The sequence below is a fragment of the Aethina tumida genome, chromosome 7 (assembly GCF_024364675.1).
Source record: "Aethina tumida isolate Nest 87 chromosome 7, icAetTumi1.1, whole genome shotgun sequence".
NCBI classification, from domain to species: domain Eukaryota; kingdom Metazoa; phylum Arthropoda; class Insecta; order Coleoptera; family Nitidulidae; genus Aethina; species Aethina tumida.
The window spans coordinates 16,594,426-16,713,774 of record NC_065441.1 but is presented as its reverse complement, the minus strand read 5'-3'; the positions used below and the strand labels follow the sequence as shown (position 1 = coordinate 16,713,774).

At 31.3% G+C, this 119,349-nt stretch overlaps 11 protein-coding genes and 1 long non-coding RNA gene across 29 annotated transcripts; 2 read left to right on the top strand and 10 right to left on the bottom strand.

Annotated features, from left to right (window-relative positions):
• Positions 1-7,494: 7,494 nt before the first annotated feature.
• LOC109603106 (homeodomain-interacting protein kinase 2) lies at positions 7,495-37,758 on the bottom strand. 11 transcript variants are annotated; one of them, XM_049970190.1, is made up of 15 exons: positions 30,257-30,353; positions 27,655-28,062; positions 22,267-22,603; positions 18,907-19,331; positions 18,564-18,847; positions 18,198-18,504; positions 17,816-18,112; positions 17,496-17,753; positions 16,210-16,777; positions 15,977-16,152; positions 15,671-15,919; positions 15,464-15,619; positions 15,187-15,299; positions 14,681-14,866; positions 7,495-13,219 (listed from the first exon to the last, which is right to left on the bottom strand). In XM_049970190.1, the coding sequence occupies exons 1-15, from the start codon at positions 30,344-30,346 to the stop codon at positions 13,018-13,020; spliced, it is 4,056 nt and encodes a 1,351-aa protein (XP_049826147.1). In that variant the 5' UTR covers positions 30,347-30,353; the 3' UTR covers positions 7,495-13,017. The 11 variants fall into 11 exon arrangements, with proteins under 11 accessions (XP_049826147.1, XP_049826148.1, XP_049826143.1 ...); XM_049970191.1 differs by lacking the exon at positions 30,257-30,353 and adding an exon at positions 37,160-37,758 and having other exon boundaries at positions 15,977-16,777; XM_049970186.1 differs by having other exon boundaries at positions 15,977-16,777.
• Positions 37,759-42,694: 4,936 nt separating this feature from the next.
• On the bottom strand, positions 42,695-46,403 carry LOC109603105 (serine/threonine-protein kinase PAK mbt). Its single transcript, XM_020019557.2, has 5 exons — positions 45,418-46,403; positions 44,551-44,839; positions 44,297-44,490; positions 44,016-44,243; positions 42,695-43,960 (listed from the first exon to the last, which is right to left on the bottom strand). The coding sequence occupies exons 1-5, from the start codon at positions 46,168-46,170 to the stop codon at positions 43,799-43,801; spliced, it is 1,626 nt and encodes a 541-aa protein (XP_019875116.2). The 5' UTR covers positions 46,171-46,403; the 3' UTR covers positions 42,695-43,798.
• Positions 46,404-46,697: 294 nt separating this feature from the next.
• LOC109603110 (inositol-trisphosphate 3-kinase B) lies at positions 46,698-101,199 on the top strand. 4 transcript variants are annotated; one of them, XM_049970196.1, is made up of 9 exons: positions 46,698-46,754; positions 49,907-49,951; positions 54,827-55,516; positions 55,978-56,464; positions 98,378-98,554; positions 99,865-100,068; positions 100,119-100,370; positions 100,428-100,499; positions 100,554-101,199. In XM_049970196.1, the coding sequence occupies exons 2-9, from the start codon at positions 49,944-49,946 to the stop codon at positions 100,833-100,835; spliced, it is 2,172 nt and encodes a 723-aa protein (XP_049826153.1). In that variant the 5' UTR covers positions 46,698-46,754; positions 49,907-49,943; the 3' UTR covers positions 100,836-101,199. The 4 variants fall into 4 exon arrangements, with proteins under 4 accessions (XP_049826153.1, XP_049826152.1, XP_049826155.1 ...); XM_049970195.1 differs by lacking the exon at positions 46,698-46,754 and adding an exon at positions 47,454-47,586; XM_049970198.1 differs by lacking the exons at positions 46,698-46,754; positions 49,907-49,951 and adding an exon at positions 49,774-49,881.
• LOC109603108 (UDP-glucosyltransferase 2-like) lies at positions 65,768-67,911 on the bottom strand. Its single transcript, XM_020019563.2, has 4 exons — positions 67,427-67,911; positions 66,779-67,364; positions 66,264-66,703; positions 65,768-66,208 (listed from the first exon to the last, which is right to left on the bottom strand). The coding sequence occupies exons 1-4, from the start codon at positions 67,663-67,665 to the stop codon at positions 65,923-65,925; spliced, it is 1,551 nt and encodes a 516-aa protein (XP_019875122.2). The 5' UTR covers positions 67,666-67,911; the 3' UTR covers positions 65,768-65,922.
• Positions 68,600-69,263, bottom strand: LOC126266322 (UDP-glucosyltransferase 2-like). Its single transcript, XM_049970206.1, has 2 exons — positions 69,126-69,263; positions 68,600-69,074 (listed from the first exon to the last, which is right to left on the bottom strand). The coding sequence occupies exons 1-2, from the start codon at positions 69,234-69,236 to the stop codon at positions 68,631-68,633; spliced, it is 555 nt and encodes a 184-aa protein (XP_049826163.1). The 5' UTR covers positions 69,237-69,263; the 3' UTR covers positions 68,600-68,630.
• Positions 69,319-69,823, bottom strand: LOC109603899 (UDP-glycosyltransferase UGT4-like). The gene is made up of 2 exons (XM_020020399.2): positions 69,732-69,823; positions 69,319-69,670 (listed from the first exon to the last, which is right to left on the bottom strand). Exons 1-2 carry the CDS (start codon positions 69,797-69,799, stop codon positions 69,319-69,321), a joined length of 420 nt encoding a protein of 139 aa, XP_019875958.2. The 5' UTR covers positions 69,800-69,823.
• On the bottom strand, positions 69,840-74,520 carry LOC109603107 (UDP-glucosyltransferase 2). 4 transcript variants are annotated; one of them, XM_049970205.1, is made up of 5 exons: positions 74,047-74,520; positions 73,410-73,995; positions 73,050-73,305; positions 70,724-70,907; positions 70,369-70,671 (listed from the first exon to the last, which is right to left on the bottom strand). In XM_049970205.1, exons 1-5 carry the CDS (start codon positions 74,286-74,288, stop codon positions 70,386-70,388), a joined length of 1,554 nt encoding a protein of 517 aa, XP_049826162.1. In that variant the 5' UTR covers positions 74,289-74,520; the 3' UTR covers positions 70,369-70,385. The 4 variants fall into 4 exon arrangements, with proteins under 4 accessions (XP_019875119.2, XP_049826162.1, XP_049826161.1 ...); XM_049970204.1 differs by having other exon boundaries at positions 70,724-70,817; positions 72,960-73,305; positions 74,047-74,515; XM_020019560.2 differs by lacking the exons at positions 73,050-73,305; positions 73,410-73,995; positions 74,047-74,520 and adding exons at positions 71,275-71,860; positions 71,919-72,261 and having other exon boundaries at positions 69,840-70,671; positions 70,724-71,163.
• On the bottom strand, positions 75,158-76,286 carry LOC126266323 (uncharacterized). Its single transcript, XR_007548737.1, has 2 exons — positions 76,113-76,286; positions 75,158-75,786 (listed from the first exon to the last, which is right to left on the bottom strand). It is a non-coding gene; the product is annotated as an uncharacterized LOC126266323 (long non-coding RNA).
• Positions 83,032-83,974, bottom strand: LOC109603897 (histidine-rich glycoprotein). The gene is made up of 2 exons (XM_020020397.2): positions 83,440-83,974; positions 83,032-83,391 (listed from the first exon to the last, which is right to left on the bottom strand). The coding sequence occupies exons 1-2, from the start codon at positions 83,849-83,851 to the stop codon at positions 83,054-83,056; spliced, it is 750 nt and encodes a 249-aa protein (XP_019875956.1). The 5' UTR covers positions 83,852-83,974; the 3' UTR covers positions 83,032-83,053.
• LOC109603896 (histidine-rich glycoprotein-like) lies at positions 85,046-86,221 on the bottom strand. Its single transcript, XM_020020396.2, has 2 exons — positions 85,468-86,221; positions 85,046-85,415 (listed from the first exon to the last, which is right to left on the bottom strand). The coding sequence occupies exons 1-2, from the start codon at positions 85,877-85,879 to the stop codon at positions 85,078-85,080; spliced, it is 750 nt and encodes a 249-aa protein (XP_019875955.2). The 5' UTR covers positions 85,880-86,221; the 3' UTR covers positions 85,046-85,077.
• A 745-nt stretch (positions 101,200-101,944) lies between the features above and the next one.
• LOC109606755 (open rectifier potassium channel protein 1) lies at positions 101,945-108,179 on the bottom strand. Of its 2 annotated transcripts, XM_020023296.2 has the most exons (6): positions 107,749-108,179; positions 107,034-107,192; positions 105,087-105,251; positions 104,905-105,026; positions 104,611-104,851; positions 101,945-103,829 (listed from the first exon to the last, which is right to left on the bottom strand). In XM_020023296.2, the coding sequence occupies exons 2-6, from the start codon at positions 107,173-107,175 to the stop codon at positions 102,334-102,336; spliced, it is 2,166 nt and encodes a 721-aa protein (XP_019878855.2). In that variant the 5' UTR covers positions 107,176-107,192; positions 107,749-108,179; the 3' UTR covers positions 101,945-102,333. The 2 variants fall into 2 exon arrangements, with proteins under 2 accessions (XP_019878855.2, XP_049826156.1); XM_049970199.1 differs by lacking the exons at positions 107,034-107,192; positions 107,749-108,179 and adding an exon at positions 105,706-105,783.
• A 4,573-nt stretch (positions 108,180-112,752) lies between these two features.
• Positions 112,753-117,198, top strand: LOC109606756 (putative ATP-dependent RNA helicase DHX57). Its single transcript, XM_020023297.2, has 11 exons — positions 112,753-112,899; positions 112,958-113,072; positions 113,124-113,302; positions 113,361-114,094; positions 114,149-114,692; positions 114,789-115,418; positions 115,470-116,157; positions 116,206-116,415; positions 116,469-116,642; positions 116,696-116,929; positions 116,990-117,198. Exons 1-11 carry the CDS (start codon positions 112,838-112,840, stop codon positions 117,128-117,130), a joined length of 3,711 nt encoding a protein of 1,236 aa, XP_019878856.2. The 5' UTR covers positions 112,753-112,837; the 3' UTR covers positions 117,131-117,198.
• Positions 117,199-119,349: the final 2,151 nt, after the last annotated feature.

The window sequence follows — 119,349 nt, the reverse complement described above, 5'->3', positions numbered from 1 at the left end:
ACAACTGTATGGTACTACTTATTATTTGATAAGTTTTTAGTACCCTATAATGTTTATCCAATTACTTCTTTGCAGGAATGTGTCATTATCAACGTCATAAAAAAATTTAATTTGAGTATTTATCTTTTGTTATATACATATGTTGTGATATTTATGTTATGATGTCTGTGGTCTATTATGAAACTTACGCAGAAACAAACGGAAATAGAAATTATTATATTTCCTTTATTCAGTTTAACAATGTATTGTACAATAATGAATACAATTTTCTGTCTTGGTTTTTATAATTTTTAATGCCATTTTGTTGTGTGATAAGTCCAATAATTTATCATATTATTATAACTATTCGGAATCGTTATTCACAGCACACAATTAAAAACTTGTTATTATTTAAAATTTGCAAATAAAGGGAAATTTGAAAATTTACAAGTAAAACAAATCCGTTACAAAATCAAACATATCTAACGAATCGAACAATCAGATGTTGTGTAAACGCACAGTGCATAAATAATTCGACATCAGGAATTGAAATCGTAATTGAACAAGTCGAAATAATTCGCGCGATAAAATTGCGTAAGTTATTTATGGACCGATCGAATTATCCTGTGAAATTACAATTTACTCGCAGGAACATTTTTACCGTCACCTTGCGCCGCCCACGGAATTTAATTAGACAATTTCGCGTTTCGATCGATCATGTTTCCGTGCATTTAAAATCAATTTTCGCAGACGTATTTTTTAATTACATCAGTGCCGGAAAACATTCAGCAATGCGACGTCTTGAAAGTGTGGAAAATAACCGCAATTTAATTCGCCGAATAGACTCATCGCAAAGTTTTCAAATTAAATCACCATTTTAATCAACTGTTATATTCTCTTGACGAACCGAGAACTGTGTTTATAAATGTTGTATTGTCTCATCAAAATATAATATCCAACGCACAAAGAGCCCCGAGCCTTTTGATTTTAGATATTGTGCCTATTAAAAAGTTAATTATACTATCTTTTCACTTTTCACTCCCCGATTCTGACGTCATAATCTCGGTTTTGGTGGAAGAGGACAATTAAAATATTCGCCACATATCAATTAACTTTTCATAAATTGTATACATTTTTAAACAATCGAATCAACCAACAAAACGGTTTAGTGGTGTGCAGCGAAAAAATCAGTTTTCATTAACCACAATCGCCCATTCTGGCTTTTGTGTGCCGAATTATTTTGTTGTGCAATTTTAATTTTTGTGTGAGTGACAATGATATTTTTTTCAGGCGGATGACATAATTGTGTGTCGAATTTAGCGTGTCAAAAATGTACTTTGCAAACAAAATATCACTCTTAATTACAATTTTCATCGTCGTTTTTTAGACATTAAAATACAAATTTTGTTTTAATAGCACAATAAAGAGGTTATTTGTTATATTTAACGTAAGATGCGGCGAATCAAATGACGTGAAAATGAAGGGAAAACATGCTTAACGTTTTTAAAAGGGTATAAAAACTCGCTCCATTTAGTACCTGGTTCTCAATTTTAATAACAAAAGCTGATAACATTAACGACGGTTTTATTAAAATCTAATAATACCACATTTAATTTTTGAACGGTTTTCGTGAATAAATTGTGACATGTGCTTGAATGATGAAATGTTACTAAATCAGTATAAATGGAATATGATTAATGTGAGTGATTTATATTACAATCACCTTCATAGCATTTGCCGATTTGATATATTGGACAGTATATTTTATTGTTAATGCACAATTTAATTGTCTGTGATGGCGGTGGCCATTAAAGAAGTAATAAATTTCCTATCGAAAAATATTTTAATAAAAATTTATGGGACGCCAGTGCATTTTATAAGCCTCTGAGAAAAAAATAACAATAATGGAATTATAACGCGATAAAGCTTCTGTTTTACATAATAAGCTCAATATTTCCAATGAATAATGTCTACCTCTGATATATTCTTGCGGCATTCGCCTCTATAATATTTTACAGCTTTGCTTTATTAGGATATTTGGAAAATTTCAATTATATTCATAATTTATCGCCTTTCCTTGCGATATTTAATATTTAACACTTGAAATTTTGAGAATTTCCGTTCTGACGCTGATTAATATTTTAATATACATAAATAAGACTACAAAATTAATTACTGCCACTAATTCACAACTAAAATACAGAAATTTACTTTCTTTTCTTATTTTTACCCATTTTCATCATTTAATTAATAGTAGTTTATTTTTCAGCAATAAGAAACTTGGGTAAGCAAAGATCGAATAAAATAAAATGAAAATGTTACGATTCAAACAAGAAAAAAGAAAGAACATATATCGTTCAATAAGTCCCGAGAATAACCCAGAAATGGTCCTAGTAGTACCAAACTAGCCACTTTTCCCTAGAGTACGAACCTTTATATGAAACGTGTAAAAATTTCACGTCGATCGGACCACAAACAGCAGAGTTATCGAGGTTAGAGTAAAGTCACTTTGTAATTTGTTTGAAAAATGTAGAAAAGTGAGTTTCGCGTGTTGATAAAACATTGTTTTTTAATGGGTAAAAACACCGTAGAAGCCCAGCAATGGCTTGAAAAACATTACCCGGACTCCTCTCCATCCAAACCAACGATTTGTCGGTGGTATGCTGAGTTTAAACGTGGTCGTACGGACACAAACAATGCGGAAGGTTCGGGTAGGCCATTGGAAGCCCTTACACCGGAAAATGTGAGTGAAATGTTAAAAGTCATAATGAAAAATCGCAAAGTGAAGGTCCGTGAGATTGCAGAAATGTCACAGATATCTTCTGAAAGCGTATTTACATTCCTTCATGAAAAATTGAGCATGAAAAAGGTTTTTTCCAAGTGGGTGGCGCAAAGGCAAAATTGAACGAGTTTTGAGGCTTTGATTTGCATCCCCACCCCCGTATTCGCCAGATTTACCCCCCAGCGACTACTGGCTCGTTGCTGATTTCAAAAAAATGCTCCAGGGAAAAAAATTTAGCTCGAATGAGGAGGTCATTGCCGAAACTGAATCCTATTTTGAAGCATAGGATAAATCCTTTTATAAACATGGTATAGAAACGTTGAAACGATTGTATCACCCTAAAAGGAGATTATATTGATGAATAAAAATGATTTTTGAAAAAAAAAATGTTGTTTTCGTTGTTAGTCTCCGGACTTATTGAACGATGTGTTATAATTCATTTATTCCAACTTTTTTAGAAAAATATTGCACAATAATAATTGTTTCTTGTAGTACCTCACCCCACACAAACTGTAGTTCATTAAGAGTCCGTGTATGACGCTGTAAATTTCTTAAGGGTGTCCCCATCATATCCCACTCATGTTCGATTGGAGAAAGGTCTGAAGATCCCGGTGGCTAAGGCAGTAAATTCAGACGGGAGGCTTCTAGAAAATTTAATGTATTCCTGGCAATATGTGGACTTAGATTATCTTTCTGAAAAACAAGTTCGAGATTTCTTATGTAGGGATGAAAATAAGGCTCCAAAACGTCATCCACATATCGCTTGGACGTCATATGTTACAATTAGTTAGCTATTGATTTATTATATAATGTATATATTTACATAAAACATTTTTTGGTTAAAATGTAGATCCATTGGGCAAATATAATATATTCCACAGCATTACATATACTAAATCTGGTGGGACAGTGCTTAAAAATGTTTTATTCAATGAAGGATTTTGGATGGTTGTATAATGAACTGCACATGGAATTTTACATATTAACTACCTACTAAAAGGCCAAACTATCAGTGAAACTTTTCATAATTTTTTAAGTAATAATGGATTGAATTCTGAAGAATACGTCACAATTGCGGTTGATCTTTTCTTCAGTTACAAGAGGGCAGAAAGGAATTGTTAATTGGAATGATGACCATTGTCTTGAAAAAATGTTATTTTAACCAACGCTTTATTTTAAAATTAAACGTTAATTACTTGTCTGATACTAACTAGAGAATTGTAAATCAGTTAAGTATAACAAGAAGTTTTCAATTTGTTTATAGCTTCGGACACCTAAAGAAGAAAATTAAATAACTGATGAATGGTTCTTGCTTACTTGAAATAGGAAAATTAAATATTTTAGTATAAAAATAAATAAATGAAAATTGAGGGAAATATTGTGTCTTGTAATTACCAGTTGCGTTGAAGGTAGTCATAAGGTAGTCATTGATATTTTGTTGTACTTTCTGAATATCTTGGATTTTTTAAAATGGAGTATGATATTCAAACATTAATTAAATGTATTTCCCCAGATCATACAATTTAATTAATTAAAAATATATAGACTTCAGTAAACTTAATATAAAAGCTTCTTATTTTCAATACTTTTACATTCTATCTAATGTTGACCCATTAAGCTTTGAAATGAGACATCAATTGAAAAAGTGAAATATAGAAAGATATTAGATTTTTTTTTGTTGATAATTATTATTAATGGCGAGTGACATCATCAGTCGTCGTCAATCGTAAAAAATTATATGAAATTTGAACCTGCATCAATTATAACAGAACTACTTTTTCTTCCACTCTAAATAAATCAGATATTGTTGACCATGTAATGTAATCGTTTTTCTAAAGAAATATAATTCGGCTCCAACTTGTCCTCAATTCTAAAAGTCGCTTTAAGTAAAACGATGAAATGTAACACACAAATTTACTGATTAGGTAAATGAAATATAATATTAAAATATTTAAATATTAAAACCTTCATATTTGAGAGACACCTTGTGTTTAGAAATGTAGAATTTTATTGTGAAAGCACCCACGTGAACAGAGTAGTTTGACAATAAGTTTTTCAATTTGCGGAATACATCGCGATGTGCGATTTATTCGCGGTTTAAGGAGTGAGGGATTATCAAAAATTCACAGCGCCTACGCTGACAGTAATAAGAAGTGAAGGGGAAGAATATACCGTATCAAAAATGATGAGCGTGTCTACTCGCATATTGAGACGGAACATCAATACCCCTTTGTAAACAAAAAGGAAAGATATACATGCAATTATGTGGGCGGGCCGAACTGACTGGAGGGGATCATTTGGTTTTGCTGCGTTTAGCATGCGGTTCGTCTCCGCAGACGTTGTTTTTAGTACATTTTATTTAATTTTTGGGATACATTTTTATTTTGAAAAAAGTAGTTTATTTTTGTTTTTGATATACCCTCAAAAAATATTTCATTTTACAGATTGAAAATTATACAAAGTTACGGAATTTAAATGGAGCATCCGAAGAACTCGAACTACATCCCTACGCATACGGAGAGTTACTAAATGCATTCGCAAAGATTAATTTACATTGTGCGCCGGCGCGCACCAGCACGGCGCATTGTCTCTGAGAGTAGGGATTCTTACTACCGGGCAAAACTTTTCTCTCTTTGTCGTGCATCCATCTCTTACAATATCCAGACACGAAGAGCATTTTTCATACGGTATACCGTGCCATAACTCAATTTCGCGATATTCACACATCAAGAACTAACGCATATTCGAAAAGCCTCTTTAGGTTTTCTTATTTTAATTTTATATTGCGTATTTTATTCATATCCACGCCCCGATATAGAAACTACGTTCCTGAATATCTTATCGCCGAGCGGCAGGTCATTAAAACAAAAGCGGGACCATGAATTATGAATCGAGTCAATTTTGACTGACAAGCTGTGCTGACGAATCTTAATGAACGTGGTTTTTTAGTCAAATATGCTCAGATTTTTCTATATTATAAAAAGTCACAGTTAATCCGTTTAAATAGTGTTAATTTCTGTGGGTTCAGCGCAAAAAAGCTCAGCAAAACAACCTATTCCGAAGGCACGAATATAAAACTGTTGATGAACCCGCCGAAAGCACGGGAGGAGCAATCGTAAAGTTGCAAGGAAGGGTGGGCATGTGCGGAATCGGTACGAAATTGGTCATCGCGACCCAATATTAAGCGAATATGCTAATGCGACCGTGTGAGATCCGACTTGATTGCAACATTTACATAGCTAAATGAACGGCCGTATTGCCAGAGCACCGTTGATTACGATTTTTCGTCGTTTCCCGACTTTTGTTATACGCCTGAATTAAATCCGTGTTCGTTATTTGGAATTTATCCGTTTTCATTCACCCGTTCTAATTCATTATTTTAAATAAGAAGTTTATGAAGGATAGTAAAAAACAGGTTCTCTTCCGTCTTTATTAAATTACAGCGTTTTGTTGCCATCGGACTCGTTAAAAATCTGGTTCAAGCTTGATTTTATAAAAAGAGAAATAAGAAAATTAATTAAATTTCAAAACAAAACCAATTATTGTAGACTAAATCAGTGATAACGAGTATCGTCCTAAAATTCCTAATTTATTCCTATTTTAAATAATTTGGTTAAAATGCACTTGAATGCTGCTGCTAATAAATTAAAAGCTATCAAGTGTTACGGTCGTTTTATTAAGTTAGTTGATCCCATCAAAAGCCCTTAAAAATATGGTTTGAATATACTCAGTGTCAAAAGTCTGGCACCATCCTGTAAATGATGACTTTAACACCACCCTTCAATCACTTCAAAACGGACATAAACTGAAAAGTTTTACGGAAAGTAGGAAAACAAATAGTTGAGGTACGACAATAAGTGAAAATATTGGGGTTGTAATTTCTGTGACAAACTGCTCCATTTATAAAATAAAAAAACTTTCGTGCACCAAAATAAATATTGAATTATGGAGACAATATTTTAAATTTATTGGAAGTTTCAAGATCCGAAAGTATCCGCATTTTAAATTGTTTGTAGATTTAAGATTGCCGGTTTTGTTCGACCCTCTTTCGAGTACGGTTTCCTCTCTATCGACTTTGTCCGCTTTTAATATTTATTGTACGACACCGGAATTTTTATTTTTTATAGGATTTGCACGTTGTTTTTTGACACTTCATTAAATAATCTTTGCAGGGGTTTTTTGTATTTCAGAAGTTTGTTTCCGTCCGGTGTTGACAATAGTTTGTTAAATATAACGGAGGAATAATTTGAGACACATTAAAGTACTAAGCTGATTAACATTGATAGATAGTATGTTCTAAGATTTGCACGAATTATTTTACCCTCGGAAGCGTATGAGGTACATCCTAATTATCCATTAATTCGTACTGAACTTCCAATTGTTCCACAGATTAAAATAGGAGTGAATAATGATTTGGTGGGAATAAACAAAAATGCTAAGTACTGTTTTACTCTCATAATTATTTATAGGTCATATTCAAACATAAATAATTCACGTGTCAAGAAGGGTGTGTTCTTGAGTAATTCACAAGGGGGACATAAAATTAAAATTGGTTATTTTGACGATGAAATTAGTTCACTGTTTTATTTATGCATTGTCGTCTCATGAAATCACCATGCAATTAAAAACAAATTGGTCGATAGTGATCAAATATTCTGATTTGGTCGTCTTCAAATAAGCTTTCCTGAAATTGGGAATAATTGATGATAAGGTTATATAAAATAAAACTTCACTTTAAGCCTTGAGTAGACTTTATTAATGCGGAAACTTCCAGCGACTAAAGCGTTAGAGGTTTCGCACCCACAAAGATGGTTTTGACAAAAAGGCAACATTAATTCATTATAGAGAAAACATACTAAAATATGTAATAAATTTTCTATGCAAGCTTTTACAGTTATAAATCTATGTTACATGCAAATATCTATATTACATTAAGTTTACATAGGTTTTTCAGGCCAAAATCACATAATATCTAAGTTAACAATGTTGAAACAAATTATTTGTACGAAATATTAAAAACTTTTTAATACATCCCGCGCCCGACACTGATTAGATTAACCTATTAATTAATAACCAAAACAGGAATTTGATTTGTTGTAAAAGTAATCGGATTTTTTTGTGATTTTTTTTTTCAAATTTTCCAAGGGAAATTATATGGAAGTCGGGCACAGTGTATTTTATTATTTGGTCCAACTAACAGTTTTTTTGTGGCAGGTTAGTCAATGCAGTCAGTAATACAGTCGAAAATTTAGAACGTGTCGTTCTGAATTACCCAATTTATTCGTATTTTAAATAAACTGTTTTCACAGGCATCCAGATACATGGACGTTTTACAAATAATCACAAAATTTCCGTACCCTGCTAATGTTTTAGAGTTACCACAGATTAACACAATTTTTAATATGGTTTCCCCACAATTTACACTTCTGGAGTGTCAAAGATTCAGCCCGAAAAATTGTGCAATTATTTTAATTGTTTGGGTAATTTGTAGGGAAGGTTCATCAGATTTTTATTTAAAAAATAATTAAATGATATGCTGATATGCTAATAAATCGGCTGTTACCATTAGCAGTATACCAAAAATAACCTTATTAAGGACCAATCCGATAGTTTTTCATGAAAATTTCTCTAATTGCTCTAGGAGTGGAGTAAATGTTTTAGAAGCATATAAATTTGATTCTTTAAAAATTCGAAAACTAACGTATTTGTGAAACGTTTCTCGCTAGGGGGAAATTTCACAAAAACGACTCCATAAAATTCTGAAACTACGATTGTCCTAACATTAAAGGGAAAACATGTGCAAATATATTTTTCAAAACATTTGTTTAACTACATATCTTTATTGCAAACAGCTATATATTATGACTGACATACACTATATGCCTAAGATAAAAAACAGCAGTGTTACTTTCATTTTTAGTATAAAATGTAACCATTTTTTTTAATTGTTTTTGTACTTAAAGAAATATAATTAATCACCCATTATTATTAAATGAACTTGTCACCAGTCGACTTTACGAACTCCTCTTACATTGCATAAAGTATAAAGTATATACACACAAAAATTTGTTACTTACTAAGGCAGGATCCACTTGGAACATTGCAAAGTGCATATTTTAATTGGAACAAACACAATACGATTAATTTATTATTATCTTATAAACAATGACAGGATACTAAATCTGCTATTTACATTCAATAAATATATTTCTATCTACAATTCAATTCAACAAACACTCAAGGGATTTGTTTGTACTTTACATCATTTTGTTAATTTCGCATTGTCATGATAAGAGACGTTCGAGAAGACCACCGGCGCACCGAAAAATGCTTAAAGATAAACACCAACAAAAATCCGGCAATCCATGGTTACTTAAACGTTAATATACATTAATAACTATAGCCTATCACCATTTATTGGTTTTACACCTCTAATTAGCTATATATTGACATGATACTACACCAGTCTTGTGTATAACACTAATAATATAATAGTAAAACTACTAAAACGGATCAGGACATTACAATCGACCACTGCAATTTGGTGTAAACACGATCGATGGTAATGTCCCGGATCCGCCTAAATCTATTCTGTAGTGCAGCCTTTAGATCAATAGTAAAAACCCTTATGTATTATTATACGGAAGTGATTATTGATTTTTTATATTATAATATATAATATATAGTACTTTTGATATTGGAATAATTTTTCTTTATTTGATCTAACAATAGCAGAACAGAACAAAATCTACAACCTTTTAAGCGTTTTCTAATCGAATATAAATATATGGTAACTTATACAAAAAAAAACCAACCCATAATATAATATATACACAAATAATGCATCATATTCAAATATATTACACCTAAACCCACTACAAATTATTATCCAACTTGTCAATATTTTATGAACCGTCCCCGCTATTCTGTCCAAAAGCACAAAAACATGTATTTACGTGTTCTATTTGTTATATAACACAACCGTCCTGCAGCTGTACAATTGGGATCGAAGATAAAACTTGGGGGTAATGCGCAATAATCGGACAGAACGTGCGAAACGGCCCGGTCAAAAACTATCGATTATAGGCGTTAATTGAAGCGCGAAAATTTCGAAATAGGAAAACGAACAAACAAAAATCAGCAAAGAACATTTGTAGATGGATCAACTGTGTGTTTTTAGGGATACGTTTAAACTGTGTCAAGTGTTTTTTCTTAAGGGGGAGAGATCGGCTAATCTTACTATGAGGTAATCCATTATTGTGCTAATTATTTTGATATATTGTTGGCTTGCAACAATTTAAATGTATCACATCGTTTTAAGCGAAATTAAGCATTTATTTTAATACTGTATGATTAGATAAAAATTAAAATATAGTCGTAAAATAGGCCAGTCTTTTTTTAAAGTAATTAAAACGTAAACAAGAAATTATAATGAAAAAGCAAAAGTGTTTCGATGAGTCTATGTTAATATTAATTTTTATTTTTTTGGCAACTACTCTTTAATTCGCTGTTTATAATATTTAATTTAATAATATTCACCCTGTGCAACATACAATATTGAATAAAACCAGAGCAAAATACGAACATCTAAACTTTTACCAGGCAATAAGGACTGTGTTTTATCCTCAATAAATCTAGTCACTAAGAATATTGTTCTGATATTAAGGCGATATATATATTTAAAACTAGCCTTATTTAATTAACATTGCTTATTTATTTGATCAAACAATTAATTAGTTTGGTCAATTATCGGATATATAGAGAAGCAAAGATTTTAGTTTGTCTGCATTTCTGCTTAAATATGTTTGATCAAATATATAAAACATATGAAACAATGATATATATTTACAAAACAATTACAAATTTTGAGTGATCACAGAAAAAAGATCTTTATATCAACTTTAAAATAAATATGTACAATTATGTTGATTTCAAGTAAAATTAAGTGAGAAAGGAACTAAATTCAAAACATGTGGGGGTTTTCGAAAAACGTCTCTAAAAACATCAACATGCATAATTATTTTGGACAGCATTTTTTTTTCATAGAAGACCTTACATATAAAGCGCGAAAACACCTGATTAATTTGATACAGTGAATATTTTATTTTTTAGTAATATATTTTTACCCGAAAATGTCTAATCTAATCAATAATCCAAAAATATTCTTATATATTTTGTACATCTACCACGAATACTCTAACACCTAGAGTTTTAAAGGTATAGTACCATCTATCTAGATAAAATATCTCGGGGAATCCCGGAGCGGTCATTATCAATTTACCGCCTGTTTTTCCCGCTCTTAACGCACCTACAACAAAAAATTAACCACGAGTCTCTTTAGTTAAATAACATTATTACTGTTTCCTTAACAGAATATTTTTGTTTTGTATTCGTGCATCCAGAAAGTGATAAATTATCCATCGTAATTATTTTTTTGTTGATCAGACCGCGTCTTTTTAGGCGAATACGTTATATACAATTAAAATGATTATAACTTTCTTTTTATTAAATATCACAACTATATTTACCGTAACTCTATTGACGCATATCCCTGTGGAACATTTAGACATTTAGTGCGATTAATCTTTGTTATTAAATAGTACATGTACGTCAAACATAGAGCCACAGACAGAAAAGATTTATAATTCTTTACAGGCACATCAAATTGTTTTTAAACACACCAATCAACTCACTTTGTTAATTTTTGTCGACAAATTGATGATCGTCTGTGTTAAGAGCACAAATTGGCAAAACGAGTGTGTTGATTCCGTTTTGAAAGATTACTATTATTAAACTTTGTCTTCACAATATTGTGACTTTCTATATTAGTGCTGGTTAATTGATTATTTACAGACCTAGTTTTGAATAATATTTAATAATAATAAACCTATGTTACAATATAAATTGCAACATACTTAAACAAACTTTGTTGTTCAAAAAAACCTTAAGATCTATAAAGCGAATGAATGAACAATATGTTCATGAAAGAAACTTATTATTAAATTAAAAAAAAACAAAAAAAAATAATTGGTTAATAAAAATGTATACCCTAATAATTATAACGTAGACAACTTGGAAAACTAAACTAAAACAAGACTACGATACGGCATTATCGAAGAATCTTCCAAAATGAAAAATACTCTGTACGAATTTGGACAATTAACACAACGAAAGTCATTTTGAGTTACTACTTGACTAGTTATAGAAAACTATGACATTTATAATACAGAATTTGCTCGTTCCATTTTTTGTTTATCTTGTACGCAGCCCACGAGCAAATTTTAACCTTAACTTCTTCCCTTACAAAAAGAAAAAACATCTATTCATCTCTAAACTCCTGGTATTCCATATACCAAAGCCAAAAACAAAATATACATATAGTAAAAGATTATCTACTTGAAAATGCATTTTGTATAAACGCTAGCATTAAAATGAGAATAATTCAAAGTTAACTTGTATCGTGCCCCAAGAGCGTCACGAATTTTTAAAACTAGAAATATATACACAGATAGAAAATTAAAAGTAATTTAAAAACTCTACAATAGATACATAAGCATAAAAATAAAGAATGACTAAATTATATTGATTGCATATAGGCAATCGAATATGATATGAAGGCAGTATATAATAAAGAATTGTTTAGTGTTTATAATAAATAAAATAATTGAGATTAACATGTACTTAGGACGTTTACCACAAACACCAAAAATAAAGAAACTCATTGAAAAATACTTTACGATTAAAATGTAAACCACCTAATAAACGAACCTTGAAATTTCAATCGAACTTAAGCGGTAACACCAATTAATTACGAATCACGATAAACGATACAATAAAATAGTTCTTACATTCTATTATCACTTATACACAAATCAAACTTAATAACTTAAAAAAGTTACATAACTATTTACAGAACCAGAAATTAATGGGTTAATTTCATTTGATTGCACTCGTAGATGTCGGATGACGTGTGCAAGTTTGGCATGACGATAAAACTACAGTGCACAAAACAATCCCTCGCCAGGAGGGTTACATGGTAAGGCATAAGGAAATATTACGTCAGTTTTCGGGTATTGCACCAGTTCGTGGACACGTCAACAGTTTCTTGGGTCAGACTCAATAAGTCCGCAACCTTACCTTGCATTACAAAAACGAAAAAAACATCACACAATTTATCCGTGTTCCGGTCGATGTTTCAAGCCGCGCGTGCGCCGCGTCAGACAGCAGGCGGGGCCTGCGACGACGCGGGGCGTCGGTTATTCGGCGAACCACAGACTAGCCTGTTGATACTGGTGGCTTTTGGCCGGACTTAGAGGGGCGAACCCGTAAGACGCGGCGGCGGCCACCTGGGCGTGCGACGGGAATTGCAGGTGAGCCGGCAGCGGTGGGTGACTCGGGTGGCTGGCCAGGACCGGCCGGGCGCTAGAGTGGTGAGCCGGAGGCGGCGGCAGCGCCCTACTGTGGGAAAATAAACTAGAAATATTAGTAACGATGTCCCAGGTCATTTTTAATTAACGTTAAGCGAAGAAGCTTTACGCCACAAAAACAAAGAAACTACAAAAAGCATTTATAAGGCAGAGAAAATTGTGGAAACAAAAAATAAAAGTTTTCACGTTGTTAAATTTGGACAAACAGTTGTACATTATATTTTAATTATGGTAAAAAATAACTGAAAAATGACTAGAAAGCATTTTATAAGGCAAATAAATTTCCCAATTTGTTAAATTTTGACAGAAACACCTCATAAAATTTGGTGTCTTCTAAGTCACCAAATATTTTCTGATATTGTTACAGAGTTAATATAATTAAACATGTTCTTTACTAGCAAAAGAAGCACTAGAAATATATAGAAATATCCAAAATATGGCATGTTAAAAATAAATTATTAATATTTATTCAATGATTTATTTAAAAAGAAGTATTTTTTAATTATATTTACAAAACATATTGTACATTATATTTTTAAATATTGTAAAAATCATAAAATAATACGTTTAATATATTTTATTAAGAGTTTAACTAAAATTTCTTAAAATGTATTAAGAAACTTTTCTGTAGAGTACAAAATTATAACAAATAAAATTATTATAAATTTTCACAATGTTGAGCTTGAAAAGAAACGCCTTAAAACTGTGATGACTTTTAAATTAATAAAATATTTCTTAAAATTGTTACAATGTTAGTACATTTAAAATTAATTGTTCATTAGATATAAGAAGCAGTAATTAATAAAAATTAAATAATAAATTAAAAGTAAACGCAGTCATAAAGATTTTAAAAATAAATTATTAATTATTAATCATTACAAACTTGCTTTAGTATCCATTTCGCCAATAGCAATAGTTTTGGCATTGTCCAATGGCTTGATCATAGCTAGAAAATAATTTCAGAAACATAAAATCTTTTAAATTGCAACTACATTATACAACAAACAAAATATGCACACATTTCAAAATGTAATTTATAAGTAAATTTTTAATCCGATTAAATCGATTTAATCATTACTATATTTAAATTTATGAAATAAATTGAGACCACAATGCAAAAGTTTGCTATTGGCATAGAGTTCTAAAACAAAACTTCATTGAAAAGAAAGCAAACACAATTCGACTAGATATGTTTTATTTTTATATACACACAATTGTATAAATATGTTAAACAAATATATATACAAAATATTTAAACACACAAATAAAATAACAAATATGCGCATAAAGCAGTGCAAATAAAATTATTACATAGGTTAATTAAATTATAAGTCGTGCAATAATCCTGATTACAGTAGGTTCATGCATCCACCACGAAGTAACTTAAATACAATAGCAGACATCAATTAAAACTAGTAAACTAATACCCAACATCAAAGCAGCAAACGGATCTATATAAGCAGCGTCAGCGTCAATTGAAACCGGTACTCACCCAGGTTGGGGCACCGTTGCCGGCAAATAAGCCGGCTGCGTGGTGGTCACGTAGACCGGTCGACGATAGAGCTCGGCCGCCGATTGGTGATAGAGCGGCTGGCCGGCGGCCGCGGCTAGTGGATGCTGGGGCGAGAGCCTGGGCGCTCCACCCAGCGGCTGCGGCGACAGATGGGCGCTGCTGTGTCTACAATTACAACATACGGGGATACTTACTGTCCTGCATGCAACATCAACACTCTCATCAGCATCCGTTTTTCGATTTAAGTATCTAACGGTCTATTCCAATTAAAATTATAGTTTAAAGTCAATCATATGTTGTATCATGAGCAATTAATGAGGTTGATTGATTTCAAATGGAATAAACCTAATATTTGTAGCCAATATTGATTACTTAAAGAAAAACAGCAGCATCTCTGTTAGTTTTCTACATTTACTCTCAGTAGCCATACGTACAACCATCGTCACCATTACAGAATTATAGTGTTCAAATACTAAATCACTTACCTGTAAGTTTGATGATGGATACCTTGTGGAGGACCCCAACCTTTTCCAGGCGCCAGGAGATGTTGATCCCGCGACACAGCCAAACTGTCTCTAGTGCTGTGTGCAATCGGAGGCTGCAATTGAAACATTCGATTTATGTTAACAGTTCCAGACTTCAATCCAAACTGTTTCTTTCACTTATTATTTAATTAAATCTACATCTCAAACGAATTATCGTTAAATGTAAATCAAACGTTCAAAAAGAGAAAGAAAAGGATGAAATGAAAAGTGATCTTACAGTCAGACTCACCGCTGGCACTGTGGAGTGCCGTCGCGAATGTCCAGAAGACCCGTTGTGGGCAGCGGGAGGTGCCCACGACACCCTCTTCTCCGCATTGCTGTTGCCATACTGTTGCTGTTGCTGTTCCGGCACTCCATACTGATACTGCTGTTGCTAAAAAATAATTGTAAATATTTATAACTAAAAAGAATTTTATACACATACAGAGTGTACAGGAGGACCGGGTTCCTTGCAGGCTGATCCACAGTGCTGCTGGGGCGCGGCGGCGTAATCTGATCGGTGATAGTCGCCGCATCCCGGTTCCTGTTTCGTCGTCACGTTCATCATGCACTCCGATTGCGCCTTGGCGAGCAACCGTTTCTTTTGCGACGCGTAATTCGTGCCGGTGCTACTGTTGCTGCCGCTCGTACTCATCGTGCACGGCTCGTTCTTGATCTGCTGCTGAATGAAGTGCTAGAATAAATGAAAACCGTTTAATTTCCCGCAATGTTGCGAAAGTCTTATACTGACTTTTGAGGAACTCCTGTCTTCATCGCTGTCCGGCACGCTAACGCAACTGATGACGTTCTTCCTAGGTTGCTGGCCGTTAGGCTGTTGGTTGTGGACCTGGTGCTGAGCCGCGTTGTTTCTATTGGCCGCCTTTTCACCCGTTTCGTCCTCGCTGTCAGATATCGTGATGACGGAGACTGCGGGAGAGGGAGTGTCGTTGATGGTAATCGTATGCTGACGACCGCTGCTGTTACCATGATGGTGATGATGGTGGTGGTGGTGGCCGTGACCGTGGTGGTTTGTGGTCTGTGTGTGGTGGTCTTGTGTCACTTGTTGTTGATGTTGCCAGTGTCCTCCACCGGGACTGTGGTTCCTTCTACCACCACCTCCACCATACGACAATTGCTCCGAAGGCGGCGTGCCCTCCTTCACGCGTTTCTTCACCGGACTCAGCTGTGTCTGCTCTTTCTTGTCATGATGCGATCGATGGTGGGTCGGCACCATCAGATGGTGGTTGTGGTGCGAACCGGATTGTCCCACGTGATGGTTTTTGGAACCACGTTTGCTGGTCGGCGCGCCCCAGTTTCCGGGTGCTGGATGTTCCACAATGGCTTGATTATAAACCTCTGCGGTCACATCGACCGGGAAGACCGGTCGCTGTTCCTGCAGTATCGCGGACGAATCGACCAACAGGGGGCGGCCCCACTCGGCCTCCGACAAAAGAGGTTGTTGAATGGCGGCGTGTTGGGGAGGTATCTGCTGCCAAGATGGTACGATCGCCATTTGTTGTCGGTTCGTGGGCCACGAAGTTTGCACAGCGTTCTACAAGAAATTATGATTGGTTCATTTACGTTTTGCAATTATTATTAGCTTAATGTAAGAGTGTGTTCCTTCATTTATAACAAATATTTTTTGCTCAAATATGTAAGAGAGTCAAATAACTAAAATTAAGTTAATATATTTTGTTATATTGTTGTGTTGTCTCCTAATTTCACATTGTTGTGGGGAAGTATAATTCACATAGGGAATTTGGGTATCAATAAAACAAAAAATTAAAATAAAATCATTTATTTAAATATAAATATAAAATTAGTATATACACAAATCACTTTGTTTTTTTAAAATTACATAGACGGTGAATAAGCACCTTGGTCACAAACATTTGGTAACTCACGAAGTGTTTTAACAATTAAAATTCCAGTATTTCCTTTAAAATATAGTAGATGTTGCGAAAAATTATAATTGTTTTTCATAACATGTACTTTATTATTAAAAGTAATAACTTTATTATCACACATTAAGGCACATTAAAAAAATCACTTAACACCACAATTATCAAGGAACTGTGTTATCAAGTATTAATAACAACGTTCTCGATTGCTCGTATTCTCAGTGAGGTACGTCAACAAATTCATAATAAAATTCCATTGAACCTAACAGTATCAAAAACCGTGCTCGACAACACAACAATAAAACCTTAGGGATAATAATTAAATCTATAGAGCGGATTTCTCATTTGGTCGTACAGAAAGTCACTCACCGTCAACAGCATCTGCCTTCCCGTGGGTTCCACCACGCTGACCGGCACGTACTGCTGCTGTCCGGGCTGACTCAGAATCGGCGGTTGGATCTGCAACGGAGGCTGTTGCACCACCGTCACGTGCTTGGCCGGTGAACCGCCCATGCCTTGATAGCCCGCGGGGCACAGTATGCTGGACACCAGCTGATGCTGGAACGGATCCGCCCTGCTAGCGGTGGCGTATTGTCTACCAACCGTCCGGCCGTTGTAAATTTGATACTGAAATTTGTTTATTATTATTAATAACATGCATTTAAATTTACAAGAGTATGATTACGTACCAGGTTGTCATAGCCGGAGCGATCTCTGACAAGTCTCTGGACTTGGTTGGTCAGTTGGTTGTTGATGGTGAAGGTGACGTTTCCGTTAGAGTTTGGTACGAAGTTAGCGACCAACGAAGGTGCCTGCTGGGCCGGTTGATGGTGTGAACCTGCCGTGGGGGTGCTGTAGTCGTTTCTGCGGCACACTTCCATCATTTGAACGCTGGCCTTAACGTTGTTGCAATGGGCATAGTCCACCAAGTGGGCCAATCGCACGAACGGATGATTGAGAGCCTCACCTGGAGTCGTACGTCGTTCCTAAACACATAATGAGACAGTTAGATTTTGTCAAAAAGAAGGAATGGGATGGATGAATAATACAGCATGATGGAGTAAATATTGCTACCTGGTCCATAGTGAGCATCCTCTTGAGCAGGTCGATAAACTCCTTACGATCCACCTTTTCGGCCAATAATTGTCCGCCCTCCAAGTCGGTTGGTACATTGACTTGGCCAATGTCGTCGAGACAGTTGAAGATGTATTTCCGTGCCTCTTTCGATTTAATACCGGTCTCTGCTTCGTGTTCTTCGGGTGTTTTAAGACGCCAGAATGGATAAGTGCTGTCCATGTCACGATAGAAAAATTTAGTTGTCTTGGACGCATTATTCAACATGTGCTCCGTTGGGAGACCCTGCGTTTGACTTATATACCTATCACGAACACAAAAGTTAAGCATCTTTGTAAGAAAACTACAACAGGGAATTGTTACCTTATCTGGTCGTACTCGGATGATCCCGGATAGAGTGGCCATCCTAAGAAAAGCTCGGCCACAACGCAGCCAAGTGACCACATATCTATGGCCTCGCAAAAAGGCAGACCGAGGATGATTTCGGGGGCGCGATAGTATCTCGATTGAAGGTACGTGTTGCACACAGCTTTGCTGACGTGAGACGCGCTCCCAAAATCGATTACCTTCACGCGGTACGGCTGCCGTACCGGATCGACCAACATTATGTTCTCCGGCTTCAAATCCGCATGGATCAGACCAAGTTGCTGCGAACGAAACCAAATTGTAAATTCCAACTCATCATTTAACGTTCCACCTAAATTACCTTGAGTTTGAGCAACGCGGTCAAGACCTGCTGCAGAATCGGCCTGATGTACTTGAGCGGCAACGGACTGAACTTGTTCTGTTTCAAGAAGTCGTAGAGGTTCTGCTCCAGCATCTCGAACACGAGACACGTGTGGTTCTTGTGCTGGAAGCACTCGTACGCGCGTACGAAATTGAATTCGTCCGCATTTTCCTGGCTTAGCCTGGACAAGATGCTGACCTCGATTTGTCCCTGTCGCGCGTACGACGGGTGGTTTTTCAATATTTTAATGGCGACGATCTCGTTGGTGCCCTTTTTCCAGCATTTGACCACCTGACCGAAGGTGCCGCGTCCTAGGAACTCGAGCACCTCGTACTGGTTGGTCATCGAGTACAGCACCTCGTGCTGCACCAGCTGGTAGTCGCCATCGCTTCCCGATCCGGTGCCTGGGTAATCGCGAACACCAAGAAAGAAGAAGTGTAATTGTTAGATTTATTGCTTTATAATTTACATGTTATGTTGTGTTTAAGGTTTTCATTGAGATTTTACTGTTGTCCGTTTTCAATCACACACCACACTTCAAAATTATATTATGATTTTGTTTTAACTTAACGTGTATCTTCAAATTTATAATTAAATAACTACGATAAAAATTAATATTTAACAGATTTAGTACAAGGTTAAAATATCTTTAGTCTATGTTAGAATATTTTTTCCATTATTAAATCTAAATTAATATAATTATGGAGTAAAAGGAAAAATTGCATAAAATATGAAAAAAATAAGTAATGTCGCAAATTCTGAATATTGATGAGAAACGATAAATCAATTAATTGCTTTTCTATAGATTGATTTTCATATTCCATATTCAACAGTAGAAAATTGAAATAAGATACATTATTCCAAATAAAAACAAAAAAACTTGTCGGTTATAAAAGGAACAGACATAAAAATGTTTTACACGTTATACCACTGTCAAAACGAATCGAACAACCATTCAAAACATCAAATACTTTCCGCAATGATTCATATTTAGTGATTCAGGCGAATTCATGAACATAATTAAACCGACAATTTATCACCTGGCAGTACTAATACAAACGGAATGCAAATTGATCGCCTATTCATTAGTCAAAAGAGGAGATAATAAAAAGCTATACAAATAGTAACGGGCATGACGGAAATAAATTAGTTTGATAAGTTGGAAACATAAGAATTGGCTTAAAATTAAACAATGCGAATTGAACAACATACAGAAATGCTGATTTGACATGTTGGAAACGATGACGATAGTAATAATATTAAATTACCTGGATAATAACAATACATAATTAACTTGATAAAATATTATCAACAAACTAATAATTCTTGTAAAGGGCACATTTGATATGTTTGTTGAAAGTATTTGAATATTTTATTACACTACATATTTACATTCAATTCGACTTAATGGTGTTGATGGTAGAATTTTATCATCATAGGAAAAAAAAATAAATAAAAAAGTTCGTAATATACACAACGGAATAATCAGCTGCACCAACAGAAATATTGTATTACTATAATAAAAAGCCATAATTCGATAGAACAATAAAGATTACTTGGAAAAATATTTCTGTCAACGTAAACAATTCCAAAGATAATAACAATACGTTCTTTTTATAGTTCGCACTAACTTTCTATTTATGTCTGATATCAATAGACGAATAGAATAATGGTTTGTTGTGATGAATTTGTGTACGAGACAAACAAGATCCAGATAAACAAAAATAAAATTCGAAATTCTATCTTAAATTGGCAGGATGACCCTGGCACATGATAAGTTTGGTGACAGCCATAAACACGCATAATTTACTATGCCAGAATTTACAAATTTAAATTAACTACACCATTAAATCAATTAACATTTTCTCAGCTGCGATGGGACAAAGATTTGTAATACTTTGTCCCATCGACCATTCGCACCCCGTTTAAAACGTATAGAAACTTTCTACCACAATATAATTAGTTTTCTAGGTTCTGTGTTTGAGTGTTGCCATAAAATTCAGTGAAATCGTGCTGGCAACTGAGGACGAGACAACACAGTGATGTCTGGCTTTTCACATAAATAAAATTCCCACCTGTTTGATAATAGTTGTGTGTTAATAATTACAAGAAGATTTATTGAACTGAATTTAGACTAAACCTAAGCAATTAAGGCTATCTTCCTAGACTGGAGGGGAATTCCAAGAGCTCGTTGATTAAAACGCCTCCGTCCCGATATTTTTACAAGATAAAGCAAATGCGGCGTGTGCAAACATCGTTACAGCTCGTCAGGAAACAGAAAAACAAATTGATGTTAATATTAAAGAATGGGGAAGTTTAGGTGTTGTCTATTGAGGCGAGGAAAATCAATAGCCCACAACACGTCATTTCCACAAATATTAACATTTTAAATGTCCCGATGCGTCTCACAAATCTAAATATGATATTTTTCTAAACCCACAAAATGTGCTGGATGCAAATGTGTGTGTTTTGGCGAGGCACGCGGCCCGGGTATTATTTTAAGCCGGTCCAGTCGGAGATTTCGGTTTTCTGATTCGGACGGTGAGCGACGGGACTTGCATGGCTGCATCGACGACCGACGCCAATATTATACAGGTCGGATTTCCCACCGTTTTAGGTTGTGGGTTTTTAATACAAACGTACCCAATAAAACGGATTTTGATGTTACATAATTGTACATTAAAAATTCGGACAGATGACTTCGACATATGTGGCTTTTTAATTAACATTACATTAGAATTTAAATTTGGGTTCAACTTTTACTGTTTCTAATTTATGTAATAAGTTGTTATTATCATAATTAATTACAGTCCACGGTTTAAGAATTACAGTATATCTCAATTATAACGTGACTAAGGAAACCAGGACAAAACATGTGTAATTTGTTAAATAAAATTAAAAAATACAAAATCATTTTAAATAAAAAATTAGGTACCGAGAATTCAAGTATAGAATACGTTACTTGTACCTAATGTTATTTTTTAATTATTATGGAGAATTTGTAAGTGGCAATTATTTTATTGGGGAAAATTATACTTGGCCTCGTCTTCAGTCACCACAGCAAACAAAAGCATAATAATAAAAACAGGGTTGAATAATGTAGTGATATTCACATAAATATAAAAATATCAGAATTTTTAAAAAACTATGTTGATATTAGGATATTTATGTAAGAAATACCAACCATCTACCCTGACGAAAGTAAAAGTTAACCGTCCAATTACCGCAAGAACATAGTGGGTATCCTAAGGATACTGTGGCACAAAGCGTCCAGTCGTTAACAATAATTAATAATAATAATAATAATAATATACTAATTGGCAATTGGCGATTCATTACATTTTTTCTTACCTTGCGGCTGGGGGTTGTTCGCCCCCGGAGCCGCCTGTACTTTGCCGTGCGCCGTCGTGGTTGACGCCTGGGCGCCGCCCCCGCCCAATTCGAGGCCTCCGCTGAGATTGGTCGTCGATGGGATGGTCTGCGCGGACGCGGTGACGCCACCGGTCGCACTCTGTTGCTGCTGCTGCTGTTGCTGCTGACCGTTCGACGGACCGAAACTGATCGACGTGCTGTGTTGCTGTTGCTGGTTGGCGTTGTTCGTTGACGCGGCTGTCCGTGTGACCAGATCGCCGCCGCAACTATCACCATTACCTTCCGGCGACCACGTTGATTTACGCTTTAAAAAGAAAACAGCCGTTTATTAAGGGGTTCTATAATTCTTTTTTTTTTTTGTTAATATAACACAAGTATTAGAACATTTTAACAATAATTAAAATTTGAATTTATAAGAATTTTATAAAAAATGCATGATTCTGATAAATAATAGTTTTTATGAATATAATTTACATTTTTTTTTCAAATCAGTTATTTTACTTATATAAACAAAACATAAAAAATAATCTAAATAGTTCTTAAATGAGCAAAATATCAAGATATGTACATTAATTTTGGAGAAATTTTATACTGTCCTCAAAAACGCAATTTTATAAATTATAGATTATGTAGATTATAGAAATAAGATTCTATTATATTTAATATTTTCTTATAAATAAAGTATTATTCAATTTTAATATTTTACATATTTCAAAGAAGTCTTACATAATAAAAAAATACTAGATCTACACATATTAACCTTTTGGAAATATTGTGAACCCTTTCAATAATACAGTTTTAATTGAAAGCGTGTAAAATTTTAAAAGTATAACAAATGTATATTTTATATATTTATTTATATTTATATATTTTTTTAAAATTATGATAAAAGGCAACTAACTATTTATAACAAAAACGTTTTAATTACTTCTCTACTGAGCCTTTGCTTCGGTTAACAAAGAATTTTAGAAAACTACTGACAAATTATAGTATTTGATGTTGAAAATTTAACTGTTGAAAACCAGATTTTAAATAAATTCAATATTCCATATAGATAAAATGTTATTCAATATTAACACACTATAAACGGGTCGAGTATAAATACCCGTCTCGAGAACTGTTGATTGTTAGCTGGCCGGGTAATTTTTACCTTTTTGAATGTACTTACTTTAGAAGTGGGGTGAGATAATTTTACTCTATTGGTTTACATACGGAACTGAAAGAATTATATCCTTATATTTTTTGTTATCATTCAACAACTTAGTTTGAACTACTTTGCTACCCGCCTATAGTGTGTTAATATGTTGAAAACAATTATTTTACATATTTTAATGATGCCTTGTACAGTAAAAGAAGGCAAAAAATAAAAAATAATATAAATAATTTTTAAATGCACAAAATTTTAGTAAGATCTGCACATTAACCTTGGATGTATTGTGAAATCTTTCAAAATTACAGTTTTAATTTAAAGTGTTTAAAATTTTTAAAATACAACAGAAATATATACTTTTAGAAAATAAAGGCAAAAGGTAACTATTTATAACAAAAACGTTTTAATTTCTTCTCTACTGAGCCATTACTTCGGTTGACAAAAAAATTTAGAAAACTGCTATCAAAATATAGTATTTGATAAAACTGAACATGATTATTCATTTAATATTTGGAAAATAATGTCCAATTCTCCCAAAAATACAGTTTTTGAATAAAATAGTGAAGAATAAGAATACAATAATAAAAAAATATATATTTTCTTATTTTATTAATGTTAATTATAAAAAATGCTTGTAATAATGAGAGAAATCTTGCACAATTTACATAATTAATGCTTGTGTTAATAATACAATAGAAAATTGTTTTGGTCTTCTTTTTTTATACATAATTTCGAGAAAAACTCCGAAACTTTCACTTACGTTAGCTTAAAATTTTGAAAAACTATTCTTGATAAGTTGACAAAAATAAACAGTTTCAATCATCTTCAACTGGAATCTGGGTCGAGTTTTCTCGTCAACCCTGACTCGGATAGATCGGCTATTTTCTTCGAAATTTATCACCTGGAGTCGCGGCATTTTTTTCAACAGCCTGAAAGGCTCGTTTCACCTTGTTACACACGCGCGAAGAACCGTCTTATTTAATTTTTTTGCTCGCTGTCGTATCAAGTATAATAATGTCAAGGTGGAAGGCGAGGGACCCAGACGTGAACGGGGCACACGTTCGCAGAAGGTTTCCAGTCGGGTTCCCCCAAGGCGATTTAGATTAAGAACAACAAGAAGCGGATGCGTTTGATAATGTGCGAACGGCGCAGCGTTCGAAAACAACAAACAAGGCCGACGCCGCCGGTGTTTAGTCGCGGACATTTGGGGAGCCTCTGCGACACATCACATTCGAGTGTCTTCAATTGGTATGCTGCTGATAAATTGAATCAACACAACTTTGCCTTATCTGTATGACTAACTACAAATTCACTGTGGGTGTGAGTAACGAAGGATTTTATAACATTCTAACATAACAGAATTTTGGCACCATTTGCAATTTATTAGTGCTTAATTGATCACAAACTGGTTGTTAACAACATTAACGTTATCTTGTTTATTAAGTCTGACAAATGTAATCGTTTAAAGGTTACTAGATTGAAGCTGATTCACAGACGACGAAAATATTTTAATTTGTCTAATAATTATTATTTCTTTGGTATCACCAACAGATTATAAAGTGTTAACTCATCAAGTGATACCCGAAAATTGTCGAGGGCCCCATTACATAATTGGATTCATCCCGAATCTAATAAAGTGGTTGAGAAACGAGAACCCCGAAGCGATTGGAAATTAAATCCGGCAAGCGGATATTCCCATCCCGGATAATTCGGTTACCAGTCGCAATTAGTTGCCGATTTTCATAAAGTGACGACGTCGAATAGACGATTGCATGGTGTCTTTCATCACGCTGAGGTGAAGTGGGTAACGAAAACACTAAACGGGAAGACGAGTTTTGTTATTGTTAACGTGACAATTTTCATGCCGTATACAATTAACCGGTCGAGATCGATAGAAATTATGACAATCGGGTCACTGATTTAAAATAATAAGCTACGAATCGATAATGACTAGCACAAACAGGACAAATCGTTAAGTTTTGACTTAGTAACGGAAATTCAAGTCAAAATTGAACGACAAACACTCGTAACACTAACTGTAAAAGTAATAAGCTTAGTGTACCGCAAGATTTAATCGGTAGAGAATTTTAATTGTATTTATGAGACCAGGAATCTGCGTAACACACGCACGGGTCCGACTTTCTACGCCATTACCATATCGGACTTAAAAACCAGATAAAACATGCATCTTCTAGACGAGAAAAAGATCTAACAATAAAGTAAAACTGCCGGGGCCGTTACGAAAGTGTAGCACAGTGAAAGTGGCCTGCTATTAACTTAACAATCAGCGCAAATGAAAAACTGTTTTATAAAAACACAACGGCGGTCAGTTTTATTTATTGTACGCACAACTTTGCGTATTTATAGACGAATAAATTGCGCGCAATTCCCGACGACCTTCTTGATCAGATCAACCCGGAGGGAACTTCGACTGATTCGGTTTTACGTGCTGTAAAACCAATTGGGGCGCATTAAAGGATATGACATTATTGGGGGTTCTATAAAAGTAAATAACGTTAAATTACGGCTACGTGATTATTTTTAAATTCTTTATCATTCGATTCGATCTTGCTAAATATTGATAATCATTTGGATTACATGCCATTTTATGTAGTTTATGTTAATAACGGTTTTAATTGCTTTACTTTATCGCAAAAGTTAATATTATACGTAATTTATTAAGTGTATAGTTTTAAGTTACGTAAAAACAATTTAGTCCTTGATAATTGTTTAATTTTTTGTTAGAAAAGAAAATAGAATTTTTATGAACTTTTTATTTTTCTTTTCACATTTGTTAAAGCTGAAAATTGTTTTTTAGATTATTAGCTGAATATTTTCGATACGTACAAAATTTTACAAAAGAAATTCAAATAATTCTTAAAAGTACTTTTACCCTCCTTTTTTACTTTGAAATATTATATTTTTGACTATGAGTATACTATGATGATTCTTTTTTTAATTATTGTACCCCTTTTTCAAAATTTTCGTTTCTTACATACATTTTACAAAGAATATAAAACAAAATATTTTACTGTACTATTTAGACTTATATTAATTATTAGAAATATTTTTATCCCGTTAAATAAAATTTTTAATATCAAAAATACAATATATCTTTCCTTCATTAAATTCATTACACACCACATAAAATGTCAAAAAATTAGTATTTTGTCCTCCCTTTTTTACGTTAAAATGTGAAATGGAAAAGTATACAGAGATTTCTTTAAAAAATGCTTCCTTTTCTACACAATTTTTATATATACGTCATAAAAATATAACAACAATAATAATTATTAAAAATCAATTTATCATATAATTTTTATTTTGGGACATTAATATATATTTTCTTCATACAATTCGTCACACAATTTTAATAAAATTATCATTATAAATATTTTTACCACATTTTTCTTTATTTTGAACCGTTAAATAGTATAATAATTAAAAAATTTTTTAATCTCAGTTTTTTTTAATTTTCTAATCTTCATTTCATTAAGTTATTTATTATACTATTCAAAAAAAATAGTTAAATATACTTTTAAATTCCCTTTTTATACTGAAATATCAAATATTTTTGACTAAGTATAAAAAATAAATGTTTTTTTGAAACATTAATAATATGATAACTAATACTAACTTTTGTTTCTTCACATATAATAATATAAATACTATCAAATACTATTTTTTATTGTCAATGTACATTGATTTTTTGAAATAATTGCTTTTTTATTCATAATTTTCGGTTTTTCACAATTTTTAATAATGAATATAAAACAATTAAAAATATTTTCTGTCGCCAACTAAAATTTAAACCTGTTTTATTTTGATAAATAGTTTAAAAATTAGTTTTCCACTAATCACAATTAAAATTAATGTTATTAAATTGGCTTAATTATTAAAATAACAGCGTCACCTAAAAACCATTTACTTATAAATAAAAAATAAATAATTATTTAATTTATGTCTATGAACAGAACAATTCATAAAAATTTTTAAAAAAATTATGGAAAACAGGTAAATTATTTGATGTGGGCAACTTTGTGTAAAACACAATTTCTAATTTCTTTTTGTATTTGCATTTGAAACTAAAAAGTTGTTATATATGTAACAGTGACATTGACAATCAGTACTGATGGTACTGATATATAAGCAAAATGTCGAAGGAATTTGAAGGGGGCGAGTCCGTGGTGGAGTTGGCGACCTACCTTTTGGCCGCAGCGCTGGTACGTGTCTAGCAGCTTGATAGTGGAGGCGCGAACGAACGGCTGCTGGTGCTGACTGTTGACGCCCGGACTGGCGCCAGGGGCATGGCTGGTCAAGCCGGCCCTCGCGAACTGTCCACCGCCGGTCACTGCGAACACCGCGTCGACCAGCTGCTGATCGACACCGTTGCTGCTGTTGCTGCCGCCGCCGGGACACTCCGCACCGATGACGCCCGTCGACGTGCTATTGTGGTTCGCGATCGACTCGACCTTCCGCTTCTTCTGCTGATGCTGCTGGTGATGGAGTTGATGGTGGCTGTGTTGCTGTTGATGGAGCTGTTGCACTTGTCCGTTGTTGCTGCTATTCGTCGTGACCAACTGCTGGGATTGGATGAACATGTCATGCATTCCCTGCGAACACAATGTACTCGTTGTAACCTGTGGAACTTTGCAGATTGTGGCGTTGTGTCGGTGTTCAACAACAACGCGACCTACCACCACATTGTTTAAAAATGTTATGGCCATGAATGGAATGGAAAATTGCGCCTCCGAACTTATATAAAACATGTTCTAGTTAAAAAGGAGGAAGTACAAAAACGGAAATTTTAGTCTCATATTTTGGCCTTAAAATTTTTATTTTGAAAATGATCGTTTGACATGTGACAAATACACACCAAATTTAGAAAACCAACAATAATGATTATAACCTAAACTGGCAAAAACTAAATAATAAACTGAATTATTTTTTTAGGAAATGTTTTTGAGACACTAGCACATCAATAAACAATAGATTCTTACTTTTCTAACGGAACTTCTATGAGTTGTAATTGGAAACATGTCTAATGAATGAGTATGAACAAGTCTTCCTAAATCTAGAAGCACTAGAAAGTTTACCGGTGGTCGCGAAGTAACGATTCAATGGAAAAATAAAACAGAGTATGAGCACCAGTTACACCATATAAAAATCATCAAGAAGAATAAACATATTGGAAATATTTAAGAATTAAAAGTCTCTTAAAATGTACTAAAATATGTCTAAAAACTAGATATATTTTGTTATAAAAAGCAACATAATGAAAAACATACAATAACTAATAATGCCTCCTTATAATACCTTAACATACATTTTACAAAAGATTAAATTAATTAGAAACACCTTAAATTCTCCATAAATTTCTAATAAATAAATTAGGTAAATCACCCTGTATATGAACAAAAAAATATTTTCAAGTAACCCCAAGCTTTTTTGTAGAAATTAGTTTTGAATATAAAATTGTCGTCAAAATTGAATAAAATATAATAAAAATCAATAAATATGTTTTACATGATAAAAACAAAAAGAACTAAGTTTTCAATAAGATACTTGACATTTCGTCGATTTCCAAGAATTTGTGATTTATTTATAAAATAATATTTATATGTGCTTTTGAAACCAGGAAAAAAATATTTTGATCATTTTTGAGAGTAATTATTAAATTAAATTTTTGCATCCATGTCTTATGATGATTAAATAAATTCATACTTCAACATTAATATAACATATTTTATTTTTAACGAAATATATTTAAAGTCACAAATAAAATTAAATAATTGTGTTTCTTGCCAATCCAAAGTCTTAATAAGAATAAATATTACAAAACTAAATATTTTATGTGATTTTAAAAGTTTACACGTTTGTAAATAATTTAACCTTTAAAAATAAAGCCGAAACACAAAAGCATAAATATATATAATCAGGAGAAAGTAGTTTAAAATATGTAATTTTAAACAGAAAATATAAAGTTTATATGAAATACTCGCATTAAATTATACAAATTTTTATGAAAGTTAAATGGACAAAGAATTTATTAAGTTTTCTGATATCTGTAATAGAAAATACTATTTTATAGCAACAGTACGTTTATAGTAAGTAACTTTAGCAAATCGGAATTAATTCAATTCAGAAATAATTATTGAACAGCAAGTTTGATAAGGTATCTCCAATAACATTTAACCAACTCCAAAAACATATTTTTGAAAACCTTATCACCTAAAAAAATGTAAAACGTGCAAAACAAATATTCGAACAGATATGAAAAAATTTGAAATAAACGAAAAACAACTCGTTTAAAATCGCACAAGGTTGTGACATGGCCTCGTAAACCGTCAAAAACGTGTGCGTATTTATTTAATTTTAAAACTAATACAAATACGAAATAACCGGTGGAACCATTTCGACCATCGCACGTTCCCTCGAACCGGCAACGTGGCCCGGCCACAAAGTTGCCAGCTCGACTGTTTATTTGGGTTATGTTTTGTTAAGTCGATTAACCACAATCTGTTGCGTAGTTGCGTCTATTGGAATAATTAATAATAAAAAAAAATACATCTGCTCGCATCGTTCACAACGTGCAAACGTTTTCGCACGTTCGAAGAAGTTATGAAGTGTTTAATGATGAAGTAAATGGTTCAGTGTTAATTTACACCGCACATTTTATTACCGATTGTGTACAATCGTATAAAAATATTGGCGCAATCTGCTGACGTTTGTTGTTTATCGACACATGTTTAACTTGTATTAAGATTACTAAGCGAAAATAAAGAGCACGTTTCACTTTCCACCAACCTCTTGTGCGTTCCCGTATTTTTCTACATCATAATCGTTTTTCGTGTCGCTCTTCAAATTGAGCATTATATCGTAAAAGTCGTTAAACATCACAGCTAAAATAGTTTCATCACTAAAAACACTAATATCACAACAAGGAATTGCTTAAATCCGTACTGACTTGTTAACACACGAACCGTTCCCATGTCACCCCTACAGGTAGTACCTTCGGGAGGGGATGGAACAAAATGGGCAGGTAGTGAATGGAAATCGAGGACGGGACAATAAAAACGAAATTTCTAGGCTCCGAAGCCCCGCTGGACCGATCCCTGTTCGCAGAAACATGAATCTGTACGGAAATATTTTCTGGGGGCCGGGTTAATTGTCGGGATTATTGCAAAGGCCATTTGTGACTAGGTATTCTAGATTGTACGGCAGTAAAACGACCAAAATACGACGCAGATTACATACAGGGTGCTTCACACTAGTTGTCCCCTGATTTACCTAAAATATTTTGAACTAAATTTAACTTTTATAAGGATTTTATATTTTTCTAATACCCAATTTTTTTAAGTTAGAATGCCTGTAATTTCTTTGTTACTGGGTTCACTGACATGAATTTTGAAACATCAATACACAATCAAATTAGAAATTGAAAATTCTTTCAATTAATATAATAATTCCCTAAATTTAAGGACAATTTCAGGCATATGTATATAATTCTGCCCTTTCCCAGAAGGTAGATAACACACATATTGTGACGAAGTTTCATTCATTTTATGAGAACAATACTTTATCATAAATCACATTAATACTCGAATTAAGTAATATAAATTATATTTATAAAAAATAAGTTATTTAAAAAGAATTAATTTTGGAATTGTTTAATTATTAGTATCAAAACTTTGAAGAAAAAGAATGTGCGTTCCAAAAAATATATATACAGAGTGACTTACCTAACTTGTTCATAACAAATTTATGAAAAATGAACTAATTTTCTAATTTATTTTGAAGAAAATTTAATTTCCGGTAGTGCCGCAAGTTACATCAGTTTGGTTATTTTCAAAGAAACACCCCGTATATTTTTGAATTTTTCAGTTTATGCAATTACAATTAAACAGGCTATAACATGTCTTATACCTAAACCCAAAAGTTTTTAAGTTATTAATATTTTCCCAAAAATGTTGACAGATTAACTAAAATGTCTGTAAAGTCACCAATTTTAATGCTGGAAAATTCATTTCTGGCTTACATACAGGACCATCCTATTAGGAGCCAATATTAATATCCCCAAATTGTTAAATATTTACTGGTAATTTTGTTATTTTCAATGGAACATTATATATGTGTAGTATGGTTATAAGTATATTGAATATTAAAAAATCGTTTCGATTCTCTATACATAAAAGAATATTAATTGACAGACAATAACTAATAATGGCTCCTTATAATGGCTTTACATACATTTTACAATAGATTAAATTAATTAGAAAATTAGTTAAAGTTATAATTGCTACAAAAATTTAATTCTCCATAAATTTCTAATGAATAAATTAGGTGAATCGGCCTGTATATAAAAAAACCAAAATATTTTCAAGTAACCCCAAAATTTTTGGTAGAAATTAGTTTTGAAAAAATTTTCATTGAATATAAAATTGTCGTCAAAATTGAATGGTATAATAAAAATCAATAAATACGTTTTGTAAATATTTTAAATGAACTCTTTCTTAAATTTTAATAATCACATATTTTAGAATTTAATATATTTCATATATTGAAAATAATTTTATCAAAAAATTAAATTTTTATAATCTTTATTAAATATAATTTATATTTTCCCCCGTTGCAAGAAATTTTAATATATAAATTTATATTTGAAATAACAATTTTTGCAAAAGTAGTGTTATGAGTATAAAGTATAAAAGTACTTGTAGGAAACATTTTAATAACGTTTTCCACATTTTAATTTTCTAAATTTAATTTTCAGCTCGGCTTCCAGCCCTTTCTCTCGACTAACATTAATTAACAGCCTTGACAACCGTCTGGTCACTATTGAATAGTCTGTTTGGGGTTTATCTCCGTCGGGAAGCCCACATGCCTGTGCACGAACGTATTGATTAGATAATGATGCCGGGTCCATAATGAGACTCGTTCTCCCCCACGAGTATGTGAGGGGACACAAGGGGTCCCTGTGTCAGAAGAGTCGGAGGACACGTGAATGCGAACGGATTTTTCACAAAGTATCAGCATGTTTCGTTTGATTTTAAATAAACCACGATATGAAATGCTGTTGGGAAATGCAAATAACATATATTTGTATCACCATCACTGCCTCGTGCTTTATTTCCGAATGGACTCCGTGAAAATTAGCATATGTTATTCATCGTATAAATTTACCGTTATCGATTTGCAGTGGGATGGTGTGGTTGTTTTATTGTGCCATTTTTGTTTGTAACATCGTGAAATGACGAGCACTCATGAGATCATTATTTTTCCATGTCGAAAGCTGTATATTAGTTGTTATACAACCAAGCAAGCTTTACATATACATATCGATATCCTTTATAGATTAACTTAATTAGGTTAAAGTTGAATGCAAAACTGATTAAGCCGTTTACGTAAAATGTAAGACGGAGAGTTGTAATTCAATTTGACACTGTCGTAATTAAAACGACATCTATTTTTTTTCGTTTGACGCGACAGATTTAATATTCAAAGGAAACAAACAAATTGGATTTTCCGTTGCAAAACAGTGTGTTTAATTCAATCTGACACCGCTTCAATTATTTTATATCCTGTTATGATTATTCAGTTTTCGAACTCATTTTCTAATAATTGCGCAACGCAACTTAATGTTTCTATATACATTAGGTGGGAATTTCTTATTTTTAAAAAAGGGGTGTAACTCTTCACTGAATTTCAAGAAAAAAATCTATTTTACCCCTCCGTTCTTAAGATCACGCTTTTTCTTTTGGTACTTTTTCAGCCCATAAAAAGTTTAAACTTACATTTACATAAAATTTAAAAAATAGACATCATTTTTTGTGTCCAAAATTTTTACTTTGGAGCTTTATTGAGTAAGTAAAATGTCTGAAACCTTATAATTTCAATGAATGAACATCTTACACACAAACACTTAAAATTTAAATAAATAATCGATTATTTTGGGAGCACATAAGTTTTGCTTTTGGGTCGAAATTATCCCATAAATAGCTGTATTGCGAACACTTTTGATACGATACCTTTTAAACTCAATAAGAGAACAACCCATTAATTTGAAATCATAAAATTTTAAAATTATCCATCATGTTTTAAGACATTTTTTCCATTGAGCTTTTTTTAGACCATAAAAATTCTGTAATTACTATAAAGTATAAATTTAAGATTCGATAGACCCAATCATTTAAACCTTAACTGAGAATTTCTTAAAATTAAAAATAAAAACTTTTGGGACTCTATTCAGGATTGTGTATGACTCATTTGAAAGTATAAAATTAATATTAACTAAATTGTCACGTTTTTTAACCCAAAATCAACACCTACAGGGTCATTTATTAGATATAAAAATTGAAGAAATCTTTCTAGCAAATTTTTTTTAGAAAAACAAACTACACCACTGGATTAAACACACTCTGAAACGGATATATACCAAATATCATAAAAAATATGCATATTTATAATTAACATACATAGAAAATTTAAAAATCATATTCTTTTTAGGACATAATATTTTTTATCAAGTAGTGGGATTGGGATAAACTGTCAAAAATAACAGAAATTATCTCAATTTTCAAGAATAATGTAATAACACTCTTAATGCCAAAATTTTATTTAACATACTTCCACAACTCACTTGTTCTGGTGTTAATTCTACCACGAAACTTTGAGCTTTTAGGGGTTGACTATAATTTCTGCAGATTTTAGTTTTGGTTAAAAAAATATGACACTTTGTCTACAGTGCTTAAAATTGAAAAAAAAAAATTGTTAAAATCGACTTGAGCCACACTGTATAGAAAGCCTGAAATTTTTATATTGTGAAAATTTCCAGTTCTATACCTCTTTGTCAGCTTAAAAACGGACTAAAAAATTAAAAGATGTTAATTTATGGAACACAAATAAATAAAAAAATTATGAGGACTCCACATTTTCAAATATTTTCGTGTGTATCTATAAATGGTATTACACGTAACCTTTGACACGTGGTGAATAATTCCCGACGCAAAATCTAATATTAGCTAATTGTTGCATAATGCGGCGCCCAATTTTTGCACAGATAAAAATACACCAATCGAATGGCCAAAACAACCCGAACGCAGATTGGTGACGGAAAAGGTCAACGAAGATAATGAATTTGGGTTTGTACGTTATTGACAAACCGAATTTCTACAACAACACCGTGGAACAACAATGTAAAAGTTTCAAGGTCTCGTTCTTATTATTGTTATAACATCTCGGTTAAATATTGTGGAGTGTGGCAACCAAAAACAATCAGTATTGCCACAAAAGACGAAGGAAACGCGTTGCAAAACTGTTTCGCATCCTTTAACAAATCGAAAAACTGTTCAAAACTCAAATAATCGTGAATATAATTTAAATTATTACCGAATAAATGCAAATGATTGACGTAACTGGTGTACCATAGTTTCACAACGTTGCAACTATCGACAGCAGACCGAGTCATTAATTAAGCACGATAATTCATTAAAATCTGGCCGATAATCGACGCATTTGCATACTTTAAATATTCTATTAGCGGTAGATTCAATGAACTTTCGTTTCTGTGCACGACTTTTAATTCTTAAACTACTTTCTTGGATTTTCCGACAAAAGGACAATCGATGGAAGCGTTTCTTTGTGCCACTTTGTGACTTCAAATTTAGACGATTATTGTTAAATTTGAAACCGTCAACAACGAAACGCGTTGACGGAAAAATGCACGAGAGAAATGCAAAAGTTGGCATCCGATCAAAAAAGATTGGTTGGACACAGAAATGGTAAGGAATTCGAGGAATTTACCTACATTGATAATTTCTGTCGGATCAAAACATTTTTTGTTGTGAATTTAATCCACAAATTGTTATTTCTTTTACACTTCGACAATATTAGTCATTCTTTTATATATATTTATTAATAATGTTAGTTATTTCTAGAGTGGCAAATTTGACAGAATAAGATGTTAACAGACAATAGTTTGTTTTTGAAAATATTAAGAGCAAACGTTAATGTACTGTATGCAGCATATAAACGCCACTAGAAGGTGTAAATTTCTTCTACAGACTGTGCAAACTGCAAACTAACATCTTTAACTTGAAAATCAATAAAACAGATTAATTTTTATCAATAACATGTATATATTTAAACAAAATTCCATATTCATAATGGTTTTTCAATAAAATCATTTAAATTTTACCTTTAATAACACAATGAACAATTTGTATTGTGAATAAATCTGTGCTACTTAATTAAATGGTTTATTTGTTTTAAATTACATTCGAATTTTGCTGTACTCAGTTTAAAATTCAAATCTAACTGGATTTGCCAATTTACAGAGACAAAATCCGAACAATTTCAGACGAAATATTGTAAAATAATTAAAAATAATATCTTAAAAATATAAATATATTTGGGGGTCACCAATAAAGATAAGGTAATCTTTTCTTTCAATTCTACTGAATTTTATCTCCAAAAGGTTTTAATTATCACCACGCAAATTATTTAGACCACTCAAAATTAACACCTACAAATTATAAACGAACATTTTATGTTTTAACTAACTTATTCATATTTATAAATAGTTTATATATTAACTGGCGTTCGGAAATTTTGGGGTGTTTGTAAAAAAGCCAATTAGCAACATTTGCACGATGCCTAACACGCTTTCAAACTTGTAGGAGTGGTTGAATTAATTGAATTAACTTAGTTCAGGTAACACTAATTATAGGGAACACTAATGAGCAACAAATTTCTCAATTTACCAAACATTTTAATGAGATTTAAATATTGTTGAAAACAAGATTTGTTGATTATGGTGGATTTGTCATTAGGTCATCTTAACTCACAAATACACCTAAGATAAAATAATGCCTGAAATTATTATTCTTATTTAATTCTCATTTTACTTAGAATCTAATATTAAGTTAAGACAGTAATCCAATATTTAGGAACAATAAAAAATGAAAATAGAAAATAATTTTCCACATCATATTAATTCCACTTTATATTATATTCTTACTGGAAAAACAAATGTTGTTGTTGAATTTTTAAGCAATAAGATAATTATTTAGAATTTATTTAAAACCCGACTTGGAAATCCAATCAACAAGTATTATCTGGTGACGTGCACAACAAAATTACGTTCGCCCGTAGATTTAAATCCAATAAACTGGATAAATGGGCGTCCACCCACATTACTCTTGCAAATACTGTTACCAAACAGTTATTTATGATATAATAAACTAATTCCTGCAATAAATCCATCCACTGTAAAGGCTGGAATAATAATAATAATGATAATAAACGATACGGGCGAAAAATAGAATTTTGATTTGGCGACGGTTCATTGCTAAAAACTTTGGTAAACAAGAATAAACGTAGAAATGAGTCTGTTTTGTATAAATAGTTCGCAGACAGATCGAAAACAATTTAAGGAATTCATCAGACTAATATTCCTGGGCGAGATATTGTTTATTGCACTGACCTACGAACCCGAAATAAGAACGGTCGGAGCACAAACACGTTCTAAATATAATCAAATCATATTTTGCGAAAAAAGCGTATGCACAAACGACAAAATCATGAAAATAAGGCGACCCGAACCGGAGGAGTAATGTTACAAAATGTCCGTCAGTTGGATTACAGTAGCGCACTTATTTTAGGAGCCTGGCCCGTAAACATACATACAGTGCGGATAATAAAACCGCTCACCTCTCAATCCTTCCTTCTTGGGCAAACAGCTCAACTTTCATACTGACATACGGACAAAGAAGTCCTTAAAATCCAGCCATCTTGCACGGCAACGCTGATCGAGTTTGTTTACAAAGTCCACGATGCGGACGCGGCCACTTTTATCGCACCCACACCCTGGCACACATCTTGTACGCACTCATTTTACACACGGGCTCACTTAAACTTCACATTTACTCCATATTTGACGTTTTTCTTCATGCCGTTTTACACACGTCTACTTTCGAGTCTACGTTTCCGTCCCCAGTTCGCGGACACACGACAGGGGGCGCCACCGTTCGTTTATCTAGAAATTCAACACGAAAATCGAATTGGAACTGTTTTAAAAACTAGATTCACAATTTTCGAATACCGCCAAATGTATTTCGGAGGTAATTCAATACGACTCAATTTTTCCGAACCGTGAAGCAAATAAGCGTCGCATGAAAAAACACGCAACAAGTGAGGATCCGGCCCATCGACTGTCGACAATGAATTTCGATGAGATTACATATGAAATACGTGCGAGTGGCGACAGTGCGCGGCACTTTCACGCCTTTCCACACGGCACTGTAGCGTTTAGAAATCGTGTCGCTTGTGGCTGGACGCCGGATCACAATTCCGCGACCATCGTTTTAAAATGATCGCGCCAGCGCATTAGACAACCCAGAATACTGTCACACTGCGACATTGCCGGTTGCTGCATCTTATATAAGCTTTATGAAAGTTTTGCTAGTATTATTAAACCTATTAGAATCATAACTTACAAAAAAATTTATTCATTGCATTTTAATTATAAATAATGTTTATTTAAAATTTTACAACTGATAGAAGACGTTTATGTTTCAAAAATATTGTGTCGCATAATTAATTGAGATTATAGTTAAAGAAATGTGGCAACATTGGGGGACTCCGCTTGATTCATTGAGGGAATTTCCTATGATTATAAAGGGGTGTAACCACATGAGAAGGGCGTTTAATGAATAACGGTTTTTTCAATGCATGGCGATCCAACTAATTTTATATAAAAAGTTTATTTTGGATTAATTGAGTTTAGAAAGTATTGCCCATTTCCAACTTTCAAATTTTAAATATTAATGCTTTTCTCTTCTACTATAAAACATGTTGAAAAATAAAATTGTATAATGAAAATTCATTCATCATCTTTTTAAATAACACAAAAAATATAATTATTTTGGACAATATGATACATATTATATATTCCATTCACCATAAGTTTTAAATAATCGAATAATAAGAAACGCAACCTTGTCATTAATGGATGTCTTTACTTCCATCAATTTCGTCACTACCTTCTGGTTATAACTGGCGTTACGTTATTATAGGGATTTTCTCTGTGGTGGGGCAAATTGTAGTTGTTGCAGATTTTTCTCCATTTTTATTCTCTTCGTTGCTACTTTGATCGTTTTTTTCTGCACTGTCATTCAGACTTAAAGTATTTGCGATGTCTTTTTCATTATTTTGACCAGAGATTTTCTTCGTAGTATTATGCTCGTTATTTGATTTTAAAGTAATAGAATACATTATGGTCGTCTTCTCTTGATTTTCGCCATTTTCTCCACTGTTTTGGCCATTTCCATTTTCTGAGCTATTATGACCACCGCTTCCACTTCCAATCGGATTTAAAGTAGTAGAACATGGTGTAATCGTTGAATTTTTCTCATGACTTTCGCCAATTTCTCCACCACTTTTGTTCCTTCCATTCTCTGAGCTATTTTCACCGCTGCTATTTTGACCACCTCCTCCACTTCCATTCGGGCGTAAAGTAGTAGGACATGGTGCAGCCGTTGTATTTTTCTCTTTACTTTCGCCACTTTCTCCACCATTTTGGCCACTTCCATTTTCTGTGCTATTTTCACAGCTGCTATTTTGACCACCTCCTCCACTTCCATTCGGATTTAAAGTAGTTGTAGTCGTTGAATTTTTCTCTTCACTTTCGCCACTTTGTCCACCATTTTGGCCACTTCCATTTTCTGTGCTATTTTCACCGCTGCTATTTTGACCACCTTCTCCAGTTCCATTCGGATTTAAAGTAGTTGTAGTTGTTGAATTTTTGTCGTGACTTTCACCACTTTCTCCACCATTTTGGCCACTTCCATTTTCTGTGCTATTTTCACAGCTGCTATTTTGACCACCTCCTCCACCTCCATTCGGATTTAAAGTAGTTGTAGTCGTTGAATTTTTGTCGTGATTTTCGCCACTTTCTCCACCATTTTGGCCACTTCCATTTTCTGTGCTATTTTCACAGCTGCTATTTTGACCACCTCCTCCACTTCCATTCGGATTTAAAGTAGTTGTGGTCGTTGAATTTTTCTCTTGACTTTCGCCACTTTCTCCACCATTTTGGCCACTTCCATTTTCTGTGCTATTTTCACCGCTGCTATTTTGACCAGCTCCTCCACTTCCATTCGGATTTAAAGAAGTTGTGGTCGTTGAATTTTTGTTGTGACTTTCGCCACTTTCTCCACCATTTTGGCCACTTCCATTTTCTGTGCTATTTTCACCGCTGCTATTTTGACCACCTTCTCCAGTTCCATTCGGATTTAAAGTAGTTGTAGTCGTTGAATTTTTGTCGTGACTTTCGCCACTTTCTCCACCATTTTGGCCACTTCCATTTTCTGTGCTATTTTCACAGCTGCTATTTTGACCACCTCCTTCACTTCCATTCGGATTTAAAGTAGTTGTAGTCGTTGAATTTTTGTCGTGACTTTCGCCACTTTCTCCACCATTTTGGCCACTTCCATTTTCTGTGTTATTTTCACAGCTGCTATTTTGACCACCTCCTTCACTTCCATTCGGATTTAAAGTAGTTGTAGTCGTTGAATTTTTCTCTTGACTTTCGCCACTTTCTCCACCATTTTGGCCACTTCCATTTTCTGTGTTATTTTCACAGCTGCTATTTTGACCACCTCCTTCACTTCCATTCGGATTTAAAGTAGTTGTAGTCGTAGAATTTTTCTCTTGACTTTCGCCACTTTCTCCACCATTTTTGCCACTTCCATTTTCTGTGCTATTTTCACAGCTGCTAGTTTGACCACCTTCTCCAGTTCCATTCGGATTTAAAGTAGTTGTAGTCGTTGAATTTTTCTCTTGACTTTCGCCACTTTCTCCACCATTTTGGCCACTTCCATTTTCTGTGCTATTTTCACCGCTGCTATTTTGACCACCTCGTCCACCTCCATTCGGATTTAAAGTGGTTGTAATTTTCTCTCCACTTCCGCAGTTTTCTCCACCGCTTCGGCCACTTCCATTTTTTGAGCTATTTTGATCACCTCCTCTATTTTCATTCGGATTTAAAGTAGTAGGACAGGGTATAGTAGATGTCAAATTTCCATTAGTTTTCTCCCCGTTTTTGTATTCTTCTTGTGCCTCTGTAGGAGCTATCACATAGCCGCTTCAGTGATGCTACAGGCGAAAACCAAAGCCAATATATATAATGCCTAAAATAACAATAAATCATAACTAATTGTGAGATATTTTCTAATATTTTGAGTTTGAATATTTCAAAAATTAAGTCGAAAGCTAACGGATAAGTTATTAAGAAGCAAAAACTTATAAAAATGTTTTAATGGTTTATACAAAATGATACTTACCCTCATCGTTGTCTGAGAGAGCTTTAGATTTGGAATCCGGTAATGCTCTTTTATATAGGCAAAATAATTAATATGCGTACGTAAATGAAAATTTTGTTTGAATTAATATGTTTTTTACCTTTGGTTATCGATTTTTTTAAGAATAATAATATTGTTTTTAATAATACGTTTAAGCTTAAATATATTTTAGACGACCCCGCATTTTTATTATTATAATTTTTAATATATGTATATATATATATATATATATATATATATATATATATATATATATATATATATATATATATATATATATATATATATATATATATAAGTTAGTATTAGATACTAACAGATACTACAAAAACTACAACGACAAAATCAACCACTACAAAAAGACCAACAACAACAGAAACTTATAGTAGTAACTACTACTTAATCAGAATCAGATGTAACCGGATTTTTGTATCCACTTTTATGGGTTACAAAATTGCAGTGGAAGTAAAAGTATCGTAAATGCGATAAAAAAATTTTTTTTGGTGGACAACTGATTGAAATTTCTATTTCGATTAGAACAGTTGTGAGGCCAGAGATTACAAATTGGTGGTTGTAGTAGGAATATTAAAAATTATTATTCTATAATTACACTTTCATTTGTAAGAAACAAGAAAAGATATATTAAATGCAAATTTTTACATATAACATTAAACGCAATTAGCTTTAATATTTTTTTAAAATATAACTAAATTATTTATGTTTTTTTTTAACATAATTTCTCACATTAAAAAATATATAAATAACTTCTATATCAGTAACAAACAGTTAAAAACAATATAATATAAAGGTCCGTTTGGACAACAGAAAAGTTAGCTACGTCATCATATTCACCGATGCGACATGCTCATCTATTTTGACTATTTTGTTACTTCAGACGTGTTTTAATCAAATTAAAAAGACAGATTAATAAATGCTAATCTATCATATATTAATTTTTTTTTCTGTTATTAAACTGTGTTGATTTTCTGTTCGATACAACATGATGCGCTTCTTTAGGATAATCAAATTCATACTTTTTATTTATCTTGTAACTGTTATAATGATAAAATTATATTTGCTTCCATAGAACAGTATGTTTTAATCAGCAGTCGTTACCAAAGCTGTAATCTCGGAATCACAATATCAAGTAGAACGAATTAATAAAACCTGGAAGCAAATCAACCGAAAAATATTGGAAAATAAAATCAATAAAGTCTTTAAATCTGGAAACGCTGAATCACTTCGATCAGGAGAAACAGTTAAATTATTAAATTTAGAAAATACTTCAGAATAATTCTAAAGCTGACGAACCATCATATATAACTGCCAAGAAAGTCAAGAAATTTTTAATAAATTAAAGGCTATCCTTGGTAAAGAGTATTAGCAAGTCAATCAGATACCAAATGAAATAGAGGGAAGTAATGAATCAGTTAAAAAAAACTGGATGTGATTCAGGTAAAATATAACAAAAAAAAATGTAGATTTCATTCATTAACGAATACCCTTGGTTCAAATTTAGAAATGGATCGAATATAAGATAAAAGTCGATAAAATTGCAAAATGCTCAAGATATTTTGGACCAACAAAAGGTTCTTCTTGGTAAACATTTCAATCTTCAACTAATTGTATATGTTGGTAAATTTCATTATTTCACCTCCAATGCAGATATTGTTTATTTTTCTCGTGAAATTAAATGATATTAATAAAATTTGTTTTATTAATGAGCCCACTTTTAATAAATACACAGTATAATCAGAATAAAATAAAAGCAGTGTATTTATGAAAATTTTAAAAGATAAAACATGTTTGCTTTTTCAAATGTGCATAAATTATGATAATTTATTATCATAAATATAAAAATTTTAGGTAAAAATAAAACCAATCCTAAAAAATAGATGTATATTGAGACTCTTTGTATAATTTACAGTGCATAAATATTAACAACATATGAATTATTTATTACCAAAGTAACTTATACCCTAATACTAATTACAAAAAATTCATAACAATGGAGTTTGCTGCTCTAAACTAAAATCACTAAAAATAAGTGGAAGTAAGTTAAAGAATTGTATACAGTACATATAAAGTATGTATAAGTAACACTTTTCATATAAATAAATAATTATTATAATTTGAAACTGCGAAACTAATATAAAATTATGTCAGTCAATGTCAGGCTTCAAATAAACAGCATCATAAGTCAATGAGAATTTAGAAGGCACTTAAATTTCCATGGACGGTAGAAATTTCATAATACTGATAAAGAAAGTTTGGAATATAAAAATCACAAGAGAGTGAATAGTCAAAAATTAAATATAACAATAATACTCGTCATAAATAATAATAAATTTTATATACATATTTCATAAGAGTATCTAAAGGCACCACATAACTATAAAGCTGTAACCATTATTAAATAGAATTCCATGAAGAAATGAAATTAAGTATTCTCGCCAGATACACAAAACCGATTTTATGCAGTAAATACATAAATGAGTTAAAATTGACTATCATTTCGCTCGTCTCGCATTCTATTTCTACTAAATAGTGCTTAAAATTACATTTATCGATGTTCATTAGTTTGATAAATATAATATATATTTGGTATAAAACTAAAATGAAATTATTACTTAAGGCTATATAAACATTTTTTCCAACTGTCAAATGAGTAAGTACAGAATGTATGTATCACATATTTTTTTTTTTTTGTATCAATTGCTTTAAGGAAATATAAGTATTCGTTTATTTGTTGAGAAAACTATGTTGTTTTGTTGATTTGTACGAGTATTATAATTCATGTAAAAAGTACATTATAAGGCAACATGATGTAATATATGAATAATTTTGATTTATAATCTCAAGCAAAATAAACTAATCCAACATAGAATCAAGTAGAAATATGTATAAGCTGTCAGTTAAATCGTAATTATATAATTAATCAGTAGAAATCTCATGAATCATTAATCATGAATAAACCTAAAAACAACAATTAGTAATTCTGATGCTTGATGCCTCTCATGAGAGGAACCAGTAAAGCCGGAGGTCCGGCCTGTCTTAAGAAGGGATGCGAGAGCAATTCTTGAGCCGTTGCCCTTTGAGCCGGGTCTCTCACCAACATTCTGTCCAAAAATGACTGTAACCTTGGTGAAACCTGTAAGAAAAGCCACAAATTATTTATATAAAAACTGAATGATGCTATACATTACCTTATGGCCATTTTTTAGTTTAGGCGGCGGCATCTCTCGTATACGTCTCATGGCTTGCAGAGGTGGTTCGTTGAAGAAAGGTGGTTCACCGTCCACCATTTCGATGACCATTATACCCAGTGACCAGATGTCTACCTCCGGACCGTAAGGCAGTCGGGATATCACTTCCGGGCTCATCCAGTACGGCGTTCCCACTAGCGATTTTCTTTTTGGAAGTTCTTGTGATACCTATACATCAAATGTGAGTGCAACTGTCAATTAATATTGTAACAGAATATTACCTGAGCACAAAAACCGAAATCTGAAAGCTTAACACGTCCGTCAAGAGCCAGAAGTATGGAGTCGGATTTTATGTCTCTATGAATGACGCCCTGTGAATGTAAATAAGCCAGCGCTTTCAGACACTGTTTACAAACGGTGGCTATTTGTTCCTCGTCCATTCTGGAATGTGTCACTATGTCAGTCAGAGCTCCACCTGAAATGGTCAAAAAAAATCAATTAGTTTTAATTTCCATTAGTGAGATCACTAACGAACCTTCCAGGAACTCCATGACGACCCACAGTTCGTCGTTAACCAAATAACTGTCGAACATCTCTACGATATTCGGATGGTGATAGTCGCGCATGATGACGACCTCGTTGAATAGTAGTTCTCGTCGTTGCTGCTTTCTGAGATCCATTTTTTTGACGGCGACTTGTCGTCCGGTGTTTCGGTCATGGGCTATGCAAACTGTACCAGTGGAACCTTCGCCGATTTTCACGAAACGTTCCAGGTTTTCGCGAGGGTCTTTCGACGACACAACCATTTGGAGAGCTGCCCTGAACTGTAACGAAAAATAAATTATGTAACTGCAACAAAATTAAACTCGAGGAAAATTCAATTCAATTATGTATAGTACGTGATTTGAATTTTTAACGCATAAATTCCAATTGAAGACAGTGTGAATTAATAATTAATATTGTGCAGCCCATAGAACACATGTTACAAGTAATTAAAACACAATGTTATGTTACATAATAGAGGATATAAAAATGTTAATTAAATTAAATTGACAAAAACTTTTGATACTTTTTATTTTATTACAATTTTAAATTGTTATTGTTTGATTTGTACAATATTCATTTTTTAAATAAATCTTTACTTTTTTCTATTTTTACATCAAAACATTAAAATTGGATCTATTTGGCATCACACTTCATAAATATAAATTTTACTCAGAAAAGAACTAAAATTATACAGAAAATTGTGTCAATGAAAAGGATATGCTAATAAACTCTAATTAACTGGAACAAAATGTATATAAATAAACACAAGTGAGGAAAGAAACACTTCAGCATAATAAAAATCAATAAATAATTTGTAATTTCCTTTCAATAAATAAAACAACAGTAACCCACTGACCTGTTCATGTGTCAGCCTCTGTTCATGATGTTTACTGGTTGCAGTCTGCCCTGCTGCAACACCAGGCACATGCCCAACAGCCCCATTTTTAACGTTTTGGTTCTGATCAGGTCTAGGCGGATAAGTGTGTTGTAAACTCTGTTGTGAACCATGTGAGTGCCCCAACTGCAATCCTATTGGGTTTGGTTGGGGTGGCATGGTCTGTTCTCGAGGATAGGGATAGTGTGGTTCCTGCACATTACCATTGTGCACATCTTGGTTGCTGAGGGAACGTTCGGCCGGGCTCTGGTCGCGCACCTGAGGCTTACTTATGCTAGGGTCCCTCCTCATGCTTGGATACTGCATGATTTGTTCCTCTGGCACTGCTGGGGGCACGTTCGCGTTGTTGCGTTCCCGTCGAATTCTCGGCGGGCTCGAGGAACGCAACGAGTTCGATCTGGCCACATTCGAGGTTTTGGGCAGAACAATTCCATTGGTGGGTTTCGGTTGGAGACTGAGCCTGTTTTCTGATTTATGATCGCCACGAACGATCGTCTTCAAATCTAGGATTTCGGTCGGTGTTATTTCACTGGGATCTACCAATGGTAGGGGTCTGTTGGTAGATTTGAGTATTTGGTTGTTGCCGACGATCGAAGCCCACTGCAATGGTAAACCGACATATTTACCCTCGCGCTTGTCGAAACCGGTGTGCACCCGGTGCTCAAAATTAGTAGGCGTAGAAATTTGCGGCTTCTTCTTTTTCTTCGAGAACATTTCGGTTGCTACGCCTTTTAATGAACCAACAACGGTGTCAACATACGTACATACATAACCTGACACTTTTCACTACGCACCGATTCACAACCATCCACAACGCTAACTTATCATCCACCTCCAATTATTTTACTGTCAGTTTATTTAACACATTTATTTAAAAAATGAACGCACGTAAAATTGTTGCAGTTCGTAAATATATTTAGAACAGTTTATTTTCTCATGCAGCGCCCCCTAACTCAGCCGTTGGGTATTACGAATGGAATTCGGTCTGGCGGAAATGTTCTCATTATATAAAATAATTATTTTATATAAGTCCGTTACAAAGGACATGGCTCTCTTTGAAACATTTGAACACCATAATTAATTAGTGCAATAAAGCAGCCTTTTAATTTTATTAAAGTTTTATTTATAAATTCGATTAACTTTTAATTAATTAATAAAATTATATTCAGTCATTTAATACAGGGTAACAACCACAGAACACCCAACAACCCTGTATTAAATGGCGCCCAGAATAAGCTAGGTTATGCACCGTTTTCAAACGACGTATTTTTGTAAACAATATACAATGATCCCTTCAGGTGAGCAATAATACTTATTATTATATGATTAAACCATATCAGTTTTTCGAACACTTGGTTCTGTGAATCAAAGAAGTGAAATCAAATAATATTTCATTGTTGTAATTTAACAACATTTGGAAGAAGTAATAATTCTCAGATAGGATCATCTCGAAAAGATAAAACCCAAGGCGACCGCATCTCTTGACCTGTACTAAACTCAACTGTAATTATGAATTCATTTAATTATGTAAACTAATTATATTTTCTATATTAGTATAAATTATTTGAAACATTTCAAATTTATTTTTTTTCTTTGTTTTCAATTTTATAATTTCTGCAATTTGCGAAATGATTCCGTAATTTGAAAAAATACGTTGACATCATTTAGAAGTTTCTGATGAGTTCAAAAATTTATGAAAAAAGTTATAATTAAAAGTAATAAATTAACCAGAAACAATTTGTAGTTTTTTAAACGTCCTTAAAGTATAATACCCACTTATTTTGTACACGAGAACCACAGATAAAAGCATAAACCATTACAGTCCCTACGGTGAATCACCGCTCAGGCATTCAAGGCATTTAGAAAAAAATAAAAAAAATAAAATTCTACCACCCCAAGTACGCGCATGCGTTTTTCCATCGCGAGAGCGGCAAAGAGTGAAACATAAATAATAACAATTATTAGTAATCGTTCGGTCGCGTTAGAGTGTGGTGCCGTGATCATTTAAACAATTTGTTTCTAACAACGTGCTCATGACAATGATGGCAAAATAATCGGTTCGTATTGCGTCCATGGTACAATAGGGTGGTTTGCCATTTTCGCTAATGGATTTTTCATTGATGGGCGAAGGTTTGTTCAATTTTTATTTGACTGGATAATTTTTTTGTTTAATAAATTAATATTTCTGTTTTTACAATTAAAAAATAATGAAAATTTATTAACACATTAACATTTAAATTATTATCTATCTATTTATCAATAATAAATTTATTTTGATATAACTTGGACATCTGTTCGTGGAATATTAAATAATTAATTTATCAGAGTCAGAATAATTTTGCAATAAAGTAATAATATTGAGTTTATATTTAATATATTTATTATTCAATAAGAATAAATTAATATTAATTACATGTTGCTCTGTGCGTAACTCATTAAACAATTAATTTAATTACTAGTATTATTAAGAAATTAAATATTGTAGAACAATTTACATTTGATATTTTCATTAATTTCACCCCGTATGTTAATAGATTAGGTTGTATGAACAAATAACTTAACGATTGTACGTCAAAACGTTTTATCTAAATGGGCAAATTATCATAACTAAAACTAACAGGAATTTTTACAATTATATCTGTGCATTCTTTTTTAAGTGCAACAATATTTTGTTTCTATTTACAATTTGAAATCAAACCAAAAGTAGTAACAATTATTAGGAACTTGTTTAAAGTTCATCTTTTTTAATGATCAAATTTGCAATATAATTTTTATGTCCTCAAGTATAATAAAGCAATTAACTGTTTAATAGTTATTGGACACATTAAACGAAATGACAAATGCAAATTTACAAAATTTGATTGTGGTCATTTCAATTCACGTATTTTGTGGACGTTTTTTCCATTTATTCATTTTTTAATGGCGTAGTACAAAAATGCTTTAATCAGCTCATATTTCACTTTCGCACCAAATATGACTAAGACAATGAAGCAATCGATAATCGAATGGGATAAAACAACATATGGAATTTAACAATCTGAAACAATGTCAAGTTTGTGTTTTGTTTTTTTGGTAGGTTAAATGATTTTCAATATATATTTTCTTGTTTTAACATTCAAATTTAATTTGATTATTATAATTTAATTGTGACCAATAACTCAATATTATATAGATATAATTACGAATCATAAGTACAAATAATAATTTAACCAATTTTCAATTAATATAAGTACCAAAAGAACCATCTGCGCAAGGTGCATGTGTTTATACATTCTGTATATTAAATGAGCCTCCTTTAACGCTTCATTTAACTTCTTAATAATATAATGGACTTTTGCGTGGTCCACGTATTAAATTAATTAAATTATAGACCGGTTATATTTAAAAAGCAATAAATCTAATAATTTGTTCAAATTAAATTGCTCCATTTTTCTTTACTGGCACAATTGTGTTAAAATAAATGTTTATTTATAAATTTTTTCGTTTGTTCTTCCTGAATAACAAATTCAAATTAATGTATGAAAGTGTATTATAATAAATTTGTGAGGTCGATTAATTTAAATTACTCATTAATTTTGTTTTGGTGGTTAATTGCAAATAATGATTTTATTTTTAAATTTGTTAATGATGCATCAGCTCGTGCGTAATTAATTGTGAAAATTCATACACGTTTTATTTTATATATAATAATAATTATAGTTAATTTTTCCGGGTCACAAGTATTGATATGTTATCAAATTTGTGTAATTGCAGTTTGTTTGAAGTTTTATTTGTTTTTTTTTGCGTGTCAGATAACTGAATATAATTATATGCATTTTATGATAATCTTTTATGTTTTTATAATAAATTTTGTTTAAAAATGATATTTATTGTTTTAATTCTTCTTTCTATTCTGTTTTCTTAGATATTTTTTCATTATCAAATACTTGACAACAAATAACAAATTTTTTTATACACAGGTTTGTCCATGTGATAATAATTAAATTAGGTTTTCTAAATGATTCTATACGGAAAGTTTATTTAATTTCAGAAGAACGAGATTCCAGTCTGGTTTGAAACATTATGCCACAAGCATTCAGTAATGAAGTTGATTAATGTTAATTTAATTAACAGTAATTAGGTCAATTTTAAATAAATGTATTTTTCTTGTTTCTTCAATAAAACACAGTCAATGTTTATTAATAGTATAAATTAGCGATTAGGATTAAGAAAAATTCCACCTGCTTGATGAATTCGCTGACGCCAGATTTATATTCTTTTGCAAACAACAGTTTTATCTCGATTTTACGGGCAACACTTCGTTGATAATGTTTTAATATTTACTGCAGTAAAGATGTCAGTCATATATTAATATACCAGCCTGATAATACATAGTTCTAGTTTAATTTCTTGTTCACAGTCCGTTTTGTGTTTTCTACGTTTTATGTAAGTATTTTCTTTTTTGTTCTAGGATATTTTCACATAGATACTTGCCAGTAGTTACAGCCATGGAGTGGTAAGTATTTTTGAATTTATTAACGACTGGCCATGGCTAAATCATTATTGATTTGTTAAGTACTTTAATTCGGATACCTATGAAAACAACAATAAAATTATTAAAATTGTGCTTATGTTACTTTGATGACGTCAATCGGTTAATTAACAATCATATGCTCAAATTCTTTTGTGTTTGAAAGTTGATGACAGTCCCCAGGAATAATAAGCTTAAAAAGTCATGTTTAAGGCAACGAATACTAAACAGTCTTTGTTTATCTCGATCAATATATGCACATTGTTGCGGTTTGTCTTTTTGCACGTTTTATTGTTTGTGTCGCGAGATATAATTGTTAAAAAATGCTAAAATGGTGTGTGGTTGGGAATGTTGTAGAATTGATGTCAACAAAACAATGTTCCCGGCTGTGTTGTGTTCAGTAGTATTAATCAAAAACAGAAAGTATTTTCTGGTCCGTTGTCTACGATTCTTAATGTTGTCTTAATGGAAGAATATGAAAATGGGATGAGAAAATAACGTTTTTACTTATTTAGTTATTATGAAGTCGGTTTCAAATCTCGTTATCAATAGTTAAGAAAAATAAATCTGACCAAATTTTCTTGTTACACAGACAACATTTTCAAAATCTATAGAAAATTTATCTTAGAAAAGTTCATATTCACATAACGTGTTTTTTCGTATAAACTGGTATTATATCAACAGTTTTTAACTGAGTCAGAAAATTGTAAAGAAAGTAAGTAAATAGTGTTCCGAGTAAAAATCCTTGGCAGTGATCTTCCATAATAAAAATCGAAACGAAACATCTTCATATAACTGAATTAAATTACTATAAAAATCAGTTGGACTAGTTGTAGCAATGAAGGAACAAAACGAGATGTATGTCTATATCGAGTCCCAGACTTTTAACAGACCGAACCAGCCAATTTTAACACTTATGACGGGTGATTATAGTGTGCACCAGTTTTCAGTGGCCGTGCAAACGAAGACCTTGTCTCAAAAGCATTGGCCTCAATACATGAGTGCCCGCTTATATGGTACTCGGTACTACAGTCTGCCGGCTATCGTAACAAACCTAACCGATTCACTTTCTTGGAATTCATTAATCTTGTTCAGAAGGCCGACTGTATGCCATTTTGCTAAATAGATTTATTAATTTTTAGCTCAGTTTTTACCGAATAGTATTGGGTTGAAAACGGAGATTTCGTCACGGACATCATGAATGGAGACTTAACAGTTTACACTGTAATTGCATAAAGTACTTGAAACGTTAATCTTGACGCAAACGTTGATAAATGTGATTTATAACGGGCAAGTGATGCCATTCCTAAAAAAACACGATAGTGCACTATGATCGTGATCTTGTTGACACTTTGCCATTAAATTAGTTATCGGCTCTCCATTTACGGTCAAATTAAACCGTAATAACCTAGGTCATACACTAAAATTTCATATAAACCAGCTCATGACCTACTGCAAAGCATTCAAAGTTTCTTCCAGAAATTGTCTTGGAGACGTTCATTAAAAGTTTGCCATTGTTAATGAGGTGAAACAAGGTGCTCTGTAGAAGAATTTAATTGTCTTAATATGCTTAATAATCCGGCGAAATGGAAAGAAACTAGAACATGTATTTTACACTCTGATAATAATCTTGTGAAAATATTGTGTGCCTGTGGATGTAGGTTATATTTATAAAATGGCTAATTGTTGAAAACACTTGACGTCAATAGGTTTTATTACAATTAAAAAGTACATATATCACTCACGATTATTATTTAACACGAAAATTTTACAACATCGTGCGTTAAATTATATATATATTTATATTATTTTTATCTTCATTTCGGTCATAAAATGTAAAAATACGTTGTTTTTGGTTAATAAACTTGTCTTTTAATAATATTTTATCGAGTAATTTTATTAATAACCCTCACTTATATTAATTTGATAAAAATATCTGTTTGTGAAAATAAAATTAAACGCATTTTATATGTGTTGTTTGGTTTTAATCAAGCAAGGTTCTAAGATGCAAATATTGACAAACTAAAAAAAGTAATTACGGTAAATAGAGTAAGGAAATAAGAATTCACCTCATTTATTTACTTATCTAATTAAGTTTTCCAAACGAGAAAAGTAGTGTTTACTGTTGGAGCTATTAGGTAGCTCCAACAGTAAACATGCTAAAACGGCATATATAGGAATTTATAGTTCTTTATGGGTTAATTTCAGCCAAAAAGTAAACATTCTTGAAATTGGGGGTCTGAATTTCAGGGACTGGGTCTTTTCACATGCAGGAAATTCGTGCTCTTTATGGACCCCTAAAGAGTCAAAAAGAAAAAAATAAATAGCTCAAAAAATGGGTGTTTTTTTTAAATTTTAAGACATTTTTGTACAGGTAGTTTTCTCATTGACATTAAACGGTTAATTCTATCGATTTCGAAGTATTCTTAGTACTGAAATTTTGGCGCAAGAGTAACAATTTTGAGTTTAAAAAATAATCCACTCTTTATTCAATTTTTAAAGTTAGTGTGTAATGTGAATTAGAAATTTTCACGGTATGGGAATTTCGGACTTCTTGGATTCTAAATAAAGTTCATAAGTAAAAAATTTGGACTCAAAAAATAATGCCCATTTTTAAATTTTAAGTTATTTTATGTAAAAGCAGTTGTTTCATTGAGTGTAAATGGTTGTGTCTATCACAAATGAATTTTGACATAACAAGCAATTCGGCCTCTTTATGAAATTCCAATATAAGTGTTATGCCGTTTGAGCAAAGTGAGGATTGCAGCTTTTTTCACCTGAATAAAATATTGTTGTTTTTGTTGACTAATATAATATTTTGAAGTATCAAACGCATTTTCCCACATCAAAAGTCGAAAACAAATTCAAATTATCATTAAAATTATACTACGAACAGATAAGACCTGTTTTTTAACATTCAAACTTTCAACACATTTGAACTGAGCAGTTCAAAATTTGGCTGATGAATGGATTCGGATTAGTGTAGTTGTACTATTTGACCAGGTAGCACAATGCAACAACAGTTAGTTCAAGTCGTTATTTTAGTAGTAAATATGTACAGCTGCATGGTACTACTTTTCGCCTCATTGTTGCCGGCACTATCTGCGGTTTGTGTTGTGTGGCTCTCTTAATTTTTGGAAAATATGGTAAGAGTAATGAGTTTTTACAGTAAAAACAATATTTTCATCAGAAAATTTAATTTAATTATCTCCTTTATAGTTTCTGCGAGTTTCTGTTTCCATTATTTGTGTAGTTTTTCTTTCTTTCATTTAGAAGTTGGACTAACTTGCAAATTGTAAATTATTATAATCGATTTATATCGTACTGATTTGATAAAATTGAATGGACAATAGATTGTAACCAGAAATGCAACTTTGAAATATTAGTCAGGAATAAATCATACTTTAGTCATCGCTGGTACCAAATTTATCATCGTGGTTTTGTGTACATTTTTATTACAAACCCCTATAACATTAATCTTTAATTTAAAGAGGTCTTCGTAGCACTGCAAATACTCAATCTAGTCTAGTCAATTTTTAAAACATTATTATAACTGTAACTTCGCTGTTTTTGAATATTTTTACATACAATTTAAATAAAATATTCAAGATAGTAGTATCAAAAAGTGCTACTATAATTGAGAATAAATTTTTGCAACTTTTATTACATTGACACAAAATTTTCTTGCTATTTGTTTAACTATTAAATTTTAATCAGATAAATAAATCGATTATACTACTATAAATTATCATTTTATTGCAATAATTGCTCATTGACTTGTTATAAAAGATCGTCATTTATCTATATGAAAATTTACAAGGCAATAATAATCATATAAGAAGACTTTATGTGACAAATATAACTAATAAAATTAAATGACCGATATATTAATTAACCACTTAAATTTATAACTTAAAGGTCACGCAGTATTCAATAACTAATAAATTAGAATTTTGCATAAATTAAATCGTTTGCTATTTTCGAAGGATTTAAATCCTTAAATAGATTCTAGGTATTAATTTATGTATGTTCTACACATATTTGTACTTGTCCACTTTTTTCGGTTAATTACAATTATCTTGATAATTAATTAAAGCTGGCATCATATTTATTTAAATCTTTGCACACTGTTGTGTTTATTTTTAAAAAATAAACGTAATTGTATATTTCTTACATTTAAAAATAATGCTGTATCAACTTTATTTCCATTGACGTATTTTCGTGAGAATTTTTAAAACTTTAAAATAGAATATTTATCTTGGTTTAATACATCGTCACACAATTATCTAAATACACAACATGTTAATTTTGAAATGGTTAAGCAAGTTATCAAAAGTAAAAAATTCTTTGTATATTTTAATATAATTTGTAGTTTTGCATATGATATTTTTAGGTATTTTTCTAAAATGTCATTAAAAATAATGAACATTTTATCTAAACGTACAATTATGTAAATGGTGGCAATTCCTGCAATAATTATTAACCACTTTACCGAATAAAATTTACCGTACTTATCAACGTGTAGGTTTTTGTTTGCAAACTGGCATTTTGCTGTCTCTATTTACACTTTACTATCATTAAAGGTGGCTGTGAGGTCAGAAACTCGTAATAAGTGACATGGAAAAAGTACAATAGCAAATAGAAGTCAGACAATTTGTTTCTGAGGGCGCGCCTAAACGCATTGCTCTTAGAAAACCGGATGTTTATTTATTCCGCAGTGCTGGTGCAAGAGCAGCATAATCACAATGCATAAGACCTCCAGCGCGCCGCTAACTCGATAAATAAATGATAACAATACACGCAGTCAACAAACGGTAGTCAGAGTTAAACAGTGCGAACTGATGGTGTTCTTTCTTTCAGCTTCACCAGCCTTTGGTCTCGACATCCCGTCGAAGACCAAATACCGCCGCCCTGGTACATCGACGAGCCCCGCACAACTAGCTCCAAAACATCGGAGAATCTGACCTACACCCGGAACGAATTCCTGGAGATCGTCGAGCGTAGCCGCAGGAACTGTCTCGAGTACTTGCTGAGGAATTCCCGGGCGATGGACCTGCGGGACGTGGTCAAAAATAAGGCCGAAAAGCACAGGAACTTCTACGAGCGGCTAATAGAAAACGACAGTACCAAAGATGCTGTGGCTACCGACGCACAGATGGCGTCACGCACACCGGACGAAAGTGCCGATTGTGGTGGTACCCAGGGGGTGAGCCGGCAACGAAAGCAGGGTGTGCACGAGATGCAGACACCCAAAGACACCATTACGTTCCAGAGCGTGAGGAGGCTGCGCGACAACTACACCGCCATGCTCGAAAAGAAGAACAAGGAGAACCTCAAACACGAACTGGTACCACCCCCGAACAGCGGCTATTGCAGCTCGACAGCTTCGAACAACAGCGACGACGAAAAGGGGTTCGTGCCGAAGGCGAATGTGCGAAGATGCGGGTCGAACGACAGCGCGATGGGGCAGAGCGACGACGACGGGGTCATCGGGTCGAATTGGGGCGAGAAGTGCGAACCGGCCGGCGAACAATACGAAGAGGAAAACAGGTACGTGACTGGACAGTACTCGTCAATGGACCTTTTTGTGTTACTGACAATTAGTCGAGCAAAACGACGCAATAAATCAGAGATTGGATCAACATCTTTCTTTTTTTTAAACCGGGTTTGTGGTTTTTGTTGGAAATAAACATTTGTTGCTCTTTTATGATTAAATACTATACCTAATTAATATTCAACGTAATAATTAATTATATTACTTTATAATGCATAAGTTCTAGAGGTGTCACAGTACCAAAAAATTAAATAAAAAAATGCTAACTCTATTGTTAAGTATATAAAACTTTCCAAAGTATAAAAATCGTATTAATGTGCTAAATTTCTTTTTGTTTCTAATTGTGAGGCATGAAAAGTTTATCAAGACACTAAAGAGTAATCTGTTGTAATCTGTTTATTCCTAGTTATGACTTGGTTATGATTTAAATTATTCTTATTGAAAAAATTGTTTCCAGATACCCATACAGCCCGTACAGTCCAAGGGGTTCGATTGATCATTCGAACGTGCCAAGCCGGACGTTGATAGAGGCCCAATACGTCCCAATCGTCGACCGGAAACTGAGTGACAGTGCTAGTGTTAGTGAAGTGGACCCTGTTAGTGACAGTCGAAGGGAGAGTTGCGTCACCGATGACGGGGACGAGACCCGTCACTACAGATATTGGCGTACCCCTTCCGTAGTCGTCAGCGATTATTCCGACGACATTATGGGCTTCAGTTTGGAGGATTTGGAGTACATTAGGAGCAGGAAGGAGAACTCGAGCTCTCCGGACTCCAGTCTTCACAGCTCGTGCAGCAATTTGAACTATTGCGGGTCGACGATCAGCGGTCTGGACACCGAGTACGTCTTGGCGAAGCCTTTTAGGAAGTCCTCCAATTGCTCCACGTGCAGCACTTTGAGCGGTGACGAGGATGGGGACAGTTTGCACCCGTATAAAAAAGAGGTTAGTGGAAAATTTTCTAATAACTTCCATCAAACTTTTTGATATATTCTGCTTGGTTTAGAAGAGTTTGTAAAAGTACGATTATTTCATTAAAAACGTCAATATAAGATTGATTTTTATTAACCTTTAAAAAACTATAATTATAACCAATTTTAGAGCTTTTCAATAAAGTCTTCTCTTATTGTCAATAGTTATAACTGACAGTCAATTAACCACTTAAATTTAACATTTTCGTCCATCACAGTTGAATGAAGATAAATGAGTTTCATACACAAATGTAAAGATTACAAAACATCATCCAAATTCGAACTGAATTTCGTTGGAAATTTTTTACGTTCGGACCACCAAGATCAACAATTAATTAATTAAGTTAAAGTTAATTGCAATTCTGAGACTGCGGGTTTTTTAACCGTTGCCGCCATCAATTAGAAGCCATTGGAACAAGTCATTTTAATTTGACAATCTTGGGATTAAAAGCCAGAATGGACCAAAAAAAAGTGGATATGAAATTCATGCAAATTATAATTACAGTTGTGGTAATTAACGTGGTATTCATAACGAAATTTTAATTAAACTGGATTGTTATGACTTGAGGTTAATAATAAAATTGCTATTGACAGATTTTTACTGCCATTCAGAAATATTAAATCGCCATATTGTTAATTAAAATATAATATTTTCGGTTATTATAAGACTGTTTAAAAAGCTGTGCAGAATTAAAACACAATGTTTACGATAAACATTTCTTCACGTGGCGAAATTAAAAAACAAGATCGTTATAAAATATTGTATGCAATGTAAAACATTTTCTGGTACACTTCTTTATTAAAACTCATATATCAGAAAGGTCATAACAGTAAATCACATACTGGGTATTGCATGCAAATAGTTTCAACGACGATATTTATCATTGATGTGATAAGGATCGAGAATTTCTACACAAGGATTAATTGCCCTTTGGACATTCTTTACACGAAGAAATATTATAGCTATAATAACTGTTCATGAGTCAACGTTTTCTTGAAACAAAAATATTGATATAATAATAAACAATAATTTGTGATAGGTTGAAAAATGATGACGTTCCATTGTAATTTAATACAGACGTCAATAGGCGGAAAATTATACCACGACTGGTGGTTATGGGTGTTATTTAGCATTTGTCATTGCATTCCGGACTTAATTATGTTCCCGTCAACAAATCACTGTTTTTAAAGTTTGCACGGCGCATATTTAAAATGTTTCTTAATTATTACCTATTTTATGGCATAAAAAGTCAATAAAATTAAAAGGTGTTACTTAAACCGACAAAACATTAGAGAAAACACGAGATGCGCTCCCAAGAAAGCGATGCGAGCAATGCAGTTCGATAATGATGAAAGACGGCCACCGTTTCGACGAATCAGCATTGGAAAATTAGACGGAACGAATTTATCGTGCAATCGCGTCGTTAATGCGGCCGATGTATGATGTGATACAAATCTTATTGGACGTCTTCGACTCATTAAGACAATTACAGTTACCATAAAATCGATGGGAAAATGTTAACGGTGCTTTGAGCCCTTGGATGTTAATTAAATTGTATTTTTTTATTTTAATATTTCTAATACGTTTAGATTGAATTAAATTTCTTAGTTACATAATAACATAATATTAATAATAATAATAATAAAAGTAAAGTTCAAAAAGTAAATTTTCAGCAAATATTAAACATATCAATGATTTTTAAATTAATTTATTGAAAGTGTAAGTTTATATTATTTAATTTTACTCTTTTACTATTAAAATCAATTACAAAAGGTGAGAAAAATGTATAAAAGTGTAAAAATACATGTTTTTTGTAAATTACATTCAAACTGTATGAAAGACAAAGTTTCTAAATTAAATTATCAGCAAATATTAAACATATGAATAGTTTTTAAATTAATTTATTAAAAGATTTAGTTAATAAGATTTAATTTTACTCTTTTACTATTAAAATTAATTACAAAAGATAAGAAAAGTGTATAAAAGTGTAAAAATACATGTTTTTTCTAAATTACAGTCAAACTGAATGAAAGACAAAGTTTCTAAACTAAATTTTCAGCAAATATTAAACATATTAATGGTTTTTAAATTATTTTATTAAAAGTGTAAGTTTATGTGATTTAATTTTACTCTTTTATTGTTAAAATTAATTACAAAAGATAAGAAAAATGAGTATAAAAATATAAAAAATAAGAAGTGATTGTTTAATAATTTTTTGTAAATTTTGAGACTAACTATATATAAATCATATAATTGTTGGAAATGTTCGACTCTATTTATTAGAAATAAATTTATTTTTTTGTTAATAATCCTTAGAAACTATTATTTTATTTCTTATCATTATAAATAGCTATTTCTAGCAACTTGTAGATAAATTTTAAAGCACAATTTAGTTTGTAGTTGCAATAAATACAAAAAAACTAGAACTTTTCTTACATCAATTAATCAAAAACAAAAACCTTAAAGTAGTTCCAATACACATTACAAAAATGACATAATAACTATATTATGGCATTAATTAATAATAAATAAATAAATATGTGTGTTTATATTTATTTTATTTCTAAAATCTCGTAAAAGCTCAAACTAGTTTTTGTGTATTTTGTAGGACTAATATAGGTATTAATTATCTTTAATTGACATGTTTTAATTCTGATTTGTCTTATTATAATAATTAATTAATATTATTTATAATTCAGTTTAACTTAATCGAAGGTAACAAAAAATCAGTTCATCAAAGTTTTTCCGAAAGTTGTATTTACAGTTACCAGTCCTAAATTCGTAAATTATTAATTAAAACAGTTACGTATTTATCCCATTCTTCCCCGTCCGTAGGCCACCTTTTCAAATTCAATTTTGGACTTCCCCACCGACGAAATTTTCGATTGTTGTCCGGCAATCGGTCCTGAAACGGATCCGTCCGTCCGCCGTTTGCGAGCACAAAATCGGGGACCAACAACGTTAACGCAACATTTGCGTTGTGTTTATGTGTGGGCCGTCACCGGATCCGCACTTTAGTTCTGGCTAAAACACCGCCAGCTTTGGACCCGATCCGTTTCCTCCGTGTCGCGTTTCAGTTCGGTTTTTCAGTTTCTCACTTTTTCAGCTGTGCACGTGCCGGTTATACTTTGTGTACTTTGTGTGCGGTTTGCTGTTCTCGGTTTTGTTTGGTGTTTACTCGAAGGAATTATTTATATTTCGTGGATTATTTTATTAAAAAGTTAGTATTTTTATTTACACACTGTAAACAAATCTGTTTTTTATACTTAACAGTATGTATTTCTACAATATGTTACTATTAATTAATCAACGTAGATTATTTTAATATTTGTACCAAGGCTAAATGTGGTTGCATTTAATATCATTAATTAATTTTATACTTAAAGTAGGAAATTTTAAATGAAATATATTTCATATTCATATTTTCTAAATATTTTTATTTAACTTGTATGTTAAATATTGGCAAATAAAACAATAAATTATTTAAGTAAATGATAGATGATTAAATATCTAACTGTATCTTTCCTAATTTATAATCAAGAAATTAATTAATATTTTGAAACAATTTTTAAGTACACAAATTTAAATTTCAAAAATTATTAATATTTGAATAATTACAAATATTTAACTAGTTATTTGTTATCTCATTTGTTTATTTATCGTTCATAATTTTATTTGTACACATAAGCTTTCAAGTTATTTCGTTACGTTAATTCTTATCTGTGCACAACTTATTTAAGTCGTTCAAAATATAATTATTCTAAACGAAACAAATTGTTTAGTACAATTTTGCATTTTTCTTATATTAACAGGTTGCAAAAATAAACAATTCCAACTTGCCAATTTAAAATAGCGAGGCCAAATTTAAATTAGCTCGTTATTTCAAAAATATTTCATTTCCTTACCTACTTTGATATCAATTACAAATAAATTTATAATAGCAATGTCAAGTTGCTATTTTTTTAGTTTTTTAATTTATATATTCGAGTGGAACAAATTTAAAAATTCGTTTCAGTGCACGAACTACAGGAAACAATTACAGGAACATCTAATTTTAGCCCGTCCATTATCTGAGCAACGCACGTTTTTATTATTGATATCAGGATGTAGTGGTTGCTATTGTTCCATATTGTCGGACTAATTGTTTACAAACATAATGTATTCACATTCAAATCAACTCAATCGATACAGTTTTCAAGTAGGAGGTTTGAAAGCCGTTGTGATTAATGGATATCAGGACTAGAAAGTGGCAAAAATTACCATTACTCAATAGTTAAGTTCAATTTCATAATTTTATAAATTAAAAGTCAAGAAATAACACTATTTAATTATTTTGATAAGTAAACTGTTGAACTGCTAATAATAATAGACGGATACATCAAATAATAACTGAATTGTTTGTTTTAATTCATTCAAAACAAGCACTTAATATAATTTCCTGTCTGCTTTATTTATAGTAATATTCATTCTATTAAAAAAAATCAACACTTCAATAACGAAATTGAATAAATATTTAGTTTGGAAATAACCAATGATGAATCTATATATAAAAATAAAAACACACATAAACGCAATAAAATTGAAATTAGCTCAAATGTGTTGCAAATGTGTTTCCAAAGCAATCAATTTCGCCCGTATGCTTAACGCAAAACAGTTAATTATGTAGGTCATGTGATAAACGCCATTTATTCTATTCGAAGCCTAAAATCAAACAACACGTACGCCAAGTGGAAGGAAATCTCCGGACCAGCTCTTCAACACAAGCATCAATTGAGGGATCCGAACACAAACAGTTTAGATCTCGTTCCATTCATTCCGAGAATAAATGGTTCCCCCCAATTACCGGATCACTCGTGCATCTCGTGTCGATGTTGTAACACGACCATTTCGGCATTCGTTCGCATAATAGTCCCATTGACTTATCAATTACCAGCTCGAACATTGTCTAAGGAATGTCCCAAACAACATATCATTGTGCCCCACTGTCAGCCAGATGCTTTATCGTTCGGTTCGGTTACATCGATAGTTTACTACAGTTTTTTGCATTGATTTGCGTCAGTAGATGGATAGAGTCGCATGTGTTTTGATTTTTTTCCACGATAAATATGTCGGTGTCTCTGTCATGTTTGTACAGTAGGTAATTGTGTGGGTTATTTATAACGGCATTAATCTCAATGCAAAAACCATCGTATGATTAGTACCTAGTTGTTGGTTGCAAAATTCGTTGACAGGCCAAAAGGAAAAAAAGAACTTTTGGCAAGAACCCAAAACAAGGCGTTATACAATTTAACGCGCGATAAATTTGACACGACCTTTTTCTTTATTAAAAAGGTGTAATGTATCTTTCTTGTTAAGGTTAATTTTAAGTTTGCGCTGTTTAAGTAATAGCCCCATTAATCAATCGCGTAATGAGCGATTCTGAATTTTGCGGCAAATTTTGAGGGAGTAACCGAATGCAAATTATATGTAATTTCAAGACTGACCGGGTCACAAAACGTTCCAACCAGATTTTTTAACGAGATTTATTTTGAAATCGGCTTAAATCCATTATTACACATCTGTCGCGATCGGTCACTTATTCGCTGTTTTTATTTTTATTTATTAGGACAAACATATGTTTTCGTTTTAATATTAATTTACAGATTATAATAAATTTCAATATAGAAAAGCAATGTAATACCCTAGTTTGATATAATGATTGTATTTATTATAAACTTTATGTTAAATGTATCTGCATGAGCTCAAAATGTAAAAGAACCTTGAATGCATGGAAGAAATGAATTTTTTTTTATTTGTCTTTATTTAATTTCTTAATACTTTAATGTTAGAAAATCTTGAAAAGAAGGCGAAATAATAACATTGTTGTACATTTAATTATACATAGTCACATAACTGTTACTGCTATGATCTCGATAGGTATTTATATATGGTTGTCTGTCTTTTCCCTATAATCTAAAAGGAACTAGAGGAAATTCCATTGAAAAACATCATTTTTACAGTCCAATATAGGTCTCCATTATCTTCAATCTACTTAAATTTTTCGTCTGTCTATTCTCTATAATCTAAAAGATACTACAGCAAATATCATTTTTACAGACTAAAAAAGTGTTTCAATATTAAATTTGAATACATGGAAGAAAAAAGAAAATTTTGGTTTATTTTGATTTAGTTTCTTAATACTAAAAATATGAAATTATTGAAAAGATGACGAAAAAATAACTTGTTTTACATTTAATTATACATAGTTACATAACTATTACAGCTATGATCTAGAAAAATATTTTAAAATGGCTTTCTGTCATTATAAGTTTTAATCTATTTAAATTTTTTGTCTTGTTGTCTAAACTTTAATAATCGTTAATATTTTCGAATTCTACAGATAGTTTTACTGCAAGTGTTTTTTTTTTAAAAAATAGTATTCCAATATTGAATTTGAATACATGGTAGGAAAAAGAAGAATTTTTTGGTTTGTTTTTATTTAGTTTCTTAAAACCTTATAGTTTGAAAATATCGAAAAAAAGGAAAAATATAACTTGTTTCACAGTTTACAGTTACGTAACTATTACATCTATGATCTCGATAAATAGTTTAAAATGGTCTTCTGTCTTTTCTCTATGATCTAAAAGAAACTAGAGCATATTCCACTGAAAAATATCATTTTTAGAGACCAATATATGTCTACATAAGCTTCAATCTACTTAATTTTTCCTGCTTAACTTTAATAACCATTAACATTTTCGAATTCTACAGATTTACTCCAATTATTTTTTTTTTATAAAATACTGTTAAAAACATTAATTACTTTTATTATGATAATGCTCAATCAATCGTATCAGATTTTAATAAATTTTAATATAGAAAAATACAGTATTTATTATAAAAATCATACTTGTATACATGGAAGAACATAAAGAATTTTTTGGTTTGGTTTTTATTTAGTTTCTTAATACTTTTAAGTTAGAAATATTGAAAAGAATAATAACTTCCTTACATATAATTATACATAGTCACGTAACTATTACAGCTAACTCGATAGATGATTTAGAATAGTCGTCTGCCTTTTCTTTATAATTTAAAACAAACTACAGCAAATTCCACTTAAAAATATCAAGTATTTCAATATGGAATTTGTTACATGAATTACTTTCGTTATGGCAATACTCAATCAATGATGTTAGATTTATTTATAAACACACTTTGGTGATTGATTATTGTTTATTTGTCTGCATTACAATTAGAAATGTAAATATTCAAGTTTTGACATAAATATTTGGGTTTTAAAAAAAATAATAAATAATTTATAATCGTATAGAAAGAAATTAATTAATTTTTAAATATGGTTAATCTCTTTTTTTATTTTTGCAGAAACCTTAAGGATAAATCGATTTAAAAAAACACAAATTAAAACTAAGAGGCTTAATATAACAAGTCCAATAACATCCAAAAGATAATACTGATAAAATGATAAATGCCCACCATATAATTTTGCCAAACTTGTCATGGGCTCATCGGACATGTTTTTAACGCTGTTTCTTTGTACCCACAATACAACAATTTCAAAACTCTTTTTAATAATTTAAAATAAATAATTACTTTAGACTATTTGAAATTTCTAATAGAAGATTTCTTTAGAAGATTCTTTATAAACTATAACAAATAAACCCTTTTTAACATTCGTAAGAATATTGCTATATTAATCACCAAAAAATGGTGTTTCGATAATCCGTACACAATTAATTACAGCTTCTAAATATTGTATATATTTATATTCAAATATCTTGAAATGTCTTGTTGAGGAAGCAATTTCAAGATGTTTTGTGGTACAGTAATATGTTTCTTTATGAGCTCAAAATGTTTATATAATGTTCCTCTATACATCCAAGAAAAAGAGATATTTTTATTTTAGAAGAAAAATACTATTGTTACAGACTAGAATATGTCTTCATGTGCTCTAATTTACTTAAATATGAAAGATATGTTAGAAAAAGTAATTAACTTTAAAAAACCGTTTCTAATTCTACAGTAAAAAATTACTCCAAGTGTTTTTTTCGTATAAACTATTGTTCCAATATTGAATTACTTTTGTTATGACAATGTTCATTGTAATTTTTAAATGCAGTCCAATAATTAAACATTCAACAATAAGTATAGGTGTGAAGCCGATTTTAATTTAATTTCCCATTGTATTTATAACCGCAATAAACTGAACAAAACGGAGCCCATTTCAAAATATTTTCATTTTTTTTTAATTGTGAAAGTTGCACATTGTCCACTCTCACTTTAAAGATTTGTCGATATAAAATTTTTGAAATAATGCCCACTTAAAGCCATGGAACAGTTACAAACTAGGTGTTTGTCGCAATAATTTTTGTTTCATTTTGGTATAGTTTTGTGACATTTAACTCCAACCATAATTAATACTGGCCATTTAAGTTCTCGTTGTTCTGCGAAGACCTTTTCAGTTTACAATTCCGAAAACGCAATTGAATTTTAATCTTGTATGTGATGCACGCGGATTGCACTACACGGATTCCATCGTTCATCAATAGATGGGAAAAATCTATTGTGACAGAAAACAACGAACTCACCTATAAGGATATAAATTCACTCGAGAATCGTGCCTGAAAACAATTTTTTTAGGGCGTAAATTGAACGTGTATAAGAATTTTTTGTCAGTTTCTAATTCCGAACGTGACTAATTAATTTTTAAATTATGTTTTAATCGCATGACAAATAACCCGTAAGCAGGCTTGATTAATCGGTGTATGCCCACAAGTGTGATCTACACTTATAATTATCGCCCAGTGAAAACTCATTTGATTGCCAATTTGATTTAAATATGCACATAAAAAATTGAATTGGTGCATATTAAGCAGTTTAACTCGCCTGGTCATTTTGCTGGTGACTTATAATGGTATTTTTATCCTAATATGTGGAATATTCAAATTTGCAAAATTAGTTGCTCTTACCTTGATTTTATTGGCATATTCTATTTAATAATAACTTATAAACACACATTTTTTATGGTAAATGTTTATAGGTTAACCATGTTGGTGTTGATTAATCTCGTAATTGGATGTTTGGAATTATTCGAATATTTCGTTGTGTACAGAATTACAATTTGAATACTAAAAAACACTTCAATGTTAATTTATACAATACTTGATCATTATTTTTAATATCCATATTTAAATCTATTTGTCAATCAGTGAACTTTTTAGAGTTTGTGGGTCATTAATCAACGGTGATTAGATTAAAAAAACACGAAGCAACAACTTCGATGATTGATTATTGTTTATTAAACTGCATTACAATTAGAAATATAAATATTCAAGATTTGACATAAATATTCAGCTGTTACAAAAATAATAAATAATTTATAATTGGTATGAAAAAAATATTAGAATAAATTAAAAAACATTTTAATATGTTTAATCTTGTTTAGTTTTAAATATTTTTAATACACTGCGCCACAAAAACCTTAATACACAAAACAACTTATACAGTACATAAATTAAAACTAAGAAGCTTAAAAGAACAATTCCAATAACATCTAAAAGATAATACTGATAAAATGGTAAACGTGGAGCATTACTTTTTAAATGTTGAGCTCCCTTGTGCCTTATAACGTATTCGGTCCACCATATCACTTTTTCCAAACTTGTCATTGGTTCATCGTACATGATTTGCCCCATTTTTATCGCTGTTTCTTTGTATCTAAAATATAACGATTTAAAAATATTATTCGTAACAATTTTAGATAAATAATTACTTTGGATTATTTAAGACTTCTAAAACAGCCCCTTTAAAAGATTCTTCAGTAATGTCATCTTTGTTAAGTCTAACAGCAAATCCTTTTTTGACACTTCTAAAAACATTACTGTATTGATCACCAAAAAATGGTATTCCGACAATCGGGACACCATTAGTTATAGCCTCCTGCAAGGATTGTAAACCACCTTGGGTAACAAATAGTTTTATATTTGGATGTCTTAAAAGGTCTTGTTGAGGAAGCCATTTTTCCACTTTAACATTTTGTGGTATCGTAATGTTTTCCCAGTCGCATTTCATTAATACTTTTTGTGGTAGTTGGGAAAACACGTTCATAATTGCGGTTTTGCTTTGTTCGGTCAAAAGGCTACCTTTAACATTTGACCCTAGGCTAAAGTATATCACGCCATCGTTTGCACCATCTAGATATTGTTTTAAATCCTAAAATCAATTATCAACCTTGTTTAAATCAGTTGTTATTTATCCATTATTTGATAAATAGCACTTGTTACTTACATTTGGTAGTGGTTTCGGTTTTTGGATATGCAGTCCTCCTCCAATGGTGAATGTGTTAGGATTAACAGGTCGTATATTATTAAAAATGGGATTAGTAGTGGTAAAAATAATGTCCGTCAAATTAAAAAGGTCATATACATCAGGAAAATCTTCACCGAAATGTTTTTTGTGTACATCATTCAGAACAGGAGTGAACAATACCCTTACTAATACGTTGCCGACGAAGTCTGAGAACACTGCTGTAAATCTATCAAAGAAACTCATGTTTTCAGTATCTTCTATTTTAAGATTATAATCCGGCGACACTAGAGGATGTGTAGGATTTCCCATTGCCTGGTGGTACATAAAGGGAACATCCATTGACGCCATCCCAATTGCAGGACATTTATATTTATAGGCAAAAGCCAAAGAAACTGGTGATAAAGCTTCGTAAAAAACTAGATCAAAATTAAAACTCGGGTCCTTTATAAGTTGTTGTACTTGAGGGTGACTTAAAATCACCTCCGACCAGTCACGCATTAATTCTATAAAGGAGTTTATTAAGAACAGAATGTTTTTGTTAGCCGCCAAATCCCAAACGTTATTTCTAAAACAATATATAACATAAAAATTGTACAACAATAACAATATAATAAAGAATTGTTTTACCTTTTTATACAATCATAAACAGTGCTGATGTTGATTTCGGTCAGATTGATCAGTTTGGGGTCGTTCAACGGATTTGCAGTTATCACAGTAACATTATGACCTCTTAAAGATAATTCCCTCCAAATTGGTTGAAACGCAAGTTGATGGCTGTACGAAGGTGTTGGGATAATACCTAAGATCTTGGCACCTTCACATAGTTGCAAAACAGTCACGACACAGAACACTGATTTGAAGATCATTTTTGTTGTGGGATCTATTCAAAAATAAAATGATGATAAGTGAACTACAGCTTATAATTATATATAATCTGATATCTGTCTGATAAGAGTATTATTTAATTTGTTAAGTAGTTTACATACTAATGTGGGTGATAACTGGGAAATTTGAAAGAGAGCCATGAATAAACAAAAATTTAATCTTTTGTAATATTGATGATTCATCTAGAAGAATTAATGGATGAATTATTGAAAATCTTTATGTGTACATTACTGATGTTAAAATAGATTGTCAATTTTTATATTTAATTTACTGACAAAAAATTTTTGAATTATAGTATTAACCCAAAATCTGGGAAAAACAATTTCAAACAACTTATAAATATTTTGTAGCGCAATTAAAACGAATAATAATATGAAGTTAATAACATATTATTGTAATAATAATAATAAAACATTATGTAACGTTTTATTTTTTAAAAACATGTTTCTTCACAGATTTCTTAATAATGTTATTAAACAAACTTAAAATTACTATAACCCCAAAAATAAAATATTGAAAATATTCAAATACTAATAAATATATAATATTTTCCAATGTAGGAACTGTAGATATTAGATAATTAAATAAATAAAACAAAAAATTAAAATAGTTAATCAGATTTCACTTTATTTTTTCTAAATATATTTCTACATAAATATCTTAGAAAGCAAATTATTTTATAAAATACATAGATTAAAATTGAGAGACTTAAAATTATAACCCCATAAATATCAAGGAAATAATACTGATAAAATGGTATGTGTGGAATATGACTTTTGAAAGGTTTTGCTCCATTATGCCTTAAAACGTATTCAGTCCACCAGATCACTTTTTCCAAACTTGACATTGGTTCATCGTACATTAGTTCTTTCATTTCTATTACTGTTTCTTTATATCTATAACAGAACATGTTAAAATTTTCTTTGTAACAATGTTAATCTATTATCTACTTCGGATTCTTCAACACCTCCAAAAGAGCTTCTTTGAAAGACTCCGTTGTGATGTTTCCTTTGTCCACCATGACGGCAAATCCTTTTTTAACACTTTTAAAGATATTATTGTATTGATCGCCAAAAAATGGTATTCCAACCATCGGTACACCGTTAGTTACAGCTTCTTGTACGGATTGTAATCCACCTTGTGTTACAAACAGTTTCATATTAGGATGTCTTAAAATATCTTGCTGGGGAAGCCATTTTTCCACCCTCACATTTCGTGAGACATTAATATTTTCCAAGTCGATTTTTATTAGTACCTTGTTAGGAAGCTGAGAAAATGCGTTCATAATTGCTTTTTTGCTTTCATCATTTAAAAAGTTGCCTTTCACGTTGGAACCAAGACTAAAATAAATCACGCCTTCCTTTGCCTCATCTAGATACTGTTTTAAATTCTGAAATTCAACTTTTTATCATCAAAATTTTTCAGAATATTTTTTACGTACTTTTGGTAGAGGTTTTGGTGGTTGTATGTGTAGTCCTCCTCCAATAGTTATAGTATTAGGATTAATAGCTCTCATGTTATGAAAAATAGGACTAGTGGTTAGGGGTGTCATCACCAAAGTATTTTCTGTTCATATCGTTCATAAGTGGTAAAATTACAATCTTAAATAGAATTTTATTGAAGAAGTCGCAGAATCACGCCGACAATCTATCCAAAAATGTCATATTTTCAACATCCTCAATTTTAAGCATATAATCAGGTGTTACTAAAGGGTGAGTTGGATTACCCATCACTGCATGTACTATTGGAAGTGGATCCAATGATTGAATACCAATAGCAGGACATTTATATTTATGGGCCAGTGCTAAACACATAGGTGCCGAAGCCTCGTACAAAACCAAATCGAACTTAACCTGAGGGTCTTTTATAAGTGGTTGCACTTTAGGATTGGTAAAAATAACATCTACTAAGTCATAAATAAATTTTAAGAGAGTGTTCAATATGGATAATACATTCTTTCCTGACATTAACTCCCATACTTTATATCTAAAATTATGTATTAGTTAAGTAAAAAAGGGTAAAGTTGTGGTTTAAGTAACTGTTTCACCTTTCAACACATTCATAAATATTACTAATGTCGATTTCAGTTATGTTGGTTAATTTGGGATCATTCATCGGATTAGCAGTTATTATAGTGACATTGTGGCCTCTCAAAGATAATTCCCTCCAAATTGGTTGGAAGGCAACTTGATGACTGTATGATGGAGTTGGGATTAAACCCAATATATTAGCACTATCACTTATTTGTAAAACACCCACAATACAACACAACACTATTTTGTAACTCATTTTGATATTGTATGTTTTGATAATGACCGATAGTACTTTCGGACCGATAAGTGTGCATTATATCTATTCTTGTTTGATAATGATTTTAGAGAGTTTTATAACGATTATTTGTATTATGCGTGAACTCTAAAAATACCACAGAAGCGCAAGCGTCTTAATGTACGCAATTTAAGGTTAGCGTTTATGCGAGTTATTTAACTTGAATTAACAAGAAATTATCTTTAACATGATTCTATTATTGCACGGAAACTTTGTCTATATATTGGATACCAAAAATAATTTGTTTGATTTAATAGAAATAGTCTTGAAATACTACACTCAAACGTGCTAACAAATATTTTACAGTAGATCCCAATTTAGGAACCGTTAGAGAAATTAAAAAAATGAGCAATACTATAAATGAAACAATAACTTAATCATTTTTCGTTTTATTTTTTCCAAACATTTTTCTACATAAATATCTTAGTAAGCAAAATATCTTATAAAATACATAAATTAAAATTGATAGACTCAAAATAACAACCCCATAAACGTCAATAAAATAATACTGATAAAATGGTATATGTGGAATATGACTTTTGAAATGTTTTGCTCCTTTGTGTCTTAAAACATACTCAGTCCACCAGACTACTTTTTCCAAACTTGTCATTGGCTCATCATACATTATTTCCTTCATTTTCATCGTTGTTTCTTTATATCTACAATAGAAAATGTTATATTTTCTTCAAACAATATGAATCTAATATTTACTTTGGATTGGTCAATACTTCCAAAAGAGCTTCCTTAAAAGATTCCTCCGTGACGTTTTCTTTGTCGACTATGACGGCAAATCCTTTTTTAACACCTTTAAATATATTATTATATTGGTCACCAAAAAATGGTATTCCAACCATGGGTACACCATTAGTCACAGCTTCTTGCACTGATTGCAACCCTCCGTGTGTTATGAAAAGTTTTATATTTGGATGCCTTAAAATATCTTGTTGAGGAAACCATTTTCCAATCTTGACATTTTGAGGTACGTTATAATTTTCCAATTCGATTTTCATTAATACTTTGTAGGGGAGTTGGGAGAAGACGCCGATAATTGCTTTTTTGCTTTGCTCGTTCAAAAAATTGCCTTTCACGTTGGAACCAAGGCTGAAATATATCACGCCTTCTTTGGCTCCATCTAGGTATTGTTTCAAGACCTAAAATACAGTCACGTATCGATTGTTCAGAAAGCAAACATTATTCTGTTATCTGAGTCAATAATAGTGATGGGCAGATAACCGTATTATTTGATGTATAATGTTACGAACCTTTGGTAACGGTTTCGGTGGTTTTATATGAAACCCTCCTCCAATAGTTAGAGTGTTAGGATTAACAGCTCTCATGTTGTGGAAAATAGGGTCGGTGGTTACGAAAATCATGTCAGTTAAATGCATTAATGAATTTACATCGGGAACGTCATCACCAAAGTATTTTCTGTTCATATCGTTCATAAGTGGTAAAATTACAATCTTAAATAGAATTTTATTGAAGAAGTCGCAGAACCACGCCGACAATCTATCCAAAAATGTCATATTTTCAACATCCTCTATTTTAAGTATATAATCAGGTGTTACCAAAGGGTGGGTTGGATTACCCATTGATGTGTGTATTGTTGGAAGAGTATCCATTGATTGAACGCCAATAGCGGGACATTTATATTTATGAGCTAGTGCTAGACACACAGGTGCCGAAGCCTCATAGAAAACCAAATCGAATTTAACGTTAGGGTCTTTTATAAGTGTTTGAACTCTGGGATTTGTAAAGATAACTTCTACGAAGTCATAAATGAATTTGAAGAGTGTGTTTAATGAGGACAATATATTTTTTCCTGACATTAACTCCCATACTTTGTATCTAAAATTTATGTTAGATAAGTAAAAAAATATAAAATTGTTCAAAAACTTCCTCAAACCTTTCAACACATTCATAGATATTACTAATATCGATTTCAGTTAAGTTCGTTAATTCATGGTCATTCATCGGATTAGCAGTTATTATAGTGACATTATGACCTCTTAATGATAATTCCCTCCAAACAGGTTGGAAGGATACGTGATGACTGTATGAAGGAGTAGGGATCACACCCAATATATTAGCACTCTCACATACTTGTAAAACACACATAACACACCAGAACACTAATTTATAACACATTTTGTTACCGAATGTTTGGGTATTGATAGATATTACTTTCCAACTGATAAGTGTGCATTATGTCTAGTCTTGTTTGATAATGGTAGGAGAGTTTTTATATAGGTTATTTGTCAGTACATAATACGTTAATTCTAAAAATAGCGCACAAGCGCAAGCGCTTTAATATTCGTAATTTAACGTTAAAGTTTTATTTGATCCGACGAGAAATTATACATCTATTGGAACGCACATATAATCAGAGTAGAAATTTGTTTATATTATACGTTTGATGCTAAAAATAATTTGATTAAATAAATAATACAGCTGTATTGAAATACTAAAATAAAACGTTTTATAAGATTTCCTAATATAAATGAAACAATAACTTAATCATTTTTCGTTTTATTTTTGCTAAATATTCGTGTACATAAATATCTTAGCAAGCAAAATATCTTATAAAATCCATAAATTAAAATGGAAAGACCTAAAATTACAACCCCAAAAACATCTAAGAAATAATACTGATAAAACGGTATTTGTGTAATATGACTTTTGAAATGTTTTGCTCCTTTGTGTCTTAAAACATACTCAGTCCACCAGACTACTTTCTCCAAACTTGTCATTGGCTCATCATACATTATTTCTTTCATTTTCAACGTTGTTTCTTTATATCTAAAATAGAAAATGTTAAAAGTTTTCTTTGAACAATATTAATCTGATATTTACTTTGGATTGTTCAACACTTCCAAAAGAGCTTCTTTAAAAGACTCCTCGGTGATGTTTTCTTTATCGACTTTGACGACAAATCCTTTTTTAACACCTTTAAATATATTGTTATATTGGTCGCCAAAAAATGGTATTCCAACCATGGGTACACCATTAGTTACAGCTTCTTGAACAGATTGCAAACCTCCGTGTGTTACGAAAAGTTTTATATTTGGATGCCTTAAAATATCTTGTTGGGGAAGCCATTTTCCGATCTTGATATTTTGCGGTATGTTATAATTTTCCAATTCGATTTTCATTAATACTTTATAGGGAAGTTGAGAGAAGACGCTGATAATTGCTTTTTTGCTTTGTTCGTCCAAAAAATTGCCTTTCACGTTGGAACCAAGGCTGAAGTATATGACGCCTTCTTCGGCTTCATCTAGGTATTGTTTTAAATCCTAAAATACAAATAATTATGGAAATTTTTCAAAACACAAAGGTTTATTTATTTTATTTTGTTATGTTAGTCACTACTGATCACCAGATAACCTTAATAATGTACCTTTGGTAACGGTTTTGGTGGCTTTATGTGCAATCCCCCTCCAATATTTAAAGTATTGGGATTAACAGCTCTCATATTGTGGAAAATTGGATCGGTAATTATGAAAATCATGTCAGTTAAATCGATTAATGAATTCATATCAGGAATATCGTCACCAAAGTATTTTCTATTTATGTCGTCCATAAAAGGAAAAACAATAAATTTTAAAAAAATTTCACTGAAGAAATCACAGAAGACCGAAGACAATCTGTCCATGAAAGTCATATTTTCAACATCCTCAATTTTAAGACTATAATCGGGTGTGACTAGAGGATGAGTTGGATTGCCCATTATCGCATGTACTATTGGAAGCGGGTCCATTGACTGAATACCGATAGCAGGACATTTAAATTTATAGGCTAGTGCTAAACACATATGTGCCGAGGCTTCGTAAAATATCAAATCGAATTTTGCGTTGGGGTCCTTTAGGAGACCTTGAACTTGGGTGTTATTAAATATGATATCTGTTCCTTCATAGAGAAATTTTAACAAGGTGTCCAATATGCGCAGTAAATTCTTTTCAGTCATTAATTCCCATATTTTATATCTAAAATAATCTATTAAATAAAACGGTTGGCTTGAAAAGTAAGCGATTTACCTTTCGACACATTCATAAATATTACTAATGTCGATTTCAGTTAAGTTAGTTAATTTTTTATCGTTCATAGGATTGGCGGTTATCACGGTGATTTTGTGTCCTCGTAAGGATAGTTCCTTCCAAATTGGTTGGAAGGAGACATGATGGCTGTAAGAGGGAGTCGGGATTACTACCAATATATTAGCGCTGTCACACAGTTGTAAAACACTCAGAACACAACACAACACTATTTTGTAGTACATTTTGTAAGTAAATGTTTATCTTGATGTGTAACTGCAAACCGATAAACATACATTATATCTAACCCGGTGCGATAATAATATTTGAGAGCGTTTGAAGCGGACACTTGTCAATAAGGTGCTCGTTAAAAATAGCGTAGAAGCGCAAGCGCTTTGATATAAGTAGCGAAGGTTGGCGTTTGCGTCCCAAATAATTAACTTTAGATGGTTATATTTTAATTTTAATATTGTGCAGAATTTTTCTTAACATTAACCGAAATTTTCTTGTGCCATTGTTCCCCAAGGTGAAACCCAACATATTAATTAATGACTTAACTTGAAAACATACCAAAGTGATTGGTCAACCCGCTGATACGATTAAACTGACTAATAAAAAACCATACTGAGAGAGTTACATTGCAAAATCTCGTCGGGTCAAACTTGAAATCGCATGTTTACCAACACTAAATATCGTCTCATTTAAATAAATCACGAGTTGATAAATTTCATACGATTCAATCACCGGCTTTATCTCCAATTAAACTAATTGAATGCCTCGTACGTAAGGTGGGATAAAATCCACTCAGAAATTGTTTACTTTAAATTGATATATTTTTGAACAAACAAATGTTTATCTAGGATTAAACTAACATTAATTTTAAATTACTTTTAAACATAATAATAATCTTAGTGTTGCTTTATTCTTCAAATTGCATTAATTTAGATTAAAAATATATTCTGAGACATGATTTAAATTAAAAACAGTGCAGCTAGGGCGAATTTGCCCCGGAATTTGGGTAAAACTGTACCTTCCTGTTTAAAAATTATTGAATCTTACTTTCTTATATTAAAGGACAAAATCGGAATTATTATTAGTAATAAAATAACATAAAAATAAAATTTCAAATTTTTATTCAGTCATGAAGACATCTCTCAAATTTATATTGCTTTTTTATTCTTTGTTGAAGTTTCCTCAAACACAGTTCATGCAATTAATGGACTGAATCCAAACTTTTTTCTGTTAATATTGCAGCGAAAATCACATTTACAAATGTTTTTATCAACCAATAAACGTAATTTCGTTTCTTATAAAGTTATAAGTTTCAGGGACTTTTGTTCTTTTTGACAATTTGTGTAAAATTCGATTTACAGTTTCAATATCCTGTGCCTTCTTTAAGGTCTTCCCCGGGTACTCCATCTTTAAGGGAGTTTTCAATTTATATTCTTTGACAAACTGTCCAACAAGCAACAACATTTCTTTTCTTGACAATTCAAATCCACATTTTTTCAAGGTTAACAGTCCATCGGAAGTACGGTGTTTCTTCCTCGGGATTCACTTTTTTGTCCACTTTTTCCTCAGATTCGGTCACTATTTTTGGGTATTTTGTAGTGTCTACCAGCTCTATAAACAGTCATTCGGCCATCTTTAATTTCTGTCAATGCTTCAGTCAATATTTCTTTGTATAGTGTATATGTCTTTACAGAATTTCAGACCATCGAGGGTCCCAAAAGTATTATCAATCTAAAAAATTCCATATTAATGCTTATCAAGAAGGGAATTTAATAAAACAGTTGAGTAAGTAAGAATTAAAATGTAACACTGGATGAATTCGTACTATACTGCGGTTTTTCCCCAATGGAGAGTCTGGATTTGCCCCGTGCTCAAATATTTCCTGATTGAGGTACACTATTATTTTAACAAAAAATATAAAAGAACTGATATATTTTATTATTATAAAGGAAACTTATCTTACTATACGTTGTGTCTATCGAAGATAAACACATAAATTTGTAAACTATTGCCTAAATTATCGTTTTATAGTGCTTAACTGAATCTTTGCTCTGTACCTGAAAACACCGTGCACTTTGTCGAGCGAGTTAAATGGGGGAATCGCAAAATACATGACAGCTATTTATATTGACATTAAATACTAATCAAATCAAGATTTCTACCTTACAGTTGGTACAATGTACGTTTTAAAATTAATAATTTCATGACAAACTTTTCGGATTTCAATCGGATGTTCCGGTGTTACAAGTTGGGAATCTCCTGTGCCACATTCGAATTAAATTCGTTCGGTTGTGTGGTGTAATAGTGAATGCACGAACATTGCACATAATTAACCAAGAAAGCGTTATTAATGTTAGTTGTGTATTTAACAGGGAACATATATTCTCAAACACACCAATTCCACGAGCTGCACATAAATTAGCAACGCTGTATTTGGTCACCAAAGACAGGCCTATTGGAAAAATGCGTTATTAATTGTTTTGCATACGCTTATTATCGCTCAACGTAACCTGTTTTGCTTTTTTTCCCAGCGAAATTTATTTATCCTAGAGAAATAACTAACAGTATTTGCATATTGCGTCCTTTTTAGGCCGGCGATCAGCATTAATGACCGATTTAGAAACGCACAGACCGTCAATATTTATTTTAGTACGCAACTCATCGTGTGAGAATAAAAACGGACCTCAAAGTTATCATCCAATCAAATTTACAGACAATATAAATAAAAATAAGCGTATGCCGTGTCCGATTGAATAATTGAATTAGTAAATAAGTGTCAATTATTCCACATTGTACTTTATTTAATCCAGTTGGTTATAATGGGATCAATTCATTTGATCGGCCTGATCTATGACGGTGTAATTTTTTTTGTGTCGCAATTTGTGTACACACCCTTATCGATTCCGTTGCAAAACGAATCAATTATAGTTACAGCTATTTGAGAGGATTATTTATTTAAATTTCATCCAACTATAAAATATATTAATTAAATCTGCGATGCATATCTGACTATTTCAAATATCTCGACGATTATAGTTGTAAGAGGCAATGGAAAGTGGACAAGGCTAAAGGCGTCCGCAATCTATAATAAGACATCCATACAGTTCAAAACGGTCGCAATAAATTATTGATTGAGCAACATATAAAAAAATATAAATAGGAGGTACGTATTCCCGGTAATGGATGCAATTTCGCTAAACGTAAAAGGCACTAATTATCCATTCTAAAATTTGCCAGGCGTTACGACGACGTTAAATTTAACGATCCACTCTTCATTGTTATTGTTTATTTGTATTAATTATACAATGCACGAGCATTAATTGCACGCGATCGGAATGCTCAATTGCCGTTCTGATCTCGTTTCTTCTGTCCTACGCCCAATTATCCGGCCGAGAAGTCGGGACCCGCGTCCGTTGGATTTCGCAAGACGCGGCCGATTCAAATTTGTGGCTGTGCACGCGGAAAGCTGAATGCCGGATCAGAAATGGAACCCGCTAACATTCCGCAGGTGGCCGGAATCGATCCCCCGAGACTTTGGTGTCCGAGAATGAATAGTTGGCTCGATGATTTTTACACTTTGCGAGTTTCACGCGGCCCCTTTTGTCGCTTTTAATTTATGGTCAAGCTAATTTTGTCCATCGATGTATTTTTAATTTACTCTCTGGTGTCGTAACATCTTTTTGTCTGGCACTTTGCTTCGGGTTTATGGAAGCGATTTTCATGTTTTTTAATTAAGTTAGTTCACACGAAAAAACGCGTCACGTGAAAATGAAGTTTTCATTAAAATTAAAACTTACGATTAGACTTTGAAAAACCACATATGCCTCTTGAAAAACATACTTTTTTCATTTTAAACCGTTACCTGAATTAATTAATCAATTAATAATTAAATTTAAAAAAAATGTTTTGTATTTTTTTCAGTATCAGGAGGTAACATGACATAAGTGTTTTATGAGAACAGAGATTGGTAAATTTTAAATTATTGTAATAACACTATTACTTTTTTCCTCAATAAATATTATAAACTTTTTTCAAGATTTAACTGAGAAAACTTCTTTTTATTGAAATTAATTATGTAAAAAATGCCTATAAACAGTTTTTACCATTTGTTAAATAAATAAGTCATTAGGATAGATAAGTTTAATAAATTGATTAATTTATATTTCAATTGAATTTTTGTCTTTTACCTGATTTCGAGGTTTTCTTGATCTTCTGTTTTCAGTTTTTATTTATTCAATTCATTTTTGAAATTGTTCAAAATTTTAAAATTTAAAGGTCTCAATTTTTTTAATTAATATGATGTATATTTTATAAAATATTTCATGTTTATTTTAACTATCCATATTTTTAATTTGCATATCCTTTTTAGATTTTATGGATATTTTTATGTTTAGGTAAAATAATTTTCGTCGTGATTTCAAGATTTTCTTGATCTCCTGTTTTCAGTTTTTATTTATTCATTTCATTTTTTAATTTATTGAAAATCATTAAAAATTTTTAATAAATATGTAGAATATTTTATAAAATATTTCATGTGTATTTTTAATATCCATTTTTTGAATTTGCATTTCATTATAGATTTATGGATATTTTTAAATTTTAATAAAATAATTTTAGTGATTTCGAGATTTTCTTGATCTTTTATTTTCATTTTTTATTTATTATTTTCATTTTTGAATTTATTCAAAATTTTAAAATTTAATAATTCCAATTTTTTATTAATATATATGTAGAATTTATGGATATTTTCAATGCTTCGATTAATTATTGTTCGACGTTCCAAACTTGTCTTGTTCTACTGTTTTTAATTTTTATTATTCATTTCATTTTTCATTTCTTCATGTATTTTGTAAAATTTTAATGTTTATTGTTAATTAATTAATATTAATATTGTTGAATGAACATTCCATAGCAACAAATACGTAACTATAGTAATAAATATTGATGTTAGTGTATCTAAGAAATGTATTGTAACAGAAATGTAGTCACGACGCTGTTTTAGTAGTATTGAATAAATGAGTTTAACCAAACTGCTAGTAATTATTTGCTACCGCCAAGTATAGATATCTTAACAAATATATTTCAAAAATGCTAATTAAAATAAATTAATATCAGGTGATTTTTTTATATAAATATAATTATTTGTGAGGCAACTTAAATAGTCAAGTTAATACATAAATTAACACAAAACAATTTTTATTAGTATAAAGTTTGCAATCTGACGACAATAAACAAGATAAAATTGTGAATAAACTGATAACAAACTTGCATTTTAAGCAATTCCGAACATTAATTTTAATGCGACCACATACCGAGATTACATCTGAATTTTTAAAACTAAATCCATCCATAAATCGAGCTTAAACTTGCAAATTCGTTTCTTGCTTTAAATAAAGTAGATTGAGAGTATTAATAAACGCATAAAGTCGGATAAACAGTATAAACATTGCAAATCTGTTCAGTTTATGAGTCAAAAATCTGTATTTATTACTTTAATATCTACATTACGTATTATATTTTGTTTAAATTCGTGCAGATAATTGCTCAGTTTCAGTTTTTAACATTGACGTTGACATTTAACAATTTATTTCATCACGATATGAGTGAGCAGAATTATTTCTAGACTCTATAATTTACTAAATTTTATATAAAATTACCAAATTTTTGTTTCATACAATGTTTGTATATCGAGCCTTACGAGTTGTACTTCTTACAACAGTTCCAGATCATTAATCTCTACAGGTTTGGTTTTTTTAAATGGTCCGGCACAAATTAATTATTTCGATATCATACGTAAGTTAAACAAGTAGATCAATTTATATCAAATTAGGCTTTCTTTTGTTTTTGCCGATCGGAACGCTGTCAATTTTTAATGATTTATTGCATCGGAATGAACTTGTAATTACGAGAAATCAAACTTAATAACCGTCCGATTTAAACGAATGATTCGGAAGATTGGGAAAAAAAATTTTAATCGGATTCGTAACGAAGCAGTGCGATAAATTATCGGCAATGGACTAGAGATAAAATCGCTAATTAAATCAATGAGTGACTTAATGCTATTTAGAATTTATTTCTTGTTCTTTAAATGTTATATATTTTTCTTTTGCCCATTATAAAATTGGGTGCTTCAGCAATCACAAAGCAAATATATTTTGTTCTTAGGTGAAAACAATGAGTTACTCCTTTATCAAAATCTATTACATGCGGTGTCATCATGTCCGGACATTTTTTTAAATTATTTGTGTAAATACATATTTAAGGTTCAGTCTTACTCAATTTACTTTTTAGATTGTTGTAATTTTTTAGAGCTTTAAAAATTAATTCAAATCCTCCTACACAAAAAAGTCTCCACACCTTAATAAAAAAGCATTGAAAAAACCTCTAGACCGATGTTCAAGATAAAAAGTACACGTGTACAGCTGCATTAATAGATACCGACATAGATATTTTTATATTTATTTCAATCTTATCTTTTTTAATTAACCTTGAGACAATATTTGTGTAGGTAATCCTCTTAAAGATGTATGTTATTAAACTCTAATTTAAAATGTAAATTATACTCTTAAATTAACATAAGTTTGACATGAATTTTTCTTATAATTTTTTGTGGAATATATAGGTTAACGTATGAAATATTATCTATTAATATTGAATTTATATGTAATAATTTCTTTGGACAACGACTGGGTCTTATTTCTATATTTCTAATTGTACACCACATATCTAGTTTTAATCCTTTGATCTAGATAATAATGATCAATAAATATTCTACCGATAGTTTGTTCTAAATCTGCAAGTCAAATATAAACGAGTAATATAAATCTTAGTCAATAAATTAGAAAAACCGCGTTACTTCACACCTTGTTGATATATTACTATATAAGTTAAATATGTTAATATCTATATGTTTATTCAGTTTTAATGTGTTCCGTAATTTAAGTAACCCATCCCTAATTTTTGATCAATTCGTAACATTAATTTTGATTAACGTGCAGACTGTGATAATAAATTTAAAAAATGTTTAATTTAATAATCGTGTATAATGTACACATAAAGATGTTTTATTTGCCATTATTTATTATAATGAGCCTTGAACCAATAAAATTTCTTCGGTCAATTTATCTTGTCCATAGTAATAGTCACGTTTTATAGAGAAATTTAATGAATTATGTTCAGCAATTTTGCACAATTGCACATTATTTTAGTAATAAAATGTTACAACGAGAAATATGTGCAACCACAACCTTTATTTATAATCTAGAGTTGATCCACCTCCATGGTAAACATTAGTCAAAACCAAACAGGCAAAAGCAAATACTCGACGGTTATCAGTAAGCAAAGGTGCACCATTTAAAATGTGATTCCTTGGATTTGAACAATGAATGTGACCAAAAGATAACGCCATCCAAAAAGTAAACGGAGAGGAAGAATGACGTCGCATTGTCGTTCGGCGACTCCACCACCTGGCAATCCCCTGCCAATGCCACACAGCCCTTCGCCTCGTCCTAAGTCTCTGATGGAAACACTTCTGGTAGCTAAAATGGAGCAGGTCACAATCGGGCATCCCGGAAGACCGCTGTTGAGAACGGACAGTGCGGACTCGACAAGTTCCATGGGTTCGGTGAATTCGGTCACGAGTGACGTTTGCAAGTGCGACGATTGTCTGCTGGGGATTGCCGATTTGTATGCCCAGGAGCCGGGACTGGAGGACGACAGTAAAAAGAAGAAAAAGGTAAAAAGGAACACCCCGAAACGGTTGTTGTAATAACAATTAATTTTTAAATGTTTTTATAAAAAACTTTATTTGGATACAACTGAACAAATTGTCTTATTTTATGTCTGGACAAATAAAATATATTGAAAACCAATAAACATATTTACAATCCAAAGTCTAATAAAATATTGAATTTTTAGTTAATTAATATTTGCACGACAAACACTAATATTAATTTAAAGTTGTCTGTAAATTTAAATGTGTTTTCTTAATATAACAAAACATCAACATTTTTAATTTAAAAATTTAAATTAGGTTTACAAGTTTTACAATATGGATTCCTGTATTAACGAACTCATACTTTGTAATAATTTCAACAGATGGCGAAAGTTACTATGAATCACAACAATTTTTTTTAAATTTCAAGGTGAGATTACTGTAATATAGTACTGCAAAGCGGTACTACTCGAAACCTGAACTATCACTATATTTGTTTACATAATTATAATATCAATATTTTTTCCTTCTGAACAATTTAATTCTTAACTTGAAAAAGAGGATTTCTTAAAAAAAATATATTTTTATTAGTTTTGATTTTTATTTAGGAAAAAGAATATTACCTAATGAAAAACGTAATTTTTTCAAGGATTAATTCTAAATTTACTAAATCACACAAATTAGAACATTTCCTAACATTTTTATTAAATTATAATAATTACACGTTAATTTTTGTTATATATATTATTTATTATTAATAGGCAATAAATTATGCAAATTGCGGAGGAAATTTTATTTCTGTAAATTAACTTCTCATTAGTTTACATCTATAAAATTAATTATTAATGAGGCTAATAATCCATATTCATTTAAATATTTTTATTAACGAAACTGTAGATACTATTTAATTTTACTTACATAAATACTTTAAAAAAAACTTATGTATTTTTGTTTAAGTTTGTAGAACCACAAAATCGAATGAAAGATGTTTGCATAACACCGTTTAGTAACATTAATGAAATCGATCGAAAATTAAAAAAAAAATCATCAATGTCTTTTAAGAAATATTAATATTCATTTGCGTAGGCCACCGCCAAGTTTCCCAATCGAATTCTTTTATATCTCGCACGGTAGTAATTATATTCTATTAACGTCTATATTTTTATAATTTATTACCTCATAACTGAAAATAATTAATAATATCATTTTTGATTTGTTGTATAATAAAAGGCAATCATTAAACTTATCGTATTTTATTTCTAAACACATACAGCAACAATTAACTTAATGACCTCCCTTCTTGAATCCCCATTTCTTGTGTCCTTCATGACCACCTTTCTTGCCATATTCAGAACCATGATGCCAATGTTCATCATGCCCTCCAGCATGTTTGTGTCCCTTGTCTTCGTGGTAATGACCGCCCTCCTCTTTGTGTCCCTTCTTTCCATAATGGTCTTCATGGTGTCCACCCTTCTTGTGACCTCCCTTTTCGTGTCCTCCCTTTTTGTAACCAGACTCGTGATGGAATCCTCCATGATGTTCATGGTAACCAGAATCGTGGTCTTCGTCGAAGAAGTGTTTGTCTTTTTTGAACTCGTCCAATTTGTGCACGTCATGACCACCTGTAAAAAGTATAGTCTTTATCCTGCATAATCAGCAGCTTCGTTTACCTTTGGTGCTGTGTCCCTTTTTGTACGACCCATGTTCCTCGTATTTGTGTCCTTTTTCCCCTTTCTCTCCTTTGTGGTGTTCACCATAGTAGCCATCGTCGTGGTGGTGGGACTTTTTGTGTCCACCATGTTCCTCGTAGTGTTTCTTATGTCCCTCTTTGTCGTGGTGGCCTTTTTCCCCCTTTTCATGGTGATGGTGACCCTTGTAACCTTTCTCCCCTTTATCACCGTGCTCAGAGTGATGATCCGAATGATGCTCTTTACCACCTCCTTTCTTCCACGAGTGCTTGTGACCCGACTCGGCCGTTTCCAAGTCGAAACCGTCCCTGGATATTTCCCTGGATTGGATTTCCACCAGGCACACACCGAGCACGGCAAGCACGAAAAAGCACACGATATTTCGCGGTACCATGTTGATTGAAAGTCACGGACTGAGACACTATTCGGCTGTTCATTCAATTCGCTTTTATATGCTCAAGTTTTGGCTTTTTTGTGGTATTAGCTAATGCACTGCAATCAGTCAATAAAGTCATACGTTGCGTTAGATCTGATGACTTTCTCATTGTCTTGATTTTTTACTAATCAGTTGGTGTTTTTGATTGTGTATCTAAAAAGTATATGCATTTTTCTGTGTATAGGACTTAATTGCAATAATTAAGATAAGATAAAGTTTCGAGGTGTTGATCATGTTGGCACTGATCAGAATCAGAAAATATTAAATGTGTTATTATTTACTTTTTTAATATATCATACAGATCTAAAAATTGTTTTAATCATATATATATATATATATATATATATATATATATATATATATATATATATAAACCAATTAAGATATTACAGTACAAACATGAAAAACAATTAAATAGATAGCAGAGAGTAGTACCTACAACATGTTTAAATTGAATATATTAAAAATTATGGTTGTTTTAAATGAATTTTTTGTGTATCAATTAATTTTATAACTTGCCTATTGTCTATGCATTATAGCTTTTAATTACCTCTATGTATTTTATTGGAACCTATTTTCTGGAACGTTTCCTTTAAAATTTTTATTGTATTTTAAATATAATTTATATTATATTTAAATAAATTTAAAAATATATTTATAATATTTTATTTAAAAATTTATAATAATAAATTTATATAATAAATAATTGGTAATTAATTCCATTAATATGAATATCATACTTGTACTTGTTATCTAAAATTATTATTTTTTTTATAATGAAAATACACATTTCAGAATTCTAAAATCGAGTTATACATTTCATACCTTGAATAAAATGTTTCAAATTTATTTATATTTAATTTGTTTACGTCTCGCTTAAATGCATTTGATTGTTACTTAACGAAACCATAGTAATTCGATTTACACTGTCTACGCAAGTTAAGAAGGTTAATGTTTTAAAAATAACTTCTATTTACATTTTTATTTTTAATTAATATATACTTTTGTTGCAAATTATACTTTAGAAAATATACACAATATTTGATAATTAGTACAATTAATATTAAAATATTATTTATAATAAAACCATAACAAATAAGTTTTATTAAAATTTATTTATTAAACCTATAACATTTAATAACAACAAACAGTCAAAAATAACAATATCACGATTAGTTTCGATCTTAGTGTCCCCCCTTCTTGAATCCCCATTTCTTGTGTCCCTCATGTCCACCTTTCTTTCCATATTTGGAGCCGTGGTGCCAATGTTCGTCATGTCCGCCAGCGTCCTTATGTCCCTTTTCTTCGTGATGATGTCCACCCGATTCTTTGTGTCCTTTCTTTCCATAATGGTCCTCGTGATGTCCACCCTTCTTGTGACCTCCCTTTTTATGGCCGCCCTTTTTGAATCCAGACTCATGATGGAATCCACCGTGGGATTCGTGATGACCGGAATCGTGATCTTCGTCGAAGAAGTGCTTTTCTTTTTTGTACTCGTCCAGTTTGTGAACGTCATGACCGCCTGTAACAAGAAGAGTTAGCATCCTGTGCAATGATCAGTCGTATTCTTTTACCTTTGGTGCTGTGTCCCTTTTTGTATGACCCCTTCTCTCCGTACTTGTGTCCTTTCTCTCCCTTTTCTCCTTTATGGTGCTCGGCATGATACCCGTCGTCGTGGTGGTGTTTCTTCTTGTGTCCTCCGTGCTCCTCGTAGTGCTTCTTGTGCCCCTCCTTGTCGTGGTGTCCCTTGGATCCTTTTTCGTGGTGATGGTGTCCCTTGTAGCCCTTGTCACCCTTTTCACCATGGCTGGAATGATGGTCCGAATGATGTTCTTTGCCGCCACCTTTCTTGAACGCATGTCCATGGTGTTTGGAAGCTGCTGTTTCCAAGTCCTCGAGGTCCCTGGCGATTTCCCTGGTTTGCACCAGGCACACTCCGATCACCACAACCAAACCAAGGACACAGAGCCCCTTGTAACCATTCATTGTTGTATTGTACAGTGGAGCCGATGATTCGCTACTGACTTCTTCCTGTTTGTCGGTCCTTTTATATGACTTTTATTCGATCGGTTTTTGTTTTACGGTTTAAATAAAAAAGATGGATTATTTGGTCTGTCGTTGCATTTTTCGCGGTTTGGCTTTCACCGTGGCTGCCGATGTCTAATCAATATTATGATATAATGTTGCTTTAGGATAAAAAAGGCTTATGTCACAAACGAAATGACCCACTTACACTAACAAGCGCAAAAATTGCAAGCCTGCAAATCTAATTGTCAATAAACCCAAAACTGATACATGTAATACAATTTTAACACATTTATGTTTTTTTTGTTTCAGGTTAGTTGCAGTCAAACATTTTGTGAGTAAGTAGAAAAGTTGATTGCCATTATATAATATATATTTGAATTTGTTAAAAAAAGTTAAGGTCGAAATTAAACATTAAGTGGACAGAAACACCCAACGTATAATTGGTTAGTAGTATATTATAGCAAACCTACATGCGTATTTAAATGTCGTTTACGTGAGTTTAATATTAATTAGCGTCGACCCCCTGATGTAAAGGTATAATTCTTTATTTTTTGACAATTATCTGAATGTTTTATTTTAAAGGTTTTAGAAATACTCTATAATATTGTAGTAAAATAAAAAATAAGAAGTCAAAATTAACTTGATATACAATAAAGAAGGAATTTTTTTCATTTACTTTCTCTGATATTTAATGCCTGAAAATTAATTATATATATAATTAATTATAAATTCTCATCAGAAATATATTTTATGACCCATGTTCCCCAATTTGACATAAATGTGACCCTGTAATGGATATTTTCGAATTCTACAAAAATTTTACATTAGATTAGATATTTTTCATACGTCGTCGAATTGTCACGTATAAATTATTGGTATGATAATTTAAATTCAGTGACACAAAAAAAACTAATTTAAAAAATGTTTTATCAGGCAATATAAATTTAGTAAAACTAAATGTTCGTTAAACATAAATAACGTTGGAATATTTATTTATAGATGCGCAACACTGTTGCACGTACTACAATTGTATAATGCAAACAAATTAGTTTGTTTATTTATTAAATATTCATATTGATTTTCCTAACAAATCCAGCAAATACACCACACTTAAGTTCCTGAATGACTTGGTGTTTTAACAATCGTAAAGGGTATTTCCATCATTCATCCAAAGTTTGATGAAAAAAAAAAATGATCACTTTAACCGATAAATAAATATGATTTGGGTTAGATGCTGCAATGGCAATGACCGATCGACCCGAATCCATTCGAGAAAGTCAAACGCGTCTCGTGGACGGATGTTAATTAAAATCGATTTTTAAAATGCCATTAATCTGTTTTAATTAGTGTAACACTTCATTGACGTGTATTTTTTTAGACGTTCGGAGGAAACTTAGTTGATCTGGGTTAACACACTAATCATTGTACTTAAAATTGTGGTTTTCAACTGATTTGAAATTATCTGATGATTATTATTAAACAAAAATAACTAACTGTAGGAGAAGGTTTTAAATTATATTGACAGTAATGAATTTTAATTTAATGCAATTTTTTATCATCATCAAGGATATTTACATATTTCATTGAGAGTAACTCTAAAAATAAAAAATACAACATGATTCATTCACACGTTGTTAATTGATTGGATTCTGATAAAACTAAACGGAATAATAAAGGGAATTTTGATACTAGGGAAAATGATTGTCGTCATTGGATATTTACAATTTTATATTTTCTATGTCAAGTATAAGATGACATAAATAAATATAAACATTTGGCATTTGTGCGTGCATAATACGTAAATAATATTATTATATTAAAATGGCCGGGGGATCTTTCATTACCATCTAATGTAAATCATATTAGTTACACGTGACAGGATAAATATAAATACCAAGTAAATAAATTACGGTAAATAATATGTTATAATAAACCGTATGATAAATGTGAAATAAACCATAATCAATTAAAATTAAATTTACTTTACATCCTGTTACTGTAATTACCAGCCAGTTTCAAGAAAAAAGTCTCACATAAATCTCCCAGGTATCAACAATAAGAGTTGTGTAATTTTTTACAAAACACACTTTATGGCATAGACTTCAGGTCGAAACCGTAACATTTAATGCAATGTAGTAATCTTTTAATTGATGACGCAAATGACATTAATTAAAGTCAGCCTGTACCGAGCAATTTACTCATTCAACCTTTCCAGACTCTGATAGTCTTTAAGAGCGTTTACTCGACGACTTTTATTGATCCCTATCGGAAATTTAAGACTCCGCGTAAATTACGCACGTTCAGGACTGTTTTTTATTTGTTACTTATCGAAAATGATGTTTTTGTATGAGTCTATAAATAGATGTTTTAGCTTCACATTTGACTTGTTGCAAAATTATCTTGTTTGACGAAACGTTTTACTAAAATTCTTGATGACAATACGGAATGTATTGTACGGCGTGTGACAATAATAAGATAATTCAAATAGTGAACAGTATGCTAATTTATTCCAAACAACGATAAACAACTTGCGTCAGTGATAAATCGCTAGTACCAATGAACTGCCCATTAGAAGAAGTACTGTTGTAAAATGATTTGGAAAAAACAGCCATCAATAACTAACCGATAGCAATTGAAAGAATTTTAATGAATAAATACGAAAATAAAAAGCAGTTACACTGCAACGCAGGAACGTAAAATATTCAAACAACGAAGTTTTTTATGCAGACGGTTTTGTTGATGGTGAAACGATAGTTGGACGGAAACGGATGTCGTGGTACGTAACTATCGAGTTGTGGAAGCATTGCAATGCTCGATAGCGGACTATTCTTCTGGAGAATGCACCCAAGTAATCGGTTCTTTGGATTTTGTTCAAGGGCGACTCGTGTCTTGCGGTGTTGGTCATTTGATAAGAGGGATTTTTTCAATTTTATGCGATATTGTTATTATTAGTATTTTTAATGTTTGGGTGTTTACGATTTTTTCTTTGTTGGTCGAAGTCTAATATAGACAATAATAATAGTAATAAATGCAAACAAACAAATATTTATCGAATGTCTATGATTAAATTAGCATTACTCATAATTTTAAATTACTTGCTGTCTGTTTGAAGTTTCTGGAATTTTTAAGTTAAATGGAAGGAAAAGGAAGTTCAATAATTTTCAACAAAAAACTATAAATGTATAAAGGGTAAAACGGAATTGTAAAGTTGGTGGATGGTTTATACTTTAAGTTGCATTAATTTAGATTAAAAATATATTCTGAGACTTATGATTTTCTTAATAAATTAAAAACACTGCTGCTAGGGCGGATTTGCACCGGAACTGGGGTAATACTGCACCTACCTGTTTATTATTAAATCTTATATCCTTTTATTATAAGACAATCGGAATTATTATTAGTAATAAAATAACATAAAAATAAAAATTCAAATTTTTATTCAACCATCATCAAGATATCTCACATTCATATTGCTTTTTTATCCTTTGTTGAAGCTTCCACAAACCGAGTGTGCAATTAATGCACATGATCTAAGCTTTTTTGTCAATGTAGCAGCGAAAATCGCATTTACGAATGCTACATAAATTATCATCTTCTCTAGAAGAAGACTTTTTCTTGATGTTTTTATCAGAAAATAATAGTATTTTCGTTTCTTATGGAGTTATAACTTCTGGGCCTTTTGCAAATAATCTTTTTGACAATTTGCGTGAAATTCGATGTTTGTTTCAACATCCTGCGCCTTCTTTAAGGATAAATTGTTCCTTTTTTTAAATCCTAAAAGCCAGTCTTCTCCGAGTACTCTATCTTTAAAGAGAGTTTTCAAGTTATTTTCTTTGACAAACTGTCCAACAAGCAACAACAAATCCATATTTTTCAAAGGTTAACAGTCCATCTAAAAGACGTTTCTTCTTCGGGATTCACTTTTTTTCCCATATAATTTAACATACGGAGAAAAGTATAATAAAAATTATCCTCCCCGTTGTCCATTATTTCTACAGATTCGGTCACTAATTGTAGTTTTGGGTATTTTATAGTATCTACCAGCTCTATAAACATCATTCGGCCAGCTTTAATTTCTGACAATGCTTCAGCCAACATTTCCTTTGTATAGTGTATGTGGCTTCTATACAGAATTTCAAACCATCGGATGTCCCAAAAATATTATCAATCTAAAAAATTCCAAATTAAATGCCTATCAAGAAGGGAATTTTATAAAACAGTTGAGTAAGTAAGAATTAAAATGTAACACTGGATAAATTCGTACTATACGGCGGTTTTACCCCAATGGATAGTCTGAATTTGCCCCGTGCTCAAATATTTCCTGAGTGAGATACACTATTATTTTAACAAAAAATATGAAAGAACTGATATATTTTATTACTATGAAGGAAACTTATCTTACTATACGTTATGTCTATCGAAGATAAACACATAAATTTGTAAACTATTGCCTAAATTATCATTTTATATTGCTTAACTCAATCTTTGCTTTGCACCTGAAAACATCATCACTGTCGAACGAGTTAAACTGGGGAATCGAAAAATACATGACAGTTATCTATGTTGATCATTAAATACTAGCAAAATGAAGATTTCTACCTTATAGTTGGTACATATATTATTCAAATTCAAATAAGGGCCTAATGCGGAATTGCCCCATATACAGATTTACTCCACTGCACCATAACTATTTAAATTTTGAAGCACTTTCCATTAAAATAAATTCTAGGTAAAATAACGAAGATAATCCTCTAAATAATGTTTTACAAACCATTACTCAATTTTTTTAAGAAAATTTACCAACTACTATCGTAATTGTCGTACTAATTACACATTTTCGCATTTCAAACTTAGTCACTGTGCGTATTTTCGATAAATGCAATCGATGACTCAACGACGGATGTTTGATTTAAAAATACACGATCGGTAGGTAAAAATATACATGCATATTCACATATGGTGAATATGTGTATCAAATCATACGCAGAATGTATTTTCGTCAAAAAAATAATCAGAATATCATTCGTTCCATTGAAGTTTATTTATTATTCAGTATTTAGTACCGACATTTTTATTGTGATTTAATAGTATTACTGTTATGAAATGTTAATTACAACATATTTTTATTGTGTAAAATTACGTTAATTTTAAGGTAAGGTTTTATAGATGTAATAATTAAATCGTTAAATTTAATTGTCCAATAAAAGCTTGTACGTGTTGGTGTGTTTTATTTCCAGATATGGAATTTATTTAATGTTGCTTTAAATTATAGGTAATCGACCAGTAAATGTTTTAAATTACAATTTTAAACCTTTTTATCAAATGATATTAATGAAATAATACTTTATCATTGAACATTTTTTTTTTTTCAATTAAAAAGTCTCGAAAATGAGAACAAAGCCAGACTTTATTTGTTTGTTTTCAGTTCTATAACAAAATAAAAATATTCTTAAAATCAGTATAATAAACTATTTTGGTATAATGAAGAAACCTATGAAAGGTGATGATTAAATGTAAGTTTATGGACATGTTTTAGTAGTGCCTTATAGGCAATAAAAATTTTTTAAATTTATAATAGTTTAAAATGTTCTTTTATTTTTACTATAAAATTTACAAGAAATTCGAGCAAATTGCCATAAAAAATGTCTTAATTAACATAAATACGTGTTTTGAAAAATATTTAAAAACCCAAGCTGAACAAAAGCAACACGTTGAAATTTTCGTATTTCCCATATAATTTAACATGCAGAGAAAAGTATAAGAAAAATTATCCTCCCCAAATAACTTGGGTACCATCTTAATTCCATTTCGTGGCGGATTATCCGAACGTCTTCCGACTAGACAAACCAAAGGAACCCCAAACCCCGCAATAATATCGCAGACGTTCCCAGAACTAGCCGGTACTCCGGCAGTACCTGGCCGCGATAATGGGAGTCCGGCACGTCACTGCGACCCGCCAACTGGTCAGTTAACTCACCTTTTTCCCATTCAGAAGCGCAGACTTGCAAGTTGGGTCGAGTTGACGCAAGCCCCCACCGTAAACAGACGTCAGTGGATCCGAACTTCACATGTTCCACAACCACTTCCACTAGTATTCTATTTCGCTACGTACCAAAACATGGGAAGAAAGTGCCCGGTGAAATTTGACGCGGCAGCAGTGAAATTCGGTGTGCCAATTATGTAGCAGTTCGGTACGCATTATCGTTACGTTATTTTATTAGCAGTAAAGATGTTCATGAGTGAGAAATTCGTGCTGCGCGATTCGTAAACGATGCCACAGCTGGAGAACTCGATCATTTGCTCGCAGTTCATCATCCCCAAAATCATAATGGACGGCAGGAACTCGCCCCTGTCGGAGAAACTGAGTGATGACAGTAAGTTTAGTGACAGTGGCAAGGCGCATCTCGTCAAAAAACGGACGATGGACAAGATCAAGTTACCGGAAAAACAGACGTGCCGATTCTTTCCCAATTCGCCGGAGATCACATGTTCCCCGTCGCCGTGTATTTTTGATAATGATGAGAGACCTAGAAATAGAAGTGGTAAGTTTACTGTGGTGATTATCGCAAAATACAAACTGAAATACCATGGATATTTATTTTTTTATTAATGTTTTCAAGAAACCTACTTTACTTTATGACACATTTTAGATTATCCCTTTTTGGTTCCAATAAGTTTGAACAATGATAATTTTACTCTTCACTAAATTATCGCAAGGTCGTACATTTTTTAATACATTCCTGAATGATAACGTTTCTATTTTAAATTGGTTTTTAATCGACCAGTCTTATTATTCAATTTCCTTATCAATTTCATAAGTTTAAAGAAACGGTTCATAAAACGTCATTTTCTGGTCTGGTTATTTTCCTAATACAATTTTTACAAAAAGTATTATTTTTGTTTTACAATTATTTGAAATTAAATTATTTTATTTTTTATTTCAATCAAAAATTTTTTCAAAATTTATAAACTTCTCCGAATAGTTTTATTACTTTCATCCTTGAATGACAATTTGAAATATAAACAGTGATATGAATTAGATGTTTTTTCAAACAATGCGTTGTTTTTGATTATAAGAATCATTAACACATATGTAAATATACACACATTGACGTTTGTTAGTCAAGGCAACTTTAATTTAGTTTGTCAATGATTATTATTAGTATTTTGAAGCATATTTTAAAATTTCATACAAAATTTTACATTTATTTAAATTGTTAAATAATTTCTTGATATCAATTTAACAAACTAAACTACACTAAACGTAACATTAAATATGTTTATTATTTTGTTAATAATTTATGTAATTAATTATAACTGATTGAATTAAGATTAACACAATTTGAGATATTTTCTTTTAGCCTCCTTTTAACCATTTTTCCTTATTTATCTAAAATGTGAAATAATTTCTTGGTAACAACTAACAAATGATACTATATATAACATTAAATGTGTTTGTTATTTTAAATGATTAATAATAATTGATTGAAATGAGAGTAACACATTTTAAGATAATTTCTTCCAACAAATTATTTTTTGTTTGTTTTAGAAATAAGTTAGTTCAAGCATCACTCTAAAAATATACATTTTACAACGCATTAAAAAGTAACAAAATCGCAATATAGGTAAATCATTTAAACTAATGCAAACGATCTTTGGCCATTACTTATACTAAATAACATGATTTGAGTACGCAGTAAGTGACATTCTTTGCCAATCTTAATTGTTTCATTAATTAAATTTCAAAGTCTATTTAGGTACACACTTACGAATGAATTAAGTACAACAAAAAAACTTGTTAGGAATTCTTAAAAAAATATTACCTTGGATTTTTATCACTGTGGTTTTTCTGTGATAAAATATTGCGAAAACCGCAATTTTTTATGTAATAACTTCAAGGGAATAATGATACATGAAATTTGCTCCTAATATTTAAACTTTCAACTATTATAAACAATTATTTTAGATTTGTTGAGGTTTATAGTGCACCAAAATTCCAAGGTATTAAATATTGCATTGACATTTTAAGATGATCCATGGTATTTCTGAGACAATTTTCCAAGAAATCACTAATAGCAAACGAAACCGCCAATACACAGTACTGATTAGTTTATGTTCGACAATAGGCAATTTGTTATTGTTTATATCAATTTATATAAACAGTTATACAGGATTATCTATCTGTGTCATCAACGCTATTTTACAATTCAATTTACTTCCATATACGTTTAATAATGTCAAACGATCATGTTAGATAATAGGTTATCTCAGTTTACCAATGTTAAAACGATTGTTTTATTTCTTCAGCAGCATTTTTATTCGCAGTGATTTACAAGTTATAATTATAAATATTTAAAAATTACATGAACAATAGTACCAATCAGAAAATCATGTATCAATCAAAAGAACAATTTAACAATAACTATTCAATATGTATTCTATAGGAAATAAAACAAATCATGATTATTATTATGGATGGGATTTTACTATTTGCAAGTTGTATAATAATATTTTAATTAACGGAAAATAATTTAATGAACACTTCAGGAAATGGTTTTGTTTATATTTCGTCATGTATGTCAATTTTTATCTGTGTTTTTATTTCCTCCCATACCAAGCAATATTAGGTTTTCTCAAATTGCATCAAACAAAATATTCAAATTCGATAAGTATTCTTGTCATACTTTATACCTACAGATGTAAATGACATTTTGCGTAGGTCATAGAATGGTCATTGTTATGCTTTTCGCTTAATTAATTTACATAAATTTCTTATATAATATGACCACAATGTTTTTCTGTCACGTCAAGACCTTGGAACAGATGCTCTCCAAATAGAATAAATGTAATGCTGCTTCACCAGCATCCAAATAGGTTATTATTATAATTTTATGTACGACGTACAACATTCGATTAAACTTACAATAATTACAGTTGGCATGACTATCAGTTTTGATATTAAAGTCCATTTTAGGTTATTGCACCAATTGCACTTAATTCAACAAATTGTGGCAAATGGCGAAGTTCTTCTGCCAAAAACAAGTTCCGCCATCGTCGTCATTCCTAAAATTAAGGATGTTTCACAATTGTATGAATAAATTTTGATTATATTTATTTAAATATTCGAATATGTTAAACATTTATGCTTTGTTGGTGCCGCTTCAGTATGTGGTCGTTTTAGAATCCGTTAATGTCGTTTTTAATGTGATTCATTTCCTTGAAAACAAAACAATGATCAAAGCGAATCTTAATCTGTAAAGCTGCACTTGTTTGTCACGTCATATTAATGATAAAAACAAACGTAAACTGACTGAGACCTATAAAATCAATAATCGTTTGCATTACTCCGTGATTTCTTGGCAACATCATCCTTCCAACAAAATCATTGACCAAAATTCTAGACGGACTCCATCCGTATCGGTCTCCATCAAGATCCCCAAGCCCAATATCCGAACCATCACCAAGAATGAGCAGAAGAGGAAGCGCCCTAAGGACGCCTAGTCCGAGCAGTCCGAACTCCCGTAGAGGATCGATGACGTACGGTTACGAGCAGTATCAGAAAAGTCTGTTGGAGGTGCCGGTGTCTCAGGATTACGGCGACGCATCAAGCGATGATCTCAGTTCTGAGTGGGATTCGGACGTTCCAGAGTATAAAACAACTACGAAGGTTAGCCGAGTTAAAACAATACTCTTTGGTGTTCGCCTACCGTTGAACAATAAATAAATTTTTAGTGGCAATAGGATATTTCTATTTAAAGAACTTTTGTGTACGTGACACACACACATAGTAACAGAAGCCGTACACAAGTAGACCGTACGTCATGGCTTGGTATAAAAGGTGTATGACTTTTTGCCACGGATTGACGTCATATGGCATTATGTGCAGCGTGTCGCATTACTGACGTATGGTGTATGTAACGCACACCTTTGACTTCGGCTGGCGTTTTGAAAAGTAGGTTCTTTCATTGCTGGACGTTGCACTTTGCGTGCGTCCAAGTGAAATTTAATACGGCTCATCGTTCTCAGTATTTGTGCGAAAAGTACCTTTTATTTTGGCACAAAATGTTTTAATAAAATAAGCACTACTTAATATATATTTGAATGCGAAATAATCTTGGGAAATTGATTATTTTGGCACCAAATTGTCACATATTTTATAAAAGTTTTGAAATGTCGAATAAATTAGAGATGTATAATAATATTTATACTTTTTACTCTTTTTTATGATGATGAATTTTTGTGCTAAGAAATTTTAACCTATGAAAACATAATATTGTTTAATTTAAATTCTGTTTTCTTTAGAAATAAGTAAATAAACACTTAATGATTTTGTTCATTCGATATAAATGAACAAAATATTATTGTTGTTCTTTTCCTTTGTTTGTATAATAATTTTTAAAAGCATTAGTTTGTCACATGAAGCGAATTTTAATTTATTTAACTGTGCTTATTTAACGAAGGCCAAATAAACACGTCAACAAATGGAATTTAAACTTATAGCCAATTTCGAAAATCAATATTAAAATTTGCAATATAAGATATTTAATTATTTGGAAGACTGGTTTATTATCCAGTTATTTATGAAAAATAACATAAACAACCAAACAATATTGGTGGCAAGTCTGGTATAATTAATCACAAAGACAAACATCCTACGTCAATGAGATAAACTTTGATTTTAAACCAGATTTTATAAACTTTCACCTCTTTAGTCGCTTTAAGAGATTGGCTATCCCAATTACAGAAAATTGAACCATTATCTGTAATCTTCAGCAGTTTGCAAGTCTTGTGCCTGAAGCGCAAGCAATAACCGAATTAGTTGTTTCAGTATTTTACAAGCTAGAAATTACGAGATAATTTCGACTTTTTTCAACCTACACCATTTTGTGTTGGCCTTGTTTTTGAGTTTAATTGGCCAGATAATTAAGAGTCCAGACAAGACAAATAGAACGCAATTAATTCGCATACATGTTCAGGTACTACCATTTCAGCATTATTCTATCGATTTTACATTTACTAATTGTAAATAGCCAATTTTTGAACATTAACTTTCATAATCCATTTTTAGTTTTCACCTCTTACGTTTAAATTATCAATTGCTCAACCTACCTTAATTGAAATCTCGATAACGATATTAACAATGTTAAGTTAATGTTTAATGGTCTATTAACTCCTTAATTTAGTTGTTAATTATTTTGTCATTTCAGTAATGTAATTTTGTCACACGGATATCCAACAATTAGTTTTAAGTTAAAACTTTTAATTGAGTACTAGCACTTATGCTGCCAATCAATCGCAGATACCAGAGTCATTGTAAATAAAATTAAATTATTTTGAATGCGTCCTTGTATAACCATAGTACCGATAAATTGTAATAATGCCTCTGACAAACTACACAACAATAAAATTACCACAAAACAAATTTGCAGTTTATTTTTTTGTACATAAATTTTCTCAAACACAGGAAACACGTGGAAACTACTTAAGCTGTGCACATGTTAAATTTTAACATCGTTAACATTTTTTAAAAAGTTATCTTTATTACCTGAAACCCTAATTAGGAATTTTACATTTAATCCTCAAATGCAATGCAAATTATGGTGGAACGTGTACTACTCGAACTTTCAGTTCATTGTCTAATTTGTTTTTGTGTGATAAAGTTAATTAACACTTGACGCGTTACACTCAAGTTTTACGTCAAAGATTGAACTATTTTATGTTAATGAATTCAATCTAATTGGTCTTAGTCACTAGAAAGTAAGATAAGTTTGTGGAACTAATGCAAACCTTCATGCTTCCTTTATTTTATCTCTTTGAAGTTGTAGAACGCAAAAATTTTGACCACCCGGGTGCACCCGTTAGAATTTTTGGGCGTCCATCAAAGGATCTACTGAATAACTATTCTTGGCATGTCACCTAAATTGTTTGTAAACGATGTGAATACAAAAATGTGGCGTTCTATAACTAAGTATTGGCCAAAATAGTGCCTTAATAATTATTCATTCAATCGTCGTATTGAATTCTATTTGAACTTATTAAAGTTAATCAATCAACAAGGATCTGTTCTCCGTCTGTTGAAAAATAACGTGCATAAAATTTTGCAATTTTCATGACTTCTAATTCACTTAAGATAATGCTGATTTGTTTATGGTCGAATACGCCAGTCTCATGTAACCTCGCTTCTTATTAAAATTGATATCCTACCTGCTTAGGAATTCATTGACGTCAGAAGATCAACTTCGCAATAGTAGCTGTGTGCAAGATGAATTTTTCCACTATCTTTGCACTTTTTCCAACGCCAGCCACCGTGATACGCATACCGACAATCATGTGACAATTCGCAATGCCTCCACTGCGCAAAGTGGGTTCTAACACTTGTTATATATTATATAATGGCTGTGTGATTTGTTGCAAGTTGTTGATTGTTTATATTAACGCCTAGGTTTCGTATTTTAGCCCTCTGGTTGGAGGAAGCTCAGGAATATTGTGCAATGGACGCCGTTCTTTCAAACCTACAGGAAACAAAGGTATCCCTGGGTACAACTAGCCGGTCATCAAGGAAACTTCAAGGCAGGACCTGACCAAGGAACAATACTGAAAAAGCTGTGCCCCAAGGAAGAAAAATGTTTTAAAGTAAGTCACATTTCCTCCTATTTCTGAGAGACTTACCTGCAACATCATAATTAAAGATCAAAAAGCAAATCTTCCAGTAACTTACTAGTGTCTTCAAATCTTAAGTGTTCATTGTAAAAGTTGTTAATTATCCGAGTTGTTTTTAGATAAATTAAATTTTTATAGTTATACAATCGTAATTTTCGTAGCCAATAAAAACTCATTATTTTCGTCACAATTCGAAATAAAAATGTTTACAGCACAAAATACAAAGTGCCAGAAATAAAATTTACAGCTGCATAAAATCAGTTTACAAATTACAAAAGTGGTCCACTAAAATAAGTCAAAATTACGTTTATTTATGGTTCATAATAAAATAAATCAATGACAAATCCCATATTTTTTGTTTGTGAATAAAATAATGGTTGAAAGCTTATTATATATCACGTATTACTTATAATTTTAATACCACAGTAACTGTTTGTTTAAAACATAAAACTAGCATTCCGTCTTCAAGAAATCACTTTATTGAGATCAATGGAAAACGTTTTTTATCCGTTCATCAACATTTGAATGGCTATTCATAAAAGCATCAAATATAAAAAACAGTCGAGTTTTTAAACATCAATTCTCTCAACTTTAATCACTAGCTCATGCTTTGATGAAATCATTACCTTCATAATTTTATGTATTTTGATACCTTTCGACACGTGCGAATAGCGTGACTCAAAATTGATGATTGACGCAGATCCGATTTGAAAATTGGTAATTTAAATTTAATGGGTTGAGATACACATGGACTGCTTTGAAAAAAAAAGGATGTTGTATGTCGGTGACTTTTTGACATCATTCTATTGTTTATAACAAATAATCTCCTGTTTTTGTAGAATTACTCGTGTAATTAATTAATTATTCATGATGTGTTTACTGTTTATTACGAATTCTTATAATCTAATGCAGGAATTAATACTGAGTGCTCTTTTAGGGTCACCGTGACTAATTTCGCACGTTCCGATTAAATATTTCACTATATGCAAATGAATAGAATTCAATCAAAATTTTCTATGACTGACGACAGCAACTTTCTTCTATTAATTATATTTGACTGATAAAATATTTTCATGTTGCGTTATTTTACTCATTTTATAACTCAGTGACCTCACAACTAATACACAGACGCAATTGTTTTATGTTAGCTTTTATCGTAATAAAGTTTACGCGATTTAATTTGTGCATAATAATTTTATAGTAACAAGTAGGTCATTGTTATGATTCATTTTCACATTTCCTTCCTAGAAACTTGACCGTTAACGTCTTTTATTGCATTTCAGATATTAATGAAGGATGTTTTAAGGCCGTACGTCCCCGAATACAAAGGTCTCGTCGTCAGCGAGGATGGCGAATGTTCTTACATCCAGCTCCAAGATCTTCTCGGAGACTTCGTGTCCCCTTGCGTTATGGACTGCAAGATTGGGGTGCGGACTTACTTGGAAGAAGAGCTGGCGAAGGCTAAGGAAAAGCCCAAACTCCGCAAGGTATTTATTCCTTTCATCAGCCTGTTGCAAAACTAATAGAACATTTTCAGGATATGTATGAGAAAATGTGCCAAATTGATCAAGATGCGCCGACGGAAGAAGAACACAGGGCGAAGGGTGTGACGAAACCTAGATATATGGTATGGAGGGAGACGATTTCGTCGACTGCAACTCTGGGATTTCGGATAGAGGGTATACGTAATGCAGATGGCTCGTCCAGTAAAGATTTCAAAACAACTAAAACTAAAGAACAAATCATCAAGGCGTTTGAGAGTTTCACCGACGGGTTTCCACACGCAATCGTAAGATACTTCTAATTTCCATAAAGACTTTACATTAATATTATTTGAATATTTTAGACAAAATACATACAAAGGTTGCAAGCCATTAAAGCGACATTAGAGTCGTCAGAATTCTTCAACACACATGAGGTAACCATTGATTTGCATGGTGTGGTCTTTTGGTATAACATCCGATTTTTACAGATAATTGGCAGCTCGTTACTCTTTGTCCACGATCGGTATACTGCAAACGTATGGCTTATTGACTTTGCCAAAACAATAAGTCTACCGGAAAACGTAAAAATCGACCACAATTCATCTTGGAGGGTAGGAAATCATGAGGATGGTTATTTGGTGGGTGTCAACAATCTAATAAAAATCTTTAAAACAATGTGCGAGAACCAGCCAGTAGCTATCAGTCCCCCTTTATCCTTGCAAGATCCTAAGGAACTGGAAGACCAGGAACTAAAACAAGAAAGCACTTGACGGATTGTTGATATACATCCTGGATGATGAAATGAGAGGCTATCAAAGTACACTGTGCCTAATATTTTCATAAACTATGATTTCTATAAAAAAGGGTATTATTTATTTTTATTTATATGTGAAACTTTAGCGTTGCCATTTTTTAATACCTCTTTATTCAATTTGGCAACTTAGTTTCAGATTTTTTGCACTGAGACGTTGTACCTATAAAAATCCATTATTTGTGAATGGATTGTCGAATTAGTTTGTAGATTATATATGATCATATAAGAATAATTTATTTATGTAAATTTACTTGTTAGGCATTGCTTTTAATTCATTTTTATCATGTCATTGTTTATATCATTAAATTTAGTTAATGTTATTGGAGTATTTATTTACAATTCCTACAAAAATATTAATGTTATAAGTTATAATATAATGGTTTATGATGATATTTATAACCTATAACAATATGTTTATCTTTTTCTTAAGTGTTACAATAAAGCTAATGATATTTAATAAAACCTGGAATTTTATTTTTATTTACGAAAAATCTGGCAAAATAAAATCTATATTATTAATTTCTATTGGTTCATTTTCAATTCAATTAGTTCCCTTCTCCTATATGTCAACAATTAAGGTAAAATTTGTTACATAAACATTTTAAATTTGTTTAGTGTTGTTTGTGGCATTAATAAGTAGATGGAGTTACTGTACATATACTTGCAGGTAGATATTTCTGTGTTACCTTTAACAAAAGTTCTAAAGAATTCATCAGATGTCGCAGAAATTTAGTTTTAATTTAAATTACAATTTAATATAAGCAATAAATATTGATTATGGTGACAAGTTAATAATACAATTGCTTTAAATCAACGTTAACAAATTGAAATGAATTGATATCGACATTCATATTAATTATTTAATTTGTATACATGGTTTATAAATGTCGTAATTTGATTTATTTAGGTAATATTGAGATAAACCATTTAAAGTGTCCAATTTTTTGACTTTACTTATTAAGGCATACCATTTAGTCATTATCCCAATCAGTCTTTGACAATATTAAATTTAGATGTAAAATATAAATAAGAAAAAATTATTTATAATTCATAAATAAGAAATAATAACTTTAAAAGAGTTTATTCATAAGGGAAATAAATACATTGTATTTAAAATAAATAATAATAATAATAATACATATACTAATGAGTATCAAGAAGAAGGAGATTTTTACCTAATAATATAAAAATATTTTTTGATACATTTAACTCTAAAGTTCATAGGAATGTTTATCATAATACTGATAAAAGTTAATTCTAATAATGAAGCTCTTGCAGACCCTGTTAAAATTTTCTACTACTTTTTCTACATAAAAAACAACTGGCTGAATATATAAAACAAATGTAGATGTAGTTCAGTTGCATTTGCAAAAGTTGTGACTAGATAAATTGGTCAAATTTAATTAGCACCAAAATTCAGTCTTTTAAAGCATCCTTTTCACTGATATAGAAATTCATTGTTTATCACTCGTACTATCGTTTCTATCTTTTTTTATCACTTGTCGTTCGACTGGTCCAGGTCGAATGGAAAACCTCCTGTTCCGTGACCGAATCGACCTTCTAATTTCGGCAGGTGCAGGAGAATATGGCGGTGGCGGCCCCAAAATATTCTCGTCCACTGGTCTCAAAGAAAATCTCCTTGCAACAGGCACGTTGGTGGTTTGAGTCGGTAGCAGAGAAGCTCTTCTGTTTTGGAATGTGGATTGTATTCCGGTTCTTCTCGTCCGTTGCGGCGAAGTTGATTCTGGAGGTGTGAAGCTGGCGGTTCCCAGTTTTCTCTTCGGTCCATCGCCCGCTATGCCTTCCGAAACGGTGAGAGCTGTCAAAGCTCTAATAAAATCAGCCACGGAAGTTTGCTCCAACACAGATTCGTTGTAATTAGATATCGACTGTCTGCCTGTTCTTGTTTGGCGAAGGTAATTTTGCTCGGGTGCCTCAAACATACTAAAACGTCCTCTATTAGTTCTTTGAAGGTAATTTCTTCTTTCCGCATCAAAGTTATTTTGTCGACGGAGGAAATTCTCCTCTGGAACACAGAACATAGTTTGCCTGCCTCTTGCGGTCTTCTGTAGGTAATTCTGTCTTTCAATGTTCTCATTTCTAGTTTCGTTAACGGTCTGACTTTCCACGTCGACATTTTTATCTTGATTGCTACCGAATGCATCCCTGAATCTTTGGAATATGTTAGAACTCTTGCGGACTCGTTGAATGAACGACACCGAGTTAGTTCTGTTTCTGAATTGATCCGATTTCTTCTTTGCGTCTTCACCGTACCAGGTGTTGCCATTTTCTACTTCATAGAATGTTTTGTCTGGCGGCCTGTAATCACTCATCGCTCTTCTTCTAGCTTGCCTACTTTGTGAGATGGCAGCTAACGTCGAATTAGAGCCGTATCTCTCACTGGCCAAAATTTCATCATCACTGAAGAGATTAATACCTTCTCCCGGGTCAGATTTTTGGCTCAATGCATCAACCATTTTGAGCAAAAGGTTACGTTGTTGCATGAGAGCATCTGAAGGACGGAAAGTGAGTTCTTTATCGATCTTCTCTAATTCAGTGTCGGACTGATTTCTTTGCAAATTGCCGACGACAACTGAAAAGGCACGTTTCCTAACCTCGTAGATTGAATCATCACTTCTGTACATTGATATGTCTGGACAACTTTGGGTTCTTGCCAATGGTTTTGGCTCAAATTCCCATTGATTTTTGTATACAGGTTTAACTTTGATAAGGAGAAACTCATGTAAAAGAGTGCTGAGTTCGTGCCTGATTCTTTGAGGCGTTTTCTTGATGTACTCCTCTAATCTTAGCACTTTTTTACTCTTCATTCCTTGTGCTATGAAATTTATTACCATCAGAACATAACCAAGACCTCCAATCACCCATATTATGAGGAAAGCTTGGTAAATTGCGTACCATATTGGGTGTATATTGTACACGTTATTTACACCTGTAATAAAAAGAAATGTGTTACTGTAGTTATGTAAGATCCATCAATTTAGTATGGTAAAATAATATTATTTTAATACGCTTTAAAATTGTGAAATGTGCCACAAGATTATGATTTTGGTCAGAAATTTTCATGGTATTAAATCTAAGTTTACTAAACCTCTGTTTTTGGATTCGACATAAAATTCTGCCTTTACTCAATATATAAAATTGATTTAATTATATTAATCTCCTTAATACTCCGGTTTAAAAAATCAAAGAACCTTGTTTATTGAAGACCATACTATGCCAGAGAAAATTTATTCTAAGATTTAAAAAATTGGAGCACACATTGACAGATTTTCTTTTCAAGGTAGTTTCCTTTTTTCATCAATCATTAATTAATGTTATTTATTTAATTGTAGATACGCCTATTTTATCAGTATTGATGTAAGCCAGTAAGTAAATATTTTATAATTGGCAATGACAATCAGGTCTAGTGTGTGCAATTATTTTCTCCTATTTTGTACGAAAAAGGTTGAATAATTGAATCTTGTTTTAAGGGTAAATTAATTAAATTAAACTGCGACAGTTTTAATTGATAATCGCACATTATAATTTACTACTAATTGATAATGCATAGTTTTATGTCCGTATTAGTATCAACTGGATTGGAATTCATTAAAGAGAAGTGACATGTATATTATTATTGGTTTTAAATTATATTAAATCAGTCCAATTTGATAATCATTAAGATAAGTTTCATTCATTTCCAATAGGAAGTTATTAGAAATAATTATTACCTGCGACATAATCCCCGAAACCGATGGTGGTAAGTGTGACGAAGGAGTAATAAACTGACACATCATATTCCCATCCTTCACAAAACGTCATAATAAACGAAGGCAGGAAGATAAAGAAGATAAAACCTGGTGTAGCATACAAAAAAATCTGGCTAATCAAGCCTAACCTAGCAATACTATTTTCTTGTCGACCTTTTTTCGATTTCCTCTGTACCTTCCATCGATCGTACAACTTTTCAAACTACAAATGGACATTTTTATTATGAAACAATTAATTTTGTTTGGGAAACTTACATTTCTTCCGAAGTATGCACCCGTGGAAATCATGACAATACCGTTCAGTGGAATACCAACAAGGCCATAGAATATCATTAATATTCTAGACAGCATTGTAGTCGGTGCCAGATTGCCATAACCTGCCAAAATAACAAAGTGTTAGATATTGTTTTTGGAGGTTTGCATTGTTTTGAACTTACCGATGGTACTGACTACTGTTATGACAAAGAATAGTGAATGATAGAAGTCCCATTTTCCTTCAGGTATTATTTTACTCATGTTTAAGGAGAGAGGTTTTCCACAATAGTCGGTGAGACGTTTAAAAAGGTCTTGGTTATCTCCATTATAATATTTCTTCAGTAAAACTGTAAACAAATTTTCATTATTAATTTATAGGAAATTATGAAGTAATCTAATTCTAACAATCAGAAAGTATTTATCACAATTATCGATTATTTTGGAATTGGAATGAATTTTCAAAAACATTTTTTTAGATTCAACTCTGATCTATTGCGAAACAAAAATTCCAACAAATTTAGATAAAATATTACTTTTCAAGTAGTATAACTGGAAATTACTTTTTGTAGTTACTAGAAATTTTCAATAAAATTGTATCGAGAAAAAACACTTGTAATTCAACTACCGAGAAAATAAATTTTTTGGAAGCACTTTTTTTGTTTCAGAATTAATCTGAAACTTTCGCATGCCATGATGTATTTGCACTTAGAATACATTAGACAAATTGTAGGAGTGAAAAAACATCTGATTGTTTGTTTATGTGTATAATTATCACATTAGATGGTGTAAATACATACTTACAATCAATTATAATATTGTTGAACATGAACAATCAGTAGGTGTTAATTTCATTATAGTTAAATGTTTTGCAACCTTCTATCTGTGCCATTTGCGAATGATATGATTCAAATATTTGTAAGTTATTGATATCGAACCAAAGTTGGTGGAGTTCCTGCGGTTTTTGCATACATAATGTTAAACTTGAAAGCAATTTTTACATACTTGTTTACTAATGATAAAACAAATACAGTATTAGTAGTAATAGTATTGTTTCATGTGAATGAATAAGAATTTGTAGAATGAGAATTCTGTATAATTTATTCATATTTAGTTGAAGTTTTATCAGCTGCATTAATTATAATACACGCAGGCAAAACGTTTTCATTTTTCAAAATTTTTACTTTGACATTGATGGATAAATTGCAAGGGGTAAAACACTTACGTTTCAATGTTACTACTTCAAAAACTGATTAAATTTTATTTTTTACGAGAGAAAAAAATTTTGGTCACATGATAACAGTACTTAATTTTATCTGATGTAATCTTGTTAATTTGGAATTAATAAAAATTCTTGAACCATTTATATCTTGATCTATCATGGTGAAGTCATCGCAAAAAATGCATAACTTGTAATGACAAGATATTGTCTTGTGGTCGAAATTTATTTTTCAAAATTGTAAATCTAATCAACATTGATTTGAAGGAAATTTTGTGACCATGACATCTGATAATTAATAATTAACCAAATCACGTGGACATTAAGATTTAATCTGCATTAATCATAGACAATAATATTGGTTTTAAGATTACGATCGAGTGGATTCTCACTTGATCATTGTAACAAATCCTGAAGAGAATAAATAGTGATAAGTAAAACATTCATCTATGGCAATAAACAATACAAAATAAAAAATATAAAAATCTAAAGGATATCAATTGTATTCATGCCATGAAACAATATAGATAATCACAAATATTTGTTAATTGCAAATTCTAATGGGATGTGGTTTTAATGGGAGCCAATATTTCAGTTTTGGCAACTTTTAGAAATCGACATTAGAAATGTGCTTAAGAATCCAATTTCGATTATATTGACGAAAATTTTCCGTCTGCCTGAAAATTAAGTTAAAATTCTCACTTCGTTTAAAAAATTTTGCAACCAACTAAGATGAAGAAATAGTGAAAATGTTCGCAACATATACGTAAAATTTATATGGAAATCACGACGTGGTACAAGGAGTTTGTCCCTGTTAGCCAAATTAGAACCGTTGGAAAATTGTTTAGTCATTTATTAGTTGACGGTCACTGAATAAGTTTATATTACATAGAAAATATTTTTTATTTCTTACCTTCTATTTCTAATCGTTCCTTCCGTTCCTGCAACAAGCGGATCTTTTCTTCTTTTGATTCTATGTAGTAGAAGATTGAAGCCCCCAAAAGAAGGTAAATGGCGAACAGACAAAACACCAAAATCCATTGTTTCCTGTTCATGTCTGCATCTGATTAATCTGAAATTTGCGTTTTATATATTTTTTCAATATTGTACTTCAATTTAATATATCTGATAAAAATCATTTACGTAGGTACTTTAAAGTGTGATGGTGATTTAAATTTTTAAGAGATGTAAATGTAATTTTCCAGTAAATTATTTATTTTATTACTAATATTTAAAAAATATATTTAATACTAAATTATTAGACTATTATATAAAATTGAAAAGTCGTCAATGAATAAATATAAAATTTATTAAGTTTAATTAATAGATTTAACGAATTATTTTAAATATCATGAATGTCATGTATGAGATAATTTTATCAAATCACGGTCAACACTTAAAATTAATTAATTCTAGTAATTCACAAAATTATATTTAATGTTTATACAAGAACTGAAAATTGTTCTGAAAAGAAACAGCTTTCAGTTTAAAGAAAAGCAAGAATATTAGTCAACTTATAATATAATATTTTATTACTTATTTGTTACTCAATAATCACATGTGGACTTCCTATTCTATAAATAAAAATGCCGCACATTAAAATAAAAGTAACAAAATTTATAGCTTACCTAAAAGGTCTGAAAATCACCAATAAAAGTTCCACACACGTCCGAACTGACTCCTTAACACTTTCGCGGATGATTTCCGTTTGCCCAAAAAATTACCAAAGACAAACTAGCACTAATGTAATAATTAATCGTTGGTCAAATCAAAAATCGGTCTCTGGCAGATCGCGTTGTTGTAAAATCAACAACAATAACGTAACGAACACAATGGGCAAAATCAGACTTAATTTGGGGGCTTGTCCCGGATTGTTGTGCACTTTTGTATCCTCCACTCTGCCACGATCCATTATGCATCCAGCCTAACAAAACACATCACAAGATCTATGATCGCGACTGATACGATATTATTTATTGTAATTATAATTTTTTCCTAATCAACAATAAGATAATGTTCACTGCGCGCAATTGTCGTGAATTTCTTTCTGACCGGCAAATTTAAGCACCGTCTTTAAGTGTCATAATGGTGTTGGGACGTCCTTGTTCAAATCGTTTTATAGAGTGATAATATAGGGGGGAAATTGTTTAAAAGTTTATATGTGCGTCGAGTTTCCTGCGACGATCGCACTTAAGTAGGGTGGTTTTTATCAGTATAGTCGTTACTCATAGGGTGTGTTTTGTATATTTATATTGCGGTTTTTGCAATCAAAATTTGTAATGATTTCAATTATAACGATTATTCAATATTAGTATGAATCAAAAAATATTTAAAATTATATATTAGCTCTTAAATGAAATATAATTGATTAATATTTAATCAGTTTAGGGAATCCTTAATAAAATAACGACAAAACATGTTTTAAACATTTATTGATAACAAATAATTAAAACATCCATTTATTAAATAACGAACAAATATTTACTAAATTGCAATCTAATTACACATATAAATTTAAACGAGATATTTTTTATAAAGTATAGTCGTCTTTTTGTTCCTTTATAGTTCCTAATGTATGCAATAAAATATAATTAATTTAAATCAAATAAGTATAAATTAATATTAGCAATATACCGCAATAAATATTATAATTAAGTTTGGAAAAAACATACAGGTTTTTACTTAAAACCAAATATACGTCACAAATTTCAATAATGAATATTTTTATTTTTTATTTTACCACTTAAGAAATAGAAAATAACTAAAAATAAAGTTTTTTTATTTTATTTAAAAAATGTCATTAATAAACATTTCTGTTTCAGTAAACTGTTTTACTTTATTTAAATACAAACATGCGACTGAACTATTTAAACTATTATAATTACTAATAAGAATTCAAAGTTAATGTTCCATTTAACAGACTGTTGTAAACTAAACCAAATAAGTAATTATAATATACAAACTTCATATAAAATAAGACTCCAATTTACGTTAACATTATCGTAATAGTTTTTACCGCTCTATTCTAAAAATGAAAAGAAATCTTAATGAAATAATACGTGATCAATAAAATGTATATTCGCCATTTCCTTCATCAATTTCTTCGTATCCATAATCATTTTGAATCACCCAAGTACTAGAAGGCTGAAACTTACGTTATAGTAATACTTGTTACTTGACAATTAGTCACAAAAGTTAACATACTTCCTCTTTTGCGGCTTGCTGATATTATTGTATTATTAGAACTGGTATTATTTAATTCAATTAATTTTCGTATCACACATCTGAAATGTATGGCGGGGAATTTTAAACGTTACGTTCCCATTGGGTAACTAACCTTGTTCATGTTTTCAAGAGATTATTTGTTATTATAAAGAGAAACTGAAATATACTTTAGACATAATTCGGAAATGGATCTGAAATTTTATAATCAGTTAACCTGAAACTGTTTCGATTCGTATCTCAGAATGGGATTAAGTTTAAGTGTGCTTAATCCCTAGATCACTATTAGTTTATTTTGATTAAGCCATATCATTTGATTCATGTGTTTATAACAGATAATGGTAAAGAACGATCCTGTTTATTTTTAGAGACGGTCTTGTTAAAGAATGCCATATATTATTTAAATTGTTGTATTAAATTATGAAATGACCCATTGTAGTCCGTCTCAAATCTAACTTACTATGTTTACATTATGGCCTATAATAAATAGAGCACTCATTATTTAAATAATATATATATATATATATATATATATATATATATATATATATATATATATATATATATATAAGTATATAAGTGCTAATCCGAAAAATCGGCTTATTTCCAGATTTGCGTTTTAGAGTCAATGTTCTAATTGTAATCATTGTATTTAAATTCTTATTAGTTTAGTTAATAATCATAGGAGCAATTATTTTATTATCTTAATTAAATGATATGTGACAATTTGATTACTCGATAATTGATACATCATTAAAATTGAGAATTCCCACTACTTTACAGCAAAACAAGTACTTATATTATCATGGAACGAAATTATTGTTGTACCATTAACTTTGAAATCTAGATTTGGAGCAGTTAAAAAAATTAAATGATATAAGATCTGAGCTTGATGTATTTGAAACTAGTTCACATTGAATTATGAAAACCGGTGCATAATCTTGAAAAACGTCGACTCTAGTCAGTTTTCACACTTTTGCGAATGTTAATTCAAATTATTTAAATAAATTAGTAATCTAGTTGATTTTGGTTTGTGGTTTTTAATTTTATTGATCATACCACTTGACACAATTCCGGTTGGTACTAATTGTTTCAAAAAATATGCGTCAATAATAACATCATAAATATGTTGAAATTTCAACTTGAAACACTTAACATAACTTATTTAGCATAATCGTTTCCACGATAAGGATGCAAGAAGGATAAAAAAATGTGTTTATTGAATTTGTGTGTACTGTGTGAATTGATGTATGTTTAATTTTTCAATAAAATAATTATTACTGTATAATTAATTGGGTTTGGATGTCTGTTAGCACCTAATTTCATTGTTTGCAGATGAAAATATTAGCAATGAAATTATGGCCATAGTAACTACTATTTATAGAAAATATTTAAATATATGTAGTAACATTCAAATACATTTTTATAACATTTTCACTCATTAATTAATATCATTGTTTTAAATTAACAGAAGTAATTAAACTTTATTCAAAATGAAATAATTTTTTTATACTTTAGTTTTAGTTTTTATTGTTAATGATGAAACGTTAATATTGGTCTAACGTAAATAATTACTTTAATATTCTGCGGTGAGCCCAACGTCCATGTTAATTAGGTTAAATTTGATAATTTATGCAATGACTCAAAAAATATTACTCAATTTATTTGTGGTTCGTAATGTTATAAATATTGAAACGGACAATACGCATTTAAACTATAAATTTATAAAATTTAAGGTTTAAATGCGTGGTCACTTTTACTTATCTTATCTATGCTTAATCAAATCAATTTTGATAATTTGATAAGCCTTGTATTTTTTACTCATTCATATTATTTGATTGTCTTGGCAACAATCATTTTGTCAATAGATCTCCAACATTCTGATTGTAAATATGTGTTTTTTATATGTTTTGATTAAAAACCTTCTCATTAATTTTCTAAATCAATGATTTAAAGTTTTAAATATGTATTGATTTTAAGTACTGGAGTATGTGGTCAGATTGTTAAAAGTAAATAAGAAAAACCCGGTTATTGTATAACTCTAGAAAGGGGAAATACTATGATAATAATAAACTGTTAAATGTAAATTTTACGTGACCAGGTTTTATTGATATAATTTTACAAATGTTGCAAAAATTTTAACTTATCATTGATAATTGAAAAAGTCACTTTGGTTTTTATACGTATATTTTTATGATTCTAATTACTTATTCCTATTATACGAAATTTCTAAATTTTATTACGACGTGTGAAATTAGTTGAGGGGAGTTTAAGCAATACTACAAAGAAATTTCGAATTTGCTTTTTACATTAAAATCATCTAACGTTTGTCTAATGTTGGTTTTGTTGATTTAATATTACTTTCTTCTATTACAATATGCATTTATAACTAAAAAGGTTGTTATTGCACTTTAATAAAATAAAATATTAGTTATTAAATGTAATAAAAAATTAGAAATTAAAACGCATGATTTATTTAGAGAATCTAGTAATTTACATGGTTGTTAGCCTTTGTTAAAATATATTACATGTAATGATACCAAGGATTTTCAAGTCGCTTATCCAAACGAAATAAAAAATGTAAGCCTTGCATGAAAATGCCTACACGTTAGATCAAATGATAAAATGTCATTTTCGATGCATTAATGGCAATTTTTCAATGTTGCAGTTGAACGCAATAATATTTTGCGGTTTCTGTCCATGTTTCTACTTCCATCAAAAGAAATAATTCATATTTCCTATAAAATCGAGGCTAATAACTTATTAAATCCAATGAAGCGAGAGATTTAAATGTTTTATATTTCATTGCGATTATGGTATTTTAAAATTGAAGTAGCGTAAATTCTTTTTTGTTTAAATTTTAAATTTCCCTAGTTTTCTCTCCATCTATTATGTTTATTTGATAATGCTTAAACTTATGGTGAAGTTTTCTTCATTAACAAAATGATGCATGTGTAAATGATGAAAAATATATTGAAGTTTAAACTAATATTTAATTTGTATAGTGATGAAAATATTTCAAAAACAGCAAGGAAATTTTGAAAATTTTATTAATAAAATATATGAAAGGTTTGATATTTTTAAATATCTAATTAAATATGTGTACTGAATAGTAAATACGAGTATAACATTTCGGTTTTGTTTTCCCACGAACACATGCGGCCATCTAGGATAAATATGCTAAACTTTTACAGTATTGTCGTTATGAGATTACAGGGTCCTGTGATGGTCAATAACATTTTAAATAAAATACTTTTATTCAAAGTACATTTCTAAACATTTAAAAGATAAATATATTCATTTAAATAAAGAATTGGTTATGAATTAGTTATAAAATTTAAATTATAAAAATTCACCATAACTACTGTGGATAGATCATTTGTCTTTTCGTGGGAACTACCTGTCACCGATCTGTCAAATTGTGATCCCGTATTGCAACACATTTTCCATTCGTTGTGCAATCCGGTTAACATCTCGCAAATTTAAAGTACCAGAATGGATGAGGTTATCGACAAAAGCGACTTTTTTCTACGTGACATTCCCGATGTTAAAATTAGGTTTTTCTATTCTAACCTCAAAACTTTTCCAGTTCAATTTAATCTTATTGTTTTTCAGCCGACAGCCCGTTAAAGTCGACCGACCACAAGTGAAAGAGGAGTTGCAATTTATCAAATTATCGGATGATGTACAGGAACAAATTTTGGAAACTCTGAAATTTATTCATGGACCTGTAAAAGTATTGCTCATGTGTTGTAACATTATGTGATCGAGTTTCTTGTAGGATTTTAAATTGGCCTCAATCAGTGACTATGAGGAAAGTAAACTAAATTTTGGTAAGAAATTTTGGATAGGAAGAGGCAGTTTAGTAGTTAAAGGTGTAACAAACTTTTCACAATCTAAAGATGGATCAGATAATGAGTTTGACAGGCTCAGGGAATTTGCTTTAATGAGGTTGCAAAGGTTAAAAAGTTTCCCTAGTATATGATAATTAAAAAATTCAATAAATTATTGATTTCAGTTATGGATTTCATGGTACTCATTGCCTGGAAGCTTTTACATATTGCAATGGAAATGTTGAAGATGCTTTATATTTACTTTATCACAAATACATGAGAACAATGCCTTTGGAAAATGTGGAACACAATTTAACAGATGTGGAACTCTTGGAACAGAGAACAGATGAGAAAAGTTCTTTAGAGTCAATTTATGATCAACAGTTTAATGAAAAGGTTCAAGATGTTTGGATATTAACATTGAAGTTAGACTATTTAATTAAAATGTTCCATAATAAAGAAAGTAAGAAAATTACTGTCAATGTAAAAAAGAAAGATAAATGTAGGAATTTTATTAGGGGTAATTGTAAATTTGGTGATAAATGTAGATTCTCCCATGACAAGGAAGTGATTGAAATTAAACCAGACCAACATTTAAATGATTTTAGTTTTGAATTGGAAATTAGATTTCCTCCAAATACCAAATATCCATTTGAAGCTCCTTTAATATTCCTAAAAACCAATGCAGTATTGCCACCACTAGTCAATTTGCATATATGTAAAAGATTGTATGAAGAAGCATTACTATTGGCACAAGATGGTATTCCTTGTGTTTACACAATAACTGAACTGTTACAAAATGAAAATGAGATCACTGAACATTTAAAGAAGGATGTCAGTTTTTTGGAACCAACTGAGAAACTGTTCCCTATTATCAATGACACCAAAAAAGTTATTAGACCTTCACACTATAAAAAGGGTAACAATTACTATGCATTTTTATTAGTAGATAAAACAATGTTTTTTTTTTAAGGTAAAACCAACAAAGATAACAAAAAGAAGTTGTCCTTAGAAGACATCCAAAAGGAGGACTCACGAATCGTTGAAAATTTCGCGAAGAAACTGAAAGACCCGAAGTACGAACGCATGATCCAAAGTCGTAAAAACCTTCCTGCTTGGCTCTTGAAAAAGGATATTCTGAACACTATTCAAAAGTACCAGGTGGTGGTGGTCAGTGGCGAAACTGGATGCGGTAAAAGTACCCAGGTACCGCAGTACATCCTCGATGAATGGATCGCCAATTACGACAACGAAAACAACGGACACATCGAAATCGTTTGCACGCAGCCAAGAAGGATATCGGCTATAGGTGTGGCCGAAAGAGTGGCCGAGGAACGGATTGAGAAGATAGGTGATACGGTCGGTTATCAAATCCGATTGGAGAGCAAAATGTCGAACAGTACGAGACTCAGTTTTTGCACCACCGGAATTTTATTGCGTCGTCTAGAAAGCGAACCTCATTTGCAAAACGTTACGCATATCATTGTTGACGAAGTCCACGAGAGAAGCGAAGAAAGGTTTGTTTTTTTAAACTAGAATTACTTAAAATATACTTTTAATAAACATTATTGTTCATTTAAAATATATGTAAAAACCTTGTTATTATATTTCAGTGATTTTCTTCTTTTGATTCTTAAAGAATTGTTGGCCGTTCGTAAAGATTTGAAAGTAATTTTGATGAGTGCTACTTTAAATGCCAATTTGTTTTCTGATTATTTTGGAGAAGTTCCTATTTTGAACATTCCTGGAAGGACGTTTCCAGTAGAACAGTACTTCCTGGAGGATATTTTAGAGGCCACCAATTACGTCCTAGAAGAAGGTTCACAGTATTCCAGGAAGATTAAGAAGGATTCGGATTATTTGGAAGCCATGATGGCCTCTAGTGAAATAAATTTTGCCAACGCAATGCCAAAAGATAATATTAGAGACGATAATCTTAGTTTAACACAAACTATGGCCAGATTTCAAGGTTTTAGTGTAAAAACTTGTAAAAATCTTTTCTTGATGGACCCTGAAAAAATCAATTATGAACTCATTGAATCAATTTTGACCTGGATTGTGTCCGGAGAACATGACTATCCGAGGACTGGTTCAATTCTAATTTTTTTGCCAGGGATAGCTGAAATTACTAGTTTGTTTGAACAGCTCAATGAACATCCGACCTTTGGACCCAGACATGGCAAATTCATTTTATTACCTCTGCACTCATCTTTAACCAGTGAAGAACAAGCAGCTATTTTCAGGTAAATCTTGCTTCCGTTTCTTTAATAAGTTGTAAATAAATTAATTTTTAGGAAACCCAAAAACGACCAAAGAAAAATTGTGATATCAACTAATCTAGCGGAAACTTCAGTGACGATAGACGATTGCGTGTTCGTCATAGACTCAGGAAAAATGAAGGAAAAACACTTCGACCCCAATAGGAACATGGAAAGCTTAGAGACAGTGTGGGTGACAAGAGCCAACGCCCTCCAAAGGAAAGGTCGAGCGGGTCGTGTGATGGCGGGAGTATGCGTTCACTTATACTCCCGACACAGATTCAATCACCACATGTTGCCGCAACCGATACCCGAAATTCATCGGATACCTCTCGAGCAACTGATCCTCAACATCAAAGTGTTGCCCAATTTCGAAGACAGAGACGCGAAACACGTATTGGAATCGTTCGTCGAGCCCCCGGTCACCGAGAATGTCGCTACAGCTATGAAAAGACTTCAAGATGTCGGAGCGTTGGACAAATTGGAGGCTTTGACGGCCCTCGGCCATCACTTGGCTGCCTTACCCGTCGACGTTAGGGTGGGAAAGCTGATGTTGTACGGGGCAATTTTCAGTTGCGTTGACGCGGCGTTAACCATTGCTGCATGCTTGAGCTACAAAAGTCCTTTCGTTTCGCCTTTCGGAAAGAAAGACTTGGTAGATGCTAAGAAGAAAAAGTTTGCAGCAGGTTTCAGTGACCATATTACTGTATTACTGGCGTATAAGGTAAGAATTTTTAATTTTTAATCGCATTAGGCTCACTGAACGTTTCAGAAATGGTTAGCGACTTATAAGAAAAGTGCTTTGGCTGGCAGAAATTTTGCCAATGAGAATTTTCTGTCTCAAAAAACTTTGGTGACCATAGCGGATATAAAACATCAGTTTTTGGAATTGTTGGTTGACATTGGTTTTATTTCTGTTAATTTGACTGGCGCCAGAAGACGAACTGGACAAGATAACGTTTACGAACTTACAGGATCAGAAGTAATTATATGCTATATAAATATTTGATGGTACTAATAATTGATTTTGAACAGTTTAACAAAAATGGAGAGAATTACCGATTGCTATCATCAATAATTTGCGCTGCTTTGTATCCAAACATTGTAAAAGTCTTGACACCATCGAAGAGTTTTGTAGCAAGTGCCGCTGGTGCAGTGCCTAAGGAAAATAACGCCAAGGATTTAAAATATCAAACAAAACAAGAAACAGTAAATATAAACATTTATTTATTTTTTTACTTTAACATATTTGATTATTTCAGGTATTTATGCATCCAAGTTCAATAAATTATTCCGTAACTCATTTCCCGAGTTTATTTCTGGTTTACCAGGAAAAAGTGAAAACTAGTAAAGTTTATTTTAGGGATTGCACTATGGTCCCTATTGTTCCTTTAGTGCTATTCGCTGGTTTCGATCTTAACATATCCGTCCAGGAAGGCTCGACTTTTGTCAGCCTGGAAGATGGCTGGATTATTTTGCAGGTGGAAGAACACAAAGTGAGCTGAAAATATAAATAAATTAAATCAAATATATTTAAAAATTTAATTTTGTTATAGATTGCTGAAATGATGAAAATGATCAGAATTGAGTTGTTTGATTTGTTAGAAGAGAAAATCAAAGATCCTTTATTAAATTTACAACATCATGACAAAGGAGAGAAAGTGATAGAAACAATTTTATCAATGATAAACTCATAATAGATATTATTTTTGTTATTTATTTTGCATCAGATTATCTTGTTTTTTAATAAACAGTTTTATTTTCACATACTTTATTTAATAATGTACCTTTGTAAATATGTACTATTGTTATTACATAAAATATTTAAAAGTGTTCATATATTTATAATTTTTTAACTGGAGTTTTATTTCATGATTGACATATGCCCATTTCATCAAACAAAAATTAATTAAATTTTGCTTAAATTTACTAATATGCTCCGTTTAGTTTAATCCACAATTATACATACAGATGAACAAATAAAACATTATCACAAATCAAATTGCAAGCGAGTAACAAAATCACCTAATCAAAACAATTTGATGTATAAATTCGTATTTATGAATATTTGAATTAAATATATAGACTGATTAGATTTATATTACCTAATTGTACTAACTGAGTAAACAGGAAATTTTGGGTTCAGTATTTTGCGTATTTGCATCTGCGGTTTCAATGATATTGTTTATAGTTTTGTAATTCGAACGATTTTAATGGTTACCACAAGTCAGAAGGATCCAAATTCTAACAGAATTAATCGCCAAATTGTGATTTTTGAATCAATTATGTGAACTTAGTCATGAAATAAATTGGAGCCAACTGCAGAAATCAATAAATAATCAGCAAATACCTGAAAATATCAAATGGTGGCAATTGAATTGAGCTTGGAGGGTTTCTTTAATTTGCGAGATATATATTCAAAGAAAGAAGCCTTATCTTAACCTTTAGAGTATATTGGTTATTTAAGGGTAGAGGCGTACTATTACACACCTTTGCTCTATACAAGAGTTCCATTCAAAAGACGATTCTATGATGAAATTGCGAATTTATTATTTGACTGAAATTTATTATGGTATAATAAACAGGAGTTTTTATATTGATAATAATCAATTATTCAAAATTAATTACATATCAGTTTCAGTAAAACAATATTCCATTAAATATTGTGTATTAACGTAACGTAATTTAAATTTCTATGCGGACGTTTAATTTTGTGGCCAAATTTAGCCATATTTGCAAATCATTAATTTAAGATATTTTGGCCAAATTAATAACCAACTGATTAGTTTATGAATTATTCAATTACAGAAGTCAAACACAGGCTATTATTTATTATATATAAAATTTGCTTATGTAGGCCAGAAAGATATAAATATTAAATAGAACAAAAAATTCAGACTGTTTTTAATTAAAATTAAAACAGGCACGAAATACTTTTCATATTACTTGTTTAAAATGCGTAGGCGTAAAATAAACTAATAAATTTAAATACATGAACAAAGATTCGTGAGAGTAACTGTTTGCAGTGCGTTGTTATTTACAAAAATATCAGTCTAGACGGACTTTTTTCATTTGTTTTTTTTAAGTACAGGAATGTTAATCATTGATTTAATTATTACGGGGATGTTTAAAATTCCTTGATTTTCCATAGAATATAATCATATTCATAAATGGTTTTTTGAGAGTGGTAAAAACTGAGCGTTTTGCATATTCAAAATATATTTACAGTGGTTAATTAATTAATTCTGTAAATTAATTCAACTTATGAAACAACTTTAAATTTAAAGTTTTTCAAACACTGCTTGGGAACTATAATCATATTTCAACAGGATATACCAACACCAAGTACAATTTCCTGCCATGCTATATTACAATTATCTTGCGTACATTGTATCAAAACTTTTCGCTTGTAAGTTACGACAATCGAACCCGTTTCAAGTTGCAAACTCAGCCATATTCAACAATTTATGTAAATTGATTGTTTTCATTTACTTTTTTTTTAATTTACATTTAGAATAATATTGGCCACATTCAAAGAGAACAAAAGAAAACTGAGCGGGGATAATTAAAATTTTTCTCATTTTTATGATTTCGGTTTTACAAATTAATTTTGTTTAATTGTCTGAAGCGTCCTGTCATTAATCCAAATGGACCTTGGGAAAAAAATTTAATTTAATATCACGATTTATTATACGGTTTTTTAATAAGAATTAAAATTGGACGTGGACAGATTTAACAATTATCCCGTTTTTTTGCATCATTATACATTTTTTCGTCGTTTTATTTCATTGTTTTGCATGATATTTTTTGCAATTAAATTACATGCTTAACGTTCATTCTCTACGTTTAAAATTAATGATTTAAAATGAATTAAATATATTTTATTTCAAATTGTTTTTCTATTGAGTGAGCTTTT

Excerpts from the sequence above, each read along its gene's own strand:
- LOC109603896 (XM_020020396.2), bottom strand. The coding sequence starts at position 85,879 with ATGAATGGTTACAAGGGGCTCTGTGTCCTTGGTTTGGTTGTGGTGATC. Across the intron at positions 85,416-85,467 it reads AAAGGGACACAGCACCAAAG|GCGGTCATGACGTTCACAAA; the intron begins GTAAAAGAATAC and ends TTCTTGTTACAG.
- LOC109606756 (XM_020023297.2), top strand. The coding sequence starts at position 112,838 with ATGGATGAGGTTATCGACAAAAGCGACTTTTTTCTACGTGACATTCCC. Across the intron at positions 113,073-113,123 it reads TGAAATTTATTCATGGACCT|GATTTTAAATTGGCCTCAAT; the intron begins GTAAAAGTATTG and ends AGTTTCTTGTAG. Across the intron at positions 116,930-116,989 it reads TGCAGGTGGAAGAACACAAA|ATTGCTGAAATGATGAAAAT; the intron begins GTGAGCTGAAAA and ends ATTTTGTTATAG.
- LOC109603899 (XM_020020399.2), bottom strand. The coding sequence starts at position 69,799 with ATGAATGATCCCAAATTAACCAACATAACTGAAATCGACATTAGTAAT. Across the intron at positions 69,671-69,731 it reads ATTTATGAATGTGTTGAAAG|ATATAAAGTATGGGAGTTAA; the intron begins GTGAAACAGTTA and ends ACATAATTTTAG.
- LOC109603110 (XM_049970196.1), top strand. Across the intron at positions 55,517-55,977 it reads CAATACGAAGAGGAAAACAG|ATACCCATACAGCCCGTACA; the intron begins GTACGTGACTGG and ends AATTGTTTCCAG. Across the intron at positions 100,371-100,427 it reads ACGGGTTTCCACACGCAATC|ACAAAATACATACAAAGGTT; the intron begins GTAAGATACTTC and ends TGAATATTTTAG.
- LOC126266322 (XM_049970206.1), bottom strand. The coding sequence starts at position 69,236 with ATGACACCCCTAACCACTAGTCCTATTTTTCATAACATGAGAGCTATT. Across the intron at positions 69,075-69,125 it reads CACCAAAACCTCTACCAAAA|AATTTAAAACAGTATCTAGA; the intron begins GTACGTAAAAAA and ends GTTGAATTTCAG.
- LOC109603105 (XM_020019557.2), bottom strand. The coding sequence starts at position 46,170 with ATGTTCTCGAAGAAAAAGAAGAAGCCGCAAATTTCTACGCCTACTAAT. Across the intron at positions 44,491-44,550 it reads CGTCATGGAGTTCCTGGAAG|GTGGAGCTCTGACTGACATA; the intron begins GTTCGTTAGTGA and ends TGACCATTTCAG. Across the intron at positions 44,244-44,296 it reads ATTTCGGTTTTTGTGCTCAG|GTATCACAAGAACTTCCAAA; the intron begins GTAATATTCTGT and ends TTTGATGTATAG.
- LOC109603108 (XM_020019563.2), bottom strand. The coding sequence starts at position 67,665 with ATGATCTTCAAATCAGTGTTCTGTGTCGTGACTGTTTTGCAACTATGT. Across the intron at positions 67,365-67,426 it reads GTTTATGATTGTATAAAAAG|AAATAACGTTTGGGATTTGG; the intron begins GTAAAACAATTC and ends ATATTGTTTTAG. Across the intron at positions 66,209-66,263 it reads GAAGTCTTAAATAATCCAAA|ATACAAAGAAACAGCGATAA; the intron begins GTAATTATTTAT and ends GTTATATTTTAG.
- LOC109606755 (XM_020023296.2), bottom strand. The coding sequence starts at position 107,175 with ATGAACAGGAAACAATGGATTTTGGTGTTTTGTCTGTTCGCCATTTAC. Across the intron at positions 105,027-105,086 it reads AACAGTAGTCAGTACCATCG|GTTATGGCAATCTGGCACCG; the intron begins GTAAGTTCAAAA and ends TTATTTTGGCAG. Across the intron at positions 104,852-104,904 it reads GTGCATACTTCGGAAGAAAT|TTTGAAAAGTTGTACGATCG; the intron begins GTAAGTTTCCCA and ends GTCCATTTGTAG.
- LOC109603897 (XM_020020397.2), bottom strand. The coding sequence starts at position 83,851 with ATGGTACCGCGAAATATCGTGTGCTTTTTCGTGCTTGCCGTGCTCGGT. Across the intron at positions 83,392-83,439 it reads AAAGGGACACAGCACCAAAG|GTGGTCATGACGTGCACAAA; the intron begins GTAAACGAAGCT and ends TACTTTTTACAG.
- LOC109603106 (XM_049970186.1), bottom strand. The coding sequence starts at position 30,346 with ATGTTTAACGACTTTTACGATATAATGCTCAATTTGAAGAGCGACACG. Across the intron at positions 17,754-17,815 it reads GCTCCGGCTATGACAACCTG|TATCAAATTTACAACGGCCG; the intron begins GTACGTAATCAT and ends AACAAATTTCAG. Across the intron at positions 16,778-17,495 it reads GAAGGCAGATGCTGTTGACG|AACGCTGTGCAAACTTCGTG; the intron begins GTGAGTGACTTT and ends AATTTCTTGTAG.
- LOC109603107 (XM_049970205.1), bottom strand. The coding sequence starts at position 74,288 with ATGTACTACAAAATAGTGTTGTGTTGTGTTCTGAGTGTTTTACAACTG. Across the intron at positions 73,306-73,409 it reads CACCAAAACCGTTACCAAAG|GATTTAAAACAATACCTAGA; the intron begins GTACATTATTAA and ends TTTGTATTTTAG. Across the intron at positions 70,672-70,723 it reads GAAGTATTGACCAATCCAAA|ATATAAAGAAACAACGATGA; the intron begins GTAAATATTAGA and ends TTTCTATTGTAG.